Below are 144,179 nucleotides of genomic sequence, written 5' to 3'. Positions count from 1 at the left end.
TCAATGTATCTGCCCAGTCTTCTATTCACTTTGGGCTCTGCTCTCTGCTAATGGATCAAAGATGGTGATCAGGGGGTTGATGTGCATTTTCCAGATAACATATTTACATGTTAGCCAGAGATAGATAGATAGATTGATTGACTGATTTATACCCAAACTTTGTCAACCAAACCAGGAACTTAACAAAATAGACCCTGATGAGTTTTTGAGATAATGTGGAAATGGACACCTCAGAAGAATGTCAGGCTGATGGAGGGAGAGGGGAGACACACGACCAGGGCGGGCTTGGGACTGTCCCAAACTTCCTGTGCAGAAGAGCACCCAGAGTGCAGTATGGGCCCAGCCCACCACCCAGCTAAAGGTGGATGGTGCTTGAGTGTGGCAGAAGGAGCTTCCTATAGCCCAGATTCCTACAAGAAGAGCCTTAGTGATTTTTTAGTTCAATCATGGAGCCTGGGCTTGGAAGACAGAGGGCTTGGATCCAAATTACTGTTTGACCTTGGGCAAGTCATTTGATCTTTTCTGTGTTTCTCTTTGTTTATGGGGAAATGGGCAAAAAAACCCATCCATCTCATAGTGTTTTTAAGATTAAATAAAACAATATGTAAAAAATTTAAGGATAATTTTTGACATATAGTAAGCATTAAATCTATGTAAGTCATCTTTCATTTTAGTCTTGAAAATACTTGAGGCACAGCCGGGTGAAGTGGCTCATGCCTATAATCTCAGCACTTTGGGAGGCTGAGGCAGCAGTTCAAGAGTTCAAGACCAGCCTGGGCAATAGTGAGACCCCATCTCTCCACAAAAAAATTAAAAAGTCATTCAGGTGTAGTACAGCACACCTGTAACCCCAGCTGCCTGGGAGGCTGAGGCAGGAGGACCACTTGAGTACAGGAGTTTGAGATTGCAGTGAGCTATGATCGCACCATTGCCCTCTAGCCCGGGCAACAGAAAGAAACCCTGTCTCAAAAAACAAACAAACAAAACAAAACATGAGGCACAGAGATGTTGCACTGATGGCTCAATGTACAGCTAGGATTGGAGCTACCATAATCAAAACATGTTTGTACCCATTAGCTCTCTGGGTTTCTTGAAGCTACAAGGAGGGGAGAACACCAGGTTAGGATCAAGAATGTCTGTGTCCGGGTCTGAGGGAGAAAATGTCACCTGATGCCCAAAGCACTGCATTTTATTTTCCCACAATAAAAAGAGGTATGAAATGAACTTAATGAGAAGACAGAGCAGGGACAAGACACCCACACTCTACCTATCATTTCACGAATTTTTGTTATGTTTTAGTAATAACTCTGGTTAAAGTATTAATATAAATGCCCCTCAAGAGAAGTTATATATTAACCTCCTATAGTACTTATCATTTGCTGTGTAACAAATCACCTCAAAACTTAGTAGTTTAAAATAACAATAATCACTTGTTAAACCTCACAGTTTCTGCGAGCCAGGAATTCTGAAGTGGCTCGGCTGGACAGTTCCAGCTCAGGATCACTCACGAGGTTGCTGTCAGATGTCAGCTGAGCTGCAGTAGTCTTACAGTTTGACTAGGCCTAAAGGATTCACTTCCAAGGTGGTTCATTCACGTGGCTTCCAGGTCAGTCCTCTCCATGTGGGCCTCTCTGGGGCCTGCTTGCGTATTCTCACAACATGGCTACTGGCTTCCTCCAAAACATGTAATCCAAGAAACCAAGGTGGAAGTTGCCATGCCTTTATGACCCGGCCTCTCAACTATCACTTTGGAATGTCCTATCAGCCACACAGGCCAGCTGTGATTCAGCATTGAAGGGTCTAGACAAGGGCATGAAGGCCTGGAATCAAGGATCACTGGGGGCCATCTTGGAGGCTGGCTACCACAGCCTCCTTCAGCTCCAATCTTAGTTAAGAGTTCACCCAGGAATAGGAGAAATGGTGGGGGGCAGATTGAGATTTGGAGGGAGAATTTAAAATAGCCCCAATAGGGGAGGCAGGAAGACCCAAAAGTGAGTTTTATTCACCTCTCCCTACCCTAACAGAGGGCCTGAAAGGTAGCTTGAATCAGGACGAAGCAGCCCCTGAAAGAAGCTACAGACCTCAGAAGCACACCGTTGCCTGAAAAATACACATAACATGATTCCTCTCTTAAGAAAATTAGGTATAACTTTGAAACTCTTGACGAATTTCCTGGTAATCACTGTTACCTGGCTGGACTAGTAGTTTTAGCAGCTGCTGCTGCCCCTACCAAATTACTGTGTGCAAGAGCAGGTTGGTCTCTTCATGCCTTATTGTGTCCATCTTCGGAATGTGTTGGACAATATTAATTCATTGGTGGTTGTTTTGAAAAACAGATTTATCATTACAAATACTCAGTATATTTATTTTCATGTTACTATTATTTTGCTTTAATATGTTCATTCGTCTGTTTAAAAGACAGTGTAAGATCTTCATAGATGCATTAATCAACACATTTACTTGCTCATTTTTCTTTTAATTTTAGTTTTCAAAAATACCCAAAGGCCACATCCATTACAGGCTAATGGACTGCAAAATCTTATTTAATTGCAATGAACATATTTATTGGAGTTACAGAGAAGGAAAAATATACAATTTTGTGAACTTCTATCAATTTAAAAGGATCAAAACAACCTCTGGTAATGGGCAAAAGAGTGCTTCCCCATGTTCTCACTCTTCGTTTCTTTCTCCCTTCTCTCCCTTCACTCTGGCTTCACAGATCTTGAGAAAGCAGGAGACCCTGGGCCAGACCATCCTCAGTACCCAGAAGGCCTTGAAGACCCACAGCCCAGCACTCTTGGGAGATGGATGTATCTAACACACTCCTGGCTTGATTCTGATACAGGGCTCTAGAGTGACTCACTAACTGCAATTTCCAGAGTCTTCCTCCTCTGCAGATTGAGAATGATTAGCAGCTAGATTGTGCTCGGAGACCCACGGGACATGAGCATTCAGTCCTACTGCCTATGAATTATTCTGGTGCGTTCCCTACTCATCTCTAAGATGGTATGAGCAGTTTTTGAGATGACTATGGCCTTACCCAAACCAATGGTCTTATTTGTGATTCTCGAATGGCCTTATTTTAATGGAATATCTTCCCCATAAATTAAAAGGTAATAATTAAAGATAGATAAAACATGTAAGTTCAGAAATACTTAATACCCATCAATTTTTCTTGCAGAGCCTGATACCATTTCAGATACAAGTATATTTAACTCAATCTAAGAGGGTTACTTCAAACTGAATTCTCCTGCTGTCTATTTCTGGTTCCTCTGGGATCCTGTAAAAAATTCCAAGGAAATTCCTTGCTGATTGGGGAGATATTAGACTGCAACATATGGTCCACACATGTCATTAGTATTCCTCTAAGGAAAAATGCAAAGGATTATATTTAGGACACAGGGTATGTGTTCAGTGGTTCAGGATGACCCAAGGGATTATTAGATTCATCTTATGGAATTTTCTATAGTTAAAAGATGAATCCAGAATTCTGACTGTCTGGTGTGGGCATTGGAGCCCATCTGTAAGTTTTTGTAGGTGTGAGGCCTGCCAAATTTTCACGATTGTGTAGTGTCTTGAAAACTATTTATATTGCTCTTCAGAGAAGACTTTCTGAGTTTCAGGGTTTCTCGGATATACTTTAGGAGAGCCTTTTGACACAGGCACCTTCCAAAAATTAATCATTCATGAATGATATGGCCCCCAAATAAAATGAGTTGAGCCTGTAATAGCATTGCCAATTTTGCATCTACCCTAAGTAATTCTAAATTTCATTTCTTCTTGTCTTAATGGTTCACCACAATTGTATTTTATCACATATTTGATGGTGAAACTAGAGAATGGGTATTTTAGTCCATTCAGGTTGTTATAACAAAAATATCATCAATTGGGTGACTTATAAACCACAGAAATCTAATCCTCACAGTTCTGGAGTCTGGGAAATCCAAGATCAAGGAGCTGGCAGATTTGGTGTCTGGTGAGGGTCCTCTTCCTCAAAGATGGAACCCTCCAGCTGTGTCCTCATGTGGTGGAAGTGGCAAACAAGTTCCCTCAGGCCTCTTTTAAAAGGGGACTAACCCTATTCATATGGGCTCTGTCCTCATGGCTTAATCACCTCCCAAAGGCCCCACCTTTTAGTACTATTACATTGGGGATTAGGTTTCAACATATGAATGTCAGGGGGACACAAACATTTAGACCATAGCAATAAGACATGATTTCTGATGAAATTCTGACACTAATGTCTTGGTCCTTGGAGGCCATAGGCTGATAAGCCAGGATCACTTCCTGCCTTGGTCCAAGGCCTTGGCTGATGTGGCCATCTCAGAAGCTCCACAGTTCCTTCCCCACCTTCCTGCCCTGCAATATAAACTTGTTTTACATGTATCCAACTTAAACCATTAAAGTCCTGAAGCATATAAGTATTTCCAACAGGCTAAACTTGGCTTTTCCACCTGAACATCCTACTCTCAATTCAAAATCAATATCCCCTGTCCATCTCACCCCTCCGGTACATTCATTTCCTTTCCCAGTTGCCTGACTGCTATCACTTGAGTGACATCTACTTCTCACTTCCAGTCACTCAAGTGAGAACTGTGGGAAAGTATACTTCTCTTCACTCTCTTACACTAACTTCTTTCTAAGTCCCTTAATTTTTCATTTTTCTCTTAAGTGTCTGGATTTGTTTTCCATTTTCTTCTCCTTCTTCTAAGAGATGAAGTCTTGCTATGTTGGCAGGCTGGTCTTGAACTTCTGGCCTCAAGCAATCCACCTGCCTCAACCTCCCAAAGTGCTGGGATTACAGGTGTGAGCCACCATGTCTAGCTCATTTTCCCCTTTTTTGACATCACATGTGAAGCTTTAATTGTGGCTATTTTCCACAACTCAATGTCATCATTCAATTCAGCCCCAGTCCTGTTGCCAGTGGTTTCTCATGAACCATCTATCTCTCTCTAGTGTGCTACTGCCCTGGGCTCTCGGCGTACTGCAGCAAGCTTATATTGTTTTATCTTACTCTCAGGGACCCCTCTAATAAGAATCTACTTAACCCATCCAGTGGGAATAGTGGCAACCCATTCCCACTATTGCCAAAATAAATCTTCTATTCAGTCAGGTTAATTTCCTATTGCCTTTTGTTCATATTAAGCTCTTACTTGGTTCTGTTTCTTTTTTTTAGGCATTTTTTTCTTCCCAAAATATTCCTTTCCCTACCTTCGAAATCCACAAATTCAGACCTCTGATTATCTTACCTCACAGTAGCTTCTCCTTTTTCTGCCCTTAAAATCAACAAAATAGATCAAAACCATAAAAATGTGTTCATATCCTTTGATCTAGTAATTTCATTTCTGGAAATGTATCTTAAGAAATTAACAATTAGGCTGGGCACTTGTAATCCTAGCACTCTGGGAGGCCAAGGTGGGAGGATTGCTTGAGCTCAGGAGTTTGAGACCAGCCTGAGCAAGAGCTAGCCCCCATCTCTACTAAAAACAGAAAAAATTAGCCAGGCATGGTGGCACATGCCTGTAGTCTCAGCTACTTGGGGGCCTGAGGCAGGAGAATCACTTGAGCCCAGGACTTTGAGGTTGCAGTGAGCTATGGTGATGCCACTGTACCTGGGTGACAGAGCAAGACTCTGTCTCCAAAAAAAAGAGAATCAACCAGTTAGGAAAAGCTCTTGTGCACAAAGTTTCCCCTCCCATCTGATATTATTGATGATACTATTAAAGGATTAGAAACAAATTACATGTTCAATAATGGAAAGACATAATTATCATATATCACTCTATGGAAATTTTGAATGCACAAAATGGATATGATAAAGACTCTGTAATCATTTGAATTTTTAAAAATATATAAAGTTAACTCAAAAGTAGAAATGAATGTAATATTGTATTTTTGTAAACATTTTAAATCAATCTTTAAATGCACGTCTTAAACAACCTTGATTATTCCCCTTTTTAAAATGGTGAAAAAAGATAATTTAACAGTAAAGACATTTCTGACAAAAGAAAAACACATCCTGTAACAAGTTTTTAAGTAAATAAGTTTGAAGTTTTGTCAAGAAATTTAACATCTTTTATGCGTCTATGACATTGTAGCTACTTTATAGGTTGCTTAATCCTTACAAAATACTCAGTGAGGCAGGTATTACTAGCTACATTTTACCAATGAAAAAATAGGTCCATAGAAATTAAATAATTTTCCCAGGATTACATATCTGGGAAATGATAGAATGTTCACCTAATTCTGCTGCATGATAATTTGAATATGAAAGAAATTTAAACACATCTTAATTCCTAGTGAAATGTCCATTGTTGAGAACTTGGTTATTAAATAGTGGGACTACTGTAAGCCTTAAAAAGTAGAGAACAAGAGAAAAAAATAGAGAAAGAAAGAAAGAATTTTGGAGTTATTTACTTGGACTTCTTCCAAAGGTTTAGTTAGAAACATCAAAGAAGTTAATGACAAAGGTTATATTGATGGACAGGGTGCCTTCTGGGAGCGCTGGTTCACCATTTTTAGCTTGAAGTTTATGATTCAGAGGTGACAACGATAAAACTGCTCAAACACTCAAGTGACTTGATTAGGATGTAACCCATCCTTAAAATCAGACAGGAGTTTGGATGCCACCATCTTTCCGTAGACCAGCAATTCAGCTTGGTACTTCCCGACACTTTAGTTTCAAGTAATCTTTCAGCTTCAAAGGTAGTTGGCTCTCCAGACTCAGGTCTGTTTCTGGAATGGCAGAGAATAGCTATCTTTCATGTATGGATCCTAAAAAGCTGTGGGGCTTTGGCAATCTTTAGCTGCAAGTAACACATTGGTCTGCAAAGAATCATGTAAAAATAATGTTGGCAATAAGCTAAATTTACAGAATTCATAGAACTGGTAGCCACCTGACAAAAGAAAGAGTATTTCAGGCTGAGCACGGTGGCTCATGCCTGTCATCGTAGCACCCTGGGAGGCTGAGGCAGGAGAATCACTTGAGCCCAGGAGTTTGAGGTTGCAGTGAGCAATGATGATGCCACTGCACTCCTGCCCAGGCAGCAAGAGCAAGACTGTGTCTAAAAAAACATTCAGAGATCTATGCATTTTCCTCTGAAAGTGTGGATTCCTGATGGAAGAGAACAGGGGAGATGTTGCTGTGCTTCTTCCATGCAATTTGAGCTGTAAGGGACGGCCTAGGATGCAGTGCTAGTGAGAATTTGAATCTCATAGCAATTCAACCTTTGTCTCCATCCAAACTGTTCTGTATTTTTCAGAGACTACTGACAAATAATGTCATTAATCAAAAAGGTAAGGTTGTTCATATCTAAGAGAACTAAAAATTTATTTCAAATTGCTATAAGCAGAAAAAAAGTTTGGTGGTAATTTAGTTATTTAGCAAGCACCAGCAGATAATTCTCAGAACCATCCATGGAGGTAGAATGAATTGAGGTAATAGTTCTTAGAGAGCCCTTTTTTGCTAGAGTGACCAAGATGGGCAAGGAAAGAGTGAGTATCTGTTGTGTAAGAGGAGGGTCGAGGTAAGAAGGCGGCCCTGAAGCTCACGTACAGCCAACTCTCATCAAGATAAAGGGAAATGGAATTGCCTCTCCCCCGTCCCTTGTACTTAATTCAGGCTTCATGTTGCAATATTTCAACTTCTTTTTGCTCTCAAGTTCTCCCATACTGTATATTTTAACTTGAATTCCACTGTGCAAATATTCTGGAGTGGAGAGGTAGTGGGGAAATATTAACTTCCCCAAAGATGGTCCTAGATTTTGTATCACCCTTCAGGGAGGTCACACCCTGGTTAAAAGTGAGAAGTCCAGGGTTTGGGAGTGCCTCATGTCTGTCAGTACATCTTAGCACTGTTACTAACATCTTGTTAAAGAATTCAGTTGTAAGATATTTGCTAATGTGGTATTAAAATCCCAGACAATTTAAAAATTGAACTACTATTTCAAAAATTGAATATGAACTACTGTTTTTTAAAAAAGAATTTCTTCTTAATGGCAACATCATCCACATCTTCTCATTTTTGAAGGTATTTTTCATTACAGTTGGGCAATTTTTAAATCCTGTCCAAGAGATACTTAGATTTTAAAGAGACTTATAAATGCTCTCATTTTAGAGATTTTTAAATTTTAAATGAACGATCTCTTTATTTTAATTTAAAGTTCTTAATGTGAGCAGATTAAGGAGACAAGAAATGCTGAAATTAGCAAAGATGCATGGAATGACTAAGGACATTCACCAACTCTTTTATCTGAAAATGTTTTAAAAAAAATTTTTTTATTGATACACAATAATTGTACATATTCATGGAATACATGTTATATTTTGATACAAGCATAAAACATATAATGATCAAATCAGGGTAATTGGGACATGATTCACCTGAAACATTTATCATTGCTTTATGCTGGGAACATTTGAAAACTTCTAGCTATTCTGAAATATAATAAATTATTGTTAACTATAGTTGCCCAATTGCACTATTGAACACTAGAACTTTTTGCTTCTATTTAACAGTATTATCCATTCACCAACACCTCTTCATTACCCCTTCCCACCACCCTTACCAATCTCTAGTAGCCATCATTCTATTCACTACCTCCATGAGATCAATTGAAAATCCTAACTCATGGTAGAGAAGAGAGGCCCATTGGATCTCTTTCTTTGTTTCTTTTTAAAAATACTTTTAAGCCTACTTGAAGTCTTTTTTTTCTATGCAAATTTAAAAACAAATAGAGATTCTAAACTTGTTTTAATTAATTCTACTCATTGGATGATTTTTAAGCTAAATAATTAGTGTTCAACCTGGATGTTTTCTTTGCTTATGTTTTCTCAAAAAATTCAATATTTTACTTTTGATGTATATCGAATTAGCAAAGTATAGGTTATATGTCAAATTATGCTAATTAGGGACTTTATTGTAGAGAAATTTTGGTTTGTCCTGTCATATCTGTTTTAACACTGAATAGTATTATTTTTAATAAAAGGGTAGCTTTTGGCCATCATTTTATTTCCCCTTCACTGGGTTGTAAGCAGCATCGGAGAATTTTCTTAAGACTGTGAAGAAAAAACCCTATTATTCTATCAGTGACCTTTGGCTAGCAACTGCTCTCTTGAACTGCTCTTGTCTCTGGAGTGCTTGACTAAGGTTTCTTCTGGTCAAGCCATCGACAATCCAAATGTCAAACAACAGTGTGGCCATTTTTCATCTCAAGATAAGTGTTTCTCCAATAAGATGATCAATTAGTCTTATTCACATTACAACACACCTCCCCATGTATTTTTATGTCATACAAGGATCTCTGTAGTCCTATTACCTTCTTATTAAAAAACCTCTTCATTTAGATTTGAGGCTATTAGAACACATAATCAATCCAAATACGCCTCATGTATGACCTATGTGTATTGACATTTTCCTTATACCAATACATCCTACAAAGGTGGTATTATAAAAAACACTCTATTCTCAAGAATATGAACTGAGGTCTTTCATAGAAAATGTCACACACTTGATAAAAATAAAGTTCTGGGAATGGTCTTTCTACTGATGCAAAACTTATATTTTATTATAATGCCTTAGGATTTTTTTTCACTTGGAAACAGGCATTTCATGGAATGCTATATAAGAAAAATTCTAAAATTTGTTTTCTTTTTGTTAGAAAGGTACTTAGGGTGCTGTACTTTCTTCTAAAGAAAAGCCTAATGTGGAAAACATTAGGTGTACATTTTGAGAAGAATTCTCAGAGCATCACTGCCTATTACTTTTAGAAAATTTTAACTGCTCTCTGGGGTTGTGCAGATACGGCTGAAAGCACTGTTTCAAATATAGCCTGATTTAAAATACGAACTACTGCTTAGTTTTTTAAAAATACATTCTTGTTAATGGTAACATCACCCACATCTACCCAAGTTTTTGAAATTATTTTCTGTTACAGTTGGGCAATTTATAAATCCTGTCCAAGACATACCTACATTTTAGAAAGATCTATGAATGTTATCATTTTAGAAATCTCTTTGTTTTACATTAATGGAATTTTTAAAAGGCCCTTTCTGAGAATGTTACTTGGTAGCTCCGAGTGCTTACACCTCTGAATTTAAACTATTTCATATCATTTTTGGATGTGCAATAAAAATATGTTACTAAATATATATGTATGTGTGTCTGTGCATAGTGAGAGAGAAAAATAGTTTCATGTCCATGTCTTTTCTAACACAAGTCAGAAATTTGGAATATGTAATATTTTCAAAGCAGTTGGCTTAAAATAATAACAAAATACTTTCTTACATTCGAAAGTGAAACAGCAGTTCCAATAAGTATTATAAATAGAACAATCTTCATTGATTCATTGGCTTATTAATTTTTTCTTTCTTTCCTATGATGAGCCAGTGACAAGCACCTATTCTGGGCCAGGTATTGTATAAGGCAGTGGAGATACAAAGATAAATGACAATCCGTGCCCTCTTGGAGATCTTTTTCCTCCTGGAGTTTTAATGTTTAATTTCATCAGTGCTTTTATTAGGAAGGAAAGGCAAGTGAGGAGAGGAGGAAAATGATTGTCTAAAAAAGGGATGGAAGTGTGAGTCAGAAACATTCAGCTTTTCTTGGGAGGTTCTGAACCCATTCCATTATTAGAATGATCTCACTTCCTTACTTTTCCAACTGAAATGAAGCATACACACCGCTTTTCTCTCACATCAAGATTGGATTCGCAGTAAAAAGATAAGTGTATGGGATCTGGAGTCAGACAGGTGTGGGTGGAAAGCTGATCCTGCTACCAATGTGATTGTACCTTTTTGCCGTTTACATAATTAGCCTCTCTGTACACTGGTTTCCTTATCGCAGAATAGGAATAAAAATAAAATATCACTTGGTCTTTACTAACGCCTGATTTTTCCCTTTCTAGTCCCCTCTTTTTCCCTTTAAGCACTGAATATCATTGATCTGAAAAAGAGGCTCCAAAAAAAAAATTTAAAACAATTGAAATCTGGGAATTGTATCTTTCAAACGATGTAGCATAATTGCTACCCTTTATGTTTTATGAGATGCTGGAGTAAAAATGATGTCAGGGCCCCCCTAATCCCTTTGTCTGGCTATGCATTTTTGGCACTGATCCCAGACTAAATATAGCAAGTCTTGTTCCCTGGGTCAATATAATTTCTAATCCCTAGGTTGAATGAGCAAACCTTTCCAGACAAGATTTAATTCACAAATGCATTTAGGTAGACATTGGATCTAACAGTGCAGCACCAAGTAAAAACAGGTCATCAGCATTAGCTCGGCTAACTAAAAAGAAACTTGCATTAGGAAGCCAGCAATCTCACCAGCAAATCCTGCTGGGGATTGACTAAACATAACTGTTAATTGAAAAAAAATTAAAAATAGAGTATTAGGGATATGTTCTCCCGCTGATAGTTGCACATAATTCCCCTAAGTGTTAATGGAAGCTCAGCAAGTGCATCATCAGAAGAATATACCTCTTAACATCCACATTCATCCGCCAGTCTTCCATTTCACAGACTCTTAAAGGGGGGTGGGAAAGGAAAGAAGATCTCATGGAATTTTCAAGGCTTTTTAAGCAGGACGAGTCCATCTCTTTGCATTTACCAGTTCACCACACCATAGCCATAGCTTTAAAACGGCTAAACTGTTTGGAATCACAGGTTCCTATCCCTGGAGAATGGATTTTGCTCTGTCTTTCTAGAATAGACTAATGGGATTTCATCTAAGTTATGCTATGAAGGACAAGCTTCATAAATTCAGGCCTCTCTGACTTTCATGGACATTAAAGGGCTGCTTCTTCTTCTTCTTCTTTTTTTTTTGTTTTTTGGCCCTGATCAAAAGTCTGTAAATTTTTGGACTTAAAGAAACCTGAGAATAGGTTTTATGCTCTCAGAGTATCACTGGAAGTTAAATGTCTTTATTTTTCCATTCATTTTCATCGAAATAAATAAGCCTGTATTTTCCCATTTCCCCACCAACTGAAATCAATTTCTGTGGGGGGTGAAAGTTACTATCACAAGTCAATGTGAAAAGTCAATGAGAAATTTAAGACCTGCTGTTTCTATGACTACTTCTAATGATTACAGTGGCAGGCTTAGACTGTTTTCACAGTATTCCTATAAGCCAGGCCTGAACCAATCTTTTTATTTCTGAGCAACTTTTCCCAGTAAAATAACCATTTTATCTGAAACTAATTAACCTATACTTTAGCAATTTGGTTTGTGGCTTTTATTGGTTTTCTATGACTGTCTTAACAAATTACCATAAACTTTGTAGTTTAAAACATCCCAAACTTATTATCTTATAATTCTGGAGGTCAGAAGTCTGACTGGGATCTCACTTGTTGGCAGGGCTATGGTCCTTTCTAGAGGTCCTAGGGAGAATCTGTTTCCTTGCCTTCCCAGCTTCTAGAAACACTGCATTCCTCGGCTCGTGGTCCCCTTTTGTCTTCAAAGCCAGAAATGGCTGAGTGAATCTTTTTCACATCTCTTGGACACTGACTCTTCTTCCACCTTCCGCTTCCACTTTTAAGGACCCTTGTGATTCTTGGATAATCCAGGACAACCTCCCTATTTTAAGGTCAGCTGTTAGTAACCATAATTCCATCTATAACCTGAATTCCCCTTTGCCCTGTGACATAACATAGTCACAAATTCTGAGGATTAGGTCATGGACTTCTTTGCCTACCACAAGGTGAAAAAATCTTCTTATGTTTCTACTAAACAGTAACAACAAAACAAACAACAAATAACAAAAAAGGCAATACTTTTCTCTTTTTCAGGAGAGTAAATTAAAACCCTTCTCAGTTGGAGAGATTTGTCATTTGGTTTGAGGATTGGAAGTAACTGTTCTTGAATCATAACGAGAGCCTTGTCCAGCTCCGGGAGAGTTCCTGGATTTGTGACAGTCACAGAAGCAGCTAGAATAGAGTTCTGGGTCCTCTGGGGGCTCACTTCACATTTCAAGCAGTAAACTGGGGCAAACCATTACTTTCTTGCAGATGTCTGCAGGGAACAGTTTAAAGATGTATCATTCTAATCTGACCTGGGCTGAAGGGAGATGGATGAATTTTTCCTTTGCTCAAAGCTTACATTACAATTCCCTGTTGGAGATACGAAGACATTAGCTACGGTACTGGCAAACCTTGGGTGGACAACTTTGCAGACAATGACTTTTATTAGCGGCTGGGGCATCATTGGATATTATCACCCCATAATCAATGCATCTTTTTCTTTTTCTTTCTGACCATTTGTGAGAAGAAGGTCATCTTTATCTCCCTATTGTTCTCCCCCCTCCTCCCTGCTTGTTTTTGGTTGGCCAGGGATACCCAGTACCTCTTCGTGAAAAGGTATAAGTTACCATTCTGTAAAATGTGTGCAGCTTTTATAGTAGAATCCTATGTAGCTGCGACAAAGTACCACATTGGACTTGGCCAGGGCTGTTTTTCTCTATTGCCTTTTCATTCTTCCTCTGATCCTTTAAAAATTATAATATAAATGGTCTTTTCCCAACATAAAAGATTCAAAGACATTGGTCAAGGACAAAACATAATGAAATCCTTTAGGATTTGGGGGCTAGGGGAGGAAATCATTCTATTCTTAGGTACTAGTAGCAGCCCTTCTGCACTCCTCTAGCCCCAGCCTCCACCGCCACTCCAGCTCTTTCAGAAACGGCCTCAAGGGGCCTCCCTACATGCCCAGAAGCATAAACTTTTCAATATATAATATAATACTTAGTTGCTTCTGATTTTCTTCTGCTAATATTTGTGCTAAAAGGAGTTGCTAAATGCTGTTCCCAAAGAATAATGGGTCATGAGCTGATTTTAGAACCTGCTGGATGGGGTGAAGAGAAAAGAAGAGCTCTTATTTTACACATCTTTTATTTGAATGACAGTTGTGGTAGGCTGCCTTTAAGGAGTTCCCAATGATCCCTGATCCTTGAGTGTGGCCTGGACCTAATGACTTGCTTAGACTTGCTTAGACTCGGTTAGAAGTCACCAACAGAAAAGGGCAAAAGTAATGAGATCTTGGTTCATAGATTAGGCTACAAAAAGACTCTGGCTTCCAATCATGCTTGCCCTTAATTGCTCTCTCATGTCTTTGCTCTGATAAAAAACATCTGCCATGTTTTGAGCTGCTCTACAGAGAGGCCACGTGACAGAGAAGTGAAACAGACTTTTAGGTGATAGCCAGGGAGGAACCCAGGCCCTCAATGAGACAGCTGTGGAGGAACTGAATCCTGTCAACAACCATTAGAGTGAGCTTGGAAGTGAATCTTCCCTCAGTTGAGCCTTGAGCCCACTGCAGTTTTGAGGCTGAGGGACCTGGCAAAACTCTGCCTAAATATTCCACCCACAGAATCTGTGAGAAAATAAAATGCCTGTTGTCTTAAGCTTCTAAGTTTTGGGGTAATTTGTTTCATGACAATAGATAACTTGTACGGCAAAGAAATGGCATTACAGAAAATTTGGAAATGGAAGGGAATCACAAACACTGCTGTAGTTGTTCATGTCTTATTTCAGTCTGCACACGTATTCCCACATATATTTATATTGCTGATAAGCATAATGTGAATAAAATTTTGCATCCTATTTTTTAAATTTAACATTAAGCAATAAGTATTTCCATGTTGCTATAAAAATCTTCCTAATTATAATTTTTAATGGCTGCATAATATTCTCTCAAGTGAAAGTACTATAAAATAGCTAATTTCCTCATTCTCTTTGGGCATTTCAGTTATTCCTATATTTTATTTGCAATTAAAAATAACGAAGCAACCAGCATCTTTGTTTATGTGGTACTGTCTGTCTTTTTTATTCTCACCACTTTAATTTTTCCCATGCCATTCTCTTCCTTGAGCACGTTGCTCAAGTGCTGTAATAACTCCTCAGATAATCCTCAGTGGTTGATGGATGGCAAAATTTGAGTCACATCATGTCCAAATCTATCTTTGTTTTTCTCTTCATTAAATATTAGCTTAGATGGCTATTCACTTTTGACTGCAAATTGCTATGCCCAAGTATATGGCAATATCAAACTTAAGAAAAATTCCATCTCCCAAATAAGAAGATGGTTTAAAAGATTTTTTAAGTTATTATTTCAATAGATTTAGGGGGCACAAATTGAATTCCTTTAAATGTATATATTGCATAGTGGTCTGGGCTTTTAGTGTACCTGTCACCCGGACAGTGAACATTGTATCCAATGGGTAATTTTCATCTCTCATCCCCTCCCCGCTGCCCCACTGAGTCTCCAATGTACATTATGCCACTGTGTGTCCCTGTGTAGCCACAGCTTAGCTCCCACTTCTAAGTGGGAATATGCAGCCTTCATTTTTCTGTTTCTGAGTTACTTTACTTAGGATAATTAAAAGTTTTTAGCCAACTTCAATATACAATTTTAAACATGGAGACAAAATAGGTAATGTATATTTATAATATTTCATTTTGTCATTAATTTTGTAACATAAACATTTAAAGCAACATTAGAAAAATCACTTTTTTAGTTTGAAATACTGCTTTCTTTTTTGTTCTTATTGAAAATACTTTTATTATGATAAAGTATACCTAATGTAAATTTTGTCATTTTAACCACTTTTCAGTGTTTTGTTCAATAACATTAAGTACATTTAGATTGTTGTGCTATTACCACTACAGTCTAACTTCAGAATGGTACTGTCTTTCTTTTGGATTAGGAAAAATTCTCATCTGTGTGATTACTGGGTCAAAGGGTTTAAATCATTTGCCCCTTAACCCTTAAAATTCAATAATATTGTAGTATCTAAATGCATGGGCCATAGAGTTAGACAAACCTGGATTTGAGTCCTGAATCTGAGTAATATTTTACAATTGTGGGGAAGTTACCCAACTTCCCCAAGCCTCATATTCCTCTTCTACAAAGTGGGAATAATAATGGTACCTAATAGTACCTAATAATAATGGTATGAAATTACATCTGTAAAGTACTTAGTATGATGCCTGCCACATTAGTAAACACCCATTATTTATCATCATCATCATCATCATCATCACATTCACAGTCCTATAGAATAGGTTGTTCTTTGAATAATGAGGCTTCTGGCATTTTACTGACCTGCCATATATTGCAATGCAAGGAGATTTTGAACAATATTTGTGTTTTGAACAAGTTGTGATAGAATTGTAAAAGATGTCATTGGGGTCATTCACCTAAACTTGAAGGATCAGCTTTTTACAGAGCTGAAGAATAGACACAACAAACATGGAATTAAACCACAACAGTGTTCAAGTACACCACAAGACAGATTTCAATATCAGATAAAGTACGATGGGAAATAATATAAAACAAGGGGGGCTGAGAGAGAGGGCGGGAAAGAAAGAGAACCAGGAAAACTCCTGGTTATTGTGCTATTAAGGGAAGCAATTATAGAAGAAAAAAAAAGGTTGATATATAATATAATCAAGTGCTTCAAATATCCTCACAATACTCTTGGGAGATAGTGAAGAGGAAACAAACAAAAAAGCTTAAACGCAGAAAACTTACTTGTCCCAGCATCACAGAGCCAATTATTGGCCGAAATGGGATTAGAATTTAGGCTCTCCATTCCATGATTCCATTTGCTTGTGGCTCATTGTATTAGTCTGATTAAGGACTAATTCTAGAATGAGGTCCTTTTCACTTGAAGTGAGTGGGTCGTTACACAGACACAGACTTGTGGAGAATGAATAAAAAGTATAGCTGTGCCAGAGAGCTTCCATTTGCCCCCCTCCCACTGTTCTTCATCTTGTTCTCTGCACCAGAATCCCACCTGGACAGATGGCATCAAAGGGCTCCCTTGCCCTCCAGCTTCCTGTTGGTATTAGTGAAGATTGGAGAAAGGAGAGTGTTTATTCTTCTGGTTTCCTCTCTGAGGGTTTTCATCAGCTTGGCTGTGCCCTGGCTCCCATCTGGTAGTCCTCTGCACATAGCTCAGGTTCTAGTAACTTCTTATTACCCTTGCGTGTACTGCAGGGTGGTAACAGTCTTAGGCACTACCATGATACCCCTTGTTCATTCCATTTACTCTGCTCACACCTTTGTAAACAGTCCCCTTACCAAACTCTCCTCAAATTATCCCACTTTGAGTGTGCCATTTGTTTTCTGCTGGGACTTTGAGTGAAACACAAACTACATTGCCACTTACCAGAACTTTTGGGGAAGAGAGAGGAAGTGCCTTGACCAAAGAGGGATCTGGTTTCTCACCATTCTAGACTGGGTTTGGCATATGCTGATGCTGAAGGAAGATGAGTGGACTCATTCCAACAGCTATGGGTCCTTATGAAAACTGGATTCTTCTTCTTCCAATCAAAGGTGAGATGAAATTTCCTCAGCTCACCAGGTCCTGAAGAGAGACTGGACTGTGTAGTGAATTGTAGTCTTGGGCCATACCAGGGAGATAATTGTCAGCTTCCTCCTCTAGGTGCAGCCTGGACTCTTGTCAAAAGTGGCCAGGCAATCTGGGGTTGGACTGCCTAGATTAAAAACCATAGAACTAAAAGTCAACCAAATCCTCACATTTCAAACCTAGCACTGGCACCCTAATTACAGTATTATAACCAAGCTTTACATCTGTCTTAGTCCATTTTGTGTTTCTATAACACAATACTGAGGCTGGGTAACTTATAAAGAAAAGAAGTTCATTTAGCTCGTGGTTCTGCTGGCTGGAAAGTTCAAGCAGCCTGGCACTGGCATCTGCTCTGCTTCTGCTGAGGGCCTCATGCTGCTTCCACTCATGGCAGAAAGCAGAAGGGGAGCAGGCACATGCAAAGAGATCACATGGCAAAAGAGGAAGCAAGAGAAGAGGAACCAAGGAAGCCAGACTCTTTAACAATGGGCTCTCTTGGGAACGAATCCACTCCCATGATAATGAGAACTCACTCCACCCCATGGGTGGACATTAATCTACTTATGAGGAATGCACCCCCATGACCCAAACACCTCCCACTAGGCCCCACCTCCCAACACTGCCACACTGGGGGTCAAATATCAACATGAGTTTTCATGAGTCAAACCACATCCAAACCATAACAATATCTAAGGCTTTGAGGCTTTAAAGAACAGTCTGGTGACCAAAGAAAGTCTCATTACACAGTGTCTTTTTTTGGGAGGTCCCTAGACTCCAGAGAAGAGATTGTCCTGGGAACCCCAACCAAGATAACACTGTTGTCCCATATGGGGAAGACAGTGTTCCCCAAGACAGTGTCCTCCAAGTCTTAGGAGGACATTGGAGTTGGAGCATTTGACACTTTATGTCCTCTCTTAACAATGCTTTATATACTAGAGAGGGCACAGTCAGGCCTCAAAGTCAGGCTCCAGACAGCTAGAAGAGCTTCTTTTATTCTGCAGACAGTGGGAAAGTCCAACTCTAACCTTACTTCCAAACCCACTGACTGTCCACTGAGCCATCTTCGCTTCTCTAATTGCTTCTAGCTTTCATTTTGTACCCCTCTCTTTGGTACGTGACTATGTAGAGACTGCCTTGTATTGTTACTTCAATGGTTCATGTTCATTCATTTATTCAAGTAGTTAGAGTGGGAAGGGACTGGGCTATAACGGGCAGCTGTGAATATGATGAATACAGACTCTACTGTCATTGAGCTTATCGTCTAGCAAACGTTACAGATACAGGAAAAGATCATTACATGTGTTTGTTTCTTGTTTTACCAACTTCATTGTAAGCAGAGGGCAGAATTCCTATTTGTTGTTTTGTATCCATTGAGTACCAAGCACATAGATAACATTTAGTAAATACTTTTTATGTTTCTTGTTAATAAGTCAGAGTTTGTTACTGTGCCTGCCTTGGTGTCAAAGGCATGGGGTCTAGCCTCAAAGCAAAGAAGGAAATCAGATTGGAAATGGAAACCTGCTTAGCTCTTTCTGTACGCTGTGATTCAGCTGTCATATCAGACTGTGTAGCTCCAGATGTCCAGTGGATTAAGCCACCTCCTTTATTCTAGTCCTTCTTGGAAGCTCTGGTGCTCCCTTACTGATAAACCTCCCTAGCCCACTGTGAAGAACCCTTTTCCCCTAAGGAAAAGACTAAAGAGGAAAGAACATGGAGCTCTGTGGCTAAACAGACTTCAGGTCTCAGCAGCAAGGAACTATTCTCCAAACCACCTCATTGAAAGGAATGGAAAAGTAAAGACTTTATCTGAGGCTCACTGGAGTTCAGTCACAATCTATTATTTTAGTTTTCTTACTAAATTCTTGATATTTATTGTCACTGGGTGATATGCTTTACTATTGCTTTTTTAGGAACTAAAGTGCCCTGTTATTCAAACCAATATATTCTGAGATTCTTTAGGAGTGGTTCACTTCAGTTAGTAATTTAATTTCTAGCATTCTTTGTCTTTTTTACTTTTAGTTAAAACTAATTTTATTTATTGAATACATTAGGATTTTTATAATTGAAATAGTTCTCTGCAAGGAAACTGAGTAGTTATAATGGACTGTAGCCCTTATATTGGTCAACATCGCTTGATATTAATACCAACCCTTCCATCTAGATTGTTAGAAATTCAAGTTAAAGAGTTCTATCAAAGCTCCAAGTGTGCCCATTCCCCTGACAGTGCACATTGCTCTGACTCGGGGGGATAGGCGGTACCTGGGCAACGTATGTAACCTGAACTTTTGTACCCCCATAATAAGCTGAAATAAAAAAAAAAGAGTTCTATCAATTACAGAATTATAATTGCATTCATAATGTTCTTCAAAATTTCTATTTTTAATGTAGTTATCTATTTATGTACCTTCATTTTCATTCTCTCTAACATGTCCATCTCATATTTGTAGTGATTTGCTCATGATCTGAGGTCTTCTTTTCAATTTTTAGGCCATTGGAACTTCTTCCCTCACTTGTGTCTACAAGGCACTAAGTAAAATGACCGCCTGATGCTTACTCTGCTGCTGGACTAAGTCCTAAACTGCTTTTCTAGACCCAGTTGGGTGTTCCCCCACCCCATGGAGACTTTCTCTGCTGGTGATTCCATAACTCATTTATCCATCAAGTTCTCACCTTGTCCTCTGGAGTGGGAAGCACACCAGTTGTCTTCTGGCTTATAACTTTAGCATCTCATGACTGCCCCATTCCAGCAATTGCTTCAATGATCACCTCAGGAAATGCCCTCCCAAGCTCCACTTAGGAAGGCAAATGGTGCCTCCATCAGACTTGTTCTAGGTTTGAGATAGAACTCAGATGCCCTGTTCCTTTAAAAAATTTTTTTGCTAATTAAATATTGATTTGTGGAAGCTGGTGGGATGGATAGGATCAAAAGCCAAACTAGAGGTGGGCTTAGTGCTGACTGCATTAGATAAGCCAAAGTCTATATCTTAACATGGACAGAAACCAATAACTAGTATTTGCAGCAATTACTTTAATATTTGCAGCTGTTATAATGTTTACATCATTTTTATAACTAAAATGAATTAACTGGAACTGTGAAAAACATAACTTTCCTTAAAGACTCTCTAGCACCAGGAGTAATAATTTTCCAGGTAAAGAAAAAGTTTAAATATTAAGGCTGGGTTCACGTAGGCAGAATAACCTAGGAATCTATAATAAGATGTTATCAGTTAGAATTAGGTCTAGCTGCAAATAACAGTGGTTTTAACAGGATGGAGCTTTATTTTTCTTTCATGTAAAAGTCTAGAAATAGGCAGTCCTTGAAGTCATCAGGCATTTTTTCTGTTTTACTATCTTTAGAGTTTTATCTCATAGTCTAAAGCGGCTGCTGATGTTCCAGTTGCCACATTTACATTTCAGCCAACAGAAAGAAGAATATTATATTTTGCTTACATTGCATTAGATAAAACTTAGTCAATACCTAGGTGGTAGGGAAGGTGGGAAATGTCTTTATACCAGGTTGCTACATGCCCAGCTAAAAATCAAGAGTACTATTGCAAGGAAAAGGAAAGAACAGATATCAGGTAATAGACAAATATGATGTAACTGGGAACTATTGAGGGCAAAGTATCCACAAGCATTTCATGAAAACAAGTCCCCCCAAATTTCTGTCTTCCAACATTAAATAAATAATTTTCAATATATGTTAAATCATATTCAGGAAAATTTTTGTAATAGAACCAAAAGCACAACTCTCAAGAGCCTGTTATTAGAAGCACATCGCAAGTTATTACTCCTCACGTAGGTATTAAGAACGAAGACTAGTGAGTGAAGGTTGATAACAAAGGGCCTCAGAGACTTATGGATAAATGGACTCTGGAAGTGTAACCGCAGCCTGTCACAACTTGAGGAATGATTTTGATCATTGTCAGTGGAGTTCTCTGAATCACAGATTTGGGACTTGGGGAGTTTTATTTCAGTCAGATTCTCCCAAACAGCATCTCTGTACTTGGCTTTAAAAAATCAGGGAAAATGAAATTTCAACTCAAAAGAACAACAACAGTTTTTTTTCAAAGGAGTATTTCTTCCTCCAAAATGAATCAGTTCCAATCCCTTCTTGCCCTTTCCTGTGGCAATAATATATTTACCCAGTAGTGCTCTAAGTTAACTTACTGTGCTTAACTCCATATTAGGGAGTGATTTCTATATCACACACAAAAAGTAGAGTTTACTAGTTTGTGTGAAAAATAAAAACAAACAAAAACTTTCTCCATGAAAAACCACCAGATCACTCGCCATCACATTTGGGCCACACTTATTCCGTCTAAACCCCTTGTGGGTCAGGACTCTGCTTCACTTGGTATCCCAAGTCTAGTGCAGTGGTTCCCATAGAGCTGGCTCTTGGTAAACATTTATCAAAATCATCTGAAAATGCTTCATCAGCGACAATGACAGAAAAGCACGTAATAAAAATTAATAACACAGCTCTTGATTAGTCTTGGGTCATTTCTAGTAGCTCTAAGAGAAAAGAAAATTTACAGTAAAATGGCACTGGGAAGTCTTGAGCTTTTGTAAAGAAGTGATGAAGGAAAAATATTTATTTGACAACTCTTCAGTGTGAAAAATCCACAGCTGTAAATCATAATGAAACAAAGAAAACCTAATCTATAAGAGCCTAAGCATTTTACCATACTACATTTCAGGACACATGATTATTCCTTTTGCTAGTTCTGTTTGCCAGTTCTGCCCATTTGCCAAAATAAAGATGTCCTTTCTCCAGCCAAACCTCAGCTGTGAGGGTGAACTAATGACTTCAGAATGGAAGACAGATGCTTCCTGCAGGAGGATTCCTGGGGCAGACAAAGAACATGCAACCAGAACTGGTTACAGAATTTGTGAGGCCCAGGGCAAAATGGAAACATAGAGCCCCTTGTTTAAAAATCAGAGAAAAAAGTGCCATTAAAGGTACTAAAATATAAAGCTTTTTTCTTTCTTCCACAGTCTTTTTTCTTGACTTGTCACGGTGGTTTTTTTTTTTTTATTTATTTAATACTACCCTAAGGGAAGAAAAATTAAAAATTTAAATCACCAGCATGATTTTTTTTTTTTTACCATTTATCTTTATATTGTGGACTGCCAGTTTTAAACGCAAATAGGAGAACAACTAACTTGTATTTGGAATCACTGAAACAAACACAATTTGTATTTTGTAGCTTGTATATGTGTATGTATTTTGTTCTTACCAGAATACTGGAAGTGCTATAAAAACTAACAACTGTTTCCTATTTTCACTTTTTGATACATGCTCATTCTATGAACACTCTATGGAAGCCAAGGGTTCCCATAAAACGTTTACATATCTGCTTCGAATCTTGCTGATCTCCCAGGCTGGGTGCCCTGGAATTCTGTGCTCATACAGCACTAGGGCTGCATGCAAATGGGATGGCAAGGAATGACAGACACACAGACTGTGCATATCTGTTCATGCACAGCACTCTCGTATCATTGGACATCATTTACAAAACACAAGTTCAAGATAAAATTATTATGAATTTCAAGACGATGATGGAAGAGCATTAAACCAAGCCTGGGGCCCTTTTGAACACAGGACCCCTGTGTGACTGTGCAGGTCACACACCCATGAAACCAGCCCTGCATGTAACCAAATTGTCTTTCTTACTCTTTTTTCTTTCAGTAGTTCCAAAAATCAGTAATCACTGGAAGAGCACAAGCAAAATAAGCACATGCCAATAGGGGCGGCATTAAAAAATAACATGGCAATGGGTAACTCAAGCCTCCGATGATTCTTGAAATTTTGTAAAAGTTAATAAGAAAAAACAAAAAAAGAACTCATAGTCAATGTTCAATTGAGAGCCATCTATAAAAATGCAATAATTACTTAGTTCTGTGGAAAATCAGTGCATTAAATTTTTTAAAGAATGAAATATTTTTGTTTATTGTTGCAAACCTTACAACTTTTAAAAAATGAAGGTTAAAAATTACAAAGAGGGCCGGGCGCAGTGGCTCACGCCTGTATTCCTAGCACTCTGGGAGGCTGAGGCGGGTGGATCGTTTGAGCTCAGGAGTTCGAGACCAGCCTGAGCAAGAGCGAGACCCTGTCTCTATTAAAAATAGAAAGAAATTATATGGACAACTAAAAATATATAGAAAAAATTAGCTGGGCATGGTGGCGCATACCTGTAGTCCCAGCTACTTGGGAGGCTGAGGTAGGAGGATCACTTCAGCCCAGGAGTTTGAGGTTGCTGTGAGCTAGGCTGACACCACAGCACTCTAGCTTGGACAACAGAGCGAGACTGTCTCAAAAAAAAAAAAAAAAAAAAAATTACAAAGAGGTAATATAAAAAAACCTACTCATAATTTCAATATATTTTTGAAAAATTTCTTGCATGCATCTGTAACATAACCATTTTTACTTTTAATTCAGGCAGATGCTATAAGAACAAGCAAAGATACCGATCTTTTTTCTCTCTTTTCATGCCCTAAAATTTTGTATTACTTTGCTGATATGAGACAGGAACATATTGGCCTCAAAGGAAAATCTATTCAAACAATTTCAATTTGAAGGATTTAAAGAAACAATGATAAATAAGCCATTAATTTGTGTTCATTTTAATGTTTCTTCTTTTAATACAGCTATATTTTCAAATGATCAATAGAAGTTTAAATAACTATATTAGAATGGTGTGGAAAATCATTCTATGATTAGGGCTATGATTAAGCTATATTCCTTCTTTGCACATATAAGTGTTGCTACAAAATAAAGATGTATTATATATTCACTAATAATTATTATAATAAAATTAATCAAAAACCATATCAAATATTACTTAATCAAATATTCCTTAAAAATAACTTTTATAAGTATACACACTCACACACACATGCAAATTTATGCATTGAACATTTCTGAAAAGACACTCAAGCACATATTAATTAAGTGGTTCTATATCTCTGGGAGTGAGACTGGGAGTTCAGAGGGAGAACTTATACTTTTTACCTTTTCCCAAACTTCTGTACTGTTTGGACTTTTTTTTTTTTTTTGCTATGAACATGATTTTACCTTAATAATTAAAAATCTGGCTAATTAAAATGAGTCTAATTTTAAAAGGCTAATTAAAAAGTCATTCAGTGAGTATACACTAAAATACATACTACAGTCCGCAGTACACATTGTACATATGTGTCTTTACCATGCTTTGATTTTATTCTTTTAAAAATTTTTCTAAATTAAAAAATGTTTATTATAAATTGAAAAATTATAGTTGTATATGTCTTTAGGGGTACGAAATGATTTTATGATTTATGAATACAATGTGGAATAATTAAGTCAAATAAATAATCATATTCATCATCTCAAATACTTATCATTTTTTATGGTAAGAACATTTGAAATTTACTCAGCGATTTTGAAATGTACAATATACTATTACCAACTGTATTCACCACGCTGTATAATAGTTCTAAAAGAAAAAAAAACCTTATTTCTCCTAATTGAGGCTTTGTACCCTATGACCATCATCTCCCCATTCCCCCATGCCCCAGCCTCTGGTAACCACCATTCCACTCTCTGCTTGTATGGGTTTGACTGTTTTACATTCCACGTATTAGTAAGAACATTCAATATTCGTCTTTCTGTGTCTGGCTTATTTCACTTAGCGTGTTCTACAATTCCATCCATGTTGCTGCAAATGACAGTATTTCATTCTTTTTTATAGTTGAATAGTATTCCATTGTGTATATATACCACATTATCCATTCATCTATTGATGAACACTTAGGTTGATTCCATAACTTGGGTACCATGAATAGTGGTGCAATGAGTATGGGAATGTAGACATCTCTTGGACACTCTGATTTTAAATCTTTTGGGTTTAAAAAGATTTAAACCCAATCTAGGGATTGCTGGATCTCATTTCATCCTTCTATTGGTTTAAGCCACTCTCTAGCCCAGGGGGATCTTTGCATTAATAATATCACTGGAGAGTCTCCAGAGGAACAAACACATCTGCAAAGGGAGAAAGGCATTTTGCAATAGCAGGGCTTGTCAATAATGAGGAAGAGCAGTATCCATGAACCATTTCCTGTCATATGTTGTATATAAATGACATTCTTCCATACTTTTAAAACATTTTTTTAAATGGAAAGATTAAAACATACACAAAGGTAGTGAGAATAATATAATAAACCCCCATGTAACCATCAACTAGCTTCAATAATTATCAATTCATGTCTAATAGTATTTTGTTTATACTGTATTCCCACCCCTCTCCCTCTCCCAAGTGAATTATTTTGGAGCAAATCCAAATATATCTTTTCATCTATAAATATTTCAGTATGTATTTCTATAAGGACTCAAAAAAAAAATAAGCACAATACCATTACCACATCTTTTTAAAAGCCCAATAATTTCTTAATATTGTTAAATATCCAGTCACTGTTGAAATTTTCCCAGTTATCTCATAAATGTGGTTTTTTTACAGCTGATTTGCTTATAGACTACAGGCTGTCTTTAGTCTGTAGATTATCCCTGCTTATGTTTTATCTTACCCTTTGTTTGTTGGGGAAACCAGGTAATTTGTCCTGTAGGGTTTTCCATAGCCTGGATTATGCTCATTGCAACCCTTTGTTATTGTTTAACATGTTTTCTGTCCCTGGATTTCTTGTAAATTAGTACTTAGATAATGGCTGTTGTATCAGAGCAGGTTCTATTCTGGGGGAAGACGACTTCCTAAGTGGCGGTATGCGCTCCCCATGCATTATATCAGGGGTCACAAAAAGCCTGTTGTCTCTCTCGTGTGATGTTAACATAAATCAGTAGTTTAGGGGCTGTTACCATAGCACATTGCAGTAGCCTCCTTACTGGTCACCCCACTTTGCCCTCACTCCCACCCCACAAAGGATATTCTTTATGGAGGGACTGAGCTATGTGTTGGCTGGGCAGTTCTGCTGATGTTGGCTGGGCACAGCCATATGGTTTTTCTGGTCTCAGCCAGGAACCACTTGCTAATTGGCCAGATGTTGTCTGATTTATCCTGACCTCCACTGGGACAACTCATCTGCTTCTTGTGTCTCATCCCACAGCAGGCTAACCCATGCACGATCATGTGGCAATCACAAGGTTCCAAGAGCTGTCCACATTTTAAATCATCTGATGCATTAAAAGATCATTCTTTCTTAGCAAAGCCAGTTCTTCATTAGACTTCCAATTAGTTTTCAGTATGAGCATTCAATACAGATACAATATATGATAGATCTGACCTTTCTGGAGTTTTGGCAGTTCATTTTGTCTCTTATGTAATAGAATAAGGTTTATTATTAACATTTTCTAGTCCTTGTACTTAACATAGTTTTATAGAGCTTCTGAAGTGATTAAAGGTCTTTATCATTTTGTTCTTGAGCTTGTCAGTTCAATCCACATCAGAATTCTTTATTTCCTTTAATTTGTCTCATTGACTCTTTTACTTCCTGCACAATTCTTCTTCTCTTCTTTTTTTGACAACCCAAGCAGATGTAGAGTCAGTCCTATTTTAGCGGTGCTGACGTATCTATTCAGTTTGTCTTGGGAGATTCAGGAGAAACCTGTTGATGTTACTGTTTATAAGCTTTTGTGTTATTAATGTATGTTAGGCATTGACTGAGTTGAGAGATAAGAAAAATAGAGGGATGGCAAACTCAGGCACATGTAGATGGAAGAGTCACTCTGGAAAGTGCTCCTATGAGATACAGAATAGTTTTCCCCGATGATAGAAGCCCTGCCAAATCATTCATTTCTTCAGTAATTTCCAGTATCTTTGGTCTCTTAAAGTATACAAACTATGTACATACTGTTTCTTTGACTTGAGCAAATATAACACCATATATTTTATTTACTGGCTCATATTTTACAAATGATTTAAAAATATTAATTTACTTAATACTAACATAACCTTGTGGGATACTTCAGGAGGTAGCAAATTTAATTTATAGATTAGGAAAAAAGTTACAGCTCTGGAAGATAGTTTTCCTCTAACTAGTGGTAGAGCAGAGGACTAGACGAGAGCACACAGCCTAACTCTGTTCTCAGAGGCAACCCCTTCCTTACCAACCGCATACTCGAGGCAAGATAATGTATAGCCTGAACCTGAAGGATATTACATAATAAAGTATTTTGCTTGGAAATTGAGAAGTGAAAGCCTTGGATGGATTTTGCTAAGCAACACAGCGATCACTGACTGTCAAAGAAATAGGAAGTAAAAAGAAAAATATTTTTTCACAACTTAGCCAGCTTTATGTGAGTCACTACAACCTTATGTGGGACAAGCTCAACAATAATTAAAAACTAGGAAGGGCTTGAGTGTCTTACATTATACACATCTTTACAATCTGTCTTGGAACTATAAAAAGTCTTCTTAAATATCATTATCACTAATCAGTTTTAAAACATTATTAGTTTAACAGTGATTATCAGTAAAACATTATCAGTTTAAAAAAATATTTCTTGAATGTCTTAACACTGTGTTCAGTATGTTCAAGGAATGCAACAGAAATAAAATTTGTCCTAGTAACTTTTTAAAGAGACAGGAATATCTTTTGAATCATAGACCACTAAATGATCTTCTGAAAGCTATGATTTTTCTCTGTAGAAAATGCACATTTGAACATATACTCAAATTTTTACATTCAGCAATTGGGGTTTTATGGGCTTTCCAGAAGCTCTTCTATGGATCCTCTAGGGGTGAGTTATGGACTTCAGTTGCCCCTACTGTAATGGGAAGAAACTGAGTATGGGGTCAAATATGCCCTTAACATGCCATCTGATCTTGATAAACTCACTCACCATCTTCAGGACTCAGTTTCATCATCTGTGATACAAGAACTATGTACTAGGTAACCTTCCAGATATAACTGCCTCTGTCCTTCTGGAGCTAATAATCTGGCTGGGAAGATAAAATGAATGGTCACAAAAAAATTCAAGGCAATATTTTTTCCAATATTTATTATGAAAATTTTCAAACAGTAAAATGGGAAGAATTTTATCGTGACCACTCATATATCCATCACTTAAATTCTACCATTAAGTTTTATCACATATTTATCCATTTAGCCATTTCTCTATCCATCTATCAATTCATTGTTTTAAAAATGCGTTTCAAAGTAAATTACAGACATCCCTACATTTCTCCTAAATACTTCAGCATACATATCAAGATCAATATTTGCTTACAGTTTTCTTCTTTCCTTGTAAAATTTACATATGAATAAATGCATAAATCTGAAGTTTACGTTTGTTGAGTTTTGGCAAATTATATGGTAATTCTTTGTAACTGATTCCTTGCTACACTCTAACACTTTTGTCCCTTCTCCCTCGACCATACTCACCTGGAGAAACAAAAAGCCTGATGAAATCCCACTCTTCTTCCAATAAAAATTTATCTGTGCTATTGAATAAGACAAGACAAAATCAACTATGTTGACTGATTTAAATTCAAGGTTACTAACATCAAGTGGACCCTTGATGCTTCCCAGAAATTATACTATATTTGCACAGTTCACTCTTTAAACCAGTGTTTCTCAAATTATCTGTGGTGAAAGACCAGCTTCTTATAATTTTAAATCCATTTTGGAATAATACTTTTGTAAATACAACACAAATGAGCTACAAGAAAAATGCAATAAAAGAAAGACATACAAAAAAAAAAAAGAAAGACATACAAAATAAGAATCCAAAATTTTTATTATTAAATTTAATCGTCATGAAATTACTCTGTCAAATTGCTATAAAAGCTTTGAAATACTTGCTCTTAATTTCTATCCTCATCTTTTCATGGATGGATAACAAAGAATTTTCAGAAAAAAGCACTGATCTTCAGATTCCCCTTTGAGTTATGCTGCTCTAAGTGACTAGAATATTTTGTGCCTTCTTTCTCCTCAAACTTGCATCATTTCCTTGCCCTTCCTCACTTTCAGCTGATGATTTTGCTTCCCCAAGACACTTGCAGGAATTGCAAGAGAACTTTCATGAGCTCTCCCTGGCATTTCTACTCATCTATCAGTATCTGTGCCTGCATGCACTACCCTTTCTCACATTACTTCTGAGCAAACTGCCATGCTCCTAGCAAAGGCCAATCCCTTTGCCTGCACACCGGTGTCACACCCTTCAACTTGAGGACTTTGCTTTGGCAATTCTCTCCCTCTCCTTTGCATCATTTCCCTCCTCTCTACTACACCATTCCCATCAGCATTCAATCATTCTGTGATTCCTCTCATCTTAGAAAACCTCCTTCCTCCTCCAATTACCACACTTCTCTTTGTCCCTCTCCTGAAAAACTCTGACTTAGTTGTTTGTGCTATCCACCTCCAATTTCTTTCCCTGATTCTCTCTTGGATTCCCTTTAGAAAGGTTTTCACTCCTACCACTGCACTGAAACTGCTCTTTTTAAGGTTACCAGTGGCATCCAGATTTCCAGATCCGATGGTCATTTCTCAGTCCTCATCTCACTTGACTCATCAGCAACATTTGACTGTTGACCCTCTTCCTCAAAACACTTCCTTCTCCTGTCTTCCAGGATACCATTCTAGCTCGCTTCCCCGCCTGCCCCCGCTACTTTTCTGGCCTTTCCTTTTAAGTTTCCTTTGGCTGACTTGGACATGTTGAAGTGCCAGTTCTTGGACCTCTTCTCTTTCCTGTCTAACATTTATTCCCTACATAATCTCATTCAATTTTGTGACTTTAAATACCATCTGGAGGCTGACAAATTTCAAATTTCTTTATCTCTTTCCTGATCCCCAGACTGCCTACTTGCCATGTCCTGTTGGATGTCTAATGAGCATCTGAGCATTGCAAATTTAAAATATCCAAACATAGCTACAGGTATTCCCTTCTTCCTCAAACCACCTTTACAATCCTCTCTATTTTAGTTAATAGTAACTCTATCCTTCCAAAACCTAAAACCTGGGCAACATCATTCACATCTCTCTCTCATACTACACATCCAACACCTTAGCAAATCTTGTTAGCTAATTTTAGTTTACAAAAGACCTAAAGCATGAAGGGTTTTTGCACAAAGATCAAAGAGCAATGCTTTTTTAAAAACAGAAATACTAGGAGAATGCCAATACTGGCTCTGGGCTCATTGACTATGGGAGATTCTAGAGGGCTGCAGGGGTTGCTTGGGCACAGAAATTTCTCCAGCTGTCCGTAGGCAAGAGGTGAGGTAGATTTTGTGAAAAGGATGCGAGGACTTTGCTAACACTGAAATTACTGCTCCAGAGACACAAACAATACTGGGGAGATAATAGTGGAGGATACATCGTCGTCATCATCATCATCACCATCATCATCATGCAGTCTAATATTCCATTAGAAGGACAGTAAGATGAATACACACATAGGTGTATTGGGTTGGACTCTAACATCTTGAGTGCACTATACATGTGGCAATATTAACTTAATGCCAAAACAAGGTCATCAATAATTAAGTCCTGAATTGTAGCTAATTTATAAGAATTGAAGAAAAAGGACAAATGTTATATGATTTCATTTATATGAGATACCTAGAGAAGTCAAATTCATGAAGACAGAAAGTAGAATGGTGGTAACCAGAGGCTGGGATGAGGAGGTAATGGGAGTCAGCGTTTAATGGGTACAGAGGTTCAATTTGGGAAAACAAAACAGTTGTGGAGGTGGATGATGGTGATGGTAGCACAACAATGTGAACTGCTTCATGCCACTGAACTATACACTTCAAAATGATTAAAATGGTAAATTTTATGTTGTGCATATTTTACATTTTAAAAAAAGAATTGAAGCAGTGTGCATTTTAACACTGGCTAATCCAAGTGAATTCAGAGAATGGCAATTGTACGCCCTGACAGCGGTCTGACGCTGTGAAAGTGTTCTGTACGCATCCTCTTACTTAATCCACACCACAGCCTGATAGAGGAGACTTATAGCTAGTAAGTAACGGAGCTGGGAATTATACCCAGGAATATGTGTCTGCACAGCCTATGTGCTTTCTCCACCACACTGAAATAGGGAGCTGTAAAGTCTGCTTTGGAAACGTTCTGTAAAGTCCATGTTTAAGCCGCCGTGGGCCCCTGGTGAGCACTCGCCACAGATGGTTAAGGCAGTTTCTTTTAAACAAAAGCCACACTGTGCTCAAGTGGAGGAGCCATCGGTGTAAACAGGAGCAGGCTCCGTAAGAAGCAGCTGTGGCTTTGAATGAAAGAACAATGCCCAGTGCTAGCACTGTGGAGGGACTCGTTGCCTCGCCTCCGTAAGTCCTAAGTCGGGGCACATCAGCATTTCCACACACACAGGCAATAATTACCACCCTGGGGCTTCACCCTTTGGATACCGTACAGCTGAAATACCATGTGCAGAGGGAAAATTAAAATTGCATATCTGTACTTTCAAAATATGCATGTTTCACAGATACAGGGCATTACATTTAGAATCTACAAAGCAGTCTGAGCAGAGGAACAGTTTTATCAGACCGGTCTTGCAAAGCTTACTGACTGCCAAAACAATAGTGCCAAAAAGGAATTAGGTACAGACGACTCAGGGAAGCTTTGTATATTGTCAACTTGAACTTTTCTTCTTTTCCCACTAAAACATGTTTTGGAAAATCGATGTATGTATCCTATTGTATAGAGAATTTCAAAAGACTAAAGTGGACCACTGCAGAAACCTCAGAATACTGTCTTGAGAATACTTCAAATATTTCCAAAACACATCAGTATAAAACATCTGCACTGTAAATTAAAGATGCCAATTGGATTGCCAGTAAAGGCAAAGTTTAATATTCCCAGATGTTATTATACAGTATCTATGATATGCTGGCGGAGTAGAGTAAGCACATTTGTACATAATATTTTTTTTTCAAAATGTAAATTTAGTCTCTGGAGATATAACAAAAGCAAAGCTGAATAAATTGTCTGAAAAGTAAAATACAAATTTCTTCTTTTTGTTTGTTTAAAAGATGGGGGAAAGGAGGGAGCAAGAAAGCTAATTTCTCTAATAATTGGCATTTTAAAAATTGAGATAGTACTCCAAAATCTTAGAAAGCACAGGTAGATCTGAAATGAATAGCTTTTTATTTTGACAGTGATTATTCCCATTCCCAGACCTTTGAGAGGATGCAGTGAAAGGTAACTCTACTCAATTACTTAATAAACTCTTTTTGAGAGAGTATTATAGCACACTCTATTTTTTAAAGCAGCGTATATATCAAAATAATTGATTGAATTCTATCTAAGTGTTGAAAACAAAATGAAGTACAATAATTTCACAACATCAAAGAAACCATACCTACATTAAAGAACTATTTTGGAGGATTTAGTAATTCATAGCATCCTTGCCCTTGGTAGCAAAGATAGAATAGAGGAAGCAGTTTCATTCTGGAAACTTTCTCGTACTTTACTCCATTTGGAGTTGAGCCTCAGTGGTGATAACCATAAAGAACATTTGTGAGTACAAAGTTATTTTGGTTAACCCAAAGAACAATTTTTATCCAATCACTGTCTAGTTCAGTTATTAAAAAGATTTCAAACTCAAAATATCATTATTGAAAGCATAAAGGGAAAGTTGTCAAGAATGTATGCCTTTTACATAGGTGATATAGCTGAGATACCAGTCTCCAAATACTTTGGCATTGTGTAAGGACCTTCAAGGTAGGGGTCCATACGATAGGTTTCTAAATTCTATCACACCAGTTGTGTGACCTAGGAAAACTAATTTCAACTCTTTGAAATTAGCTTTTCTCATATTCAAAATAAGAATGTTGAGTTAGACTAGTTTTTCTGACCTGCTTCATCACGGGAGCGCCTTGCTCCAGCAGTTATCTGGGGATGCCTGCTTGGGAAGCTTCAATTAGCTTATGTGGTCAATTTGAAGACAAAGGTATAACGTCTATTGGGCATTATGCTTGGATCACTGAATTCCCAAAGTTTCCTTCCAACTCTAAGAGTCTATGATCTTATGAGTTATCTGGTGCTTACTCTTCAATCATAATCAACAAAGAGTTATGAAGTACCTATTATTTTATCATATTGTGTTAGGCAAGGAGATACTAAAAAGTTTAAAATATTCCTACTCAGTCTGGCTGGGAAGATAGGTTAGATCAATAAAATTAAGGAAACAGGGTGGGAATGATAACCTAGGGCCAGTGTGTTTGGAAAGGCCTTCACAGAGGGGAATTTAGAGGGGTTAACAAGGTAGAACGGGGAGATATGGTCTTAACAAATGGGATAAATGGAGTCCCAGAAACATGGGAGCTGGAATAGTCAATGCCTGGCATGGAATAATGAATAGGGCAGTTTTACTGGAAAGAATTGTATTATTATTTAATGAGCCTTTAATCCCAAATTGTGTACAGCAGCTTAGCTGTTATTTTAGCAAATGTGGTAGCTATTACTGCTATATTTAGCCAACCTGTGGCACATCAGAGTATCCAACTGTTTACAATTACTTTTATTAACCCTAGGGAAATTATTGATGTGTCTCAGTATGTAACATTGACACAGCAGAACAATCAACAAATATTTATTGAATCCATACAGTGTGCAAGTTTTCATGGAGCATAAAGCTGGATCAGAAAGTTTCTTGCCCTATGGGAACAAACTAGTTGTTGTTATAAAATGGCCTCAAGGAAAAAAATAAAATAAAATAGAAGACTGTATAGCCAATTTAGCATTTTAAAAAGTAAACCTTCAAGCAACGCATACCTACGAAAAATGATCTTATCCATTCCCTTGATGGGAAAGATTACTTGGTACACTGATCACCCCTAAGCCTATAGCTCTGGTCCAGGTCACTTCTCCCCACAAGCTCCAGGACAATATTCCTTAATTTTTTTTCACATTGGAGATCACTACCTGGTAGCCCTGAAAGATGCTATTTTTCTTCCCGATACGCCATCTCCCCACACCCCCCATAAGCAAATATAAGAAAAGCAGAAACCACTTCCATTGCCACCTTTACTACACACACATAAAAAACCCAACCAAACCATCCTTTCTCTGAAAATTCCTACCTTGGTGAGTGGCACTACTTCCAATAACCCAGTGCCCAGGTCAGAAAATTTGTGCCCTAGAAGGATACAATGAGATGGGGGAGGATTGTGCACAGGAAGGGATAGGGATAAAGGACTGCCACGAGGCCAAGAGATGTGTCTGTTCTGTTCACTGTATACCCGGCATCTAGTAATTATTCAATAAATATTTGTTAGATTAAGTAGAAATTTGCTCAAGCATAGAACTTATTGTTTTATCAAAAAGGGGGAATACATTAATATTCCTCCTTTTGCTCTTTCCTGGACAATATAAACTTTGACCCACAGATTCTTGAACTGGGACTATTAGTACTTTGGTTCAATTTCATTAAGGGCTGAATAGACTTTTGCAAGCTAGCTTCGAAATGTAACCAGCATTTATACTCTGACTTCTGAGGGAAATAGTATTTAGCATTTCCAACAGTCAATTTATAAAGATGCTTTGGGAACACAACCTGTTTGTAAACTGCGGGTTCTCTGTATTCACTATGATAAATGTTAAATGGATGTTTCAGATACTAGACACTAGAGGTGTACAAAAGAGGGCAAGATTGCTTCCAGTGGAGTAGGTGAGAGAACTCTTCAGGTTGGAAGATTTATGTGGAACCTTTAAGAATGGGTGGGAGTTGGAAAGCTGGCAAGAAGGAAGAAGGGATCCTCGATGACAGAGAAATTATGAGCAAAAGCAAGAATTAACAAGGAGTACAGGGAAATAACAAGTAAATGTTTAAGTTGCGTTTGGAAATATCAGACACGTAGAAAACATGTTACCACAAGAGCAGCATTTCATCAAGATTAATCTGGTGGTTATCTGTGGCATGATTTGGAGTTGGGCAAGTATGAAAACAGGAAAATCAATTAAGAGTCTATTTCATAAGTCCTGACATGAGATAATGGTCCAAACCAGGGTGCTAGTGGATATAAAAAGAAAATGGAAAAAGATAATAGGAAATGAATGATACTTTATTATTTCACAGAACAAAAATCATATCTAGGCCTTCTGATTTACAAAAAATATATAAAATACAGTGAGATGTTCTCTGAAATCTTCATTAGTAAGATCTTGCATTATTTCTCTTGAAGGTACTCTGTTTATGTAAAAAATATATTGAATTATATATAATTATACTGATGGAGTTATCAGTTGGTCTTTTCATTATTAAAAAGACACACTGACACTTCTATTTCCAGAAAAATTATGGATTAGATAAGCTGAAAAACTCTACCATTACAAAACACTTATAAATTCAGGGTAAAGTAAAACATCTCCATTCACCTAAAATGAAGAGGGAATTGAAAACTAAAATGGAATGGTGAAAGATGATGTTATTGCCCTGGAAGAAGTTGTTGGTCTTGTTAACCTAAAGCCTCGGATTTACCATTCCATGCAAGAGCTTGAGAGACCCTTGGGCCAGTGACAGGTTACACCCTTACATAATACTGGAACCCCTGAAAGGTTGTGCCCTCAGAGAAAGGACTGGCTAGCAGTAATTTGCCTACGAACAACGGGAAGCAACAAGAAAATTTGATTTTCACTGGTGCTCTGAGGGGACCGAAATAGTATCCTCTTACAGTTCATAACCACAAGCCCTCATATGGACTTATCATTTGAATTTACACCACTCGTACGTGCCTAGGAACTCCCCCACCCTGAGAAATCAACTGTAAAAAAAAAAAGTAGTCAAGGCTAGGCTGGTAATACCTCTGGAGTGCTTGGCGGAAACAAATGCAAAACCTTTCTGGAGGGATATATCCTTAACCCCAGTTGCACATAAGTTCCATAGAGAAAGCTGCACAGATTAAAATTTACAAAATACACAAGGAAATAATCTACTATTACTTAGCAGATTATTATTACTGTGAGAGTTAGCAGGTACAACAAATAACATGAATAGATCCCATGAACTTCAATTAATAGAAGTATTGGTAAGAAATCACAAAACTTTTATACACTTACAGACTTCAAAGAAGAAATTAAAAACATAAGAAAAGAACGTGTCATTAACATTTTGTAAAGGTGTTTTGAGATCTTCATTCTGAGCAGGTTGTTGGGAAAGGGGAGAGAGATGGGGCCAACCAGGGCTAAGACTGGTGATTGGGAGCTGCCAGCACTTCAAACTATAGTGTCCAAGGGGCTGGTGTGAACTTCTGTCCTATTCATTTAATGCTCATACTAAAAATGTCAGATTTTCTGGGTGAGTCCTAGTGGCAGGGATCTCCATGAAATGGAGATAATTTAAGTAAGACGGTGGAAGAATAGTGGTTGTGAGATTCTGTTCAGTTGGAAGCAAGACCCCAGCCACCAGGTAGAGTGCCGGAGTGGTAGTGAGGTTGGTCTAAGGAGAGCAGCTGACAAGGACTAGGGTGATTGGCAAGACCCTAGTCAAGAGGCCTTGAGTTTAGGGGGGATGTATATGCTAGGAGAGAAATGGATTACAAAATAAATTGGGAAAGAAGTCCCGTATACAGGTTAGGCATGCATGAAAAAGAGAGGGAACGGGGAAAACATAGTTCAGGGTTTGAACTATAGTGCCGCAGATACCAGGCTTAGAATGACAAGACTAATTTCCTAAATACTGATGAAAATAGGATTTCCAATATGCTGCCAGGCTTGGTTAGGACGTGCTCAGAACTTGAGCAAATGTAGGGCCTAAAGCTGGGTGGAGTTCCATGAGGCAAGCACTGATCTAACTGACTGTACTTATATATCCACTTATCTCTAGACTGTGCAATGCCCTCCTTAGGACTTAAAAAATGAAGACTCTTAATTCATGTTGGGCAATAAGACAGTTGTCATTTCCTTTAACTTTCTATAAGACATCATCCAAAAATACTTCTTTTTGCAGACAACGTGACTTCTATTTAAATGAATGCTGGATATTGGGGCTTCCACTCTCACTGTAATTTCTTTTAAGGTGTTTATGAAGAAAAGCACTTTTTTTTGCTGATAAAGTATATTTTGAGGAGTGATTTTTCATTTTAGAAAATTTTGTTTTAAATTTCCTGGAGTTTTTTTTTTTTATTTTACAAGTTTAAAGTGTTTTCTCTTTGAGAGATGGAATCCTGGTCAGCCCTGTCCCTACCCTAACTGCCTGCCATGTAATCGTAGCCCATCTGCAGGCTTAGTTGAGAACAGCTGGTCCCTTCTGGAAAAAGCCTACCATTGCCCCACTCCCAGGCTTGAGGGTCTGCTTCTGAGAACCATAGGGTCTTTCCTACCCTCTCAGGTCAGCTCTCTTGGGAACTGATGCTGCCAGATTGCATTTGAGATTCCAAATACTCCTGGATCTTTGGACTCAAATGGCTCTTTATTCTTCTCCCCTGATCCCCACAGAGACTCCCCTCCTCCTCAGCCTGCGCTCTTGCTGTCTCCAGCTCAGTCTCCAGCTCACAGTAGCCTGCTTTAGGGGAGTTCTCCACGAGCTGTTCAGCTGGGACTGTGCTGTGAAAACACTAAGAGTTTTCACAACCTTCCAGAGTTAGAAGTGCTGTTTCCTATAAAATAAAAACAAAGTTCCTAGCTTCTGTGTCTGACTTTGAGGGCAGAGAGGAGGCTAAGAAAAATTAGTTTACAGGGAGCACTAAAATGTCCAAAGAGTGTTCCAAGATACATCTTGTCCTGAGGAATCCTTTTAGAAAAGGATGTCAAAGAAACTTTAGGTGAATCGGTTAAAGAAGCTTGCTGAAATCTGCATATTACCTTGCTTGAATTCACAATCCACAGAAGCATGTTAATATCTCCAAGAAGTCCTGTAGTAAGAAAATCTGTTTAACTCTGATTAATCCAGTACTTTCAAAACTTTTTGACCTGTGTAACTCTTTTTGAATAATACATATTATAATCTTGAAGGAACCAGAATGCTGGGGACCACACTTTGGAGAACACTAGAACCACCTGCACCTAATAGCACTGACTCAGGCCTCATTTTCTTGCAGCTACTGTCATCTTTGTCATGGAGGCCCATTTTTACTCTCTGGACCTTTCTTCTTTCTCGGCCTCTGTGACTTCCCTTATTCTGATGCTCCTCCTACCTCCTCTTGGTGTCCTAAACCTGGGTGTGCTCCAAGATTTAGGTCTTTTTATTCTTTCTCTATATCCTCTTCCTTAGGGATCACATTCTATCTTAGTTTCAATCATCACTCATATATGGACTTTAAAAAAATCAATCCTTAATATCTTTCCTAGCTCTACTCCTACATCTCAAAATGCCTACAGAACATTTCTACTTGTGTATTTTGCTGGCACCTCAAATTCAACATGTCTATTCTTCACTTTCCACAAAATGCAACCCTTTCTGACTTCCCCACGGACTAGCCAGTTCGTTAGGATTTTGGTTTTTGTATTTTTAGAAATACTAAGTAAGGGCTTCAGGCAAATAAAACTCTGCCATTTTGCATTACTTTTGCTGACACAGACAATGGGGGTAGGAACCCCTCAAGACCTAGGACTGTCAAGCATATACGATGTACTATAGATACTAGATTACAGAAACTATGGTGATACAAATGATACCACTCTTAATGCCTTTTCTTTAAATCACAAAGAGTAAACCCTATTTTGTCACCAAAGTTATTATTTAACATTTAAAATGTAAGGCAAAATGTCAAAAATGTACAGCCTTCATATATACAAACAATAACCAGTTACAGTCCATAAAGTTAGAGAAAACCCCATTTAATAGAAATAAAAAAGATTAAATACTCAGGAATAAACATAATAAAAATGTGCAAAACCTAGATGTGAAAAATTTAAAACACTCCTGAAAGCCAGAAAAGTAGACTTGAGCAAACAGAAAGACACCCTCTATTCTTGGATAGGATGAGTCAACATTATAAAGATGTCAGTTCTTCTTAAATCAATTTATAAATTTAATGCAATTCCAATAAAAATACCAAGAAGCTTTTTTTTATGGAGCTATATAAGTTGATACAAAGTTCATGTGGAAAAACAAACATCTAAGAAAAGTCAGGATAATACTGAAAAACAAAAAACTGCAAGAAAAGAAAAACATTGAAGAAGATAAGGTACTTCATGTAGAAAGAAAAAGATTTAAAAATAAACATTTGTCTGCCCACTTTTGCAAAAGAATGCAGGAAGCATAAACCAAAAATAATGAGATTGGTTACCCACAGGGAGTGGATGGGAATGGGGTAGAAAGGATGTGTAGCAAGAATGAGGGGCGGTGACACTTCTCTGTATAGCTCTCACAGAAGCATGGTAATGTTCCACGTACACCCCAAATAAATAATTAAAATCAGCCAGGATGTAGGGAGAACCCCAAATGCAATATGAAGAATGATAAATGAACCCAAGTGTACTAAAGGAATAATGTAATCACACTGAAGTGGGAGGATGGGGGTAAGGAAAGAACTAACCTTAGTGACCTTGGAAAATAATATTTTGACTATAAACTGAAAGACTAAAGACAAAAAGCCTGCACAGAAATAACCTACACTAGGTAATAAATTTGTTTCTTATGGGGAGATGGGTTTGTAACTCTGAAAGTATTTATGTGTGTACAGTACTATGATTGACCCAATGAGAAAATATATCGTGGATAATGAAAGCAGGTTTCTCGCTGCCTGAAAAAACAGTTACAAATAAGGAAATGGGGGCAGGCTAGAATGAACTTTGTGGCGCTGGATTAAAACTGGAGGTATCAGTATAAACTCATGGTTTTATACACACATACACACAGACGTTTTTAGAAATAAAGGCAGATGTGTGTGCATGTGTGTTAATATTAACACATATTTCCTGTCTTTATCTGCTGAGAGGGCCCAGAAGCAATGACAACTTGGTAGCTCTGGACATACCTAACAACCAGTTGGTTTTCAAATGTCATTCTCCAATAAAAAGAAACCAAGACTCCTTATAAAATGGTTGATTCTGTGGCTGGGGCAGGAAAAATAGAAAATGAGCCTAGATCATTTTCTAGTGCCAGAAAATAAGGAAATACTCAAAAAACAATAGGGGGGTTTTGATAGGACACAGAAATCAACTTGAAAGATCTACCAATAAACCAATCTGAATAAATTTGAGCAAAGAAAAAGATAGTTTTTGATTATAACCAACAGAATAAAATAAATATTCATAAGTCCATACTGATATAAATAATTGAATAAAGGGGGGAAAGGCACAGCTCTTCTTTAGGGTAGAATTCTAATTAATAAATGTAGAAGGAATGCTGAAAATAGAAAATCATTATTAGACTAACACCAAAGTAATCATTGTTGCAGGCAGGAACAGTGGTTTAGGAACCTATGGTTACCAAAATCAGTGGACTAAAATACGATCAGAAACAGGATTTTGCATAGTCTCAAAGTAGCTCCCACAATGTGCTTATTAATTACAAAGAAAAAAAATAGTAACCTCATAGTGGAGAAACCTGGCAGATACCACCTTAACCAAGTGATCAAATTTAACATTACAAATAATAAGATACATTGATGTGTACCTCATAATGTAATGTACTGGAATAGGCACAATGTCACTTCTGTGGTGTGCTTGCCCAAAACATGTAACTTCAATTTATCATGAGAAATAACAGGCAAACCAAAATTGAGAGAAATGATACAAAAGAACTCACCAGTATTTATCAAAAGCATCAATGTCATGGAGGACAAAGATAAAAGGAAGAGAAACTGTCATGGATTGAAGACTAGAAACATGACAACTAACTGCAATATAGGGATAGAGGCAAGATGGCAGACGAGAAACACCTCCAAGCCAGAGTGTCTCCGCAGGAAGGAAAGATTTTAGATGAAAGTGATAACTGCGATGTGGTATTCTGGACCAGAAAAAGAAGTTAGTGGGAAAACTGCAGAAATTAGAATAAGCTTTGTAGATTAGGCAATTGTATTGTATCCATGTTAATTCTCTGGTTTTGATAATCTATCTACATTCTATTTTACATTTACAAATGCACATATATTTTATAATACAAATATAAATATATTATATTTGCAAATATAATTTTGTATTTATATAAAACAAAAAGTATATTTAACTATTAGATAGTAACATTAGAGAAAACTGAGTGAAGTATATACAAGAACTCTTGGTAGAATTTTTGCCACTTTTCTATAAATCTAAAATTATTCAAAATACAAGTTAAAAACAATTAGATAAATTAGAACATAATTTTCAGCCATAAGGAGCAGATATTTTAATACTCAAGAACTGAAATTAAAAAAACTATTGTGAAGGCTATGATATTTAATTTTAATTTTTGGCCTGTTATAGCACATTTTAATCCAATTTACATTTTCTTTAATGTATTTTCCTACTGCAACATAATCTGGCAGGACTGGTAAGCTTAAAATTTTTTCCAGTATGCCAATCTTTTCATGAAAGCCTAGGTTTTGCTGTTAACAATACACTTGATAACATGATAATGGGCAAAAAGGAGAAGTATTTTTAGTTTATCAAAAGAAAAATACATAGGCTATTTATATGACCTTGAAATTGTTGTTAGAGACCAAAGTAAATTTATTATTATTTTTTAGAATTTATTCCTGTAGGCATTTTCTTTGTTCACCCCAACTTCATTTCAAGACACTGAGATTGTTTTCCATATTTGTGTTTATGTATGTGCACAACTACACTTACCTAGATATATAAGCTGATTCTCTTTTCTCAGCTATGTGCGGGTTTAGTTATAAATCCTCTGGAGAAAACTGGATGAGGAATTGAATTCTCTTATCCCTTCCTAAGCTAGTGAAATGCCTTCTTATTTGAATTTTTAATACTTTAGCCTTAGATTGAGGTTTAGATGCAAATAATGTGCTCTGCACACAGTATCTTATTTTCCTGAATTGGAGTAGTAGCCTCACAGCTCTAATGACATTGTAAATACAACTTTAAACAAAGCAGAGGCAGATGTGATTTTTCAATACTTGGAATTAGGGTCTTCCAGTAAAATATAGACAAAACTAAGTAGCAAATCTAGATAAAGTTCATGTGGATTCATGTGCATGACTGGGTTCAGCAGGGAAGAGAGGATCTTCAGTCAATTAAAAAAAACTTTCCAGAGAAAAAATGGACATGATTGCTGTGATTGGCAGGAGGTACCGCTATCTGACATTCGTTGCTTCTATTCCTTTTGAGTTCCTGTGTTTTATTTCCTGGATACTATTAAAAAATAAGAAAGGAAGGCAATATACCAAATATTTCACACTCACCAAGAGCTTAAAATAGCTACTTTGGATAATTTTGATGAGTTATATGGTATGATGTTTTCATTTTATCTAGAAAGGAAAAAATAAAGAATTGCCATGAAAAGAAGGATATTGTGCCTTAGAAGGATTTCGAAGTTCAAGCACATGCCAAAATAAGGTTGATCATTACCTCTGCGAAGGCTAAGATATTTGATGAGATTTTAGGTTACCGAGGATGTGCTTCCTACCTTCCCAGGCAGTTATATTTCAGATATCCAAATTTCAGAAAGTCATTTGGTACCCTGGCAAGAATTGTGGTAGCTGTTGCAAAACAGCAACTGAAAGCATTTCTCAGGTCACATTGCCTATGACTTTGAATGAGTTTGGACACTCTTTCAATAGCATGTATTACACTGTGTTGAAATGGCCTGTTTGCTCAGCCATCTTCTCAGGTGATAAACTCCTTGAGAACAGACACTGAATTTTGTTCACTGTAGTATCTCCAGGGTGTGGTTGAGGACCCAGCACTCCAAAATGGGATCCAATAATTACCTGAGAAATGAATGAATGAGTCAATCTCATGCTGTGATACAGATTTTGATTTGAAAAGAAGGCAAAAGACAATGGTGATAGCAATGCTATTTGCCACTACCTTCTAGATGCCAGCTTTACATCAGAGGTGACCTATTTTTCCACCATGGGAGCCTCTTACTCAAAGTGGCTCCAAGTGTTCCAGGGTCCTTTCAAATTTCTTCTGTCTTAGGCTTATCTCTTTATCAGCTATTTGTCGACACACTTGCTTCAGGGCTCCTTAATCATCACCACTATCCCTTCAGCTTTGTTTAAGGGTATAAGGTAAAATGTGACACCTCTGATAAGGTTTAAAAGCAATATCAAATCATCAAAAGCAACACTGTTCACAACTGGCCTACAAAGTTTGACAGTTTCTCCCTGCTCAACACTTTATTCAATATTCAACAATAGAAATTGCACATTGGGATGTGTCCTGTCCATCTGTATACAGTCTTAAATAAGGCTGTATAATCAAACAATAATGTATCTTGGGTATTGTTCTGTCTGCACATACTCTCACACTATTACCAGAGGAGTGAATCTCTGCCACAGAACATGGAGCTGTTTTAAAATAGGTTCTCAGCAGTATAATCAGTGGGATCTCTATTATACAAGACCCGAATGCAGACAGGTTAGAGTGCTTGCCATATTACTCACCTTTAAAGAAGTTCTACCCAGTGTGATAAAAAATAACTTTTTTTCCAAATAGCAAAAGTGGCAAAAAATATTATAGAAAGTTTAGAAGACAACAAAAAGAAAAAAAATCAAAACCCCATGCCACCTTGATACAATGGCTTTACCATATTTGAGAAATCCCATCCAGTTTTTTTCACATACATGTCTTGGCATAGTTGCAGTCAGAATAAAATACATGTTGCATTCTGCTGTTTTTACTTAACATTGCATCATTCACGATTTTCATGCTGTTATATGGACTTCATACGTATTAATTATAGCGTCAGAAAGACTACATCCTTGTTAGCCAGGTCTGGAAGGGTAATATATAAGAAATGAGACAATTATGTGTGGGTTTTCCTTTATATTTTGAAAACCTGTAAATTTACTGCTACAGTGATTTAGTGTTGAGTTAGCACACTAAGAGTTGAGTAGTTACTTTCACATAAATATAATACTTCTATTGAAGGCAACCTTAGTTCTGCTCTTTTAGTTAATATACTCATCAGAATTCCTCTCCCCTTCCCCACCCCAGGGACTGTAATTAATGCATCATTACGTTTTACTACCCCTTTTATAGAAATGAAAAATATTAAAGAGTTTAAATGACTTGTCTAAGTTTTCAAACAAGTGGTAGCCACAGTATAGCTCTCTTCTTACTGTGGACATGGTACTATGGTTTTGGCTGTTGAGCATATTTTCCTGCCATTTTCCTTCTTGTCACAGGCCCCATTCCCCTGGCCTGGTAAATCAACCAACCCATTCACTTGGATAATTTATTTAATCTAGGGGTGAGAACATCCAAGCAAGGACAATTATAATTCTTTCCTGGGATAAATACAGAATATGGCAGTTGGAAGAGAGTAACTCTTTTTACACTTGGAGTTGCCAAGCCTGGAAGATGTCAAATTGGTGCTGCTGGCAGCTATTTTTCCTGACACCTGGGAGAAGGTGTGTCTTCAGTTTTAAAAAAAGAATAAAGCTGAACAGAGATAAGGGATGGAGAGAGAGAGAGCTGAAGCCCTAAGCTCTTGGTTAGAGCCCTTCATTCTGTTCTGTGAATTACCTCCATATCTTTTCTACCACCATGAGCCAATAAACTTTCTTAAGTGGGTTTAATTGTATTTTTGTAACTGGCAACCAGAAACATCCTAACTGACACAGCTCCTGTAACTGTAGATAAAACATTTATCACCACCAGTGAGGGGGACCATCAGTAGATACAGTAAAAAGACTTAACTCCTAATTATAAGGTAAAACTATGAAAGTGAGGCAACATATTGGCCCAATTTGAAAGCATATTTTGGAAATTTAGCATTTTAATTTCTTTTGACAACCAGTTAATATTTCAAGGGTCTAGGTCCACTACAATCAATAATGTAGATATTTCCCAAAGTGTAGTCAAATATACCATAGTTTATGTAAGGGTGGGCTAGCCTAAAATACAAGGAGATAATATCAGAAAGTGAGAGAAAGGTAAGAATTTAATAGTGCTGGATTGGTATAATTTCTTAGGAATTAAAAAAGGGAGGAAAGGAGTTGACAGATATAAGGATGAATGACTGTCACATGTATGTACCCTTTGAAAAATATCTTTGTAAACTTTACATATTAGATTGCTTGTAGTTGGCTGCAGTTCCATTGTTTTGAAATAAGACTGTTAACAGATGAACATAAAGCTCTAGGGCATAACATGGTCACCTTAGTGTTTTTAACTGTATTAACATTCTCTTTAGGTTGTTTGAATTAACTATAGTTAATTCTGTTGATGGGTGAGGGAGGGACTATTTTGATAAAAAGCCCTGAATTTACATATCATTGTCAAATAGTGTAATTTTGAAGGAATCCTAGACAAAAATTTTCCCTTACAGGCATCTTTTTAAAAATAAAATATTTACATTAAAAATATTAACATTCTGACAGAGAAAAATGAAATGCAGATAAAATGCCTTAGTATTTTAATCTTAAGATACATTCTTCATAACTGTATTTTTTTATTGCTTGATACAGTACCATAAAATCTAGTAACATGAAAATAGTCTATAACAGTTTTATAAGAAAAGTGATTTCATTAGGGCAAACAATAAGATTATTAATGTCATGCATTAATATTTTAATTTAAAAATTGCATGATTATGCTTTTAGTAACATGGATTCTCTAGCACTTTTGTTTTATAATCTCATTTTGAAAAATTCCAGTGGCTTGTTTTCTTGTATTTCCCTTAATTGTGGTGATCTTAAACAGACCTTCAGTTTTAAATCTGCCAGTCCTTCTAATACAGATGCATAAATATATTTTCTCCAGTTGGCTATTTATTACAAAGACAGTTTATTTGTGGGCACCATTAAGACATCTGCATTTTATTGGATTTAAGTTTTAGTAATAAAGACCTCCCACATTACAGATTCTTTCCAGCCTAATTTGCCAGTGTGGGAAGCAAAAGAACCATCAGTCAGGGAGAAAAAGTGAATCCATATGGTGCTGTTGGTTCTGCTTCCCCGGCGAAAATGAAGAAACAGTTGAGTATAGACTCTGTGTCCTCAGCAGAGATCTGGGTTATTTTTTTTTCTCTCTGAAAATCTTGCTGCAATGGTCCGTATATTTGTGTCCCCCCCCCCCCCAGCCAAATGCATATGTTGAAACTTAATCACCAATGTGATAGAATTAAGAGGTGGGGCATTTGGGGGGTGATTAGGTCATGAGGGCTCTGCCCTTGTGTATGGCATTAGTGCCCTTATAAAAGAAGGCTGAGAGATTTAATTTTCCCCTTTTGTACTTCCACTATGTAAGGACACGTAAAAGGTGCCATCTATGAGGAACAGGCCTTCACAAGACACTAAATCTGTTGGCACCTTGATCTTGGACTTTTCAGCCTCTAGAGCTGTGAGCAATAAATTTCTGTTGTTTATAATAAAATTACCCAGACTAGGGTATTTTGTTATAGCAGCCCTAATGGCTAAAACACTTGCTATAACAGCAAAGACTGCTGTCAGTCCTGACCCAGTAGCTTTGAGCCAGCCCAGTTCACCCATATACCATGCATTAAGTCATGGATGCTTAGCTGAAATTGTTAGGACACATTTTACTTTGCCTCTGATCTTGCTCTGTTCCTCTTGCATGTAGCCCAGTCTCTGGCTTTGTCCAGTCTCTTCCACTTTGGGGCTCACCTCTACTCTTTGAACGTGTTTGGTTTTGGTTTCCCCAGTCCAATCTTCAGTTCTCTCTAAGGACTTTGACTCAAGTCCCCACACAGGCTATGATGTGGAGAAATCTTAAAAACTTCAAGTCTGTCAAAAAGTAGTCAAAAACATTGTCTCTTTCAGCTTTCTAAAGGAGACATGCCCAAGTTGGTAATAGAACTTGAAGTAATGACAGATCTTCATTTTTACAAAGTTATATGTAATTCTCTACTGTGTAGAGGACAGACAGAAACTGACAGCTTTTTTTTTTTCTTTTTTTTGAGATAGGGTTTCACTCTGCTGACCAGGCTAGAGTGCAGTGGCATCATCACAGCTCACTGTAATCTCAAACTCCTGGGCTCAAGCAATTCTTCTGCTTCGGTCTCCCTAGTAGCTGGGAGTACAAGTGCATGCCACCACTCCTGGCTAATTTTATTTTTTTAATTTTTTTGTAGAGATGGGGGGGTCTTGCTATTGCCCAGGCTGGTCTTAAACTCCTGGCCTCAAGCAATCCTCCCTTCTCGGCTATCCAGTATTAGGATTACAGATGTGAGCCACCGTGCCCAGCGAGAAAGCTTTTCTTTTGACTGATATCAAAATATTCGGAGCAGCTCGTTTTCCTTAGTCAATATCACCTATGGGATGAGGAGGAAATTGGGTGCAGAGTACTCTTTACTGTTAGTGTTACCTCCCTCTGCACAAACAAGAAAACCCTATTCTCTTCCTTGTATTTCTACCATCCACAGCTCCTTGTCAACTCTGAATTTAGTCAAAGAGAAGACACTGTTTCCTAAGACACTGCTGTGTTTATGTCCATGTAAGATATTGGGTAAGTTTAAATTTTGTTTAACAAGCTTCCTAGTTGCTGAGAAGGATACAAATACTGATAAGGCTTACCCTTAAAAAACTTATTATCAAGTGTAGTGGGTAGAATTGTGTTGCCCCAAAAGATATGTTCACATCCTAATCCAGGGGTGGACAACCTGGAGCCTTAAGGCCATATGTGGCCTTCTAGGTCCTAAAGTGCTGTCTTTTGACTGAAACCAAACTTTACAGAACAAATTGTTTTATTTTTATTAATACATTTTTGTTCATCTTTTATGTTTTTATTTTATTTTTTAAATGAACATATTTAAAATACCGAAGAATAAAATAAGTTCCAATGAAATAATCCTCCTAGATTGACTGGCACAATTAGAATGTTAGTAAGCCATAAGGGCTAAGTTGACGGCTGCTACGCTCATGATTTACTTCTAACTTCCCCCACCAGACTGGTGCCACTACTCCATAAGGCTGGTTGGTGACAGTTTATGGGGGTTGAGTACCCCAGTCTGTTATCAGCTTTTGACAGTGGTGCACTGTGTTTCTGTTTGAAGTGGAATTTGTGAATAGTTGCACAGCTGAACAGTATTTTTAAAATTCTGTCTGCTTAATAGCCCATCATGTCAAAGAAGACCAAGAGAACGCTGAAGAAAGAAAACAGATTTTTAAATGAGCATTAAGAATTGCAATATTACCTTGTTTCTGCTAAAGATAAGATGATTTTCTTGCTTTGTGATACTGCAGTATCAACATTAAAGAAATTCAATGCTCATCAGCATTATAACACTCATAAAGACCACAAATATTTTAAATTACAAGGAGAGGAGCAAAAGATTTTATTGCAGAAATTAAAAGATGAAAAGTGAAAACAAAGACAATTCTTTCAAGCACAATAAGACCTGGATGTAATGCCACTAAAGCAACTTAGAAAGTAGCTTATATACTCAGAAAAAAGAGAAGCCATTCAGTGATGTAGAAATTGTAAAAGAATACATTGTCGAAGTTGTAGGAAGCTCAAACCCCTGATAATGTTTCAAAGTACAAACAACTGACTTTTTCAAGGAGAACCATAACTAATTGGAACATGAATTAGCCTTCAATTTAACAGAACAACTTCATACAATACTTCAAAAGGAAAATATATATTATTCAATCACTTTGGATAAATCAACTGACTTGGCACAGGTTTTATACTTCATTTGGGTCATAACAGAAGATTTTCTTTGCCACGAAGAGTTACTCGCTTTAGGCACTCTTGCGAACAGAACACGGGAATAGATATCTTCAACAACTTTTAAGAAAAATATTGTAAAGTTGGACTGAATTTGGCAAATTGAGTGAATGTATGTACACACGGTGCACCTTTCATGACAGGAAAACATGAAGGGTTTATTGCACAGATAAAAAAAAGTATTAACAGATCTAGATGCTCTCATTTCTTTTTATTGTATCTTGCATCAGCAAAATCTCTGTGCTAAAGCTACTATTTTAAGTGACACTTTGCAACAAGTTATAAATATTGTTAACTATATCAGTGCAAATGTAACACAGCATCATCAGTTGTGTAACATGCTAAAGTTGAAGGATGAGCTATTCATTGTGTATTTGCTGTATCATTCTAAAGTGCATTGGCTATCACAGGGACAGGTGTTAGCCAAAATTTTATTTCTGTGAGAACAGATAAATTTTTATGAAAAACAGAATTAGCAATGTGAATTATTTTTTTATTTTATTTTATTTTATTTTTTTTTGAGACAGAGTCTCACTCTGTTGCCCAGGCTAGAGTGAGTGCCGTGGCGTTAGCCTAGCTCACAGCAACTTGAAACTCCTGAGCTCAAGCGATCCTACTGCCTCAGCCTCCCGAGTAGCTGGGACTACAGGCATGCACCACCATGCCCGACTAATTTTTTCTATATATATATTTTAGCTGTCCATATAATTTCTTTCTATTTTTAGTAGAGATGGGGTCTCACTCTTGCTCAGGCTGGTTTCGAACTCCTGAGCTCAAACGATCCGCCCACCTCGGCCTCCCAGAGTGCTAGGATTACAGGCATGAGCCACCGCGCCCGGCCTAGCAATGTGAATTATTGAAAGAAGATTTCTGTAGGAACACATCATTTCTGTGTGATATCATGTCAAATCAAAACCACTTGGATATTTCTTTGCAAGGTAAAACAAAGTCTATACATGATATGAGGCAAAAAATCCAAGCATTTCCAAAAAAGCTATCTTTTTCCAAAACACTTATTCAAAAGGAAATTTCAGATGAACATTTTCCCTAGTTAGCAAAGGTCATCGATGAGCAGGATGATATATGCAAATCATTTGAAGAATACATAGCTGTTATAGACCTATTATTAATAATCGGAGGATACAAGGAAAGGTTCACTGACTGAAAATCATGTCCTCACACTCAAATTAGCATTTCAGCCTGACCTAGTTGACATCACCAAGGTACCTAAAGAACTACAGATGGAATTGTTTGAGCTCTCAGTGGATGACATTTTAAAGTTATTGTTTGATGCTAAGAAAGATCCAGTTGAAATATGGAAAAATGCAGTGGAATACCTACGCTTTTGGCAACACTCCCGAAAAAGACTTTCTTGGTTTCAATCACTTATTGCTGAGAATCTACATTCTCCTACCTAACCCATATTAAGACACCTTTAAGGTCACAGATGACTGACACCCATCTAGAGAATAAACCGAAACTGCAGTCCACCATGCTGCAACCAAATATTCAAATACTTTCCAACAAAAAGCAGACACAACAAAGTCATTAAAATGTTAGTTAACTCTAAAATTAACAAATACTTTTCATTTTTCAAATTATTAAGTATATAGTAGTTAGATTTTTACAAAATAATGTACATTTTTAAGTATATATAATTAAAGTTTCTTGAATGTGGCCTTATTTGATTACAGCTAAATTAATGAGGGTTTCCAACATGGAAAGGTTCCCTACATCTGTCCTAACCCCTGGTGTCTGTGAATGTGACTTATTTGGAAATAAGATCTTTGCAAATGAAATCAAGTTAAGATGAGGTCATAGCAGATTAGGATGGGCCTTAATTCTATGGCTAGTGCCCTCTTAGGAAGAGGGAAATTTGGACACAGACACGCAGAGAGAATGTCATGTAATGATGGAGGAGAGATTGGATGGATGGATTCCATAAGCCAAGGTAGGCCGCGGATTGCTGGCAACCCACAGAAGCTATGAAGAGGTCGAGAAAGATTCTTCTCCAGAGCCTTAAGAGAAAGCATGGCCTGGCTGAAACTGTGATTTCAGATTTCTAGCCTCCAGAATTGTGAGAATAAATTTCTGTTGTTTTAAGCCACCCAATAATCTGTACCGCAGCCCTAGGAAACTGCCTAGTTAAGGAGTCAGAAATATGAACAACAAACTGTAATAGAGGTTCAGAAATCTAGGGACATAAAGAGTGTGGAACAGCTTTCTAAATGTCATGGACAGCAATTCTTAAAATATAAGGTTTCCTTTGCAAAAACTTTGTAAGCTATCTGATTTTTTGATTTACTGTGTGATTTAAAATGAGTCAACTCACCTCTCTGAACCTGCTTCTCATCAATGAAAAGGTCTTTGGCTTATCAGATGATCTTTGAAGCCTGTTTCACTTGTAATATTTTACAAAATCTATAATGTATATGATTTTTCAATTATATAACTTAAGAAGTTATTATATTAAGTGGGGAAAAAGTCCCTTATGGGATTTAGTGTCCTCTCCTCTTCCTGCCTCCCTCACTCCCCAAAGGTGAGAAGTGTGTGAAACTTATAAGATAATTTGGTATCTTATTCTCCAAACTGAGCTTCTTTTCAGGTGTATGGAGCTGAAGGACAAACTATTTTTCAGCTTCTGTGCTGCTCAAGCCTCTTTCTTTCTGGCAAGAATGTTTGAATAAAGAAATAGTTAAACATTAATGTCTGTCCATGGACTAATCAACCCAGTAGTATAGTAGAATAGAGGGAATTCATGTGGCTTTGAATCTGGGCCCCAGTGGAGTTCCTGGGAAGGCAGTTTAAACTCTCTAAGCCTGTTTTCTTAAAATGGCTATAACAATATCATCTTAATGGGTCGTTAGAGGATGAAATAAAACAGAATACCATACATATATATTTTTTTCTTTTACTCAGCAAACATATATAAGTTGTATTCATTTATTTCTTTTTGTTAAAGAGGTAGGAGGACAATGGAGATAAGAAAATAGAATCAAACAGCTTGCCACTTTATGTGAAAACAACTTATTTCCCTTGTAGTTAGGTTTTTTTTTTTTTTTTTTTGAGACAGAGTCTCACTCTGTTGCCCAGGCTAGAGTGAGTGCCGTGGCGTCAGCCTAGCTCACAGCAACCTCAAACTCCTGAGCTCAAGGGATCCTCCTGTCTCAGCCTCCCGAGTAGCTGGGACTACAGGCATGCACCACCATGCCCGACTAATTTTTTCTATATATATTTTTAGCTGTCCATATAATTTCTTTCTATTTTTAGTAGAGATGGGGTCTCGCTCTTGCTCAGGCTGGTCTCGAACTCCTGAGCTCAAAGAATCCGCCCACCTCGGCCTCCCAGAGTGCTAGGATTACAGGCGTGAGCCACCGCGCCCGGCCCCTTGTAGTTAGGTTCTTAGCATTTACTTGAGAGTGTTTTTATTCATCTGTCTTTATGTTTTCCTGTACCTTTCTTTTCAGCTTGTCAGCATCTCATTACATTATTTAGTTTTATATTACATTTATAATATAATAAATTAATGCTTAATGTTTAATGACCAAAATTTAGAAACAAAGATAAAACTGAAAGTAACAAATCTGTGATTGGAAGGAAAGCATCTATAATAAGGAAAATAGCATACTAAATTGTTTTCAGCTTATTTACAAATATATACTCATTCTAGAAATTCTTTAACTTTTAAGGAAACAATTTTAGGTCTGTCAATTTCTATGGTATGGATTTTTACTGCTTTTTCTTTGTAATTATTATGGGTACATAATAGAAGTATATGTTTATAGCATACATGTGATGTTTTGATACAGGCATACAATGTGAATTAATCAAACTAGAGTACTCGGGGTATCCATCAACTCAGGTATTTATCATTACTTTGTGTTAGGAACATTCCAATTCCTCTCTTTTAGTTATTTTAAAGTGTAACCTAACTTATTGTTGGTTATAGTCACTTTGTTGTGCTAGCAAATATTTTCATTCTATCTAACTATATTTTTGCACTCATTACCCATTCCCATTTTATCCACCCCTTACTGCTACCCTTCCCAGCCTCTGGTAAACATCATTCTATTCTCTGTCTCCATGAGAGAGATTTTTTTTTAATATTTACCTTCCACATATGAGTGAGAATATGCAAGATTTGTCTTTCTGTGCTTGGCTTATTTCACTTAACATAAGTTTTGTAGTTCCATCCATGTTGTTGCAAATGGCAGGATTTCATTCTTTTTTGTAGCTATATAACATGCCATTGTGTATGTGTACCACAATTTCTTTATCCGTTCACCTATTGAAGGACACAGGTTGATTCTAAATGGCTGTTGTGAATAGTGCTGCAATAAACATGGGAGTGCAGATCATCTTTTCAATATACTGATTTCCTCTCCTTTAGATATATGTTTTCTTTTACTAGTTTCAGATCTTTGATTTAAGTCTTTAATCCATTTTGATTTGATTTTTGTATATGGAGAGAGATAAGGGTCTAGTTTTATTCTTCTGCATATGGATATATATTTTCAAAGTGCCCAGTAGCTAGTGGATACTTCAAATTGTTACTTGCTTACAAAATTCTGGCTGACAGAAGGGACACTAAAACCTCCGGGTTCCCCCGCCCGTCCCCTAGGCCGGTTGACAGTCCCCGCCCCTTCACTCGCGCGACCTTGTGGAGCCTCGGACTGGTGGGGCCCAGCGCGCCAATACGGCGAGGGGGCGGGGCCAGCGGAAGCGCTGTCGCGCCGCTGTCAGCTGCGCCGGAAGTTCCTGGCTGGAGCTGACGGTAACCTTGGGGGCCTCGCCGCTACCGCGGTGGGCTTTGCGAGTCCGAGCCTCGGGCAAGGTAGGCTCGTTAGCTGTCGGGAGCCGCCGGGCTTGCGGAGAAGGACGCTGAGGGCTGCGTGGGGCAGGCACCCGGGCGCGGGGCCGCCCAGCCGACATGTCTCTAGTGGCGGAAGCTTTCGTCTCCCAGATTGCAGGTAGCGTGCGTGGCCACGGGCGGCGGACGGAGCCGGGGGCGGCATGGGGCAGTAGTGGAGAGCACCGTGGGGTAGGGGGCGGAAGCTTTCCGTCAGCCTTGCGTCATTAGAATCCGACCCCAGGCTGGATAGCGGACTATCCTCGTCTCACGGGTGGGAAAACTGAGAAGGAGGCACTTGGCCAAGGTCATCCTGCTGGAGCAGGAGTCCAGTTTGCTCCCCCTGGGCGGTGCTTGCTCCAGCTCCCCCTTGGTGATGGTTCCGGAGTGTGTGAGAGGCCGTAGGTTGTCATTGAGGTGGGGGGCGTGGCCACAGGGACCAGGCATTTGAAGGCTTCAGTCTAAGAGTGGGAGCAGTCTCTTGGTCCTGGTACGTCAAGTTTAAGGTGACTGTCGCTAATGAGTTGTTACCTGTTGTTGTTGAGGGACCACCAAAGTTCTTGCTTCCTTTCCAAGTGACACAATACTGCCATTTGCAAACTCTCCAGGATTCATTGAAATATTTTGAAACTATATATACTTTAAAGAAATACTTTTGATTTTATGGACTGAACATGGTTGATGTAAATAGATTTATAGTTTCTCTTTTAAGGTTCTTGTTTACTGTAATGAAAGAAATTAAATATTTTTGCAAAAATGAGGAGACTAAGCATAGATACTTCCAGACGTGGATTGATAGAGTTAATCATAACTCCCTAGCAGTGTTTTCAACATGGGTACAGAAATGAGACAGTCACCAGGATAAATAGGTGCATTTGAAATAAGAAGGTAATATTTTGGAAATGAGAAGTATAGTATGTATCATAAAATTTGCCAGAATGTTTTTCACTGCATTATATTTGTGTGAACATACATTTCTTTTTTCCTTTTCCACTTAAATACATTGCTCCCTAGGAATGAGAGAAGCTCCCACGAGATCGCAAGCTGAAGGGATCATATTTGTTTTATTCCCCATTGTATCTCGAGCACCTGTCAGTTGGTGCTCAATAAATATTTGTGACCTGAATCAATGAATAATCTTGAGATTTCAAGCATTGAGTATTTCTATTTTTACCATTTATGTTGAAAACAAAATCAGGATTGTATAGTTAAATCCATTTAACTTAGATTGCTACTCTGTTAAAAAATAATTTCAGTGTATGTTGATATTGGTATACTGTATGCATGTGTCCTAATGTGTGATTTCTTTTAAAGAGAAAATGATGTCTTTTAATTGACTTTTGATAAATTTGGCATATTGTCTCAATTAGTGAAGTTTAAGAATTTCTAGGCATTTTGTCTCTTCTGTCTTAGCTATTTGTAGTGATCTGTTACTCTAGGAGGAAGCATTTAAAGATGGGTAATTCAATAGAAAATCGTGTTAGAGCAACTCCTAAGTCATAACACCACCTGAATATTATAAATTCAATATGGATTAAAGATCTAAATGTAAAATAACAATACTCAAATTGTAATAAAGTAATTAGGAGAAAACATAGATTATTTGAATAATCTTGAATAGCAGAAGAGGCCAAAGCAAGACACAGAATTCATAATCCATAAGAGAAAAAATTGGCAAATTTGATTGTAGAAAAAATTTAAAGGCTTTGTATGATTAAAAAGCACCATAAATAAGTTTCTACAAACTAATAAGGAAAAGACAACCCAACAGAATCAAGGGCAAAGGATTGAATAGTAATTCACAAAAGGGTAAATGCAAATGACAATGAACAGGTGAAAAGGTGCTCTCGATCACTACCAATGTGAGCAGAAATGAATATGATAATTTCTAGTACTAACAAGGACCTGGAGAAAACAGTTATACCCTCAAACTACTGGTGAGCCTGTAAGGTATGTTACTTCTTAGGAACTTAATATAACAATATTGATTAAAATGCCATCCTTTGACCCAGAAATTCTGTGGGGATTTATCTGATATATAAGGATCAGTACTTAAAGAAATTTACAGTGCTATTAATTGTGACATTATTTGTAGTTGCAAAAAACTAGAAATGTCCTAAATGTATATCAAATTATGGTATAGCAATCTAGAAATCCCACTTTTGGGTATATACAAAGGAATTGAAGTCAGTATGTTGAAGTGATATCTGCATTCCCAGGTTCATTATAACACTATTCACAATAGCTGAGATATGGAAGCAACTTAAGTATCCAATGACAAATGAATGGATAAGGAAAATGTGGTGTATATATACACAATGGAATACTATACAGCCTTAACAAAAGGAGGAAATTTTGTTTTTCATGACAATATTGATGGGCCTGGATGACATTATGCTAAGTGAAGTAAACAAGGCACAGAAGGACAAATACTGTGTGATTTCACTTACGTTTGGAATCTAAGAAAGTTCATCTCATAGAAACACTAGAAAGGTGGTGACCAGAGGCTGACAAGGGGGTGGAGTGTACAGGGAGAAGGGGAGGGATGGTGAGAGGGGAGATATTAATCAAAGAGAACAAAGTTTCAGTTAGACTGGAGGAATAAGCTTTAGTGATCTCTTGCATTGCCTGGTGACCACAGTTCATAATAATGTATTATATATTTCAGAATTGCTAAAGGAGTAGATTTTTAACATTCTCACCACAAAAAAATGATAGTGCGGTGATGGATAAGTTAATTAGCTAGATTTAATGTTTCTATAATATATACATATATCAAAACGTAACATTGTTCCTCATAAATGTACACAATTATTTGTCAAAGAAAAAAATTTGTAAAAAGATTATGGTATACTCACGTTTTTACAGATACTAAAAATGAAGAGGTACACATGTTAAATATATTGACTTGAAAACTGATTATATTAAGTAAAAAGTTATAGAATAATACGTATCTTATGTGAACTCATTAAATAAATCCTATACAAGCATTTATGTTTACATATGCAAAGAAAAAGTTTTAGAAGAATATTCAAGTAATTTTAACAAGTAATTTCAGGATACTAAAGATAGGGTGTTGGTGGAGGGAAGAGGAACTATGTATCTGAATTGTTTGAATTATTATAGTGAGCATATTTTACTTTTGTAATTTAAACAGTTGTAATTTTAAAAATTTAAAAGATTATATTTTGTGCAGAAGCAAAAAAAGCAGGCTATCGTAATCTGTTTTGTGTTACTGTAACAGAATACTACAAACTGGATAATTTATTAAGAAAATAAACTTATTTCTCACAATTCTGGAGGCTGAGAAGTCTGCTTTCAAGGTGCTGGCATCTGGGAGGGCCTTTGTACTGCATTATCCCATGGCAGAAGGCTGCAGGGCAAGCGAGGGTGAGAGCCAGAGACCGAGAGGGCCAAACTTGCTTTTTTACCAACTTACTCTTGAGATAACAACAGTAATACATTCATGAAGGTGGAGCCCTCTTGGCCTCAAACCAGTCCCACCTCATGATACTGGCACAATGGCAATGAAATTTCAACATGAGTTTTGTAGGGAACATTCAAACTATAGCAGGGGCTAAAATAATAATTTATCTGAAACCCTGTGTTTGACTTGTATGTGACTCAAATTCAACAACTATTCACAATATTCTGTTTTTGGTAGTAATATGGTTTTCTTGGAAGAGGTCAACCTCAAGAGGTTAGAGATATATATATCTACATAGTCCTGTTATAACTTATTAAGTAATTATGAATTTTTGTGTTTTTGTAATTGACAACTCTAATTTTTAATGTATTTAAAATTTTGCTTTTATCCTTCCTGTGGACATGAGCTAACACACTGATATTTCTTTGAAAACATTTAAAGACATCTGGCATCTGTCTATATATGGTATTCTAGAATTGCCTTCTTTGAGAGACTTATTCATAAGAACATTTTTTTGAAAGGCTGCTCTGAATTTCTCAGTTTAAGTGAACCACTTCTATCTTTTTACTACCAGTATCTGCCACCAAGTTTTCTCAGTTCTTTCTTCTTAATATGACTTACTCTGTCCATCTCTACTGCTGTTACCTTAATTCAAGGCTTTGTCATTTTTTGTTTGGATTACTGCAGTAGTTTCTGAATTGGTTTTTCTGCTTCCAGTCTGGCCTACCTTCCAATAGAGTCCCTACACTGCAAGCCTCAGTGGTTTTGTTTTGTTTTTATTTTCTTAAAATGTTGATGCGACTCCTCTTGTTTTAAAACCTTCTTTGGTTTCCCATTGTCAGTAGGGTGTAGTGAGACATAGAAGACCCTCCTTAACTTAGTCCAGCTCTCTCTCTCTAACCTCTTGTCTTGCCAATTCTTTCCTTGTGCAATAGCCTTTCTAAAGTATTTGTAGTGTCTATCCTTGGCAAATAAGTCCCTTTGCCCGAAATTTCTACTTTGCTTAGGTAACTCCTATTTGTCCTTTAAGACTCTGGGCACCATTTTAACCATTTAAAGTAAGTCTACCTGACATTTTTTCTCCTTTCAAATGAGAAAAGTTTATTGTGGTTTTTCCTGATAATAATGATAATGATATATGGCCATTATGGGAAATGAAAACAATCCAGAGAAGTGTAAAATAAAGATCACCTGAAATCACAACACCAGGATTGAGACTTTTAAATCCCATCCTCTTCATTAAAACTCGGTGAGCAAAGCTATCTCATTCTCTTTCTCTGAATTAAAAAAATTAATATATACTATGCATACATTCTTTGTAACCTGTTGTCATATAACTTACTGGGATCTTTTTTCATGTCTGAGAATGGAATTATATATACATCATTTTTAAGTAGTTATATAGTATTTCATAGTGATGAAGAAACCATAATTTACTTATGTAGTCTTACGCTGATGGGTATGTAGGAAGTTGTATTGGTCAGTTCAACTACAGAAGCAGAAGCAATAGGATCTCTCTTTCTCTATTCACACACACACACACACACACACACACGTGCACATAAGGAATTGGTTTATGCTGTTACTGTGGGGGCTGGCTAAGTAAGTGCAAAGTGCATAAGGCAGGCAGGCAGGCAAGCAGGCAGGAGGGTGAGATTCAGGAGAAAGAACAACTGCAGGACCTGGTGCTGCTTGGAAAGTCTGATCTCAGGGAGGACTTACACATTCTTTTAAAGGACTTTCACCCGATGAAATCAGGCCACTCAGAATAATCTCCCTTTTGATTAATGTAAAGTTAACTAAGTAGGGACTTTAGTTATATCGGCAAAATCCCTTCACAGCAGCACCAGATTAGTTTCAGAATCCCTGGGAGAAGGTGTTTGTATGCTACAAAATGCCTGTTGCCTCTCTTCTGTCTTCCCAACACATGCCAGAGAGTATACCTTATAGCCCACTTTAACTAGAGACTTAGTAGAAATGGAATTTTGGCAAGTATAGTTCAGTCTAGCTAAGTTCTTGTGTCCCAAAGTCATCACAGGTATATGATTTTTGTATTTTGTAAACAGTATATACATACTTGTGTATCCAGTAATTTCTTGAGATAAATTTTTTAAAGTGGAAGAGGATTTTGAATTGTTCTTTTAACTCAATAATATGGAAAGGAATGGTGAATTATGTTTTTGAATAAATATCTTGGATAGATGATGATATGCTGGATTTAGAATTTTAAAAGGAGGATAAAAATAGTCCCGGATATTGAATTGTTTTCAGAATCTTTTATAACAACCTGTGTATTTAAATTTCACTTTTTTTTAATGGCAAAATTTTTCAATACATTACTTGAGTTTCTGTTTTTTTCAGTTTTTTTTTAATCAATTGGGCATAAATATATTGTAGGGGACAACTGAGTAACCCTATTCTGGTTACATGACCACATTTGGAGTGGTCGCTGTAGCCAAAAGGGTAGAATACTATAGTGGACAGGCCTGACTCACTTGCCCTGTGCTGGGAATGGTTTCCGGCTTAAGGACTGCACAGTACCACCAGATACACAAAAGAAGAGAGAGAGGTGCAAAAATCTGCTACAGTGTATTGCTTCCTTCACTTTGATTTTATACTTTCTGTGGATTTTGGAGTGAGAGCCTGACTTGGGTTCTTATATTCAGGTACCTGCTAGCTGTGTGAACCTGTACAGATTACCTGCCTTTTTTAAGCCTCAGGTTTCTCATTTGTAAAATAGTGAAGATAATAATATATATTATTTTAAAGATAGGATGAGGAAGTATGTAAAATGTTTGACATTGTGTCTGGCATGTAGTAAGCACTCGATAAATGTTCATAAATATTATTTTTAGCTGTTTACCTATTAGTTTTTCTCTTCTAGGTTTTGCCTCCTACTTCCTGTGTGCAGATGCAATTTTGGTAAAGCTTTTAAAAGTTATTTATAAGTAGAATACATAATTTAATTCAATAATACAAAATATAAAGTTACTGTAATTATTAAAATTACTCTTAGTAATGTATCCTAGAATAACAAATTGTTCCAGGAAATTTTTTTCAAGGTTATATATTTGATATGTTCAGCAATGTTTATCTTCATTATAAAATTGAATCTTGGTATAGGTCATACTGGAGACCTATTAATTAGACATTGCCACAGCTGGTTACTGATAATAAGAATAAGCTTCCATTTTTGAGCTACTGTGCAAAATGATTTATATACAAAATTGTTAATATTAACAATTTGGTCTTGTTATGTGTTATTCTTGTTTTGTAGATAAGGAAATTGAAACTCAGGTAACAGTATAAAGGTTAGGAACAAGGTCACTGGAGTAAGATAGAACTGAGTTCTAAGCTCAACTCTGCTTCTTGTTCTATGATCTTGCTTGGGCCTTTCTGGTCCTCAGTTTCTTCATTTGTAAAAGGTGGATAATGTATTTTATAATGTATATTAAGCATCTAGTATAGGGTAGTACATAATAAATGCTCAATACATGGTTCTTTCTATTATTACTTTTATTGCCCAAGAGCCTTTCACCTCATAGGAAGGGGTCCTTTGAGAATGTTAGCTTTTAACATCTGGTAACCTATTACCATTTTGGACAGCAGAAAAGGCCCAAAGTGTTCTTATGTTTATTTACTCTCATATCATCTTTTCTGAATTATTACTTCACCATTGCTTTGCTATTTTTAAGCACGTTGGTTAATTTTATCATACTGTAATTTATTAATCTTTTGAAATAAGGACAATATCTGTTCTGTTCTTTATTTAGAAGCTCAGTAAACTATATATAAAGGATAAAAAAAGAATATTTGGAATATTTCATTTATCTCATTGTGGGCATTTGGGTACTTAATTATTTAAATTTATTAATAGCTTCATTTTAGCAGTAGATTATAGCATGAACTAGGAAAGAAGTTTTTCAAGGTTCCATGGAACCTATATGTAAGCATCTTGAAAATAAGTGTGATCAAAACAGGCATGTTTTAAAAAATTTATTTTTATATCAGTAGTAAAGTGTTTTCCATTCTGTCTCTCCTCACGTGAGTATGGGGGAATCTGGACTTTACAAGCATTCAGAAGTGTTCTAGAGGCTGAAAGAAGTGGAAAATATAGGTTAAAAAAGGCTTCTGTGAAAGAGAAGTGATGCTGTTGCTCACAATGAATGGTAGTAAAGACTCTTACATCTGCATATCAAAATGGTTGATGATGATAATTGTAACAGATAATTGAAGAAATATAATGCATTAAATTTTTTTGCTCTTGAAAATTAAAATGTTTTGTTATTTTTACTCAGTATTCTGAGGATTCTCCAGTATTGAGGAAGGCACTGAGGAATTATTGAAAAGTTGTTGAACTGGCCATCACATTTCAGAGAATGATTTTTCATTCATACTAGTCATATGAATAGTCTTATATAGTGGTGCTTATCTATCACCTTGGTAGATGTGAAGTTGATATCAAAGGGTGAAAGTGAAGATAGTGAAGCAAGATTCTAAACTTTGATATGATGTGAAGATACCATGAAAGGCTTGTTTTCTAATCTTGAAATAGTCCATAGTTAAGCTATAATGTGAGTTTTAATTTCCTTAAATGCTTTATTAACATTTCACACTCTGAAATTACATGATTTTTAGTTTTTAACTTAAAAGACTTTGGTCATGGGTGCCTCATAAAATTTGTCAGTCTTATTTCTGTGAAGACTTTTGAATGTTAGCTCAAGCATTCAATATTTGAAAATTGACAGAAAAAATCATCAAACTTCTTAACATTTTTCAAACATTTTTGAAATTTCTTGATAAGTAGTTATTGGATAGACTAAATACATCAAATAGAAATGAGATATTGAAAACTCAGTCATCTCATTTTTTGTTCAAAGACAGAAGTATATGCCTTGCCAGTAAGAGAAATGCATGCTTTAATTTTTTATTGCTTTGTAAATGATCCTCTCTTCTATTCTTGAACACTTTTCTTATTTTTGTACGCTCTATAAATGAATCATGGTTTTGAACTTTTTTACATCAGTAATAAAAATGAAATTTGATTGGTTTGTAATAAAGAAGGTTCTTTTCATAAAAACAGTCATTTTGTCATGACAATTCCCATTAACTATAACTGTGTTAGCAAAATAGAAACCATAAAATGCATTTCATTGTGTTTATTCACTTAGCTGTGTTTTTGTGCTGATTATATATTTTTATCTCTAAGAATTTGTATAAGCCAAAGAAGTTTCTTTATAATTTAACCTGCCAAAAAGACTTTTGGTATGTATATTTATCCCAGTGGATACAGTATACTTAGGTATTATAATGGAGTTTCCCCCCAAATGTTAGATTTCATAATCTGGTCAACCTAGACCACTAAGTAGAACTTTATACAAATAAATTGTGTCATATGTTTAACATGAAGAGGCCAAACATTACTACAGTATTTATTTCTGTAAAGTAATATTGGCAGCAGATTCTTTAGTGAGTTAGCCTTTTGTTGACCTCCATTTCTTTTGATTATTAGGCTTTATGTTAGTTGTTTTGGCATCATGAATTATATGTAATGTCTCTAACTTTCTCATTTTATAAACTAAAAAAAATTTGTCAGAAATAATGAAAAATAAAAGTTGCTGTCTTTTTTTTCATTAGACATTATTGTTATTTTTACTATTACTGTTCATCAATTTAAGATTCTAATTTGGCTAGTGGACAAGAACTAGTTACATATTATTAACTATTTCAGTGGTGATTGACATTTGTTCTTCAGATGACATTGTGAATTATTCTTGATGTATTTTCTCCCCAGATTTCTCCTTTTTGCCATGTATTTGTACTGATAGTATGATACTTTTCACTTAGTATCTTACTATAATTGAGTAGCTATTTGGAGAATGTAAAATAATTTCTACTTTAAAATAAATATTTAGAAATCATAGAGTGCAGATTAAAGGCAAATATAAAGTATGTTTTCATTATTTAATGTTTTGGATTATCTTTGTATCATAAGTAGATGACTCTATTGGTTTGCCTTTTATGAAAAGATATAAGATTTGAGTTTAGCTAGAGTCATCGTTGTTTTTCTCTTGGATTCTCCTGTTTTTCCCTTAATCTCTTAATGATATAACAACTGCCATTCAGATCAGTTTGTAATGATGAATGTAAGCCATTATAGTCATGGAGTACCAAATTCTGAGGACTAGAGGCCAGGGAGTCATGGTGATATGGTCAGCAAGTTGAAGATAGAATGAGATATCAGGAAGATAAAGTTTCAAGATAATGGATTAATAAAATGAAACTGACTAGAGAGAAAATGGAAATTTCAACAGCTATTTCTGAAGCAGTAAAGTGGAATTTGTGAACATAATATGGTCAGGAGTCAGTTTGATAACTGATTTAGATGAACAGGGAGTTCTGTGAGGCTTCAGATGAATCAACATTTAGTTTTATCTTTAATGATAAATATGTAATGAATAGTAAGCGTTAAAACTCTTAACTGTTACCATTGCAGTGTAACCAACCACCCCAAATTTAGGAGTGTAAAACAGCCATTTTATTATGTTCATGGATCCTCTGGGTCAGTAATTCAGACAGGGCACAGGAGAGAGAGTTCATCTCTATCTACCTTGGGATATCTGAGTCCTCAGATGCAAAGGCTCAAAGACTGAGGGTGATCCAGCAATTAAGCGCTGAAAACATCTGGAAACATCTTCACAGACATGTCTGACGATTGATTCTGTTGAAGACCTCAGCTAGGATTGTCTTCTGGAATGCTTATATGTGGCTTCTCCATGTGGCTTGGTTTCCTTAGAGCCTACAGGCCTGAGGGTAGTCAGACTTTTTACATGGTGACTCAGTTCTCCAAAGACAAGTGTCCAAGCTAACAAGGTAGAAGCTGCATCACCTTTTATGACCTAGCCTTGGAAGTCTTGCAGCATCACTTCCACTATATTCTCTTGGTCAGAACAGAATTACAGGCCTGCCAGATTCAAGGGAAGGGGGATTAGATTTCATTTCTTGATGGGGAAGTGGTATGGTTCTAGAAGACCTTGTGGGGCAAGAGATATTGTTGTGGCCATCTTTAAGAAATGTAATCTGCCACAGTAACCAAGATAATATTAGTGGTGCAGAGGGCTTTGCTAACCTGTTTTAATTAGAGCTGGGCCAACTTACGACTGAAGAGAGGTTCTAAAACAGCATGGGGGTAGATGGGAGGTGGGGGTAGGTAGAGTGGTGTGAAAATGTGGTAATGTACTTTACAATCAATTAATTATCTGGAGCTCCCTAAAATTACTGATGCCTGCCTTGCATTGCACCCCTTCCCCAACATGTATGCATAAACACACATTCTTTTTTTCTCTCACCAAAGACGACCTCTTATTATGGGAAGGTTGAAGGGGGCAATAAGGCACATTTATTTTTCAAATATTCCATAGATGATTTGGCTGTGTATCTCTGGTTAGGAATGATTGAACAATTTGGAGAGAAAGAGAATTCTTGAGTTTCCACTGTTGAATTTAGTATCCATTGTTGAGATGTTATCATTTCTTAATTTGGTTCAGTGGTTTTATTTTCAGTTATAGTAGTTTTTTGCTGTTAGATGTCTTTTAGGCTTTAGATAGCAAAAGACCTGCTTGTCTTTTCTGTAGAATGTATTTATCTGTTGAGTAACTAATTTGTGCTAGGTGATTTGCCAGGCACTGGGGGTACAAAAACAAGTAACACAATTCTTGCCTTTGATGAACTTATATTCTTGTGCTGGACATGGCCATTGAAATATATAATTTCAATATAAAGGTATATCCTATGATAGAAATCTGCACAGAGACAGCTAGTTCAGGAAGCCTTTGCTGAGTATTTTACCTACTTTTCCTCAAACTGAATTAGAGGTGTTAGGTTTTTGGTAAACATCTAAAGTCCCTGACCCTCACCTTCTTTCTGGCATGCTTCTGATTATTTTTTGGACCAATTCAGATTTCATCCTGTGAATTCTTTCCTTTCTTCCTTGGAAAGATTTAGTTATTCAAGCGTATTCCTATATGGCTTTATACACACTTCTGGTTTAATGTGTATATTATTAATTATTGATTGAAAGTGTTCTGTGTGCTAGGGACTGTAAAGAACATTTACATAGTTAATCTAATTTTATTCTTCAAACAACCTTACAAGAGAGTTAATATTTTCCTCTTCTACAGTGAGGTAATTGAGGCACGACGAGGTTAAGCAACTTGGCTGAGATCACTCATAAGTTGTATTAATAGAATTGGGAGGGGAACCCAGGAATATCTGACTCCAAGACCTATGTTTTTTCCCTACACTTAATGTATTCATTTGATGTATTGTAAATGGTTATGTGTATCTCAGTCACTTCCTCTTCTCACCTCCCTTCCTTGTCCCTCACCCCCTCAGCAAAATTAGATCCTAGAGAGCAATGTCAGTTTTATATTCATTTTTGTCTTTTTATTATAGTTCCTAGTACATTTAATAATCTATTTGTTCACTTAAATGGTTTTAATATTTTTTGGGGGAATCTGAGGATTTCCTACCCTGTTCTCCTATTCATGAAGGAATTCTGTAGTGATAAGGCTGTGTTATCTTATTTCTTGTTTTTTCTTCTTGGAGAATCTTGGCAGTTTTGCCAAGATTTCAGCAGGTGTAATAATAAATCAGATTCTTTGTAGGGGACCATTTGTTTCATAGCTAGTTGGGAGGAGTAGGGAAGAATAGAGAGTTTTTTGGTTACCTAGCTTGATGTGAGATAGTGACTATATGTAAAGTATAATACTTAGAACAGTAATCACATACTATATACTTAAAAAAATAGGTGCTGTTATTATAATTATTGTATTTGGTTTAGAGTACTAGGGAGAGCTGCTCTTTAGTTTGAGGGATACCTGTTTTCCATCTCTAGAATTAGATTTAAGGAACCACTAAACTATTGCACCTTGAAAGTTAACATTGTTGAGGTCTGATAGTTGTGTAGGGCTGTTTTCTTACCTCTAATTTTTGGCCGGATATTGCACTTTTAATCTTAACCAGCTGTTTTTGTATGTTCTGCCATTGATCTCATATTCATTTCTGTTTCTGAGAAAAGCTCAGAATGGTATCAGTGCCTCTTCTTTTCTGAATTTCAGATTATCATTTTTAAAGAGAATTCAAATTTTGAGTCCTAGCTACAAGGTTCTTATCTATCAATTCATAATAATCATATGTAGTTAACCTGCTTTTTATTGGAAATTAGTAAAAAATGGTGGATTTTTTTAGATGGGGTCTCACTGTGTTGCCCAGCCTGGCCTCAAACTCAGGCTCAAGGGATCCTCCTGCCTCAGCCTCCTGGGAGTATAGAAGTATGCCACTATACCCAGCTATGGTAGATCATTTTAATAATGGGACAAAGTCTAAACATAACTATTTGAGAACATAACAAATGCATACTTACTAAGAAAGAATGAAAGGTTTTAAATTTAATTTGTATTTACTTTAACCTGAGTTATTGGCTTGTTGATGCTGTGAATTTTTCCTGACCCTTGTCTTCCAGAGGTTTGTTTTATGAAATTGATCCTTGAATACAATTTTGGCATTGATCTCTAGTTTCATGTAGATAGAATTAGATGGTTCGTGCTCAAGCCTCACAATTGCTAACTTATTTTTATTTTCATATTGATTTAATCTAATGGAAAAACTATCATATAACCACTTTGGTTCCAAAATAAGTCTGGCCTGAGTTCATTAATCTTAAAGGCTTATTCTTGAACATTATAAACTCGCAACATGTTACTAAGGTATGTTTTAAAACATGGCTTTAAGTCATATCCACAAATACTTAAATATAAGAAGATGGTCAAAAATATTGAAGAAAATGAATCTATATACATTCTTACTACCACTTCCCTGAGTCAAATGAATGAAAGAGATAAAAAGAACTTAATCTTACCTCAACTGCCAGCTGTGTCTCCAGGACAGTCTTTTTTTGTAGTGTTCACAGACCATGTGCCTCACATTTACTGGGAGTGCTTGTTGCAAGTGCAGATTCTTGGTTCTCATCTCTATAGTATCAGAATCTCAGAGTTTATGAAATACATAACTTTACTAAGTTTCTCAGATGATTCTTTTACACTAAAGGTTGAGAACTACTGTTGTAGGATGATTACAATTGCTTTAATTCCAATAATTATTACCCAAGAATGTTTACTTGTGAGCTCTGCAAGAGGTTAGTTGTGTGTTCATTGACTCTAGAGCCAGACTACTTGAGTTCAAATCCTGGCTGTTGTCACTTACTAGCCTTGTGGCTTTGGGTAAATTACTTACACCACTGTCTCGGTTTTCTTATTGTAAAGTAGGGATAAAAATAATAGTGTCTACCTTATAAAGTTGTTGTGAGATTGTTAATGTATGTTAAGCACTTACATGTACAGTAAGTACAATAAGTCTTTTAAAATTTTCTGTTTCAGCTTTATTGAGGTATCATTTACATATCTTGTAAGTGTACAATTCAGTGATTTTTTTTAGTCTGTTTATAGTTGTGTGACTATTACCACAATCTAATAGTAGGTTTCCATCACTTCCAAAAGAAACCCCTTGCCCATTTGCAGTCAAGCCCTATTCCCACTCCCAGCCTGAGTCAACCACTGATCTACTTTTCGTCTGTGTAGATTTGCCTGTTCTGCCTGCACATGTCATATAAATGGAATCATACAATATGTTTTCTTTTGTGACTGGCTTTTTTCTTTGGGCAGAATACTTTTGAGGTTCATCCATGTATCCATGTGTCAGTACTTGTCTTCCTTATTGCTAAACAGTATTCCATTGTATGGATATACTATATTTTGTATGTCCATTCACAGTTAATGAACATTGGGGTTGCTTCTACTTTTTGACTATTGTGAAAAATGCTGTTTTGAATGTTTATGTATAGGTCTTTGTGTGAATATATATTTTCTTTTCTCCTGGGTGATACCTAGGAGTGGAATTGCTGGGTCATGTGGTAATTTTGTGTTTACCATTTTGAGAAATTACCAAATTTTGCATTGTCCTACCAAAAATATCTGAGAATTCCGATTTCTCTACATTCTCTAAACATTTGCTATTGTCTGTCTTCTTGATTATTGTCTTCTTAGTGGGTGTGAAGTGGTATCTCATTGTGGTTTTTATTTCCATTTCCCTAATGACTAATGTGGTTGAATATCTTTTCATGTGCTTGTTGGCCATTTGTATATCTCCTTTGGAGAAATGTCCATTCATATCCCTTGCCCAATTAAAAAAAATTGGGTTATATTGTTATTTTATTATTAGGTTGGAAGAGTTCTTTATACATTCTAGATATAAGGTGTGTGAGTCTTGGTACTCTTAATTGCTGTTATCATAATCATCATCATCATCATCTGCCTAGATAGAAGTCTAGTTATTGTTTGATCAGGAGATAGATTCTCATTATTCTGTAGTTTTATTTAGACTCCAACTTTGGTTATGAAGGGGAAGTTCTGCCCTCTATTAGTTTTCCTACATTTTCAATCTGTATTGCTTTCCATCTTCTACTTCCAGCTGCCTTGGATAGTAATTCTACTGCATCATTCATTCATGTGACCCACTTTTGGTTATTTTAATCTTTTGTTTACCAGTTCTGAATGTATGTGTGGTTGGAGAGATTGATGAGTGATTTGTGGGATATAATTTGAATTACTTGCCATGGTTCAGCAAATTGGCATTCATTTGGCATTTTTCAGATTATACACTGTTGTGTATAATTTTTTCTTAGTCCTTGTGTAGTATGTAGCCCAATAAACCTTGTTATAGGTATACCAAATAATATTTCTTATCATAATGAGGTAGACTCCAGTATTTGTTAGAATTTTTAATTTGAAATGTTATAAAAGTAATGGTGATAGGCCACATGGTACCTCTAAAATATAAGTGCCTTAAGGGAAGTTACTGAGTTTCTTTCTGATTGTATTTTTGGTGCTTAGAATAGTGTGTAGCACATTATATGTAATGAATATTTATTGAGTAAATGGTAAAACCAATTTGTAGAATGTGGCTAAATTTACTTTCTGAAATGAGAACTATGTGTAATTTATTATACGTATTCATACTGGTTGAGTATCCCTAATCTGAGAATCAGAAATGTGAAATGCTTCAAAATCTGAAACTTTTTGAATGCTGACATGGTGTTTGAAGGGAATGCTCATTGGAGCATTTTGGATTTTGGATTTTCTGATTAGGGAGACTTAACTGGTAAGAAAATATTCCGAAATCCAAAAAAATTCAAAATTGAAAGTGCTTGGGACCACAGAAATGGTCCTACACATTTCAGATAAAGGATACTCAGCCTGTATGCAAAAAGCAGTAAAAGATATTGCTCTGATGTCAGTCCGCAAGTTTCTTCTCCCTAAGTACTTAAGATAATGTATAGGCAAGGGAATAGTTCTGGTCTGAACCTTCTTCTAGAAGAACCTTCTAGAGTCTGGGAATCCTTTTGTGTTTGTGTCTTATACTTCGCTAGTTTGTCCTAGAATGTTTGCTTCATGCCTCAGGGCCCTTTTTAAATCTCAGGTAGCCTTTAATCTTTGTATCTACACTTGCTTGCAGCACATTCTTTAAGTAGCCTTACCACAATGTTGCCTGTCTTGTTTTTTATTTAGGTTTATGGAAATGTCTGTGAACCGTGCTTCTCCATTTTCCAACATGAGCCACTTTCTGACCTGAAACACTGATCTCTGCCTGTTGAGGTGTTGGGAGAATGGTTTTAAACTCTTTTTGTGGGAAGAATCACTTCCTGCTTACACATCCTATATAATATTAAATGTTCCCTATGAAACATTAGCTCAGGGGCATCAGTGTTTAATCATTTCATGATCATTATTATCTGGGATATAGTGTTACATTTGATTTGTACTATAGTTTGCAGGTTGAATTTCTGTTGAATTTAATACATAGTCCTTGAAATTCCAGTTTTGATAAACTCCCATATCACCGTATTTTAAGTCTAAACATCTTAAAAATTTATTTAATATGAAACCTTCACATTATAATTGCCTAAAACTTGAAGGGATTTGAAAGTAGTGTCTATGTTGATATCATTGAGCTCATCAGTATAATATTTATACCAAATTAGCAAATTTATTTCCTTTTTTTCTCCGTGTCTTGTAGTAACTTGTTCATGTTTAAGAGCTGCCAAATGTTCTTGGAGCATTTTTTTATATTAGTATTTGCATTTACACCTTTGGCAGGAAGCCATCCAAATTTGGAGATAGACTATACATGTTTTTTACTCTTTTTGTATAGCACTGTCTAAATTGTCTTGCTAAGCTGAAGAGATGACATCTATGAGCTTTTGGAATCTAGTTGCCTAAGGATAAACTGAGTTTGACTTCATTAGTGCACAAATGATAGGTTTGTGTAGAGTTATTATAGCATTAATCAATTTGATGGATTGGAAATACGACAGAACTGAAGCAGCGTGTAATATTAGTGCCTATTATTCTACAAATTATGTCTTCACCTACATTCATATGCCAGAGGAGTCATGTTGTACATTAAGAATGCAGAACAACAACAACAAAAAGAAACCATCAGCAGAGTGTACCTCTTTTCATGGCCCTTCTCTTGTTTCTCTTATATTAGATTGTTAAGAGATGGACTTTGGAATGAGACTTGATTATTAGGTCATAGCACTTTCATACTGTGAAATACCCTGAACTGAGTGGAATAAATAGATGAGCTGCCACCAGAATGACTTATCACCTAACCTGATAATTCAAGAGAATACTGCAAGGAATATATAAAATCTTTAAGAGACTTAGGGGTATACATATGTGAATTTATTGGCTAGCAGTCATTTCACTAAAAATCATAATGGATTAGTAGTAAAGAATATTGATTTTTTTTATATTGTATTGGTTGAGAAAGCTTAAAAAGTAGGTAGCTTAAAGATAATTAAAATGAATGAGAAACAAATATGTGTTTTTTGGGGTTGTGAGTATTGCTTTATCATGTGTGTATTTCTAACATTATTTATTTTATCTTATGGCTTTCAAAAGTCCAGGAATATGTGTCCTCTCTTTTTAATTTTACTTTCTTCTTTGACATAAATACTTACAAGAGTAGAAAAAAATGTCTTTAAAAAATTTAAGAAGTACTCATTTGGATAAAAAGTACTCTCTGTCCCACTAAAGATTGAAACTTAAGAGGCATTTCTTTTGCTCCTGGTAAAGAAAACACTAAATGTGAAATAATTAGGCCTGGGCAAAATTGGAAAGTAGGTAAAGGACTAAACTGGACTTTTTTTTGTTGTTGTTTAAAGACAGGGTCTTGCTCTGTCATCCAGGCTGGAGTACAGTGCTACAATTATAGCTCACTGTAACCCTGGGCTCAAGCAATCCTCCTGGATTAGCCTCCCTAGTAATTAGTACTATAGGCACACGCCACCCCACCCAGTTAATTTTTTTATTTTTTATAGAGCTGCAGTCTCACTATGTTGCCCAGGCTGGTCTTGAACTCCTGGTCTCAAGTGAACCTCCTGCCTCAACCTCTCAAAGTGCTGAGATTACAGGTGTGAGCCACCACGGCTGGCCTAACTGGACTTTTAATAACAGTAATTGGATTCGCACTTAGTTATTGAAGTGCTCTGATATTTGCTTTATTTATAGGTATTCTATATAAAATAGGAATATATTTCTTTATAAAAATGATAAAAATTTAATGTATCTTTTGTTAGAGAATACTATTAGGATAGTAATTCTAATTTTAAAGAGTGAATTAATATAGATCACTAAAAGTACCTTAGAGTAAGTTACTGCTCTGGTGTGAAAGTGATACAGTAGTTTTATCATGAAAGAATTAATTTCTGAAAGGTAGGTGTTTTAATTTGGAACTCTTGTAATAAAGATATTGTTAATACAATTAGACAAAACATTTAAATCTTGATTAATTCAAATTTCATATTTTGGCATACTGTAAAAGCCATCTTCAGTTTAGAGCAATTGAGAAGCCAAGATTTTAATAAATAACCTCAGGACCTAGGAATTTTTCACATTCTAGGAACTTACCTGCTAGAAAGAGAGAGAAGATATTGACCTAACAATATAATAGAGGAGAAAATAATATGTGACATAAGACAAGTACATACTGTTGTAGACAGTTTAGATAAAGGAGAAATTATATTTGTTCAGTTATAAAAGCTTTCTTGGTAGAGGTAGCATTTAAACTTGGTCTTAAAAAAGGTGTAGGATTTAGGTATGTGGCAGTGAAGGAATATTCTGGACTGAGGGGAACAATTTGAGCAAAGTTATGAAAATGAGAAAATGTGAAGTGTATGGGGGAAATTGGAAGTACTCTGGTTGGATGTAAGAGTCTTGTTAGGGCAGTAGGTAGGCAGGCAAGCAACGATCCCCATCCTCCTCACTACTTCATTTGTGTCCCTCCCCAAGCTTTTTCTTTGGTTAAAAAAGGTGATTTGACCAGGGGAGAGGAGGACTCTTCCCTGTTCAAGAATATGTGAATGTCTGGGTTCCATGCTAAAACTTCAAGTAAGTAGTTATTTAATTGGAGCAGTGTTCTCCAATATAGGGTGGGGTATATGCCCTCTGTAGTATGCAAGATAATCCTTTGAGGTACAGGAAGAAAGTATTTAAATTACCTATGCATTTCTTCCATATGTACTAACCCTAAAACTGAATATCTCTTTTTGTAAGATGTTTTATATTAAATATATAGTTTTCATCAGATATTATTGCTGTACCTCTCCTAAGGCCATAGTTAAGGCCCTCAACTATTTGACAAGCCATCTCACTATTCTCCTTTCCACATCCCATGACTCTAACCCAAGGATCCCCATTTTTAAAAATTTCATGTTCTCATCAGTAAAATATTTCAACGTGCAGGGCCACATAGTTATAGAAATCATATAGTTGTTAATTGCTGAGCTAATATATCATAAACTAAAAAAGAAAGTAGAAAGGGTTAAAAAAAACTCCAAGTTCCAGTTGTTTTTAGGCAGCTGTTTAATATTTTAGAGTTGTGTTGTTGGTTGTAGTATTGAAGTCATCTGGGTAAAGTTTATTTTTCATATTGTGCCATGTAGTGTTTTTTCCTTATCTTCCCTGCTGCATTCTTAGCCTAAATGGTACACAGTAATAACAATAATAATGATGGTGGTAATAATAAAATCAAAAGTTTATTCAGCCAACATTTATTGATTGCCTGTTATGTGGTAGGTTCTAGGAATGAAGGGGTAAGCAAAAATCGGACATGAACGCTGGATTCATGGTGCTTATTTTCTAGTGAGAAAGGCAAAATCAAAGAGTTAATTAAATTGATGTAAAAATATTGACTGTGATCAGGGGTATAAAGGGATGTACATGCTGGAAGCCTGCAAAGGGAGTATTTGAACTATTTGGGGAGGCCAGTGAAGACTTCTCTGGGGAGGTCAGTGAAGACTTCTCTGGGGATATACCAGTTACAAAATTTGTAGGGCCTAGTGCAAAGTGGAAATGCAAGGCCCTTTCAAGACTGAGACAGAGGAACATTAAACCAACCATGGGGCCCTTCTAAGTGCCAGCCCAGTGCACCCGTACAAGTACAAGTCCATGAACCTGCCTCTACCTGTGTAAGCGATGTTTAAGCTAAGATGTGACGACACAATAGGAGGGGAAGATTGTTCCAGGCAGAGAAAACAGCACAAAAGAGTCTCGGCAGGAAGGAAGGTGGTACATTCAGAAACTGGTTGAAGGCCAGTGTGGCTGGAGTGCAGAGAGTAGGGGGGGTGTGTGTGTATGTGATGTGAGAGGTAGAGAGGGTAACTTGAAAGGCCAAGTGGAACCCTGTAGGCTATATGGAGGATTCTAGTCTTTATTCCAAGGGGTATACATAACTATTAATGTGTCTTAAGCATAAAGTTTACTTTTGATGTGCTGATAATGCCAGTAACTTGCAGCTTTACAGCATTGGACAGCCTTCTTCCTCAACCTCTCATTTCTTACCAACTTCCTTTTTGGAAACTTTCGGTCTCACCTACTGTATTTATTCTAAGGCTGGGCCCTTCCTTAAGGCTTACGTAAAATGGCATTTTACATCAGGGAGTGCTTTTGGTGGTAGAAAGTGAAAATAGGTAAAGTAGGTGAGTCATGAAATTTTATTTACTATTGGAATAAATCGTGGTCTATCTAAAACATTTCAGGTGAGCTGAAGAAAAACTAGCAAAAGACGAAAATATTTTATTATTGTTTTAAAAGGGTTTTTCTTTTTAAATGCTACAGATTTATAAAATGTGTATTGTCAGCACCATGATTTAAAATTTTTAATCTCCCTCTCTTTTACACATGGTGAGAAGTAAGGGGTGGTATTGCCTGACCTTGGGAAAGAGAAGAGTGGGGAAGAAGTTGTCTTTTTGGACTTCATGTTTCACACAATAGATATTCTCAATAAAGGGCTTTAATTAATAATACCCAAACTAAGAAATAGGCTTTTGCATTATTTGTGTGGACAATAATATTCATAATTAATGAATTTACTTGTGAAGACAGTTATAGAAGTCATTTCCTCGAAAGATACCTGAATGATTGATTTGTAGATCCATTGCCATGCCACTTAAATGAGGAGTTTTACATTTGGCATTCTTTTTTTTTTTTTTTTTTTTTGAGACAGGGTCTCTGCCGTCTCCCCTCCACTTCCCACCCCCCCACCCCAAAGTACAGTGGCATCATCATAGTTCACTGCAGTCTCAAACTCCTGAGCTCAAGCAATCCTGCTTCAGCCTCCGAGTAGCTGGGACCACAGGCATATGCCACCACATCTGGCTAATTTTTCTATTTTTTGTGGAGACAGGTCTTACTCTTGCTTAAGTTGGTCTTGAACTGGCCTCAAGCAATCATCCTGCTTCAGCCTCCCAAAGTGCTAGGATTACAGGTGTGAGTCACCAAGCCCAGCCAAATTTTTACTTTTGGCATTCTTATGGAATAACACTAGCAATTTTTTCTCCCATGTCATGCTTTAAATGTAATTATTTGAGCTAGGTCACATAGACCATGCACTTAAATCAGTGATATTTGTGTACTCTGAGCCGCACGTGGGCAAGATAGGCAGCTGGTCATTCCCTGCATACCCTACCATTTCTTTTCTATAGACGCATTATGGACCACATTTCCTAGCTGCTAAAATAACATGGCTGTATAGGTTTATATCAGTCTACTTGCCTTCTCTTTGTAAATCATAGGTTCTATTTGTGAAGAAAACACCAGATGTTTTGGTAGAGTTACTTTCTGAGAATTTATTTTTAATAATTTCTGAGTTGAAATATAGTTTATATCTTGGATTAAGCAAAACATTCACCCTTTTCACCCCAGTTTCCAGCTTTAGATTCTTTTTTTTTTTTTTTTTTTTTTGAGACAGAGTCTCACTCTGTTGCCCAGGCTAGAGTGAGTGCCGTGGCGTCAGCCTAGCTCACAGCAACCTCAAACTCCTGAGCTCAAGCGATCCTCTTGTCTCAGCCTCCCGAGTAGCTGGGACTACAGGCATGCACCACCATGCCCGGCTAATTTTTTCTATATATATTTTTAGCTGTCCATATAATTTCTTTCTATTTTTAGTAGAGATGGGGTCTTGCTCTTGCTCAGGCTGGTCTCGAACTCCTGAGCTCAAACGATCCGCCCACCTCGGCCTCCCAGAGTGCTAGGATTACAGGCGTGAGCCACCGCGCCCGGCCCCAGCTTTAGATTCTTAATAACAGAGCTTTTGGTATTTATAGGTGACTTCTTTAGTCTTATTTCAGTCAGGTAATATGTTGCCACATTTCTATTACTTTCAGTGTAGCCTGTTGGATTAGATCTGGAGAATGAAACCATGGGGGTGATGATGAATTAATTTTTAACTGAAATTATTGAACACATAAATTGCTGTTCATATAAGAACTCTGTTATATTACAGGGTAGTGAAATAGCTTGTGATTTATCAGAGAACACTTAAATTATATTCAACATATATTTAATGCTAAATACACGTTATTCCATTATTTTAAAAATTGTAATGCATGTCTAGTATGTATACAAAATAGCTAACCAAAAGTTAAAATTACCAGAATATTTAATGAGAACATCCTGTTACCTCCACATAGATGATAATATTAAGTTTAGTAAGTCGTTGATTAGCCAGAATGTTTAGGGAATGAGGTGGTAGGTTTAATCAGGTATCCCTTTTCTTTCTTTCTTTCCACACACAATTAATGAACACCAGCTATATGCAAAACATGGTATAGTGTGGGATACACAGGTGCATATGACACATCTGTGCCCCCAAGGAACTTAGTTTCAATATTTATTCTTTGAAATTTTTGTGAATTTTGCTCCTATCTTTCATTGCTTTAATAAGATTAATACAATGCATATAATTGAATCTTTGATGATTTAGGATCTTATAACAAATGAACCTCATTGTATTGTTTCTAGTATAGATGTAAACAGCATAGGTGTGCTGACCATACAATTCATGCTAAAAGGTTATTTTTAAGTAATTTGCTGATGTCAGCTTGTTTTTGTTTCCCTGACTTTTATTTTAAAAACTGTGTTATACAGGTTAATTGGGTTCTTATTGAAATTTACTTGTTAAAAAGTTTACAGGAAAATATAATATTTTGTTTCATTGCCTTTTTGGTATGTGTGTTGAAATTCAGTAGCCTATATTTATACATGTAATGTCGGTAACAGCATACAAAACTGTGTGGTTTATTATTTACTTGGTGATTTCATGTTATTATCCCTAAGTATAAGTTTGTGTACCTAAAACCAAATCAAACCAAAAGTAGCATTTGTAATTTATAATAATACTGCTGTGTTTTTCTTTTTATTCTAAAGCAAAAGCAAATTAAGGGGTTCATCTTCCCCAGGCCAGGCACTGTTTTAGTGCATTTTAAATGATCAATCTTAAGAAAAAAATGTTTCACATATATAAATTTATTTTTAAAAAAGAACCAGAATTATATATTAGAAATTATTTATTGCTACGTTACATGTTACAGAGACTGGACTAGTATAAACACAATAAAAAAATACCAATTATTATCAAATCTCATATATCTAATTTACTTTCTTGCTGATAGCAAATGTAGTTACTATATTAGAACTGGTGATTCTAATGTTTTAAGGCTTTTACAAAGAAGAATTCAAAAAATGGCATCCTGATATCTTGTATATTGTATCAGTGGAGCCATTGCTTCTTAAGTGCAATTGATTAGACAGAATTCAAATCTAGTGCTTTTCCCAAGCACTGGTAGGTAGGTTGCTAATATTCTCTCTGTAGTTGGAGTTTTCCCTAGATAAGAGATTAAGGGTCAAGGTCAAGGTTCACGTCAGACCTAAGATTAGTGTTACTGGCATTATTTTACTTTGTAGGTACTTAATGCTTCATCATGCTACCTTGCTTTAATTGTTTTTGTGGGGTCGTGGTGGTAGGGTCAAGGCAATGAAATGTTCTAGAATACAATAGAATTCCTTGGTATTTTTAAATACTACCAGCCTATAAGGAAAGATGGACAGCCTGATATAGATATATTTGATTCTTTCATATAATGTCTGTTAGAAGTTTTACTTTGTTGAAAGTTTATAATAAAATGTAAATATGGTTTCATTATCTTTTTTTGTATGAATGAAACAATATTTTTTTATATGTACAAATATTATTTTGGACATGTGTGTTTGTATGAGGCTAAAGGAATCGTAACATATAGGCTGCTTTATTTTTAAATTCTCAATTTTGACTGGGCAAGCTATCTTCCCCCATAAATGACATAAAAAACATAAAAAACAAACTATTACCTACAATAAACCAAACATGCATTTACAACAAATTATCTAACCTGTTTACACAGGTTACCATAGAATCTAGGATGGTGTGATTAGTTGCCATATTTAAGGTAACCTTAGCTATTGACTTTAAATGCTCTAGCTAGGCAAATGTACATCCTTATTAATTTGGTTGGTTATTGATATGTTTTGCCCTGTGTGCCTAATTATCATGCCTTGTTTTTACAGCTACAGAACCTTGGCCTGAAAATGCTACATTATATCAACAACTGAAAGGTAGGTTCTTGTTCACAATTAACATGGCTTTGTGTCAAAATATATTTATTACCAAATAATCCCTCAATAATATAATTTACTGCAAAGAGAACGTAAAACCTAAAGAAGGGATTCCCTTGTATAATTTGTCTAAGAGGTTTTACCTAAACTTGTATCTGCCAGTGTAAACCAACTATTCATGGCCTATAAGGTCCTTAGTTTATTATTGACTCATTATATTGGCTGCTGTAGGCAGTGTAAAATGATGTGGTTGCAGGAGCAGTTGGCAGATTTACTGCACCAATAGCTGAGACAGCAGATTTTTGAAGTCCTGTGGTAAAGTGGGCTCTCAGTAAAAAGGAACTGTTAAAATGTATAGGCTAGGATGGTTCAGGCTCCCTTTAGCAGCTCTTCATATATCATCAGATCACATTATGGACCCCATTTGGGGCTCAGCAGCCTGCTACAGTTGTCAGAAGACTGCAAAGTAATGAAGACTAATAGGCAGCAGCCCTAGTCTTCTAAGCATGGAATTTTTATTGCAGAGAACTTGTCATCTTTCTTTTGTGTGACAGACCTAGACACACTGTGCAATATTAACTGCAAGCTGGTTTTATATGATTGTGAATGCTTTTACTTTTAACTAGAGAGGTTTGAACACATAGTATTTTACTTAATTTTAATGAAAAGAAGAGGAATATTTCTTAAAAACTTGAAAAATAAATTTGATTTTAAATGAGTGATTTTAATTACATATTGCTGATAAAAATGCAATAAATGATTAGTTTTAGAGGAAATAGTCTTATTTACGTTATTTACACACTATGATCATTTAGTAAAAATTCTAATTACACAATAGCATCGATATAGAACTTTGTAATTTCTTTAGTGATAGGCTACACCTTTCCTTTTCAAAGAGAGAACTAATTTTTTAAAATAAAAATATTGTATTTTACTTTTTTAGCAGTTACACTTTTGACTCAGACCTTTCATTGTATTTCCACAGGGGAGCAAATTTTGCTTTCTGACAATGCAGCTTCTCTTGCTGTGCAGGTAAATGTGTAAAAAATGTAATATTTTTTTCCACGCCTAGGTGATTTGCATCATTTTGAGTTGCAGTTTTTTTCCCCCAGAAAATCTGATACTATATGTTTAGAACTTTTTCTGTGTGATTTACCATTATCAATATAACATTACTTCTCTGTGAAGTGTAATTTTGTTATGTAATACTATTCAGTTAATTGTTAGTATATAAAATAAACATGCTAGGCACGTTGTGTGTTTTAGCAGTTTTATTTTTGGCTAGATATGATGGTAGTGATTCTTTGGGGTGATATGTTCATTTGTGAACTCAGAATTATTTTCTCATTTGTTTGTAAAGATTATATACCACATATTTTTAAGTATCATTTTGCTCATTGTACTCATTCTAGCGTTAATCCATTTGGTAATCTTGAAGCAGACATGTTCTTCTCTAGCTACTCCTTAAATATTTATTGATCATATGAGCACTTATTATTCCCCAAACCATTTATGGAATGCAGTAACTCTTCAAGTTGTATATCACAGTGTATAATCCAAAAAGATTAGTGGCCCTGTGAACTTTAAATTGTACTACAGGAAGAATAGAATACTTTGGGATGGTTTGCTTGGACAAAAAAAGAAATGTTTATGTAGGTTATGGAATTGTAATATAGTTATTCAAACATTTTACATATTTAGCTGCTGTTTACTTAGCTTATATAGTTTGAATTACGAAGATTTTATTGTGTAGCACCTAAAAGATAATTCAAAAGAGAAATGTAAGATATGTGACATTTATTGGAAGTGAGACTGAGTTTCTTGAGGACAGAATGAAACGGTAGGAAAGGAACTGTTTGTTGAGCTTTTGTTGTGTTCTATGCATAATGCCAAGGACTTAATTTTAGGTCATCTCATTTATGCTTTTTATTCAGCTTGATATCCTCTGGGTTTAATAATAGTGTCTGATACTGTCATTCAGTATGACAGAATGATAGTATGTCATTCAGTATATCTTTGTTTTGTTTAAGGCAAGGAAGGAAGAATAAGATGGAAAGAATGTGCTTGGACAATAATTTGTTAGTATGAGTATCTATAATTATCTTTGTTTCTTTTAGATTTATGTATTTTTACAAAGAATATAAATTATTTACCTTTATTTTGTCTTTAGATGCTATTATTATAACTAGTTTTCTTTTTTATGTTAACTTTTGATAAGCAGAAATTTTTAGGCATATACAATTAATAAGAACTTTATATTGCTATTTGTTAACCCATTTTAGATTTTTGGGGTGTTTTTGGTGAGGGATATGGAATTTAAATTTTATTATCAAATACTAATAACATTGTGCCTAGTGTATAGAATGTACCCAGTAAATGTTTGTCATATGAGTGGTTTATAAGTGTGGTGAAAGTAATCTTGCCTAATAACTAACAGCACAAGTAAATTATTTGCTGTGTATCAAATAATATTTTCAGTCTTTATATCTTTGGAAAGACAGTTTCAGGGCATAGTGAATATTTTATTTGAAGCACTGATCCTTAACCCTTTTTAATTGCTGTTTTGGGGATAACTCTTTCAGGATCTGACAAAAGCTACAGAACATTTTTCCCAAAAACATTCCATTGTACACACAAAAATAAAAACTAAAACATACTCAGGCTATTCTGCATATGGGTAGGTTTACTGATCTTCCAGCTGAAGCTCTCTGGGGATACCCTAGGAAGAGCCCTTAAAGCTAAATAATGGTACTTTAGGAAGTACTGAAGTAATTTTCATCAAATAGGAAGGTATTTTGAGTAAGAATAGACCAGTGGTTCTCAGCTGAGGAGATCTTTATCCCCCAGTCCCATGTTCCCCCCACCACCCCATTTTATAGTGTTAGACATTTTGTTTGTCAAAACTGTTGGGTGGGGGTGCTATTGGCATCTATTTTGTGGACACCAGGGATGCTGCTAAAAATCCTACACTACACAGGACAGTCCCTCCACAACAAACAGTTAGCTAGCCCCAAATATAAATAATGTCAAGGTTGAGAAAATCTGAGATGGTTTATCCAGTGTCCAGTACAAAGCAAGATATCAATATATTACCATTTTAAAAAACTGAACATTTTAAATAATCTGGGGAAGGGAAGAAAAAAGAAATCTTAGTGTGTACTTTATCAGTTCTATTTTTATCATTTCTATTAATTTGCTTTTCCATCCTCAAATCATAGTAGCAATTAAAAATAAAACCAGAAGAAAAGGACCTTTTAAAATGTAGAACTTTACTTAACCATTTCAATTTTTTTATCCTACATATGTCACTTAGATGATAAATTAACCAGCATATATTAAAAATTCTTGGTTTTCTTCAATATTCTTTGGCTTGACAGCTGATAGTAGCCATGACTATAAATGTGACTTTTCCAGATATCTGATGTAAACTTTATGGAGTAATTTTCTTCTATATAGTGGACCGGCATCCGTTTAGAAGAATCAGTTAAAGGCCTCATGTTCGATGTATAAAATTGATTAAAACAATATGACAGGTATCCATACACTGGATATTTTCTAGAAGATACCAGATATCAAGCATCAGATATTTTAATAGTCTGCCAGTTAAGCCATCAGGAAATTTAAATTTTACTACTCCCATAGACTTGGTATTTATTATACCCCTGGAACTAAATGGTTAGATCTTTTCTGAGCAAATGAAACTTTATGATTTTAGTTTAAAAGAAAATCAGTTTTTTTCGTGTGCCTGTTATTTCCTCTTAGATTTGTTTTCCTTCTCTCATCCATAAAGTATTGGTATTACTTGAAGTATTTGCCTGGTCATAAATGATCTCGTATGTTGAGTATAGTGAAGTATTAGTGTAGTGTGTTTCTCTGGTCCCATGAACTGTGTGTGTGTATACGCAGTATTACAGATACACGCATACACACGCACACACACACACACACACATACAATGAGAATGAGAATCTTCCATTCTATACTTCTACTTTGAAGGACTTAAGCCTATATTGATTGGACAAAGAGCTTTGATAATAGTTTTCTGTTCCTACTTTTTCTTACCCCCAAACCTAAACCAACTATCCAATAGATATACAATGTTGTCCACATATGTAATTTAAAATTTTCTAGTAGCCTAATTAAAAAAGTAAAAAGAAACAGGTGAAATTAATTTTACTAATATATTTTATTTAATCCAGTATATCCAAATATTATCATTTTAACATGTAATCAATACAAAATTTATTGAGTTTTTTGTTGGTTTTTGAGACGGTGTCTCACTCTGTTGTCTGGGCTAGAGTACAGTAGCATCATCATAGCTCACTGCAACCTCAAATGTCTGGGCCTAAGTGATCCTCCTGTCTCACCGTCCCTGGTAGCTGTGACTACGGGTGTGCCCATCCCCACCCCACACACACTCAGCTAATCTTTTAAGTCTTTTGTAGAGATGGGTTCTCACTATGTTGCTCAGGCTGGTCTTGAACTATCCTGGCCTCAAGTGATCCTCCTGCCTCAGCCTCCCAAAGTGCTAGGATCACAGACATGAGCCACCACACCCAGCCATATTTTTTTTTGGTCTCCCCAGGCTGGAGTACTGCGGTACGATCATAGCTCACTTTAACCTCAAACTTCTAGGCTAAAGTGATCCTCCTGCCTCAGCCTCCCTAGTAGCTGGGCCTACAGGTGCATGCCACAACATCTGGCTAATTTTTTTATTTTTTTATAGAGGAAGGGGTCTTGCTATGTTGCCTCAGCTGGTCTCAAACTCCTGACCTCAAACCTCAAGTGATCCTCTTGCTTCAGCCTCTCAGAGTGCTAGGATCATAGGCATGAGCCACCATATCCAGCTTAATGTGATATTTTATATTTTTTTCATATTAGGTTCAAAATTTGATGTGTATTTTACACTTACAGTACATCTCAATTTGTACTAGCCACATTTCACATGCTCAATAGTCATGTGTAGCTGGTGCCTATTGTATTAGACTGTGCAGATTTAGAAATATAATATTAACAAATACATAAGGACTGTCAGTTTTCTGCAAAAAAAGTTTTATTTTGTTTAAGAAGTTCATGTTTATTGATTGAGTATATGCTGTCTTTTATAGCAGATTCCACATATGAAATGGGGAATTGGTCTCTGTTTCAAATATAGCATACCTTAAATAGAATTCTTTGGAGTCCACTTTCTCAAGGCTTCTTGGGCGTGGCTCTGGGTCATGGTCCTCAAATTTGGTTCAGAATAAACCTCCTTAAATTAAAAAAAAAATAGAACTCTTTGTTTCAAGTTTGAGCATCTGCAAAACAGAGATATTAACAGAAGCTATCCTATTGGGTTGTTGTGACAATCGAATATGTTAACATATGTAAAGCACTTAGGAAAGTACCTGGTATACTGTAAATATGCAATGAATGTTGGTTATTACTTCCTTTTCTCCTGATTCTTTGACTGAAATATCAGCAAGAGGAATGGAAGCTTGCAGGCTTGCTAATGCCTAAAAACACCCAAAGTAATTGAAAATAAATGTTATGTAAAGCAATTGAAAATAAATGTTATGTGTAAGAATTTTTGGCCGTATTTGTATTTGTGTGAACATTAATTTTTGTAATCATTCTTTATCTAAAAAAGTTAATATTGAATGCATTAATTCAAACAAAATGTTATTTTAATACTGAATAAGATTTGTTTTAAAATTTAATATTTATTGAATGCTTTTGTAGTATAAGACACAACCGAGAGCTTTTATATGGAGTATTACATTTAATTCTTCACACAACCCTAGGTGAGGGTACTACTGTTACCCTCATTTTAAAGATGTGGAAACTGAAGCTCAAAGGCTCTGCCCAAGGTCATAGGAGCCCACAAATTGTGGAAGTAACAGAAACATTAGCATTGGTTGAGTGCCGCATATGCTTGTCCCTGTGCTGAGCACTTAATTCTTAACTCATTTAATCCTTATTACAACTGTATAGGTAGATGTTATATGAGGTATGTATCATAGATAATCCTCTCACACAGCAGCCCTATGAGGTAGGTACTATTATTATTCCCATTTCCCCACAGATTAGGAAAGTAAAACAGAGATTAAACAATGGGCCCAAAGTTACATAAGTAGTACTTGGCAGAGCTGGAATGCAAACTCAGGGAGTCTTGAGTTGACAATCCACACTCATAACACTTTGCTGCATATCCATCTAGTCCAGTGATACAGAGCTTTGAAGTTTTACCCAACAATAAGTGAACATTTAATCACAAATTATTTCTGACATTTCTTAGCAAATTATATCTTAAAATTTATAGTTTACATTAAGTTGTGAAAGATAAACATGTCTCAGCTTCTGAATCTTTGAAATGGGATAAAGGTAGTCTTACCTCTACTATGTATTATTATAAAGCTTAAGTTAGGTAATAAATTGGAAATTCTTTTGAAAAAAGTGAAAGAGATAGGAATGCAAGATGATGTTGAATGTAGAATTAGTGCCTATTTTGACTTCAAAGATTTATGTGCATATTTTGTGAATGTCTTTATATAATAAAATGTTACTTTCTAGTAAGTTTTAGAAACAATTTCACTTATTATATATGACGCCAATTTAAAAAGAAACTGGTTTCCTTCTTTGAATGGCTTACTCTAGATGTTACAAAAATTTGAATTTGTTTTTTAGACAGTGGCTCAAACTGATGATTATAATTATAGAATGCTGCATAAAAAAGTAATCTTTTTACTTCAAAGAAGAGCAGCATTTAAGTTCAGATTAAACGCAATGTCCATTCCTTACCCTTTGTGAATAAATACTTTATCTCTAAAAATGAAAGAGGAAGACAACAGAAAAAAAAAAAACTATTTCTTTTCTGTTGAATATGTCAAATCATTAAAAAAAGTCAGCAATTTTATAGGCCCCATTAATGCTAGGCCATGAACACTAACATGTCGGATCTGCTGATAAATACTTAGCTGACCCTTGCTTTTTCCTTCTAGCAAATGATGCTTTTTAGGTGGACATATTAATTAGCAGTTAAATGATAATGTCCTAATGTAGTGTTTGGGAAAGAGCAGGAGGGAGGAGTATCCGTCTTTTCTTTCAGGCTGCAGGTTGATTGTTACATTGGAGAAGCAACTGTGAATATGAAAATACAGCTTGTATAAACTTGTCATGTCATTCAAATGGCCACAGTAGACAGCTTACCTGTAGAATTTTAGAGGAAATGATTTTGAATTTTCAGTTTGGTTGGGCACATTTTTGCTTTAAACAAGTTGTTCAGGGTTGTATGCAGTTTTAAAGTGTTCATTTAAACATGATGTAAGTACAAGTAGGATGATACCAGTGGATATATTTTAATAAAGAATTAATAGAATAATATTTTATGAAAATATTTAAAAAATTGATATAACTTTTTCTTACTTCAAAATATTATGGGGTACAAATGTTTTTGGTTACATGTATCAATTTTGTTATGCTTGAGTCAGGGTTATAAGTGTGCCCATCACCCAGATAGTGTTCATTGTACCTGTTAGGTAGGTTTTCACCCATCCCCTCCTGCCCCCTCCCCCGTGCTTGATTTCCACTGAGTTTTACTTCCCACTGTCCACATGTGTGCTCATTGGTTAGTTCCAATTTAATAGCAAGTACACGTGGTATTTGCTTTTCCATTCTTTAGGTACTTCACTTAGGATAGTTCTATCCAAATTGTTGCAAAACTCCTTAATTCATCCTTCTTCATGGTGGAGTAGTATTCTGTGGTATACATATACCACATTTTGTTAATCCACTCATGAATTGATTGGCACTTGGGTTGATTCCATATCTTTGCAATTGTGAATTGTGCTGTAATAAATATTCTCATGCAGGTATGTTTTTTTGATAAAATGACTTCTTTGCCTTTGAGTAAATACCCAGTAGTGGGATTGCTGGATCAAATGGTAGGTCTACTTTTAGTTCTTTGAGGAATCTCCATACTTTTTCCAAAGAGGTACTAATTTGCAGTCCTACCAACAATGTATCAGCGTTCCTTTCTCTGTATCCACACCAGCATCTTTTGTTTTTGGATTTTTTAATAAAAGCCACTCTAACTGGGGTAAGGTGATATCTCATTGTGGTTTTAATTTTCATTTCCTTGATAATTAGTGATGAGCATTTTTTCGTATGTTTATTGGTCATTTGTTTTCTTTTGAGAAGCTTTTGTTCATGTCTTTTGCTCACTTTTTAACAGGGTTGTTTTTTCCTTACTGATTTGCTTGAGTTGCTTGTAGATTCTGGTTATCACCCCTTTATCGGATGTATAGCTTGCGAATATTTTCTTGCATTCTGTGGGTTGTCTATTTGTTTTGTTGATTAATTATATCCTTAGCTGTGCAGAAGCTTTTTAATTTAATAAAGTCCCATTTATTTATTTTTGTTGTTGCTGTGATTGCCATTGGGATCTTTTTCATAAATTCTTTGCCTAGACCAATATGTAAAAGAGTTTTTCCAACATTTTCGTCTAGCATTCTTATGGTTTCATGCTTTACATTTAAGTCTTTTATCCATCTTGAATTAATGTTTGTGAGTGGTGAGAGAGATGGATCCTGTTTTATTCTTCTGCATGTGTCTCTCCAATTTTCCCAGCACCATTTATTAAATAGGGCTTCTTTTCCCCAGTGTATATTCTTGTCTGCTTTGTCAAAGATCAGCTGAAGGTATGTGGATAGTTTTATATCTGGGTTCTCTGTTCTGTTCTGTTACTCTGTATCTCTATTTTTGTGCCAGTACCATGCTGCTTTGGTTACTATAACCTTGTAATATAGTTTGAAGTCTGATAATGTGATGCCTCCAGATTTGTTCTTTTTGCTTAAGATTGCTTTGGCTATTTGGGCTCTTTTGTGGTTCCAAACAAAACATAGAATTATTTTTTCTAGATCTGTGAAATATGACATTGGTATTTTGATGGGGATTGCATTGAATCTGTAAATCACTTTGGGTAGTATGGACATTTTAACAATGTTAATTCTACCTATCCATGAGCATGACATGTTTTTCCATTTGTTTGTGTCATCTGTGATCTCTTTCCTCAGTGTAAAGTTTCATAAAGTGTAAAATTTTAGGGTTTTCAAGTTTATATATTCCTCTCACTTTGATCGTCCTCTGCAAAATGAGGCTTCCATATTCACTGTCAGGGTTAGGAGAAGGAAAGGAAAGCTAAGGGGTAAGGAGAATTCAGTGAACATTTATTAGATAAGGGGACTTGTAAAATCCTTTTTAGTATTCTAAAACAAGCAAAATGGAGGCTGCAGATGTTTGTTTGATATTGCTGAGTTTAAATTCTTCAGATTGATTGTCTTATAATTCATGTGCCAGAAATATTAAAGGATTGTGGTGATTTATGTTTATAATACCTGGAATTATTTAAATATGTAAAATGTGATCTTTATAAAGATAACTGTGAACTTAAATTGCAAACAGAATGTAGCAGATTGAAAAAAATCTCAGTATTAATATTGGTCCCTCAGCACATAAATGTTATGGTGTATATAAAACATTTAAATTAGTCTTGTAGAATTCGTGGAAATGAAGTATATTCACAATAGAATTAGGTGGCTATTAGAGTTGTCATTTTTAGTAATTAGTAAAATAATGGAAAATGGTTATAAAGGGTAATGGTTTACTAATATATATATGTGTTTAACTTAGCAAAAATTCACACTGTTATAGTTCTGAGAGATTGCAAGTTAGAACATCAACTGCATACTTTTCTTGTTTAAAAAGTAAATAGCAGGCAGGATTTTAAAATTTGTTGCTGTTAAACAGAACAATAAAGACAGTAGTAAGATGAAAAAACAGCAGCCTATTTTTAAACAGAAAAAGGCTAGAATTCTCCATTATTAGATATACAATATCAACATAATCGATCTAGCAGCATTATATTTGAGCTGAAAATACACTTAAATTTGAGGCCATACACTACCATGTGTGAGTGAAACATCCTTCATATAGTTCTAAGATGAAATTACCCTTGAATGAATAGCATCTTCATTTATCTTCAAACCTCTTCTGTGCTTTTAGTGAATCTACTCTTTGAACATTCTACAACAAGAATTACATTATACCATTATACCAGAGTATTTCCGCAGTGTGAAATAGATTGGTTTGGAAAATGAACCTGGCTTTGCTATAAATTACATTCACAGGTACAAAGGAATTTGTTATTTTGTTTAAAATAGTCACAAATATAATTAAGGTCTTAATTTATGTTAAACTACAAATATGGCTATTACCGTAACTAGATTAGGAACTTAATCTGTCACTTCAAGAATGATACCTAACACTTTTCATTTGTAACCTTAGATACATTATTTCAATTACAGGGTCTGCAGCTGTTTGATATAAAAATGAATTATTTTGTAGATAGATTTGTTCATGGTTTTTAATTTTAAAACATGCCTCTTCAGTAAGGTGGAAAATAATTCTTCAGTTGTCACACATTTTCCTTTGTGTCCTGCTGAAACAGGATATGAATTAAAATTCAGAACCATTTTTATTTTGTGCCCTGAAAATGGCATTGCATGCTTGAGAATAGTCCTTAGTGAATTCTTACATAAAATATTTCAAATTTAATTATGAAATGAATAGAAGCTTTGTCCTAAAGAAGAAAAACCTGAGGTCTGCTGTCTGAGGATAGCTTTACATGTTTGGACTGAAAATGGATTGTTACCTATCTGGAATTTGAATAACTTTGTTAATGTGGCTCACATAAATTTAGAAGTTGTTCATAACCCCTTGAATTCCATGATATTGATTAATCAGTGCAAAGCATCCAATCTTTTAAAGACTTATTGAGGATAGTTCTTTAAAATTTTGAATTGTATTTTTATTGGCAAACAATGCTGATTTTATTGCTTAGGTGCAGTTAAAGAGAGTATTGCTATTTGTTTAACTTGTAAGACAAATGTTTTTAGAATAAAGACGAGGAAAGAAGATAGTTGGTACTGCTTATTGGCAAAGATTCAACATTGAGTTATTGTTAGTTGGTTAAAATGAAATGAATATATTCTGTGTCTCTGTCACCCACTATTTAGCTTATCCTAAGAATTTTATTTATTTTTTTGTTATTTTTCTTAGTTGGGAATATTTTTGTGGGTAAATAACAGTACTTTAAAACATTTATTATAGGAGCCCAGAAAAAAAGAAATTTTTTTTCTTTACTCCCTAATTGAGTACCAGCTATGTAACTGTTATTATGTTAGGCTTGGGTTACAAGTATTATTCTTTCTGTACCCTTGCCTATTTTATAACTTTTTGCTTATTTTTGACCCTATAACTTTATTTTATTTATATGTAATTCTAACAGGGAAAGCTTATATCTTTTTCTATTCTGGTTGTCTTTTTTGTTGCTTTCAGAGGGAAGCTGATTTTTTTCTATAGCTGTCAAATGTTAATTTATCTAAAATGAGTCAGATAGTCCAAGAGTAGTTTTCAGGTGAGAGTTGTATTAAGGAAGGTGCCATTCTCTGATGTGATGTGTCTTCATGTGTGCTCTCAAGTAAACATGTCATATTTTTAGTAACAAATTTACTCTATTTAAAGCTTTTTGTACTTATTGAATTGTGGTTTCTGATTTCTGCATAGGCAATTATTTTTCTTCAAGTTGAATTCCTGTTACTGTTTTCTAAAGCAATATCTATTTGTTGATATTTGTAACTATTGATTTTTAAAAATCTCTCTAAATTTAACAGGAGTTACTCTGACTTTTTAAAACAATGCGCTCTGGACCTGTAAAATAACAAAATGCTAATCTTTATTGTAGCTTATTATTTTTCTGTGGACTTAGGTATGTTTGTATTATTATGAATATCTGTGGCTTGTTCATTGAGGAAATGTTTATCAAGAGCCTATTGTATGCTGAGGACTAAAGTAATTGAATGAGATAGACATGGTCTGTATATACTAAAGGAGCTTATATCTGGAGGGGGAGGTCTTTTGTCAGTTCACTTATCAGTTTTATCAGTGTGTATGACTTTGAAAAATTACAAGGTAAACATTTATGTCAATATCAAGTTATCTTTATTCACTTGTTTTTTGCTTTGTTAGAAAAGATTTTATGTAATTATATGTATTTATAACATAAATCATATAGTCACTGTTTACAAGTGCTTTTGGTTATGTTCCGTTATTTTTTTAGTATCTATTTAGAGATTTTTTAATTTTTTTTTTCCTTTTAAGAGATAGGATCTTGCTATATTACCCAGGCTGGTCTCGAACTCCTGAGCTCAAGCAATCCTCTTGCCTCAGTCTTCAGAGTAGCTGGGACTATATATAGGCTGTTACCACCGTGCCCAGCTTATCTAGAGATTTTTATCTTAGTGCACAATTTTGCTGTTTTAATTTTATAAAAATAAATACAATTAAATTGTGATATATAATTATGTTTTTCTCGTAAGGAGGCATCAAAAGGTAATAAAATAAGTGAAGCTAACTTTCTTTTGAAGTCACCAAAGTTAAAATAGTCTTTCTTCCTTTATGGATGGACAAATGAGTATTTATTATTACTATTACTACAATATTTATAATCATATATTTATTGAATATATTATTCAGATGGTATCAGATGATATTTACAGTGTTTTAAATGTAGCACCTTAATCTGCCTAATAAATTGTCTTCATTTTAGAAATGAGAAAGCTATGAGGTAAAGGAACTTTCTAAAGCTAACAGTCACCAAGTTTCTACCCAGAGATCTCTCACTGGGAGGCTTCTTTCTGCTCTATTAGCTCCTTATTCTATACTGATTCTTAAGACTGATGCAGAGGATTCCATTTTTTCAAATGTATGTTCACACTAATCTTGCCCTTAGCTAACTTGTTAAATCCGTACTCTGTTAAGATCCATTAGATTCTGCTAGGGTACTCAGCCAGTGGGATTTAAGGAGTAGGTTGTGCTGATGGTTGCCCAGTCATGAGTGGTAGAGTTTATGACTCAGCAACAGAAAGTAAGAATTGTTTTAAGTGATGGTAAGGACAGAGATCTCAATGAGGCAACAGCATCCTTGTGCAAAGGTACCAACCAAGGCAGGCCTGCTATTGACTATGTTTCCATGCAACCAGGTTGCACCCTTGTCATCATTTTCTGAACAGACTATTGCCTTTTTTTTAAAAAACTTAATATAATTAAAGCAAAACATTCTTGATAATTTAAGGTTTTAAATGTTGTAGATTCTGTTTCCTTACTCCTGTCAGAAACCATCATATTTGTTGTTTTCTGTAAAAGAAATGAGTGACTTTTTGGCTTTAAATTTAATTTCACTGATTTTTTTCTCACATTTCTTTCTGGAATATTATTAGTATATTTGAGTATAAAGACTTGAAATTAGATGTGTATATTTGAGATGTTTTGTTTTGTTGATTTGCTTATTGTTATTCTGTTTACCTGCTTATATTACTTATAAGACCTTAAGACCTGCCTACTTACTTTTGATGTCCTGAAGATTAAACTATAGTTGCTGAGATTTTAAAGGATTCCAGCTAACAGTGGCTTCTTCATGTGTTACTTCTCAGTAAATTTTCAGAAGATAATTGCTATTATGGGATGGCTTCTTAGCTTACTTTAAAATTTTTTTAAATTTTATTTTATTTTACTTTTCACATTTTTTTTTTTTTTTTTTTTTAAGAGATGGAATCTTGTTCAGTTGCCCAGGCTGGAGTGCAGTGGCATGATCATAGCTCACTGCAGCTTTGAACTGCTGGGCTCAAGTGATCCTGCTACCTCAGCCTCCTGAATACCTGGAACTACAGGCATGAGCCACTGCACTGGGCTGCTACTTTGCATCTTAAAGCTTCTTATTTAATAAAGAAGTTAAATTGACTTTTAAATTTTTAAACATGGTAGGCTGTAGATACAGGACATAGAAAAGACCAAAAATGAATACTGTCCTTGTTTATATTTTTATTCAGCATAACATCTGTAGTTCTTCTCATTTTTTAACACCTTGATAGTGCCATACCTGCATGAAGTGCTGACAAAGAACATACTGACTTGTAGGTAGTTCTGTCAGTTGTGTCAACAAAAGAGGTGGGGTAGCCTTGAAGATTGGACTTCTCAACTTTTCAATAGAACCAGCTTATCTGGTTTTCAAAACATACAGTTGTACCCTTAGTTAGCAACTCTAGGCCCTTGAAAAAAGAGCAGTTGTCTGCTACTTATTTCCTGTCAGAAGTCTGACAGAGAAGCGACAATTAGAGAAAACCATCTAAAGACTCCTGAGCCCCCTCCTGCCACGAAAACCTGCTCATCCCACAGTTTTTTCTATCCTAGTAAATAGTAGTTTGCCTTTCTGAGCTATGTTTTAATGTTTTGCTCTAGGCATTTAGAAGAAACAGCCACATGAAAAGCAATTCTGCATTTAGTATATGTTGTTTTATGTCATTCAGTAGCCCCTATAGGAGATTCCAGATAAGAAATGTCTTTTGGAATTTAGTATGAGAAGTCCAGTTGAGGAACAATCTCATTCTTTTTTCAAGGGTAGAAATATTCCATTGATGAATTCACAATTTACTTAACCAGTCTCTTACCAATGGGCATTAAGCTATTATAATTAGTTTGCTGTTATAAATAGGGCTTAGGTGTGAATATCCTAATATATATCTTGTATAATTTTATATAAATATGTTTATATGATATATTTGTAACAATAAAATTTTGGGGTCAAAGGATATGTACATTTAGAATTTTGGTAGACCTTAACAAAGTGTCCTCAAAAGGTCACATTGATTTGTATACCCCAACCAGTGGTTGAATATAAATTGTGTTTTGAATTTTCACTTAACAGCCTTTTTTTCTATGCTTTTATTATCAGAAATTTTTGTGGCTTCATTTTAAAAAATTCACGTATGACTAGAACTAGATAATTTATTGTTTAAATTTTCATATGTTCATTCATTTATTTACCTGATAATTACCTGCCAGTTGTGAACCAGGCTCACAACATCCTTCTTTCCTTTTTTCTCTCCTTCCTATTTTTTCTTTCTTTCTTCTTCCCTCCCTCCTTTCTTTCCTTCTCTCTCTCTCTCTCTAACTTCCTATATGCCTTGATCATATTCCTTAAACTCTCCATACTTCTGTTTTCTCATCTTAAAATAGGGATGCTTGTTATACTTACCTTATAGGTAAAGTCCTTATGCAAGTACCTGACATATAGTAAGTGCTCAATAAATATTGGCCATTACAATTTTTCTTTGCAATTATCCTCTGTTCTCTGCATTTTTGTTTCCTCCCAATTCCTTTTTCTGTGGTTTGTTTTGGCTCTATATATTTGAGGCATTCCTCAACTGTTTAATAATCTCTCTAACAATTTATTTTTCAGAGTGAGGCACTAAAAAGCTGATGGGGGCTTTTTTGACAGTGGGCATCACTGTAGACTGATTGCTTACACATTCAGCTGCCATTTTTGTTAGTTATTATTCCTACCCCCAACCCTCACCGCCAATAAAACCATCACTGTTTGTACATTTTTTCTCCAGAGATATCCTGGAGGGGTATCCTGTGTTTGAGAGCCGAGAGGGAGAGGGGTGCTGGGGATCTCTTCAGTCAATGTATATTCTTACCCCTTTCCTCTTTTCAGTGTGATATCTTACCCAGGACCCTTTGCTGTTCTTGGGTCCCTGAGTCAGGAGCCTCTCTGATTCAGTTTCTCCAAAGAAGAAACCTCTGTTTCCCCGCTAGGTAGGGGGAGGGCTGGTTGTCTGATGCTTATATAGACTTTCACCCAGTCCTTCTATTTTCATTCATGTACCTCACCTCTGCCTTCTGTGTTACTTGGTTCCTTCAATTTTGGAATCTTCCTCGTTTTTGTGATGCAAATATATTGGCTTTCTTCTCTGCACACTCTTAGATTTCAGTTTCCTCTGCCTTGCTAAGTCTGCTTTCCATCTTTAAAAAAAATGGGTTCACATCTCTGGTCTGCTTTTGTCTCCTCTCCCATTCTTTGTGTCTTTCTGGGTTTATACCTTCTCTATTTCTTCACTGTTCTCTCAATAGATTTTCTGAAAGATTGCAGAGATAAATGTGTTAGTTCAGTCCTTCATGTTTAACCAGTTATTGAGTGATGATCTGGTATTATTTTTTTCCTTTGGATTTTTTTGAAGTTAAAAAATATCCTGACACCGTACCCCTTCAATGAATTTTTAGACATTATGAATTCAATTAACTTACTAAATATGCTGAAACTACATCAAGCTTATTAAATTTCAGGGTCTTCGAAACCAGTTACTAGCTGTTACGTTCTGTGTGCGTGTGTATGTGTTTAAAAAATTCTCTGTCATATGCATACTCAGTAAATTTATAATCAAAGAAAGAATTTATTTATTGGCTGTAGTTTTAATTTATTCATTCCTTAGTTCTTAGTTTTCACATGTTAATGCATTTGCCTGATCATTTTATCCATTGGAGTTGTTCAGTGAGTGAGTAACCCTATATTAGTTCTCTCTGAAATTGGAAATGTTATGGGGTTTAATATATCACCATCATCAAAAGTTGATCACTTGCAGGGTCTTTGGACACTATTACTATGTAGGTTGTTTTTACAATCTTTAATCATTTTCAGATGATGTCAGCCTCTCTTGCTAAGATCTCTTTTATGTACTGACTACGATTGGTATAGACCCATCCTGTCTGATAGACATCCAATAGACATAATCATATGTGATGATGGAAACGGTCTGTATCTGTGTTGTCCAATAAATACATAGCCCAGCCACATGTGTCTGTCGAGCACTTGAAATGTGGCTAGTGTGACTGGGGAACTGAATTAAAACTTTTATTCAACTTTAATTTAAACTTAAGATAAATAGCCATATGTGACTAGTGGCTACCATATTGGACAGCATAGTTATAAAACATTATTCTGATAGGATGTGCTAAGTTTTTGATTCAAATTATCTTATGTTGTCATTCATTTCAATTAGTTTAGAATAAAGTATTCAACTGAGGAGTAAGAATTACCTAAGTTATCCTAAGTTCATTCTTACAATTAGAACTACATTTTTCTTTGGATTTACATGAGAATAAAATATACGGATTGCTATTTCACAATTGAAAATAAAATATATTTTAAGTTAGTGTATCATGACTGTTATTTGGAGTATTTTTGTGTGCTGATAAGGTATTGAAAATGAAAGTGGAAGGTGAAAGTACTATTTTGGAGCCTCTCAGGTGTTTTCTTCTATCTTATAAGAGAAAGGAAAATAGATACTGTTTGCATCAAAGCTTCCTTTCATTTTAGAGTTTTTATATTATTGAAGATAGGTGTGGTCATGTTTTGTTTTTGCATTTTTAATGTTTGGATGAAAATGCTGTGTTTGTGACATCAGACTTCTTTGTGAACCACAGATTAATTCAGAAAATTCCTTTTGAATCGGTGATGAAGAGTAATTGTAATAAATACTGTAAAATTAATCTTTGGCTAATGAGAATTATGCTATCAGTTGAGGTCTGTGGTAAGTTGAGTGTTGTTAAATTGGTAAAAATTAAGTCAGTTTTTTTTTTTTTACAAAAAAGTAAAAATCATGGGTTTGATCGCAGAACATTACAATTCTGCTTAATCCTTTTTTTTTGTGAAATACAGCATTTTGAAATATTGATGAGTATAGGTACCTCTATGCAGGTAGTTTAGCAAAATATACCATATTTACTATTTATATAGTATAATAATTAATTAACAATAGAATATCGAGGCCTTTGAGAAGATATGTTAAATAATTCTTTCGAACTCTTTTTGCTGTACTGAAGACTTCAGTCCCTCTTAGCTTCTCATCATCACTGATTTCCCACCACCCCTTGCGTTACATGGAAAAAAGTGTCCTGTTCCCTGACAAAAACACATCTCTTCACCTGTATTCTTATTCCATCCCATTTTTACCTACTCATGGATCTTGGATATCAGCTGTTCCACCTGTTTCTTGTAATTTCAGCCTATCTCCAGTTTTGTTTTTTTCTTTCTGTGTTTTAATGAGCCCCACTTTTCTCCATCAGTATAGATACATATGTAAAAGAAAATAGTTGACCCTTCTACTCCTTTCTTTTTTTCTTCTGATCCATGATTTTTGAAAGAGTTGTTTATATTTATTTTCTCTAATTCTTATCTAGAGAGCCTTCCACATGGTTTTGATGCATGCTGAAGTTTGAGAACCACCACCCTAGCCTGTTTTTGTAGGTCAGTCAAGAAGCTCGCTATTAGTGCTATAATAGTGAGCGTAAATTTATATTCAAAGAATGAGTATATTTGTGGGCTATAGTTTTAATTTATTCATTCCTTAGTTCTTAGTTTTCATACGTTAAAACATTTGCCTGATCATTTTATCAATTGGAGTTGCTTACAAATAAGTAATGCTCTATTAGTTCTTAATATTAATTGGGATCACAGATTATAGTATGTAGAGGACTGTTAGTTTTCACCTAGACACTGAGGATTCAACTTTTGGTTGGGTGCGGTGATGTTTAAACCTAGAAACTGTAATTGTAGGTGAATTATTTAGGATTAGGTTTGGCTGTGAGTGACAGAAACTTTAAATTGCAGTGGCTTAAAAAGATGATTTCTTTCTTTCTCTTATAAACATGGGTAATCCAGGTTTGGTGACTACATGATTATTAGGAACAAATCAGGCTTCTTTTTACTCCTGTTGCCCTACCATTTCCAACACTCACCTTCTATTTCATGGTTTGATTTGGCTGCTCTAGCTATAGTCATCCTTTTTATATTATAGTCAGCAGGGAGGAAAAAAGAGGAGATATCCTCTCCTTTTAAAGCAGTTGCCTAGAACTTTTAGTCCCATTGACCAGAATTTAGACATTGGCCACACCCAGTTGTAAAGGGAGACTGGGAAATAAGAGTTTTTATTTCTGGCAGCCATGTGTGCAGATGTAATTCATAGTTTCTACTACTGTGGGGAAAGAGGTGAACATATGTTGTGGGGATAACTAATAGCCTCTGCTGTAATAAAAACTCTTGGGGAGCTTTGGTTGGTCCAATTGGTAAACAACATTGAATGCTTTAACATAATATAAGTAGTGCACCACTTTAGGTTAGTTGTGGGAAAATGAGGAAGATTTGGGAGAGGAGGACAGAATTACAAAAAAAATTAAAATCTACTTTTTGGCTTTCTGAGAGATGCCATTCACTTAGGGAGATCGAGCATGCACACATAAGCTACCAAGCAATGCAGGGATCAGAGGGTGTAAATGGGAGGGATCAGACTCATGTGAGATTTCTTTTTAGAGGGAAACATCTGTAGAGGACTAGAGTTCTGGGAAGACAGGTTTGAAGAAGAGAATTGACATACTTTTGGGTAAATGGAGTTCTTTGTACAAGATGTTAATCACTATTCAGTACTCTTACTACTTAACAGGAGTCTTTAAAACTGATTACTAATGTAGAACTGAGGAAGGAATTGTAATAAACCTATAAGAAATCTCTATTGGGCATTATGTGATAAGTAATAGCCTTGTTAATTTATTAGTTTTATCTCAACTTACATTTGACTGGTAGTTCCTTACATTTTTAGGAGTTCCTTCAGTTTCAAAAGAGATAAAAGATTTGTTTTCTAATTTGTGTGTGGTAATTAGAGCCATTGTAACTTATGAGCTCCCAATTGAATAATTGAATTATTTTTACATTTTTAGGAGTTCCTTCAGTTTCAAAAGAGATAAAAGATTTGTTTTCTAATTTGTATGTGGTAATTAGAGCCATTGTAACTTATGAGCTCCCAATTGAATAATTGAATTATTTTTTAGAAACATAGATAAATTTTGTGAGTAGAAAAGAAGCCACCAAGAAGTCATAGAAAAGAGAACAAGGGAGTAAGCTTTGAGTATTGTAAAAAATAGTGGATTTAGCATAGAGTTTACTGGTGTCTTAAAAATATTTACAAATGAATTAGAACGATATAGTAATACAATTTTGTATTTTTCACTTATTATAATGTGTATATTTTTTTCTTGTCTTAAAAATTTCTTCAAAAGCATGAGTTTTTAAGTTGACTGTATAACATTTGATAGTTTAGTTTACTGTAGTGATTTATCCCATCCCCTTATCATTTAGAAATTTAAATTGATTTTGAAATTTTTGTTACTGTAAACATAGTGATAATGGTAATTTAGGTCTTTAAAAAGTGAATTAATGAGCACAGAAGCTACATGTTAGAATATAGAGTATTATTGGAGAGAACTTTGAAGTAGCAGAAATATCATTTTGAGTTTTCCCCTAAGATGAGAAAGATGATGATCCTGTAGATAGTAGTGGAATTAAGCAATCAATAGCTTATAACATTTGGATTTTAGTCATCAATTTAAGAAAATTAAAGCAATATACAGTATTGCTGACTTACATAAGCTAATACAGGAAAATAATTATGGATAATTTATATTTTCTTCCTTAAGTGTATGTACATGCTTTAAGTTTCATATGTTTACTGGTATCTAAATCATTGATTTTTAAGTAGTGAAATGACATTTTATTTTTGTTTGGACAACAAATCGTTCACTTGAAATTGGTTCATTGTTTTCCAATGGAGCATTGCAGTATGAACTGTTAATTAAGTTTAGAAAATGAATGAAAAGTTCTGTTCAAATATGCATATGCTTTCACTAGGCTTATTGTATGTCTCTTGATTTACAGGCCTTTTTGCAAATGTGTAACCTGCCTATCAAAGTAGTTTGTAGGGCAAATGCAGAATATATGTCTCCATCTGGTAAGTGTGTTTTTTTTCTTCTCTGTTAATATTCTGGATTGATAAAATTACAGTGATAGTCCAGTTTGTACCTATATGTGAAAAATGCCTGATTTTTTTGTTTACCTTTAGGGGAAGTTTCCATGGTTTTATAAGGTAACAATTGCAAACTTGACAATCTTCGGGTCAGCATGTGTGTTCATTTCAATTTTGGTCAGCAATAGTTACTGGTGTGTTATGGGAATTGTTTTAAATAGTAAATATTAAGGAAATACATGATCTCAGATTTCCCCAGTTTTACTTACAGAAGACTTTCCTCATCAGTTAATAATGAATCCATTCATTATTCAATACATTTCTCTAAATTATACCTTTCCATAATACAGGCAGAAAAAGATTACAGCATAATTAATTTGTCATTAGCTGTTAGGTTTGAATGTTTTGGTTTCTAATTATTTCTTTTTTCTAATACTTTTTATTAACAAGTTTGAAGAAACTTTTTATGGAAGTTTTAGCCTTTCTACTATTCTTTATAATCAGTATTATCTTTCTATATGTCAGTATATTAAAATACTATTTTAAATATGATTCAAATAATTTTTAATATAAAAATATAGTACCACAAAGCTTACAAATAAATGTAAAGTATAAATGGCATGGATTATTATAATTATGGTTTTGCTGTAGCAATAACAATAAAATCACTCCTTTTTGAATAAATCATTAAATATAGCTGATTGGTATAAGTGTGTTACATTGCTTTTTAGGGAGACATTTACCTATCTTTTCATTGTGATGTGATGATAACTTTGGAATGACTTGTAATAAACATTTTTTTTTCACCTTAAGTTCTTAAGGGTGGTAATAATTGTCAAAAACACTCTCCTCATACATACTGAATATTTATGAATATATATTTGGGAAGCATTTCCATAAAAGAATTTGTAGATTTATAAACATAAACATATTTTGGATTCTTGGAGGCCATTCATTGACTCATTTTTATGCTGGTTTTATATATAGGTTTTATAAACGTCACTGAATTCTGGTGGAATATAGTGTATTCTGTCGATCTTTTTCCTCTACATAGTCATACAAAAAGAGTTTGTATATTTACATGCAAAAAGGTTAGTAATCTAATACTAAAATTAAAATCTTTAGCAAATGAGAAGTCAGTATAGTTCATCTACCTGTTTCCTAAAATTACTATACTTAATAGTGCTTAGGTAGATATCTATCACCTTTTTATAGACTCTATGAAAGACAAACATAAATATGTTAGAGACATACAATGCATACATACATTCTTTCATAAGGAGGAGTCTCCTATAGGTAGATGAAAATGATACTTTCTACTAAGATATTTAAATTTCGTTGTATTTAAAATTGATATTCTCTTTCATCAAATGATTTGGGGTGATCAGAGAAATGTTTTTTTATTTGCTTGTTTGATCTCATGGTAGATTTTTAAACCAGACAACATGGCATAGTCAGAAGACCACTTTGCTAAGAGTTAGGAAATCTTTACTCTTTCTGTACTTTGTCACATATTAACTATTTCCTTGAAAAATTTCACTTCTCTGAGCCTAGGTGACTTCATCTGTAGTATGAGGTGGCTGAATTAGATGACATCCAAGGTCCTTTATATTTCTAACATTCTCTGAATCTGCAAACTTGCTTGGCAACATGGTCTTGCTTTCTTTAGAAATAAAAGTTTTATTCTGTGATTATTCTGCCTAAAATGAAAAACAGAGGGCTTGGTTTTCTTTTATGACCTTTGATTGGTGCCAGAGAATAACTGTCTCACTGCTTTTGCCTGATACCTGCAATAATAAGGATATAACATTGGCTCCATTTTAAGTCAGGCTAGTGACAGAAAACATTATTCACTTCTAACTTGTTGCCTTGATTTTTATATATCTCTTTATATTTAGAGATATATAAGATGAATACTCAATTGACTACTCATCCTTCTTTCTTGCTTTAGAGTCTACAATACTTAAGATATTTTTTAAGAAAAGAAATAAAATACAAACTCTTTTTCTAAGAACCTGATGCTAGTTATTGAAAATGAGAAATACACTTTGCTGTAAAAGTGTTACACCTCAAAATACCCTTTAGTCTAAGCACTAAATAGTTTTCATTCTTAGATCATTTTATCTCAGAGGACTTGCACTAATTCTGGTAATATAATAGTTACAAAGATTTTATCCCAAATTAAAAAACAATATGGCCTAATGCTTACCTAGATGAATTCTTTTCTTTCTTTTTTTTCTTTTTTTTTTTTTTTACAAGATTTATAAAACAGTAGAAGGAAAGAATGCAGAATTGATAACAGGGAAATGTCTTCTAAATACATCTATAGAGTTGTTGTGTTCCACAAGGTCTGCCTTTCCTTTGTAATGAGTGTTATCCTATGGATGCAGATGAAGCTTTTGTTGGTGTTGTGCACCTCATCCATTACTCCCAGGCTGACTGAGCCAGAGAGAAATGAATTTATGGAAAAGGAGCAGGAAGAAGCCTGCTGTTAGTGTGAACTCTATTTGAACTAGGTCTGACAGCAGGTTTCATTCTTTAGCATTTGGAATAGACCTTCTTGCTATTTGAAGAGTAGTTTGTTCTCTCATCTCTGATAATTTCATCAGGTATTAGCATTTATTAAAATGAAATATTACTCTTTTAATGTGGTGTGTATTTAGAGAAGCCAGTTTTTATAAGCATACTACTTGTTCTTTTTTTCCCACGTGTTGGGAACATACTTTGTATTAAAACTCACCAAGTAGCATACCTTCAAAGATTGTTAATTCTTTTCATTCCTGGTATTTTGAGTGAAAAACAGTTATTGATACACCACATGTACTTAAAATATTGACCTTAATGAGTATCAAAGATTTAAAATTAGAAAATGTAAAAAGACTTCTGAAATATATTTACAATGTAGGTGTTTCATTTATACTCTGAAGAGAAAGCCCAGTTAAATTTCTTTGAAATTTATCAGTGGTCATGAACCAATGTCCTGGCTTGATTCATGTAATTTGGAAAATTAGTGTTTACCGCTATACAGGGTGTCCCAAAAATTGCCATACATAGGGAAAATGGGAAATTGTAGCTAAATGTACCTTTATTTACAAATATTTTATTAGTGTTGGCTCTGAAAAGAGAATATTGTGATCTGTTATTATATCTGAGTGAGTACTCTAGAAATTAATCTATTTGTTCCTTTTCTTTTGTTTTAAAATTGGTTAGTAATTAGTGTTTAAAAATTTATAGAATTTAACATACATATCTGTTATTTTCAAAAGTTAAGTTTCATGAAATCTCTGTATTAAAACATCCGAGTTTTATCTTAATTTCTTGTTAGCACAGACTTTAATTTACTGAAAGTTTTTTACATATATTTTTTCTTGAACAGGTAAAGTACCTTTTATTCATGTGGGAAATCAAGTAGTATCAGAACTTGGTCCAATAGTCCAATTCGTTAAAGCCAAGGTAATAAAAAAATATTAAATGCATTTGATCACAATTCCTCTTAAATAAGTCATTCATCATTCTTTAGTGAATCTTAACATTTACATTGATTTTAACCTAGTTTTATAAAACGCCGATATAAACTACTGGAAAATATTTCTGAAGTATAAGTTGGTGTTTTTCATAATGTAAGTGAAGGGCAAATAAGGTAGTTTGATCTTTACAAAATGGTAATTTTCTAACCTATGCTTATGAGAATTTTGGTCATAAATTAAAATGGTTAGGTTATTATGGAGTATCCAGTTGACTTTTGAGAAGAGAGTTAGAGGAGGATATGTTCAGAAGTTGAATGTATTGATTTATCTATTTGAATGATTCTACTTTTCATTTATTCTGTTTAAATTTTAATAGTTGTTAAGGAATAACCCCATTAATGTTTTAGGAAACATCCTTCCAGACTTTTCTTTTTGCATGTATAGAAAAATAGATCATACTAGTATGTTTTATTTTGCAACCTATCTTTTAAAATCATTAATATGTTTGGACATTTTTCCATATTAATATCTATAGGTATATAGATATATGTCATCGTTTTAAATTGTCTTATAGTATTCTATTGGCTGTAGTATAATTTTATTTTCTCAAGTCTTTATTGATGGTCATTTAGGTTGTAGCCAATTTTTTGCTATTAGAGAGTGCTAAGATAAATTTTCTTGTATGTACACCTTTGTACACTTGTCTGTCTCCTTAGAATAAATTCCTAAAAGTGGTTTTGGGCTGTCATAGGGTATGTATTTTAAAATCTTACAATAGATTGCCAGATTGAACTAAAGGATATACCATTTCATGTATCCACTAGTTACTACAGTGTATTAGAATTTAAAAATTAGTGCTTATTTCCTTATATCGTTATTAACAGTATTTTTTTCATCTGTTTTCTTCTTTTGTGAAATAACTGATAATATAAATTTGTCTATTGAAAATGCATTGGTATAATGACAAATACTACTTATTAATATTTTGTAGTGATACAGCATATTATATGCTTTTATATAAAATAATTTTGAGAGGTATTTTGGATATTAATCCACTGGACAGTTACATGTTATGGTCCTTGTTACTAAGATAATTGAAAGTTTTTGTATATTTAATATGATGTTCTTTTATATTTTCCTAAATTCTCTTTAGGGCCATTCTCTTAGTGACGGGCTGGACGAAGTCCAAAAAGCAGAAATGAAAGCTTACATGGAGTTAGTCAACAATATGCTGTTGACTGCAGAGGTATAATATTATACCAGATAATATGGCTTAAAAATAAGTTTTTTCCTCTCATAAAATGTAATCTTTCCTATGGGTTATTTTAAAGTTATTAAGAAATGGGAAAATAGTCAAGTATTCATAATTCTAGGGTTGGGATAGTTACCCAAATTATTTGATCATTATCTTTGAACAAATTACCTGACATTTTCACTTTTAGTTTTTCTGTTTGTAAAAAGGAGTGATTCTTGCCTACTCATTATTTTACTTTGGCCTTTTGAAGTTTACTTAATTGTATGAATAAGAAATATTTTTATAAAGTTCCACCATTAAATTTTATAATTCTGTATAGTAGCTAAGGAAAGTAAACCCTCACATATGTGACTTATAAAATTGGTTTATAAAAAATTACTATGGCAAGAAATAACTTTCTTTATCCTTTTTCTCTGTGATATTCTAAAGTTTTAGTGACTGTTCTTTTGTTCCTAGTTGTATCTTCAGTGGTGTGATGAAGCTACAGTAGGGGAGGTGAGTGGTTCTGCAGCATTTATCTTAATTAAAATTTAATGAGAAAACACTTTTGCTCAGAATCGCAAGTCCCTGCTCATAAATGAAACATTGTGGTTTATACCATTAGTGATATAGTTTTTCACTTACTTTAATTTTGCTTGCACATACACTTTAGGGAAGCTATGTGTCATTGTTTGATGTAACTGTTTGCAAAGTACATAAAAGTTTATATATTTTTTAAAGGGTACAGTTTAAGATTTTAAGTTTTTAGATTGCAAGCTATGTATTTTTCTCAGATTGCTCTATTTATATTCTCTGAAAATATATTTGTTTTAGAATTCTATTTGTAAAACTGTGCATCATTTTTAGGAAGGATCACATTTTTAACAAAATCTTATTGCTTTAGATTACTCATGCTAGGTATGGATCTCCTTACCCTTGGCCTCTGAATCATATTTTGGCCTATCAGAAGCAGTGGGAAGTCAAACGTAAGATGAAAGCTATTGGATGGGGTAACAAGACTCTGGACCAGGTCAGTTCATGCCTGCCACTCTATAACCTGATTTCTTTCCCATTGAACAATACATTGTGGGCATCTTTTATGTCAATAAATTTAGATCTGCAGCATCGAGGCTTAAAAAGGAAAGCCTGTTAAATATAGTACTTTATATATCTATTTTTCTTTGGTCTTAAATTTACTAAAGTAGCAAAATTTTAAAATATACGTCTTGTCCCACTATCATCAAGTTAATTAACGTCTGTCTTTTCCAAGACTACGCTTAATCCTGGCCAGCTATTTCACTGATGTGTGTCATTGGCCACAAGGGGGATTAAGTAAATGAATAGGGAAGGAGTAAATAAAATCCATCTCCACTAGTGGGAAAACAACTCAAATGTTTTTACTCATGGTGGGTCAGCAGTGTCATCTTTATGAAGCAAATATTTTTATATCTGCAAAGTTATTTGAATATATGGGTTCAGGATAACATTTTCTTGACAAAGTTCTTACAAGTAACTTAAATGTACTTGTATTTAAATGAAATTTATTCTCAAATTTTCTATTTCTTATGTAGAAAGTATTATATATGGTCTATAGTCTGATTTAAATATATTATAAGATGTTAACCTAAATTTACATTTTTGTTTTAAACTGTGGTATAAATTAAGTTTTAGATACTCTTTATTGTTTGCTAATTTAAATATTTTTCTTTATGGCCTATTGCCCGCGTTAGGTTTTAGAAGATGTAGACCAGTGCTGTCAAGCTCTTTCTCAAAGACTGGGAACACAACCCTATTTCTTCAATAAACAGTAGGAAATTTTATTTTTTTTAAGTTGGTTTTTTCTCTGTATTGTTAGGTTGCAAATTTCTTGTGTCATAAAGGAAGTGCTTTTTCAAAAAATATTTATGAAAAGATTTAGTTATTTTTAAATTTTTGTACTCATTAAGCATTTATTTAGCACTTCTCGGCTCTGAGAAACTAAAATTTCTAAAATGTGGTCTTTGTCATGAAGAATTTCTCTTAAGGGCAGTCATGTAAATCAGTCATTATTGTATGGTATGATAAAGGTTGTAATAGAGGTAGTTCAAGGTGTTGTATATAACTTCAAAATCCTAACAAAATTCTAAACTTGTAAAGTCCTATAACAACATAAAGAAGTTGTTAGTGTAAGTATAGTTGTCTGTTTACGATGATACCCTATATAGAATGATACCCTGGGGACTGGAAAAGTCAACAGAACTAAACAATAAAAAATATTCTTAGACAAGTACTATTTTGAGCTTATCTTTTAAATGTTAATGAAAACATTCATAAAGCATAGAAATGAAAGGATTTGATTATATGTGTATATGTGTAAATTGAGTAATTCATGTTTCATTGACAGATTTTTTTTTGCAATTTTGAAAAGAATCTCTAATGTTGGCAAAGAATGAATTTTTTATTAAAAATTATCATTTTGATATATCAGAATCAGCTGTCTATTCTGTGATTCAGTATAAAATGGGCTTAAATTAGCATTTTAATCTTAATGGTTTACGTAGGTCTAAATTTTACTTGGCTTTTTAATGAAAATTTCTTGCTTTTTAGATTGATAATTTTTAAAAGGCTTTATTTGCTATTATTTATTATATCTTCATAAGCATTCATCTTCTATAGCAATATCAAACAGCTTGTGGTAAAGATGTTAATATTTGTAGTAAAAATGACTGTGAAGATAGCTTGGAAATATTTAAGTTATATTATTCCATAGCATGAGTAATGAATATTATATATAACTGATATTAAAATAAAATTTGGGATCTGTTGATCTTTGAAGAGGAAAGGTCACAGAGTTCAAACCATGAAATCTTGGTAGGTAAAGCTTTTACAACTCCGTTCCTGTTTCTAGTGATGTTTGCTATGCAGATTCTATTTGTTTAGTCCCTAATATAAAAGAAATGTATCCAAATGTTAGTATTCTGTAGTTCCCCTTTTCTTTCTAATATAGGAATTCTTAGAAGTTGAAAAGCTCAGAAGGGTGTGTTTTATTGTTTGAAGTGCATTTTTCTGTTTTACAAGTTAGTTTGAGTTAGTTTTGTTATGCACCTTGTCTTTAGGAGAGGCCAAGAGAGTAGATTTAACTTATTTTTCATCTCAGTTAAACTCATTGTCACTGTGTTAGTAACCAGAAACCATTTGGACATGCCACTCAATGGGAATACCAAGGTATCATTTTTCTTCATAAGGGCACAGTTATATTTAAACTTATAATGGAAATTCTAATTTAGAACAGTTGTAAAACCAAAGGCTTGCTTTTGAGGAACTTTAATTGATATTAAGATATAGGTTTTTGAAATGATTTTACCTTACATGATATTTAGGCAGATAAACATTTTTTCCTAGGAAATAATTATGATTGAAGACGAGAATAGATTTAATTTTGAAATTTAATTTTAACTAATCATTTTATATTAAAATGCAAATAAAGTACATTTAGGAAAAAGTAACTTGTATTTTCATTTTGTTCTGGCAAAATTTGTCTCATTTCTTTATCTGTAGTAGGAGTCATCACTTTGTAAGACGCTATACCTTAGTGGATAGAGCCCTGGCTTAAATCAAGCTATATAGTATTGGACTCTAAGTTAGAGGCCCTCAATTCTATTCTTGGCTCTGACATATACTGAACTTGGGCAAGTTACTTTAATTCTCTGTGTATCCTCCTCCCCTTACTCCTGAAAATTAGAATCAACTTTTCTCCTAGCTTACCTACAGGGGATCTTGGGAGGACTCATGAAAGAAACCAAATGAAAAGGTTAGTTAAGGAAGATCTTACGGCAAGGATAATAATTGGGGAAAGAGGACCAAGAAGTGAGGGGCTTGATTTACAAACTTATGTGCAGTCCTAAAGATCAGTGATTGGAATATAAAGGAAGGATATATAGATTGTTTCTAGTAGTATGAAGAGATGACAAGTTAATCATGTATTGGGCAAGAAAAATTAGGAAACACCCAGATAAAATTAATATTTTTGAAATTAGATGATACTATAAAAGGTATCAGAGAGAAAGAAAGAAATATGAAATCATAATGAATAAACAAAGCAAAAAGGATGAATGCCAGAAAAATTTTAAATGGAAAAGGTTAGGAAAATGTTGACATTTTACAGTACTGTTTTTGTTTTAATTTTCAAATGAAAGAAGAGTGGATAACCAAGAGAAATGTGGAAAGAATGATGATACAAGATAAGGAAGCATCAAATTTTTTAGGACTTTAAAAATGTATTTGTCACCCCAGAATGTTTTTCTAATAAAAAATCTATAAAGATAAATGCAACAATATATATGACGTACCTTAGAACTCTTAGGAGGGAAATGGCTATCTATATACAAATTATATAATCCACAAACTATTTGGTAAGCAGACAGGTGGAAAGTTATGTTTTCTCTTGACATGGTATAGCAAGCTAATTAAAAGACAAGTGGAACATTATGTTTTCTCTTCATATGGTATAGCAAGATAATTCAATCAAGATCTTGACTTGATTAAGCAGTCAGGCTTATTGATATATAATTTACATGTAATTAAATTGTCACTTTTAAGTGTATAGTTCTATGAGTTTTAACAAAGGCATACAGTTGGGTAAACCACCACAACAGGTATACTTTTTAAAATGAAAGAAATTGTTGGAATTAGTAATTTATTGTCAGAGTCATTATATATATAGACAGTCACGTGAGGAATAACAACATTTCAATCCATGGTGGACTGCATATGACAGTGGTCTCATAACATTATAATACCTTGTTTTACTGTACCTTTTTAAAATTTAGATATATTTAGATACACAAATACTTACTGTTGTGTTACAGTTGCCTATAGTATTCAATACAGTAACTTACTGTACAGGTTTGTAGCCTAGGAGCAGTAGGATATATCATATAGCCTAGATGTGTAGTAGGCCATACCATCTAGGTATGTGTAAATACATTCTTTTTTTTTTTTTTTTTTTGAGACAGAGTCTCACTCCGTTGCCTGGACTAGAGTGCCATGGTGTCAGCCTAGCTCACAGCAACCTTAGACTCCTGGGCTCAAGCAATCCTTCTGCCTCAGCCTCCCGAGTAGCTGGGACTATAGGCATGCGCCACCATGTCTGGCTAATTTTTTCTATATATTTTTAGTTGTTCAGCTAATTTCTTTCTATTTTTAGTAGAGACGGGGTCTCGCTCTTGCTCAGGCTGGTCTTGAACTCCTGAGCTCAAACCATCCGCCCACCTCGGCCTCCCAGAGTGCTAGGATTACAGGCGGGAGCTACCATGCCCGGCCCTAAATACATTCTATAATGTTCGCATAGCGATGAAATCACCTAATGTTGCATTTCTCAGAATGTATTCTTGTTGTTAAGCAACACGTGACATATGTGCTTAGCTTGATTTAATCTATTGAATTCTGCTTCCTGTCGATGTTCTAAAGTAACTTGCCACAAAGTTGCTATCTTTATGTAACATCAGATCAATTTTTATTTACTCATACCCCTATATAATTCAATATCTTTAGAGTTATGTGGATATATAGTTGCAGTAAATAATGTTTTGACCACTTCAGGAGTACTTCTGAAGCACTCTGATTTCAGCATACATTCGTGCTTGAACTCATTCAGAACCTTCGTTTATTGTTAAAAGGATGCCCATCTACACTATTGGAAGTTGCGTCAGGGAATATGTTCACCTTTTTTAGGCTCTTGTATAAGAAACAAGGGTAGCTGGCACTAAACAAGGATTTGAAAAATAAGTCCTGAATTGTTAAGATAAGATGTACCTTTTAAGAAATATGTTTAGGGATGTAGAAGAGTTGGTGTTTATATAATATTACTTCTTTGCAAGGTATCTCAGCTCTACATTTATCCACTGTACATCCTTGGTTCTTTGCAGGGTTCCATTTGTTATTGACTTATCTGTGATGATAAGATTATGGTGCTATTGAGTTTAAGATCACGAGACTTTTTAAGACTATGCTGTCAGCTGCCCTTTCAAAAATGGCTATATATTACACATCTGACTTTGATTAATTTCATTTATTTCTTAGGTACTGTGCTAAGAACTGGAGATATAAAGATATATGCAGTGTTGCCTTTAAAGAGCATGGAGTGTAGTGAGGGAAACAGTTAAGTCAACACAGTTATAGTGTGGTATGAGAAGTGTGTCACCTTTTTATTGATTCATTCAGCACATATTTATTGAGAACCTATGTGCCAGGCCATTGTTCTAGCTATTGGTTATACAGCAGAAAACAAGTAGATAAGCCAGGCATGGTGGCTTGCACCTGTAATCCTAGCACTCTGGGAAGCCAAGGCTGGATGACTGCTTGAGTTCAGGAGTTCGAGACCAGCCTGAGCAAGAGCGAGACCCCATCTCTACTAAAAATAGAAAAATTAGGCAGGCATGGTGGTGTGCGCCTGTAGTCCCAGCTGCTTGGGGGCCTGATGCAGGAGGGTCGTTTGAACCCAGGAGTTTGGGGTTCCAGTGAGCTATAATGATGCCACTGCACTCTAGCTGGGGTGACAGAGCAAGACTCTTGTCTAAAAAAAAAAAAAAAGAGGTGGTAATATGTGACATTTAAACCTTGTTCTGACAAACCAGAAGGAGCCAGCAATGTGAAGCCAGAGAAAGAGTATTTTAGGCAGTAGGAATAGTTGGTGTCAAGGCCTCAGGATTGACTTGACTTTTGTGTTCAAATGAAAGAAGCAAGAACAGTTTGGGTTGCATGTTGAGAATGGTAGGAAGTGAGTTTGAAGAGGTAGGCAGGAGCCAGATCATCTGGGCTTTGTATGCTTAGGGTAAGGAGTTAGGCATTTTAGTATAAGTGGAATGGAAATCCATTGGAATATTTTATGGCTTGGAGTGATATGATCTGGTGACATTAAATAGTCATTCTGGCTATGGTGTAGAGAATGAGTAGAAACAGGAAGACACATAAGGAGGCTATTGCAGTGGTCTAGGTGAGAGATGATAGTAGCTGAAACTAGGAGATGATAATAGAGAGAGATAAGTGGTATTCAGGGCATAATTTGGAGGTAGTATCTCACCAGCCTTGCTAATATATATGGGGGGCGGGGAGTAAGAGAAAGAGAAGACTCAAGGGTAACCCCTGGATTTTTGGCGTGAACTGCTCTGTGGATAGTGGTGCCTTTTATTTTTGGAAGATTGGGAGACCAGCATTTTTGAGATACTTACTTAACATTGAAGTGGAGATGTTATGTAGGCATTTCAATGTGTGAATCTAGAGCTCAGGGGAGAGATTAGGACCGTAAATAAATATTTGGGATTTAGTGGCATGAAGATGGTATTTAAAGCTGTACAACCCCATGCAATTCTTCATAAGTAGTGACCAAGAACACATGGCTAGTAAGTGGCAGAATTGGGGTTCAGATTTAAATTTGACTGATCCCCAAATCTATTCTGTCAAACCAGATTATTATAACATATTTTCACATTTAGCTGGACTAGCACATGTTTTCTCAAAAACTTCATCACTGTGGGACTGACAGTAATAATTAGTTCATAATTAGGCTGGTATTTTCTCCTTTTAGTAATATTGCATTAGTAATTATTTTAATACAATGTAGATTGGTGATGCCACATTTATGGACCATTAGTAGTAAGGTAAATTTCATTTTGTTGTTAGTAATATATAATTAAAGAGGAAAAAACCCTAGAAAATTTTATGTTGAGGCCATCTTTATGATTATGTTTCCTTCAGAAATCTAAGTTACTTTAAAAGTGGTACAATTAAAGTTGTATCATGTTGTTGATATGTGATTGGGTGAGTGGTTATCATTTTTTGGTTGCAGCACCACAGCAGAAATCCTCTGAGCTTTGATAGCACTTTGTCTGTGTTTCTATTAAAACACTTAATAAATTACATTGTGGTAATTTATGTTTTGTGTCCATGTCTTGGAGTATCTTTCTTGTTTTTGTGTCTCCAGCATCTGGTATAGTTTCAGGCACACTGGAGACCTGCTGTATCTATTCAGTGAACAAAGTAATGAGTAAAATGAATATGATCTATTACACCTATATTATTTTAACACATTTACATATTACTGTTACTTCAAAAAACAAGTCATACAACTAGCAAATCATACTTAAAATTTTTTTTCCCAAGTTAAGACAATAAATTCTCTGAAGTTGTGTTAGGATTTATTTCTTATATAGCTTTTTTCTTTTAAATTGATGAATAAAATGTTTTTTAAAGTAGTATACAGTTGTCTCTTGGTATCTGTGGGGGATTGGTTTCAAGATCCTCTCTGATACCAAAATTCCCAGATGCTCAAGTCTTATATAAAATGGCATACTATTTGCATATAACCTATGTACATCCCTGGTATACTTTAAATCATCTTTAGATTACTTATACACTCTGTTGTTTTTAAAATTTGTATGATTTTTATTGTTGTATTGTTATTTTTTATTTTTGAAACTATTTTTGACCCCAGGTTGGTTGAACCTGCAGGTGTGGGACCTGTGGGTGCGGAGAACCTGACAGTATTTTCTACTATAAAAATTAAATTCTACTCATATTACTGTCATTTCTACTTTTGTTTTAGGCCTACTGAACTTGATGCACTGGTATTTGGCCATTTGTACACCATTCTTACCACACGATTGACCAATGATGAACTTTCTGAGAAGGTGAAAAACTATAGCAACCTCCTTGCTTTCTGTAGAAGAATTGAACAGCACTATTTTGAAGATCATGGTAGAGGCAGGTTGTCTTAGAGTTATATATTAATTTAGTTATTTTAAAAAATCAAACTTTTGAAATATGTTACTTGAATGTTATAATAGATACTGTATCCAAAATTTAAAACCAAATCACTGTTTTTTGAAACCTCAAAACAAATTATATAATGTATCCTATATATATATACTTTATATTATTTGTGTTGACGTTAAAATAATTCTGAATTATTTCATTTGATATATTGTATTCCATGTCTTAAAATTTTTGTTTCCTTGAAACATGTATGCATATAAAAATAAAGCTTGAACAACTGTATGGATGTTATATTTACTTTCTTTTGATCTTTCTGAAAGCTGCTTATTGAGCTTTACACATGTAGAATAAATAGTGTCTTTTCTAAGGCAAGTAATTTGTGTTATACACTCCACGATTCCTTTGCAAGGTACATGGTCAAACTGTAATGAGGAAAAATGTTCTTACCAAGTGTGTACTTAGAAAATGGATATGATTTTAAGGTGATTAAATCTTGACATAGATTTAACATGTAAGAGCATTCTCTATATTTAAACTTAATTGAATTAAAAAAACATTGCATCAGAGCAGCTATCATTCACATTTGATAAAGGGGTAGGCTGAGGGACCTTATTTTTTTGAGACAAGAACATTTTAGTAATGCTTTTTTATTCCTGTCATGGGGAAGAGAGGATAATTTTCACAGAAGTATCAATAGGAATTTACATATAGACACAAAAGATTGTATGTTGTGTCCTCAAATTTTCTGACATTTCATATCTTATAAAAACCAAGGATGCTATAAAGAATCAGATGTAAAAAAAATCATTTTTAAATCTAGAATAAAAATACTTTTATATTTTCTTGTTATGTACCAGGGATTTTTAAATCATTCAATCCTTATAAAAACACTATGGCTTTGCAGATACCACCTGCCATCAATGGGAAACCCTTGGGCCATGTCTCCTTTGAGATGTTTGCAGACAAAGTTCCAAAGACAGCAGAAAACTTTCAGCTCTGAGCACTGGGGAGAAAGGATTTTGTTATAAGAGTTCCTGCTTTCACAGAATTATTTCAGGGTTTATGTGCCATGGTGGTGACTTCACATGCCATAGTGGCACTGGCAGCAAATCTGTCTGTGGGGAGAAATTGATGATGAGATCTTCCACCTGAAGCATGCCGGTCTTGGCATCTTGTCTATGACAAATGCTGGACCCAACACAAATGGTTCCCAGTTTTTCATCTGCACTGACAAGTTTGAGTGGTGGCATGTGGTGAGAGAGAGAGCATGAATATTGTGGAAGCCATGGAGCACTTTGGGTCCAGGAATACCAAGACCAGCAAGAAGGTCACCATTGTCTACTGCAAACAACTTTAATAAATTTGACTTGTGTTTTATCTTAACGACCAGACTATTCCTTCTGTAGCTCAGGAGAGCACCCCTCCACCCCATTTACTATCAATACCCTATAATCTTGGTGCTGTCACTGCAGTTCTTTGGGTTCCATATTTTCCTTATTCCCTTCTACCTCTTGTTGGATTGCAGAGTTAAGTTTATAATTATGAAATAAACCAAAAAGAACAAAAAATCACTATGAAGGTTATTATCTTGAGTTTACAGGTGAGGAAATGGAGACATAAAAAAGATGATACCTTGCCCAAGGTCATAGTTAGTAAGTCTAAATTTAGCATTCAAAGCCAGGCAGTCTGGCATCAGTTTGGCTTTTAATCACTATGCCTTTTTTTTCTTTTTAAAGATTATAGATTTATACCATATAAAGGACATATTAGGTTATCCTTCGTCTAAATCCCATCTAAACTTTGGGTGCTCACTTTGGGCTATGTTATTAGTTTTCCCAAACTAATTTTATAATGTGTATTATTAAAATAAAAAATCCCCAGTTACCTGTGTTTTTACACAATTTTTATGACAGGTTTTTGTATATATTTTTGCATACTTGTTTTGTACAAAATAATACATTTTTCTTTTAATATTACCATCATATGTATTTAATTGTACAAGTACCATTTATACTTTAGAAAACACAATTTAGATTTTTTTCTTTGAATTTTTTTGGATATACAGATACTTCAGCGTAGATTGTGATATTTTAATCTTAATGATTACAACTGATTGTATTCCTAATATGAGGAAATTAGGAGACATTGGTTGTTTATTCTCAGTTGATATATTTATTTTTAAGACTTACTGTATATGGATCACCTCAGAGAAGGTTTGTTTCTTTGCGGTGTTGAGGTGAATCACCACCAAAACATACACTAGAAAATGGAACCTTTGACATCCCATTTTGGTGATTCAGTTTTCTGCCTTTATCTTTTAAATTTGGGTCCATAAAGCTAAGTCACAGTACTTAAAAATTATCACTGAAAAGCCAGTTTGCTGACATATGTTTTGCTGCCAAAATACTTACTAATGAATTTTAAAATAAGTAGCATGCACCCTTATTTAAATAAAAACTTAAATCATGAGTAGTTTTACAGAATTACAGTTTTACATGTAAGAAACTTTAAATCAACACAGATTTAGTCTACAGTATCATATTTGATGACTTTTGAATGATGTGCATTATTGAGTTTAAAATAATTTTGCCTTCTATGAAACCCCTTAGAAATCCAACTTGTTACTATTTAATTGATTTCAATATTGGATGGGTAGCCGTAGTATTAATTCATTAGGTACCCTAAATCTAAGAAAAATAGAAATTATAAACTATGTCAATCTATGAGAGTCACTAGTAAGTAATATGTCTTGATTTTTTTAATAAACGGATAATATTTTTCTTAATGTGTATGGTTGTCATTTAATGATATGGATGCTATATTGAGATATTTCAAGATACTACCTTCTACAGTAAAATTTAAGATGATGCAATTTTTTTGAATTTACAGTAATTTTTTAATTTAAATTATTACAGCCAGTGGCTTCTTGGTCAACTATATGACATTAAATTAAACTATAAGTTATTAAATATGAAATGTCTGATTTTGAATCAAAAGTTTAGTTTATTATATCTCATATGAGAAGCAGTACAATTAATCAAAGTATGCACCTAAACTAGTGACACAGTTTTGCCCTCTTAGCAGTAGCCTGTTTGTGCCAGCAGTGAAGAAGCCTGGAGAGCGAGTAGTGATGAAGTCATGGAAGGCATTTCCACAGCTTCTTGAGAATTGAATATTTTTCCTTGAAAGAAGTGGTCCAAAGCCTGGGAGAAGTGTTAGTCAGTGCATGGTCTGGTGAATACGGCGGATGACAGAGAGTTTCCAAATCCAGTGTCTGTAGTTTGAGCCCCTTTGTATGACATGTGTTCGAGCATTGTCTTGCAAGAGGATTGGCCTGTCCCTGTTGACCAATCTCAGCTGCTTAATCACAAGCATCCTCATCATTTTGTCCAACTGGTTGCAGTAGACAGCTGCTATCATCAGTTAACCAGGTTTCATGAAGCTGTAATGGATACCAGTGCTGGACCACCAAACAGACAGCATTAGCTTTTTTTGATGATGATTCTGTTTTGGATTGTGTTTCAGTGCTTTATCTTTATCCAACCATTGTGCTGAACACTTACGATTGTCAAAAAGAGTCCGTTTTTCATCACATAACAATATGGTATAGAAATGGTTCGCCTTTATGTTGTGACAGCAAAGAAAGGCAAGCTTTCAGACAATTTCTCTTCTGACGCTCATTTAATTCATACGGAACCCATCCATCCAGCTTCCTTAGGTTGCCCATTTGTTTCAAGTGGTCCAATATGGTTGGAATAGTAACATCAAGCCTAGCTGCTAATTCATGCATCAGTTGAGATGAATTCACTTCCACTACAGCTTTCACCTCATCATTATCCACCTTGGTCTCAGGTTGCCCACGTGGCTCATTTTCAAGATTAAAATCACCAGAATGGAACTTCTCAAATCATGGATGTACTGTGTGTTCATTAGCCACACCCTTCCTGAACACTTTGTTGATAACTTCGAGCTGAGCTATCTGCACTGCATTGGTTCCATGATGGAATTCATTTGACACATGTATGTATATAAAAATAAAGCTTAAACAACTGTATGGATGTTATATTTACTTTCTTTTGATCTTTCTGAAAGCCACTCAAGAGCTTTACACATGTGGAATAAACAGTGTCTAAGACAAGTAATTTGTGTTATATACTCCAAGATTCCTTTGCTAGGTACTTAAGTACTAAGTGTGACAGTTGATATCTTTGACACTTTGACACTTCTTGTTTTATGTTTACTGTGAAGGTACATCTTGCAAACACACATTTTGGCTTGAGATTATCTTTCAGATTTTTTTAGAGCAATTTTTGTGAAGTCATGGATAAGTCAAAAATTTGCATTACTTTTGAATATGAGTTTGAATATGTTTGCAATTAAGTAGCTGAGATTAGTCAATAGAGACAAGCCAATCCTCTTGCAAGACAATGCTCAAACACATGTCATGCAAAGCTGCTCAAACTACAGAGGCTGGATTTGGAAACTCTGTCATCCACCATATTCACCAGACCATGCACCACTGACTAACACTTCTTCCAGGCTTTGGACCACTTCTTGCAAGGAAAAATATTCAATTTTCAACAAGCTGTGGAAAATACCTTTCTTGATGTCATCACTACTCGCTTTCCTGTCTTCTTCACTGCTGTCATAAGCTACTGTTAAGATGGCAAAACTGTCGATAATTTAGGTGCATACTTCGATTAATTGTACTGCTTCTTGTTTGAAATATAAACTTTTGATTCAAAATTGGACATTTCATATTTAATGACCTAATATATTCTGCTATTATTGGGAGGACTATTCTATAAATGTTAAGTTCATCAGTTTGGTTGATAGTGTTGTTTAGGTCTCTACATCCTATTGGTTTTCTGCCTCCTTGTTCTTCATTACTGAGAGAGGACTGTTGAATTGTGTCTTCTTTATCTCCTGTCATTTCTATCAGTTTGCTTCATGCATTTTGAAGATCTCGTGCTAGGTGTTATTTAGGGTTATTATTTCTTGTTGGAGAATTGATCCTTTTATTGATATGTACTGTTCTTTATCCCTGATAATATTTCTTATTCTAAAGTTATTTGATATTGGCCGGGCGTGGTGGCTCCCTCCTGTAATCCCAGCACTTTGGGAGGCTGAGGCGAGTATCACTTGTGGCCAGGAGTTTGAGACCAGCCTGAGGAACATAGCAAGACCCTGTCTCTACAAAAAATTTTTTAAAAAGTTATTTGATATTAATTTAGTTATTTCAGTTACTACTCAAGTTTTCTTTAGATTAATATTTGTAAAGTTTGTATATTTTATCATCTTTTAGCATACTTATAGCCTTTTATTTAACATGTGTTTCTTATAAACATCTTAGAATTGGGTCTTAGATTATCTGACAACCTGTCTTCTTAGTAGTGTATTTAGGGTATTAACATGTAATTATTGATATAGATGGACTAAAATGTAGCATCTTGCCAGGTGTTTCCTATTTCTTCCCTTGTTCTTTGTTTCTTTTAACTCTTTATTCTTTTGATTTTTTTTAATGAGGCCATTTTGTCTCCATTATTGGCTTATTATTTATACCTCTTAAAATTTTTTTATAGTGGCCAGGGTTTACAATATATATCTTAATCATAGCTTATGTTCAAATGATATATGCTGCTTTACTCTCAGTCTGTGGCTTGTCTTTTCATTTCTCGGTGTCTTTGGGAGAGCAGAAGTTTAAAATTTTGATGAAGTCCGATTTATCAAATTTTTCTTTTATGGATTGTGCTTTTTTGGTCATGTGTAAGAAATCTTTGCCTAATCCAAAGTCACAACAATTTTCTTCTGCTTTTTTTTTTTTTAGAATTTTTCTTGTTTTAGTTCTTACATCCTTACATTTAGGTCTATGATCCATTTTGAGTTAATTTTATTGTGTGGTATGAGATAAGAGTCTAACAGGATTTCTTTTTTGTTCGTTTGTTTTTTGCATATGGCTGTATAATTTATTTTCCTTGGCACCTTTTATTCCATGTGAGAGATAGGGGAGATCCAGGTAGGGGCGTTGAGTCTTCCTGGCAGCTTCTACTGTTCTGAGATTGGTCGCAGTGGCTCATGCTTGTAATCCCAGCACTTTAGGAGGCTGAGGTGGGAGGATCACTTGAGGCCAGGAGTTCAAGACCAACCTGAGCAAGAGCAAGACCCCCGTCTTCACAAAAAATAGAAAAATTACCGGACATGGTAATTTTACACCTGTAGTCCTAGATCTCAGGAGACTGAGGCAGGAGTATCGCTTGAGCCCAGGAGTTGAAGGTTGCAGTGAGCTATGATGATGCCACTGGACTCTAGCTGGGGCGACAGAGGGAGACTCTGTCAGAAAGAAAGAAAGAAAAAGAAAGGGAGGGAGGAAGGAACTCTTTTTATTTACTAAATATTTTGAAAACTTTACCAAATATGTCAAATTTGCTAAGATATTAACTTAGATGATGGATTAATTTATACTGACTCTTGAGAGCAATGTCCTAAATTTGGTATATTAGACATTATTCAGTAGTTTTCTGGTTTTCATGCCCAAATATTTAATATATGATATTTTAATGATTATTGAGTTAAAATGTGTGTGTTCCTGAGGGGATAGCATATTTTATATCTCTCTGCTCCCAAATGTGTATTTTGTTAATGTTGATCATGTAATTATTTTGGTTTAATTCAAAAGAAATATTCACAGTACACACAAAGTTGCTTGTGGAGGATTAGCTCCTTACTGTTTTTCACTGCCTAGGGTTTAAAACTAAACTTAACAAAAGTTGTCTTAAAAACAATAATGTGTAAAAAAAAAAAAAAAAAACCCATAATATAACTTAAACCAGAAAAACTAATTTTATAGTGATTTTTTTTTGCATTAAATCAGAAATGTTGGCTTACCAAGTTTAACGTAGTACACTTTCATCAGTGTGATGTTTCACTCCTATAAAATTAGAGATAAAGATAGAACATTAAGAATATTGCTATTTTTTAGCTTTTAATTGTACACATTTAGTTTGAATTCCTAGTCCTATTTACTTATTTCTGGTGAAACAAGCAAGTTATATACTTAAATCAAGGATATTATTGGGAATTTATACAACAACCAGAGAAACTGAAAGACAAGATGAAAATGCTATGGAGAAAAAGCATATAAGAGAATGGAATCTCAAAGTGAAAAGCCAACGCTGATGAGCGTAAGTCAATTAATGAATTTTTAAAAATGTTTAGAAAATTGAAAATAAAATTTAAAATTTTTTTAAATAGAAAAGATCACTCTCTAGCCATCCAGGTATTTATCATGATAAATAGTTGATGTTTTAAATAGACTGGAAAATTAGTTAACAATCTATGATATATTTCTGGCCATGATAAGGCCATCATTGTGTAAACAATAACATTCGTATAATGTAGATCCACTGTATTGTTCATTGGTGTCATTTGACCATATGATGTTAAAAGTTTTTTTCCAACTGATTAGGTTTCCGTTATCTGTTCCCTTGGAGAATTTAGAAGTGCTGAATTTCTCATTGGATAGCACAAGAAGCATTATTTTAGTAAGTTCTTCAATATCCATGTAGTCTTTATTTCTCAGTATCATATTCTTATTTCATCACTAGTCTAATACTCTTGAGAGTTAAGTTCTAATCAAGTTTCATGTTTACACCCCCAAAGTGATTATTTTCATTCATTCAATAAACCGCCATTAGTTTGAGCAGATGTGCTCAACAAATAGTTGAGTTAATTTAGATCATGGAAAAATCCCTAAATACTTAGAAATTAAATGACACATTTGAAAATAGCCCAAGGTCAAAGATGAAATCACAAAAGAAAGTGGAAAATATATTTTAATTTAAAAGTAACTAAAATACAATACAGTTTACCCTTGAACATGGGGGTTGTTCAATATGCAGTCAAAAATTTACATCTAACTTTTGATTCTCCCAAAACTTTTGACCAGAAGTCTTACCAATATATTATGTGTATTATATACTGTATTCTTGCAATAGTATTAGCTAGAGAAAATAAAATGTTACTAATAAAATAATAAGAAAACCATATTTATTCTTTATTAATCGGAAGTGGATCATCATAAAGATAGATCTTCATTGTTGTCTTCATGCTGAGTAGGCTGAGGAGGATGAGGAAGAGGAGGGGTTGGTCCTGCTGTCTCAGGACTGGCAGAGATGGAAGAAAATCTGTATATAATTGTACCTGCACAGTTTAAACCTGTGTTGTTCAGGAGTCAACTGTATCTCCAAGTTTGCGTGACTCAACTAAAGCAGTGCTTAGAGGAAAAATTACAATTTTAAATGCTCATATTAGAAATGAACAGTCTACAATCAGTGATCTCAACTTCTAGAATCTAGAAAAAGAAGAGCAATTAAACTCAAAATAAGAGCCAAGAAGGAAATAATAAAAAGTGGAAATCAATGAAATGGGACATGGACAAGCAATAGAGAAAATAAATGAAACCCAACATGGCATGGAAAACAAGAACACAACAGAGAAAAATCAATAAAACCCTAGATAATCCCAAGGCAGTTGTGGGGGGAGGGGGAGGAATGGGTACATATATAGGCTTTTAAGCAGATGGTCCTGGAACAACTTGATATCATTATGTTAAAAATAAACTCCAACTCTCACCTCAACCACACAAAAAAATTAACTCAAAATGTATTATAGATTTAAATGTAAACGTTAAATCTGTAAAGCTTCCATAAGAACACATTGGGAAAAAACAAATCTCTGTGACCTTGAAGTAGGCAAAGATTTTCTAGGTAGAACACAGGAAGCACTTATGAAAAAAAGAAAATATTAAAACTGGACTTAATCAAAATTAAAACCTACTCTTCCAAAGACAATAAAATAGAAAGGCTTGCCACAGACTAGGAGAAAATTTTTGCAATAATATTTCTGATAAACATCTTGCATCCAGAACAACAAAGCACTCTTAGAAATTAATAAAAAGACAACCCAGGTTAAAAAGTGAGCAAAATACTTAACACAGACATTATACAAAAAATATATATATGAATGGCCAATAAATGCACGAAAAGAAGCTTAATGTCAGTCGTCAGGGAAACGTAAATCAAACTACAATGAGTTATCATCACACACCTGTTAAAATGGCTAAAATTGAAAAGCTTAATAATACCAAGTGTTGGCAAGGACATAGAACAATTGAAATTCTCATACGCTGCTAGTGTGCAAGTACTTTGGAAAACTGGCAGTTTCTAAAACATACATTTACTATATGATTCAGTAATTCCACTCCTAAGTATTTGCCCCAGAGGAATGAAGCCGTGATAGCTTAATTCATAGCTCAGGATTAAAAAAAAACCAGAAGTCCATCTACAGGTGAATAATACATTATGGTACATTTAAACAATGGAATACTACTCAGTAATAAAAAAGAACGAATTTCTGTTACTTCCAACAACCTGGGTGAATCTCAAAGCCGTTATATATGTTGAGAGTGAGAGAGCAGACATGAAAGTACCTACTCAAGGCATATATAAAATTTTAGAATAGGCAAAGTTATTCTATAAAAGACAGCAGATCAATGACTGTCTGTGGTCACATTTGTTGTTTTTCTTTGGATTGAAGGCAGAGGGGCACTTTTTGGGGTAATGGAAAAATTATTTTGATCTTGATGTTGTTTATAGGATGTATACATTTGTCAAAATTCAGTAAATTGCATTTTATTATATTTAAATTATACCTCAGTGAAGTTGATTTAAAGAAATGAGTTGGGTGACACTTTCTTTTCTCTGAAATTTGTATAATATGGAGATTATCCTTTAAAGGTCACTGGCTTTGGGGAGGAGTAGATTTTTGACTACCAACTCATTTTTTGGTCATTAATTCATTTAGGTTTTCTCATTTCCACTTAATTTAAAGAGTAAATCAGTGATAAATCAGTAATCTAGAATTTCAGTTTCAGGTTCTTCACTTTTTGTTAAGAAATATGAGATATTTTGTTAATGAGGGAAGATGGTTCCTGTTTTATTCTGTTTCTTTCTCCACTTACTTCAAATCCTGGTTAAAACTATTCTTAAGAGTTAGCCTGAGATCCAACTGGGTTACGTTCCCCTCTTTTTTGTTTCCATATGACTTACACATTGTGCAACTTTCAAGCGATATTGATACCATGCCAGGAATTGCTTATGGACAGAGATAAAATATTTTTTCACTGAAGAAGTTGGTGCTTAGATAATTTGTGATTCACATAACTCTCTCCAAGTCATTTTTTTACTCACCCCCCACTCCCACCCCCCGTTTGTTGTTATTGCTTAGTACCTCTACATTCAGCCACAAACTCAATTCAGAAGCCAGATGTGTAATGAATAGAGTGAGACAGACCAGGTATTAGACAAAGGGAATAGTGGAGGCTGTGCCAAACTGAAGAACACATCCCCTCTACCTAATGGCAGTAAAATAAAATAGGATTAAAATTTGCCTGCCAAACAAACATGTCTGTAGGCAATATTCAGCTGGTTGACCACCATTACGAATCCATTGACTTGTGACTTTAAATATATAGTACCACTTAAAGCAGTTTCTCAAATAGGAGGTAAAGAATGTCCTGGGAAGCTTTTTCAAACAACACGCAGTCCCCTTAACATCTGCCTAATTGAGGACCACTGGTATACTACCTTGGTATCTAGTATTAAATGATAATACACAAGTTGATAGCACCATGTGGCATTAGTTACTGGCCATTGCTAATAGTTTTGTTTTTGCCAGCAGAGAATGCTAATTTTGGTATGGGTTTTAGCAAAACTACATTTGTGCACAATTTGCATTATTAGAGAAATGACAAGAGATAACCATATGTAACTCTCAAATGACCCATATTATAATGTCTAGTACTGGGGCAAAACTTCTGTTTTCTCATTTATTATTCATTCATTCATCCATTCAATAAATATTTAAATGTATGCAAAAATGAGTTAGTGGTTTCTTTTCTCTGAAGATACTTAAAACTTAGTGTTGAGAGAGAGAAAACCTAGCACTGGTATTCAAATGGCGAATGGCGAATGATGGGCTTAATGAAGCCTCTTAGGATCAGCTGGACTGCTAGCAAACGCTTCATTTCCTGTGGATTTCTTCCCTCACAAGCTGAGCAGAGCTTCAACAGTTCTCACAACAATTATCACCCACTTGTTCTGTAGGTCTCAAGTTTTTTTTTGCATTCGTCAGGTTGAAGGATTCATGGTATTAATCACGACTGAAGTTGTTATTTATCACCTGCTGGGTGAGAAATAATAATTTTGGCACGAGTGGGGCAGCAGGCCAGAGGTACCAAATTAAGTAAAACATCTAAACACTAGCAAGGATCATTTCTCTGATTAATGAATTGTTACAAAGAAAAAGTGCTACTCATTATCTGGTCTTACCAATACAAAGTGGGACATGTAAGAAAGAAAGTACCAGCTTGCTCAGGCCAATTCTTCTGTTTATTTCATTCCTTTCTCTCTCTTTCTCTCTGTGCACAGACTTGCATTGCAGTCACACTATTTTTTGTTTGTTTTGCTACCAAATAACAGAAGTGAAGAAATAACTTTTATTTTAATATTACATCAGAAACTATTTCTGGCTATTGAAACAATGTTTTCAGTGACCTTTAAGAAATTGAATTATCTCCTCATACATATATAAATTAAAAATTTTACTCTAAGGAGTCAATGTAGTTTTCTTTTTCTACTTTGAACTAAATACCATTGCTGAAGGGCTTATTTTAGAAAGGGTAAATTTTCATTTCTGTTGGTTTTTTATTCTTTGGCAATTCTGAACAAGCAAAGCTCATTTTCACTCTGACCTTCAGGGCAATTTTTACCTTTCATGATGTTGTCTAAGAACTTCCACTTCCAGTCAGGATGAGAATAACAGGGACTGGACTTATCCTCCTGATTTAAACAACTAAGGAAAACAGACAAGATATATAAAGCAATGGTTTGAGACTCGAAATAATAGGCAGTTCAGGACCATGATCCCTGCATGAAGGAAAAGAAAGCGAGCTCTTCAGTTGCTGAGCTTCTGCTTTGAGAGCATGTCCAGGCTTCTTCACAGGAAGGAGGGGAGCCCAGGCAGAGCCCAGTAGCCTCCCTGTGTTGAGAAGACAAGAGTTCCAAATTCAAGAAGACCAAGGTGGCTAGAATTCACAAAACAGAGTACGTAAGAGAAGAGAACTAGATAGAGAACTCTGGAGATCCGTAGAAGGTTCACGTTCTAGTCTTCAACTGAGTATTGATTGTAACATGCATGTGAAGAAACCACTAAGGCTGGGGAAAGAACTATTAGACAAGAGCAAGCATAGAGTTCACAGAGGGCTTTTGTATTCCCATCAGCTGGAATAGAAAGACCATCTGATAACTGTGGCATCAAAGTTCTCAGAATTAGGGCCAGATTAGACCTAGACTAATGGCTGTCTGGACCGACCTAACAAAGCTTAAAAGTAAGCCTCAAAAGGACTGAATTAATTCTAGGAGTGAATTCCAGAACAAAGCCTTAAAATAGTTAAGGAACACAAAAATCTCCAGTGTCCAATAATGTGAAATACACAATGTCTGGCACCCAAGAAAAGATTATCAAGCATGAAAAGAAGCAGGAAGAGAAAAATCAATCAGTAGAAATAGACCCAGAAATGACACTGATGAAAAATTAGTAGACAAGGATATTAAAATAGCTATTATAAATATACTCCATATGTTCAAGAAAGTAAACAAGAGAATTCTATCTAAACTAAGCATTATTCTAGATATACAGTTGATATTGTTATGACTTTGAAAGCATGCTAAGGGGCCGGATGTGGTGGCTCACGCCTGTAATCCTAGCACTCTGGGAGGCCGAGGCAGGAGGATGGCTTGAGGTCAGGAGTTCAAGACCAGCCTGAGCAAGAGCAAGACCCCGTCTCTACTAAAAATAGAAAGAAATTATCTGGCCAACTAAAAATATATATAGAAAAAATTAGCCAGGCATGGTGGCTCATGCCTGTAGTCCCAGCTACTTGGGAGGCTGAGGCAGAAGGATCACTTGAGCCCAGGAGTTTGAGGTTGCTGTGAGCAAGGCTGATGCCACGGCACTCACTCTAGCCCGGGCAACAGAGTGAGACTCTGTCTCAAACAAACAAACAAACAAAAAAAGAAAGTGTGCTAAGGGCTGAATAAATGCAAATAAGCCAGGATTAGTATGATTAGCTTTTCAGAAGATGCATTTCAATAGGTATAGAAAGATTGAAAAAAAATTGTTACTGTATTTTCAAACAATAGAAAAAGAAAATTATCCTGAGTGGCAAATTGAAATGCTAAACTTTATCATATTTATGCTGTATTACAAATTACCTTAAGAAGATTTACATTTATATTAATATATATGTGTATGTATAAAGGAAAAAACAAAGTGTAAGTCTATGTTCTTTTCATTTAGTATGTTGTTCACAATACATTTAATAATGGCTATTGATTAATGACACAAATCTGCTTCAAGTGATTTTCTAATAGGAGTTAGTGAACACTATCTCTGTATACACCTAATTAGAAAATAGTGACAGATGAAAACTTGACTTCCAAAACAGTCCATGAAAAAAGGTTACTTTATTTTAAAATTTTCATTTGATGATGATTAATAATATATAGTATTTAACGTGAGTAAAAATTTTAAAATACTATATATTACATTAAATTGAAAGCACCTAATTGAGGGTAGTCAAGATATCTATATATGATCTCCTATTATAAAGCCAGTATGAAAATTCCAAATATAAAAGCCATCTATTAACAAAACTCAACCAAAATGAATTCAATGAATACAAATATTTACCTAATATCTTTTATATTGCATTTGTTAGATTCTGAAAGGCATACAAAGATATAGACACTGCTCTCAATAAATTATAATCTATCTGGGTAGATAAGACAAAAATGTGTAAAAACTTACATGAGACCATAAAAAAGCAACAACTTAAGTAGACACACACACAGGTCATATATAGTTAAGTATTCAAGAAATGGGGTCGAGTTTAAACGTGAAAAAATATTGACATTTAATGAAATGTCATGGAGCAATTAAAGTGAATTGCATTTTAAAAGTAGATAGGTAGACTGAATAGAGGAAGACTTTTAGATTAAAAGGTTGCAGTATGAGTAAAAAGTACCCAGCAAGTTTATGGACAGTAGGTAAATCAATGTGATTGGTTTCTACAGAGTAGTCATGGAAGATGAAGTTATAAATGCAAATGTGGACTAGATTACAAAAGGCTTGGAGGGTACCTAAGTAATTTGGACATTTAGGCAACATGCAGTCATGGTAGACTGAATGTTGTAATGAAAATTGCTCTGGGCTTGGAGTCAAAAGACTTAAGTCAGACTGCTGACTCCAGGGGGTAGCTGCGTACATGGTCTCAGGCAAGGCACTCCCTCTTCCAGTTTGAGCTTCCTCATTTACAAAATGGAAATGTTAATACCTGTTCTGCCCACCTCATAAGCTTGCTGTGAAGATCAAACAAATTAATTAATGCAAAAGCGCTTTGTGGATTATGAAGCATTTCACAAATCCAAAGTGTTATTTTCACTGGAGAAAAGAATATAATTAAATTGGCCGATGAGCAAGATTGCTCAGGAAGTGACGTGTAGTATACCTGTAGCTAGGAGACAAAAATGAGAGGTCATTTCATTAAAGTTTAGGTAATGAGTACCTGGATTAGGAAGGTCACCAAGGAAAAGGAAAGAGAGGGGCAGATCCGAGAAAAATTTGCAAGAAAAAGGTAATAGGTGATATCAATTTGGATGTGGTGAATGAAAAGATAGGGGCCAAGATCTTAAGCCTCAATAGCCAAAAGGTATAGTTGGCAGAAAAGTAAGTTGATGAGAGGTTGATGGTTTGGAGGCCAGTTTTGGACATGTTGAGTTGGACATCTAAATAAACTGTCCAGTAGGCAGCTTTAAAAGATATTAATTTTCACAATCTAATTTAACAAATCTTCCAAAGACTCTTCTGTGACATGAGAGATCTTTAATAATCATGCTTTTGTATTTTTAGGGTATAAGAGAATAAGATGTTTGGGAACAGGAGAGGGGTTAACTGGCTGTAATTTAGCTCTGCCAACCTTGACAATGCTCATTGTAAAACATGTAAATTAACCTCGTCAGGATAAGCTCCTATGGGGCTGCTGGCCACATCTTATAAATTCTCCAAATATAAATTCACAAAACCCATTATGCTTGTTTTCCTACAATTTTATTATTAACATATGTGTGTTTCCATTTTCTTCCCTCTTGTCATTAATTGAAAGCATTGCAGGTAATCAGAAGTGGCAAATATTGATGGAAATTCTGTTGGCTGCCTGTTATTTTTCAATTGAGAGTATTCAATTTCTGGAAATCATATCAATTCACTACTAAGGTGACCTTGATAGCTTTGGTTTTGCTTATTCTCATAGCATAACTGGTCCTAAGTGGGATATATTTTTGTTTTGGTAAATAACACAAGTAAGATTTTTTTTTGTAAATTAATTTTGAGGAATTATTCAAAATTTTCACATTGATTTTTATTAAAATTAGGTATTTTGGTCAAATTTGCAAAGTCCATGTTTGGAAACGTTCTTCTGTCTGAAAATGGAAAATGGCAGAGGATGAGAACTAAACATCATATGTCTTCTTTTAGTTTTCCCACCCTCCCATCACTGAAAATTGGAGGTTGGGGAGATATATTTATGTCCATGTGAATTTTATAGGAAAATAAACTCATATGTTTCTAATGAATTTACACTTAACTCACCAAAATGTACAGCTTTGTAAAAGCTATTTGATGTCTAAATAGAGCCCTTTGGGACAATCTTTAAACTTCTTGGTTGTCCTCCTCTATTGCTCCTTTTCCCTCCCTGATAAAGACAGAGGGTTATAGTAAGAGAAAAATACTGTACTTTGCCTGAATCGAATGGATTTAGAGAGCTCTTAAAAACTAAAGATTGCTACCTCAATAGTTCAAAAAGTATATTTAAAGATCTCACCCTTATCTTTTATGGATATGTGTGCACACATATGTGCACATGTATGTGCATACATGTACATAAAAGAAAATCTGATTTAAGTGTTCCTAAAACTTTAGATTTGGGGGAGAGGTGCCTTGTCATGTCATTTTACAAGGAAGACAATTCCCTGGTCTGTAATGATGGCAAATCCCTTAAACTAATTACACCTGCTAGTTGCAGGTGTAACCTTTTCTGTTTACAACTAGTGACAACAAATATGCCTTACACCACATTCTCTTCCAAAGGCACAAAACGCAGGTCATTTCTAAGGCATTTGGCACAGCAGTCAACCAGGGACAGCAAGGGTGCCCTTTGCTTTTCCCTTTATCAAAATACATTCATTCCAGTTTTCAAATTGCTGTTTTTGAGTCCTAAATCTCTACCCACACTAATTTCTGCGGGTCAGACTTTGACCCTGATTGGAACAAAACCTGGAGTCAGATATTCGCACCGGAACGCCTCCACCTCCCTGCGTGTCAGAAGCCATATTGCTGCAAATGCTTCACACACCTTGGAGTGCGGCTTGTGGAACTGATGAGGTGAGAGCGCAGCACAGCGGCGTGGGCCTGGTAATCACGGGGCTGAGGAAACACATACATCATCTGCCACACAGGTTGGCATTTCAAGTAAAAAACCTTCACACTGTGTAAGATGTTGGACAAATGATGGCCATATGCATGTTTGTCTGGGTGCAGATGGCTCTGCGATCTCAGAGAGGAGAAAGCTGAGCTCGGCTCTTTTTGCAGACAGTTTAATATTGGTGACACAGTTTATGTCCTCTGCAAAAACAATAATGGAGGGGAAGGTGACATAAATTATTTGCAAATCGTTTGACATATGCAGGGCATTGTCCTTGCAATAATCACCATCAGTCTGTCAGTTTAAGATATGAACCGTGCCACTGCCATTTTATATCACTGTGTTAAGCTTTCACATGTTGTAATTTTACAGATTTGTTCCTTAGAGAGCCACTGCAACACAAATCAAATTGGATTATGTTTAGTCATGTACTGTACCATGCACATTGCTTAGATAAAAATAAAAACGCATATTCCACGGAATGGGGATCTTGAGATGGTCTTCCATTTCATACCTTTGTGAGGTGGTAGTGAAAGAAAACTCATCTATACCATCACTCAGCTTTAGTTAGTTTTTCAAGTTAGTGAGATTATTTCTGAGAATGTTAACTTTCCTTTCTCACTATAAAGCCATATAGAATGTGTACAAGATGAAAATAGTCCATCTTAAGGATTTTTCTTAAGTATGTTTTTTAATAAATTTAAGAAGTTGCTATGCAAATGTTCAATGATACTTTGTAGCCACCTTTAAATTTTATATGTAGTATTAATGGATTTCTTTCTCAACCCCTCAAAACGACTGTAAATGGTGATCAAACAGCAGACGGTGTTGGTCCCTGTTTCTGTTGTATGAACTTAATGCCATATGGCATGTTTTACTTATTGAGCTCTTGATGCCAATTGATGTTGAAAACTGTGTTTTACAGTTTAACCATACAAAGCGAATGTTGCGGACACTTTTAAGTCATTGCCGTATTGCATGTATTTGGACCAATTGATAAATGGACGTTAGAGATAGTTTCTCAATTCCTCAGAGTTTTTAAGAAAACTATAAATTCTAAAATAGGGCATTGAAAAATTGAGTACAGAAATTTCAAAAGAGAAATATGATTTGTTTTCATTTGGAAAAGTTACTTCCACTCAGTTATATCGACAGGGCTGCATCTACCTTCTCTCATTACATAGCCCTTAAAACAAAGATTTATTACATTTCCATCTTTGAAATAACAATTTTTTCTTACTGAAGGTAGTCATTATCACTATGCTACTTTATGTCTGTACTGAGGAGCGCAGTGAGGCAGGCACATACAAATAAATTGCTTTAATCTACCTTAAATGAGGCACTTAAGTGCTACATCAGGGGATTTGACTTTAGGTTCAGAGGATTTCAGAAAATCTTTATAGTAGCATTAAATTGGAATATTCTTTACTTAGCACTCAGGAAAAATTTAAATAAATAAAAATTTAAAATTGAAGAGGCTGATAAAATAAAATATTGTATTCATAGAACCAAAATATCATAGAAAGATGGCAATCTGTTTTTACTGTCTTCCCACAAACTTAACCAATCCATTTATTTTGGGGATTGTTGCCTGCATGCTGACATGAGATCTATACCACTGTGTCTAACTTCCCGTGGAACCTGTTCAACTGGATGTCACATAAGCACCTCAGATTCCACACATCCCTCCTAAACTGCTGTCCCTTCAGTATTTCCCCCAATTCAGTGAAAATCACCATCTATTCAGGTGGTTCTTTTTCTGTGTTCCCCTACAACTTTCACGCTAACTTCTGTTATAAAATACTTGCATATATTACAGTTAATTGTTTTAATTATCTCTCTCCCCAATTAGACTGCTAGGGCTTTGAGACCATGTAGGCACACAATCCTCAGTAAATATTTGGTGAATTAAATTGAATCATCTTTGGATCTCTTTTCTTCCTCATCTCAATATCATAAGGTACTCTCAGCTGTTCTTATGAGTCATCTCTATAATTCTTCTCCTCGTCTTCATTCCACTACCTTTCCCTGGTTTGAGACCCTCATCATTCTTCTATCATTCTTTGCTAACTATTCCTTCCAGACTGAGGTCCCCTGTTTCTGCCCTCTGCTCTAGTCTGGTATGTGTCTTCACATGGTCCATGTGCTGCTTTCTTCTCCAGGGAACTCCTGGTCTTATTACATCCTCCTATTTATTTATTTATTCATTTATTCCTCACCAAACCATACTTATCACATATTATCTTATTGCTGACCTCAGTAAGGCTTCTGTTTTTTGCATAGATTGAGTTTTAGAATGTAATTCTTTTCATTGAGTTGTAGCTTTCACCAATCTTATCTCTCTTGAACATGACATATATTTTTAGTTCACATATCCAGACCTAGACTTCTTTTTTTGTGTTCAGCTGTTTACATATAGCACTTGAAAAAACCTTTTTATTATTAAAAAAAATTTTTTTTGAGACAGAGTCTCGCTCTGTTGCCTAGGCAAGAGTGCAGTGTCATCACCATAGCTCACTGCAACCTCAAACCCCTGAGCTCAAGTGGTCCTCCTGCCTCAGGCTTTTTTTTTTTTTTTTTTTTTTTTTATAGAGATGGGGTCTTGCTCTTGCTCAGGCTGGTCTTGAACTCCTATAAAAATTTTAAACATACAAAAATCTAGAAAAAATAGCATGATGAGCCTCCTGTACCCATTGCTCAGTTCCAACAATAATAACCTCACAGACAATCTTATTTCATCTATACACGCATTCACTTGTGTTCCATTGTTTTGAATCAGCTATCATAAGACATATATCATCTTCAAATATGCTATGTATTTCTAAATGATAAGGATTCTTTTGAAGCCTGATTAAATACCATTATGACACTTAGCAAAACAGCTTACTATCCTCTAATATGCAGTTAACATTCAGATATTTTGGTTGTCTCATAATGTATTTAAAAATCGTTTGTTCAAATAAAGTTTCGAATAAGGTCACCACATTGCTTCAGGTTGATGTGTCTCTTGAGTCTTGTACAATCATAGAGAACTCTTCCATCTCTTTCTTTCTTTGTTTTTCTTGGCATTTGGTTGTTGAAAAAAACAGGTGTTTCTCTGATAGCTTTTTCTGAAGTCTGGATTGGCTGATGTTGTTTTCTTTCTTTTTATACACCAGTTTTCAAATTAATGCATAGATTCCCTAACATCCTTCAAAGCTGACTAATGAGTGTATTTTTTCCTTAGTATCATTATGAATGTATGGATTTTTAGAAAAATTTGTTCATTTAATACATGTATTTATCATCTTTATCGATGTTCAAATTGTCCTATCCTTGGCCAGTGGGAGCCTCTTCAGTTTGGCTTTTGACTGACAAGGGTAACATTTGGTAGGTTTTGTTATGACCCATCTTACACACTTCCTTTTGCAGACCTGAAATCAGCTATGTCTCGTAAGAGTTCTAGATCTTTTAGTGAGAAATGATATTTAGAAACCACAATAGAGATGCTCATTGCTACTAGAGTTGAACATTGTTTCCAGCCCTCTGTGCAACACCCAAGTTTTGGAGGAATTCATTCATTTTTCCTCTAGTACTTGTGTAGCATCATTTTTTATATGTGAAATCTTTTTTCTAATTGGAAATTTTTCTGGCGTGTAGTATAAGGTATACATTCACTTTTATCTTTTTAAATATAACTAACTCTCTAGTTATTCCAGTGCTACTTATTAAAATGTTCACTCCCCCCACCAACACTGATTTGAAATGCTGTCTTCATCATATACTAAATTTCTGTATGCAGTTGGGCCTACTTCAGGGTTTTTAATTTTATTTCATTGTTCTGCGTATTAGTGCACCCAGACTGCACTGTGGTGATAGTTGGGGCTCTGCAGTGTGTGTTGTATCTGTGTTCCTGGCTATTTTTCTTTGTTCTCTCAAATGAACTTTATAATTAACTCCAGAAAGAAGTGGAGAATGTGTGGGAGGTAATTATTATTCAGAAGGTAAGGATGTGGCCTGCTGTCAGCCATCTGCCCTCGGTGTAGTGGGGCAGGGCCTTTGGAATTAATCAGATCTGGGTTCAAATCTTAACACCAGTGCTTCCCAGTCATGTGACCCTGAAGAAGTCAATTTCTTCATTTGTAAAATGAGCATACTATTACTTACTTCACAAGTGCTGAGCTGGTTAAATGTAACATGAACAGCAGTCTCTCCTCTCTCAACCTCGTCTCTTACTACGGCATCAATATTATCCTTCTTTGGTCTTTTTCTGTAGCATGCCAAATGACACATCCAGGAGTCACAGCTGTGATCTTGGCTTTTCTTTTTTTCTTTTTTTTTTAAATCACTATTGGTGAGGAAACTCATTTTAATTTATATTTCATTTTATTTGGAGTTGGAATGTGTTTCAGAAGGTGCTGTATATGCAATAATGAATGCTGAGGTAGCCAAGAAAGCAAAGGACTTGGACAAACCCAGTTTGTCAGTAGAGGGTGTTTTGTTGGGGAACTTACGGACAGAAGTTTGGCCTTGGGTGGCCACAAAACAGGTATATCTCCACAGTGTCCCCCCCATACCCAGGGCTTATATACTATACGGAAAAGGAGCAAATGCGTCAGGGGGAATGTGTTGGAATTTGCTTAAGGGCAGGGTTTACAGTTGGGTATGTGCTCTTACACAAGGAACAGTAGATAAACTGGAAATCTTAGAGGTATTCCCAGAACTGGGATAAACCGGAAGTCAACGTGGATTAGCATCTCACATGGAGTTAGTCTCCACACAATGTTATAGAAAAAAAAAAATGTGTTTGTCTCTTTGATAAAACAGTATTTGAAACAAGAGCTGGGAAAGTAAAGAGTACTAGGTAAGCCTCCTCCTTTCATGGGCAGAGAGAGTCTCCTCGAACAGACCCGGGAATATCTGCTGCTCTCCTCTCGCAGATGCAAATGGAATCTTCCTGGCGGCAGCGAAAGCCGGTATGCAATTTGGGAGCTCTTAGAGCCAGAGTCTAAAGCTAAGCTAGGGCTTGACTTCAGTTTTCTTAGATTCCAACTGTAGATATAGTTTTAAAAAAGACTCAAAGTCTGATTGGATAAAACCCAGGGTAGAAGGCAGTTGATGCATTTTAGTACTGTATACAATATGTTAATTCTTTTCCAAAGAACCCATTTAACACAACTTACTGAGTACCTGTGGCGAGTCAGGCACTGCCAGGTGCAGAATAAAAATCATTTCTGGTGAAGTTCTTGTGCTTATGTGATTTCTAGCTAAACAGGAAGAGACTAATATGTGTAATAAAGAAGTCAAATCTCGGTTTTATTTTGGCGTCTGTTTCTGATTTCCTAATGCAGAATGGGAAATAATGGTATTCTACATATACTAAAAAACCTCAGAATGCTCAAGAAATATAGTAGATGGCCAAATAATTCCCTTAGCCTTGAAGAACATTCCATGCATTTGTAAAAGAATTATATCTGATAATCTTTGATCTTGAGTCACGTTGGTATTTTTACTATAAATTAATTTCTTAATTTAAACAGCTGTTTAATCAGAGGTATTCTGTGCCCAGGTGGCTATTTATCAAAAGATATACACATATTCTATATTACCCCCAAATATTTATAATTTTATTTTTTTATTGCTGGCTTTAAAAAATAATTTGTTCAGATCCTTGCAATATTAAGTGCTTTTCTGAGATTTACTCTTTCATGGGGCAAAACCCTCAAACACATATTTAAACAGACACACCACACCCCAAACCCCACACAATGAATAAACCCACTTAAAATTTGCCCATCTCTAAGCATAAGGACCTCATAGACAATGTCTTCTTTCCCTGTGTTAAATATACCTGAGGTGTACACTTAGCCTCTTGTCACTGTAGTCTTGTTGGAAAATGCACATAAACTCACAGAGGTGACTTTCTTCCTATTTCATACAGGCTATCACAAAATGTGAAGTACTATGGTTTTGCATTTTATTAACTCAAGGGAATTTAACAAAAATAAAAGCACAGCACAACACACAATGTTCTTCCACTCCAGGCAGGAACAAGATTATGACTGAGGTTTTTCCACTGCACCAGATCTACGGCTCTCTGTCTAAGGACTCATGGTCTTCAGGTGACATCAAACAGATAGTTCAAATTTATTTTCTTATCTGTAGATTCAAGTGTGGTCTCCATTTGTAGTAGTGAGTTGGTAGAGTTACCAGATAAAATATAAGATGCTCAGTTAAATTTGAATTTCAGATAAAAAACAAATATATTTTTAGTGTAAATATGTTCTAAGTATTGCATGAGACATGCTTGTACTAAAAAATTATTTATCATTTACCTGAAATTCAAATTTGACTGATGTTCTTTATTTTTATTATAATATTTTCTCTGTAAAATTTTATCATAAATTGAGAATTATAATTGTATATATTTACGGGGTAAAAATGATGTTATATGTATGCAAAGTGGAATGATCAAATCAAGGCAATTAACGTATTCATACCTTAAATACTTGGGACATACCTCTACTAAAAATATATTTTTTGTGATGAAAACATTTGAAATCTACTTTCTTAGCAATTTTGAAATATACAATACACTATTATTAATTAGAGTCACCATACTGCAATAGATCTCAAAAAACTTACTCCTTTTTTTTTCTTTTTTTTTTTGAGACAGAGTCTCACTCTGTTGCCCCGGCTAGAGTGCCGTGGCGTCAGCCTAGCTCACAGCAACCTCAAACTCCTGGGCTCAAGCAATCCTCCTGCCTCAGGCTCCTGAGTAGCTGGGACTACTGGCATGTGCCACCATGCCTGACTAATTTTTTCTATATATTTTTAGTTGTTCAGCTAATTTCTTTCTATTTTTTTAGTAGAGACGGGGTCTCGGTCTTGCTCAGGCTGGTCTTGAACTCCTGAGCTCAAACGATCTACCCGCTCGGCCTCCCAGAATGCTAGGATTACAGGCGTGAGCCACCGCGCCTGGCCAAAAAATTTACTCTTTCTAACAGAAGACGTTCTATATTTTTATTTGCTAAATCTGGTAACCCTAGTTGTTGGGCTTCTTGGAAACAGAACATTCTTACAATATTTATATGTCTATAAAGCTTAACACAGAAGTGTGCCTAAAGTAAGCCCAAACCTGGTGTTTATTTTATTTTAGCAGAGATAGGTCTATAAACCCGATCCAGAGGCTTTTGTACGTCTTACCTGTTTAGCATTAGAATCTTTAGAATAATTAAATAAGATAAAATATTCTGAGAAGGAAAACACGCCCCCCATCTAGTGGCAGTTAGTCTGTCTGAGCTGGATTACACGGCCACTTTCCATCATCTGAATCAGTATGAGACTGGATGTTTCCATTTCACCTCCAACAGGTCACAATAGGAGCAAAATTCCAAGTCCAAGTTCAATATTTGGTTTTTGTTAAATATTTTACAACTACTGATTTTTCAGGCCCAGAATTTCTTTTTATTGAATTTTGATGTCTGATTCTGTCTCCTTCACAGGAGCTGAATCCATTCACATGAAGATTCAATTTGAAACTTGTTAGGAAGAATTCTCCCCCTTAAGACTGGTATCCAGGGCCACCAGCAATGGTATTGTTCTTCTGTGTTGCTCCCATTGTAAGGAGCTCACAATCCAAATCCTTAGATCTACTGCAAGTTTAATTGAAAGAAGCATTTCAGCACTAAGATCTATTATCCAGTGAATTGAAGGGGAAGTAAGAAACTAACATCCATGTGGGTCTAAGGGTCCACAAACATGCCAGATGAAAAAATATGTTGGCTCATAATTTATTTTGAAAAGGGTCTTGTAATACAAAATGTTGAATAATGAAAAGAGGTTGATATCTATGAATAAAATTGACATGGTCTCTAGAGCACTATCCCCTTTTCTAAATAAGGGTCCACATCTACAAGTGGCCAGTCCTTAATTACACAGGAGATAGAAGTGATATTGAACATATCCCATTCCTGGCAAGCATCTGAATAGGAGAATTGCCATTATCAAAGGCCTACACACTCATCACATGAGGGCAATGGGTGTTCTGAAAATGGCAGGTTGTATACAGAGTGCTTCTGCTTAATGATGGCTTCTTATTCCTACCTAAAATTCATGTAATTCTTAATTCTTCTAAGAGATCACTTGGCCATACCAGGTTAATATGGGTCTTGACCAAGTTGATGGTAACCTTTATTAAGTTGTAAACATGATTACTACAATTGTACTTGCTTAGCATCTGAAAAATTTTTGCTGGGAAGAAACTTCTCTTGGTCTTCTATCTCATCCAGAAAAGGGTCCTTCCACTTCCAGACACTTCAGACAGTGGATGTCAGTATATAGTGAATCAACATCTGTCTGAGATTGATTTGTGATCTTTCCTCTGCCTTTTGTTGCAGGTTTTAGTAAGCAGTGAAAATGACCAAAAAGCAAGGGATCAAATTTGACTCAGACTGATAAATCTTACCCTCATCCTAAACCATTGGAATTTGAATTGGGGTTGTGAGACAGTAGTGCTTACGATTCTAGTTAGTTGAGCTCTTACTCTTACTTAGAACGCATTCACTTATTACAAACTATTGAAAGGCAAGTGCATTTTAGAAGCATCTATGTACCATATTCATTAAGCTGCATGTGTCGTCCACATGCCAGTGACTTATGCAAATCCCAGGAAAGGCATTCTCCTTCCCGGAACTTGTAGTGGTTCCTACAATGCTGAAGTCCCATAATTTTATTGATTCTGACTTTAAGTATTGCAAATGCCATCAAGCTGAAATTTGGCAAAACAATTTGTACTCTAGATATGTTTTTAAAAATCCTCTGTTTGATGTGCTTGATGCTATCTGAAATGAGAGTCCTGAATATGAAAGTGCATTGCTTGCCAAGGGGGTGAAAACCATGCCTTTTAAGGAGGCAGGGGTTGCCTTGTATCAGCAAAGTCCTGGATAAGTTAAAGACAGGAATGGGAAAGAAGTACAAGTCTCAGTCCCTTCCTCCAGTTATTTATGGTCGTGAGGGCTGAAGGAAGGAAGAGCGTTTAGAGAAGCGTATTTGGAGGGAGAGAGGATGAGGGGATGAGGCCACTGCCGGGCAGCAGGGGCTGCAGCCATCATGCAGTGACTCCCTTGAAAATCCATGGTTTTCAAGCTTCCATGATGATTCTTGAAAGACCTTGAATGAACTTGTTCCAGGGGGCAGACATTGAGAAAAAAAAACAGGGAACAATTTTGAAGGAGACTGAAGTTTTGTGTAGACCCTTGGAATACTGAGCTGGCCACAATCAAATATTAATGTTACTTGACCCTCGTTTGTCTCTGGTGAGGCCAGTGAGGTCTGGGATGAGTGATGGTATCTGCAGATGGCACCAGCCACTGTGGGACATTCCGTTTCATTGAACATCTTCTGTACTTTTCAACAGTACCACCCTTCAGGGGGATCCAGGCTATCTGGGCTACATGCAAGACACACTGTTGGCCGGATGAGAGCCATTTTGTAAGAACACTATTGACACGAGGAGTTCCAGCCTACGCTTTTAGAATAGTATTCCCCAGATCTGCCAAAGTGTAAGAAGCAGCTGAGACATTTGTTAACATGCAAATCTCCAGGCCCATCTCTGGAGATTCTGATTCAGGAGGTTAGTAAAGGGTGAGGTGAGTGGTGATTGGTAGGATGAGGGCTGGGGACCTGTATTTTTAATAAGCACCTCAGGCACCGTTATGATCAGCAAGTTTAGAAACGTTTACTTTAGATGGCATTAATGTATAAAGTGCCCTAGTTGGCCAGATTTTGCCTAGAATTTGATCTCTGGGATTTGATGAACAAATATATCATGTTATCCTATTCATTACTTAACTTCATAGACTTTGGTACATTTTACCTTTTAGCCTTTATAGGGTAGGGAATTCAAATCTTTTTTTAGTCTTTCTTCCTGTGAAAACTGCTTCACCCACGTGTTTGTGGCCATGTGTGGATATTGAGTGTGAGGACCAGAACTGCATGCAGTTTTCCAGATATTGATGGGTATTTCCAGATATTGTGCCCAAGAGGGCAAGAACAAGCCTTTACCTCTCCTCCCTCATCAATCCCAGACTCTCTCTCTCCACCTCTGCACTCTGACCACACAGAGCAGCCTGTTAGCACCCCACGGCCTCCCCACGGGCCTTTTCTCTCAGAGATTTTTTCTTTCTGGAACACCAAATCCTCTCAGCTCATCTACATCCAGCTACCTCCCACCACTTTTAGCTTACTTGAGCCCTGCCATCTAGGGCACGTGTTCTTTTTCCATATAACGTCATGTGGTTACGTCTAGGAAAGAATTCATCACATTCCATCAATTTATTTGTCACCCTGTTAGACTATAAGCTTTGTATTTCCAACAGCAAACACAGTGCTTGGCACATGGTCTGTGTTCAGTACATACATGTTGAAAGAAGGAATGTTTATTTGTTACATTTTCTGATGTCCTCTAACATTCATGCACTTCTTTGGTTGCAGGAACATGGCAAGAGAAGTGTGTGCAGAGAAAGCCCAGATGCTGGAGTTTCATTGGTACATTTTGCATGACTTCTCCTAAATGCTGACACTCATCTCACAATTTTATATCAAATCACGGTTGTGAGAGATCCTTCTACTGTTTTGTCTACTGCAGGCATTTCACATCTTGGATATCTTGGTATCGTCTACAGTCTGGGAGCTTTCTCTGTGCTCTCTTGCAGGACAGTTATAAAACACCAGACAGCCCCAATTCTGATCTCTATGGAAACTCATTTTTGTACCCAGAAAAATGTTTATTTCTATTTGCTTTTTGTTTTTAGCCTTTATATTTCTCTCTCCTTGTTAAAACATCAGGTTTTTAAGAACAGAGCTCTTAAACTCATCTACAGCCATTTGGATACAAATGATTGCAATAGGACATATTTTGTTGGATTGGAATGAGAGGAAAGTCTATAAAAATATATGGACTGGGACTCATACCAACTAATGGGATTTTGGGAACTACATCTTAAAAAGAAAGGGATACTTTCACAACGTGCATGTAAACATCTATTAAGAACACATGTCCAACTCAACTCAAAGTCCTCACAAAGGCCTGGTAGGCCCTATGGTGATCTGAACTCCGCTACTTCCCTAAACACGTGCCTTACTGTATTGTTCTCACCCACTTGGCTCCAGCCAAATCGACCTCCGTGCTTTCCTGTTCACTCAGCCTGGATCATTTTCCCATCTCTTTTCCTTCAATCTCTGCTCAAATATCACCTTCTCAGTGAATTATCCTTTGGCTACCCTGTTTAAAACAAAAAAGAGCCTGTACTCCCCATCCTGTCTGGCATTATTTGGCTCCTGCTCAGGCTTTATTTTTCTCTAAAGCACTCCTCACCTCCTGATGTACTTTACATTTATTGTGTATTTGTTTTGTCTCTCTCCTGCCAGCAGGTCAACTCCATGAAGGCTGAGGCTTGTCTGTCTTGTTCACTACTGGATCTTAGCACTTAGCCCAGCGTCTGGCAGTAGACTAGGAAGTCCGTCAATGTTCACCGTTCAGTACTGAATTTAATTTCTGTCATGTAGTATTTGTAAATCTGCATTACTAGAAAAAATAGACTGGTACTTAACCTAGGAAGAATAAAAAGTTAAAGAATAATTACTTCCTGAATTATTGAGTCTTAGACAATTTTTTCATTGAAATTTAAAAATCTTTCATGGAATATTTCAATCCAATGCTGTTAAGATCTTTTAGAAAATAAGGAAAATATCCATCACAATATATTATAGAGAAAAGTGGAAACAATATGATACAGGTGTTTAACAATCAGGAGTTGCTTAAGAAGTTAATGTCTATCCATACTTTGTGTTCTTATACGTCGTGAGAAATAATATTATTACGGGAAAATGCTTCTGATATACTCTTAAGTGTATAAAATAAGATATATATATCTGCAAAAACTATGATTTCTATTTTGTTGTGAAGGATTGGAAAGAATTGGGAAGAAATACATTGAAATAGTAATGAAACTGAGATTTAGATGGTTTAAGTAAACTGTCCAAGGTCACACCACTACTGAGTGGAGGATCTGAGGGTCCAATCCAGGCTGACTGGCTCTCACCCGAGCATCTCTGTACTGTGCGGTGCTGCTCCCTCCTGGGCGGCGCTGTGTTCATCAGTCTCACCGGACCACTCCCTCTAACCTGAGTTTCTCCAGGGTGGGGACTGGGTGTCTGTAACCCTAGCACCTAGCACATGTGCCAGCTGACCACACAGCTGTAGATTTGAATTACAGTCTAACATAACTTTGGGTCTTATGCATCTTCTCCCCAAGATAACAGGTTTAGATCTCAGCAGGCATAAATCAGTCTTTTAGCTTTACCAGAAAAATAATATTGAACAGTAAATACTCTGCAGTGCTTTCTGTAATGACAATGAAACAAGCTACCAGTGTTGTTTTTGTTTGTTTGTTTGTTTGTTTGTTTTTCCTTTCCAGGGCTGGAACTACTGCTGTGGACCAGCAATAGTTGAAAAGGATTTAACTAAAATGCAGATCTATTAAAAAAAAATAAAGGCCCAACTGCTAAGTTATATTAGTTAATACTCTGAGCAACTCTTAGATTATGGCATTAGTTTGTTTTAGGGCAAGCTCCGATAAAAGGTCTTTCAAAGAATCATCATTGGAAAAGTTTATTTGGATATTTAACCTAAATACAGTATTAATAAAGATAGCCTTAGACGGGAGTTTATAATCTGAGGAAAGTAGCTTATTAGATGGTCGCCATTCATTCTTCTGTTTCCTTAAGCAGCTATCTTGATATCCAAGATGTCCTGTTTATAAACAGTCATCTAGGAGGCCAGCGAGCAAAGAGAGCTGTGTGATGGATTGCCCTCAGCAGGCCGACTCCGCCTGTCGCTCTCACTGGTTCTAATTAAAAGACGACTAAGTCAGGGGTCTGAGGCAGGGATGACAATAGGACAGCAGTCCCCAAAATAGCAGCAAAGGAAAATGGATGCCTTTGAGTGATTGCATGATGTCTGAATTAATGGCCAGGAAATGAGCGATTATTGCCTACTTACTGCTAGGCTGTTTTATAGAGCTTGTGGCATGCTCAGAGCCATATACTTGAACTTGGGGAAATTTAAGAGAAGAATTTGTTCACTTATTACTTGGCTGGATATAATGCATATTCAAGCAGTGCTTAAACTAAGGGGAAATACACTTTCTGTTACTGCTGTTTTAGTATTGATGTTTCTAAAATAAGCATAATCTTATGAAACTCATTTTGTAGACACGTGTAGTCTCTAGCCAGTTGTTGACTTACAGAAACAGTTTTATTGCCACTGCCTCTGTTCCTGACTTATAATAATTTAGTTGGTATTTAAATAGCTGTTTTACTGTGAAAGCAAAGCTTCTAAAATCTCTCTTTTCCTTTTGTTTTAAAACAATATATTCTCACAGCACTTCTATGTGGCAAGTTAATGACAAGCATCCTTATTTTACTATGGCTGCTTAGCTCAGTAGGTTAAAGCATCACACAAAAGAGGCCAAGTTCCAGCACAGATCCCCCTTGTGGGGTGAGTCCTACCCCTTCCCCTCTCCTCCTCCATCTCTTAACCCCTCCCCCCATCTCCTCCCCATGTCTCCTAACCCTAGTCACCATCTTGTAATGGCGTCCATTCATCAAGGGCTGAAGCAGGTGAAAGGGTGAGGGTGGATTAGAGCAAATCCATCACCACTGCTGGAAACCCAACTGATTACGCCGACCTCACAGATGGAGGGGTGGGAGGGGTCAGGGGAGTAATTTTATGCAAACGACAGCACGGTATACAAATGGAGAAACTGAGGTACAGATACATTATATTGCTGGATTCTGAAAAATTGATCCTTTTAATAACTTCCAATCTACATGATTTTTTTTTTCTACTTTTCAGTTTGAATTTTTTAGACATAATCTTAAAAACCTTGGCCACCATCTAGCCTGCATCACAGATGGGCACTTAATTATTTCTTAAACTATCTTTTGTTCTAAAAATAACCATCTCAAATGTAATAGTTCCAAAACAGATGTCAAATGAAACCTTGCTCACATACATCTTCTCACAGAGGATGGCCTACCTTGGAGGAACCTACAGGGAAGAAAGAAGAAAAAAATACCGGAACATAACACTGACTTGCAAAGGCAGATGATTTTGGCTGAGGCAGGAGACGTTATATTTGGCCTGGTTTTGTTTTGCAGGACAGTTATTCTTAGAGTGGCTGACCTTCCTATTGTGGATTTCTTCTATCTCAGCTAACGTTGGCTCCTCTGTTTTTTTTCTCATTTATTTATTTTTGCTCCAATTGGTGGTGCTTCCGAGAAGCCCTGCTGCGCTCAGTCTTGCAGACTGTGCCATCAGGCACTCTCAGGTGGCAAGGTCCCTTGGTGGCAAGGTCCCCACCAAACATGTCATGTGTACCAAGCCCACAATTAAGGTAGAGGGAAGGACCAGCACCACCAGCTTCTAAAGGGCTCAGAAGTGTCCCAGTGTTCCCTTCAGAGTCTGCTCAGACCTTCTTTGAACTCTCCATATTCCTAATTAAATCTGGTTTTTTACAAGTCCCAATAATCAAGATAAAATAAATATACTTTTCCTAATTCATTTTACTGTCATCTTTCACTTTTGCTTGGTGACTGGTTATGGGATGCATAAGGAAACTACTATGTGTGTTTTTAAAACATTTTGAAATGGTCCTTATACTTAAATATAATTTCTAAATTCTGAAAGGTCAAGATGATTCTCCAATATCCACAGGGCTTGGACCTTGTTTCTCTTACTCATTGTTAACTATAGGACCTGCTCAATACCTTACCCCTAGGAGTTGCTTAATAAATATTTATTGCATGCAAATGCTGAATGTATGGACAATTGTACTGTCTGTTGTATTATCAGATGATAGGATTCTAGGCTCATATTTTTTCTCCATTGGGCTTCAAGGTACAGAGAGAAATGGTCTGATAATTTTTGGTTTACGACACTCTCTCATAATTGGTCCTATTTTTACTGTGTGCTTGTTTATT

The 144,179-nt window shown here is 35.5% G+C and overlaps 1 protein-coding gene and 1 pseudogene across 3 annotated transcripts; both read left to right on the top strand.

Moving 5' to 3' along the window:
• Window positions 1-53,805: 53,805 nt before the first annotated feature.
• On the top strand, window positions 53,806-112,930 carry MTX2 (metaxin 2). Of its 3 annotated transcripts, none has more exons than XM_069470490.1 (10): window positions 53,806-54,021; window positions 78,330-78,377; window positions 79,363-79,409; window positions 99,019-99,091; window positions 102,483-102,559; window positions 103,727-103,819; window positions 104,285-104,323; window positions 104,781-104,837; window positions 105,538-105,614; window positions 112,389-112,930. In XM_069470490.1, exons 1-10 carry the CDS (start codon window positions 53,982-53,984, stop codon window positions 112,558-112,560), a joined length of 723 nt encoding a protein of 240 aa, XP_069326591.1. In that variant the 5' UTR covers window positions 53,806-53,981; the 3' UTR covers window positions 112,561-112,930. The 3 variants fall into 3 exon arrangements, with proteins under 3 accessions (XP_069326591.1, XP_069326586.1, XP_069326599.1); XM_069470485.1 differs by having other exon boundaries at window positions 104,712-104,837; XM_069470498.1 differs by lacking the exon at window positions 105,538-105,614 and having other exon boundaries at window positions 104,712-104,837.
• A 559-nt stretch (window positions 112,931-113,489) lies between these two features.
• On the top strand, window positions 113,490-113,989 carry LOC138384806 (peptidyl-prolyl cis-trans isomerase A-like; annotated as a pseudogene).
• Window positions 113,990-144,179: the final 30,190 nt, after the last annotated feature.

This window comes from Eulemur rufifrons, chromosome 1 (genome assembly GCF_041146395.1).
Source record: "Eulemur rufifrons isolate Redbay chromosome 1, OSU_ERuf_1, whole genome shotgun sequence".
NCBI lineage: Eukaryota > Metazoa > Chordata > Mammalia > Primates > Lemuridae > Eulemur > Eulemur rufifrons.
The sequence above is the reverse complement of the archived record's forward strand: the minus strand, read 5'-3'. Positions and strand labels throughout refer to the sequence as shown.

Coding starts and splice junctions, on each gene's coding strand:
- MTX2 (XM_069470485.1), top strand. CDS start 53,982: ATGTCTCTAGTGGCGGAAGCTTTCGTCTCCCAGATTGCAG. Junction 104,324..104,711: donor ATGAAGCTACAGTAGGGGAG/GTGAGTGGTTCT, acceptor TTATTGCTTTAG/ATTACTCATGCTAGGTATGG. Junction 104,838..105,537: donor GTAACAAGACTCTGGACCAG/GTCAGTTCATGC, acceptor TGCCCGCGTTAG/GTTTTAGAAGATGTAGACCA.